Raw genomic sequence first — 144,179 nt, 5'->3', positions numbered from 1 at the left:
ATGACTAGGTATGTGTGTTCTTCCATACTATGATATACATTATGTTTGAAAAATAACTACAGATAATCGGGTTGAAGGGGATTGCACACTAATTGGATACTGCTAATCTGTCACTTTAATCGCCTTGTATACATGGAGCAAATTACTTAAACCCAAACAATTGTACATTTTTAGGCTAAGTATTTCTGATAACATCATGAGCATACTTGCCCATAATGCGCTTGAAGCGCCACACATTACGCACAGGTGGCTGCTGTTTTCCCCAATGCAATAATTTGATAGTTTTTAATAATCAGGCCCTATGTGACATCTGCTTTGTCAATTATTTCTCATCAGGGATGCTGCGGACTCAGAACGCCGTGGGGAAATAACTGAAGTGAACCAGCGGAAAGAATCGAATGGCTTCTGTAGAGCTGCTTTATATAGATAAGGAAGGAAGAGGCAGACAACCCGATCCTCCCCGCGTCCTTGACTGGGCTTCCAATCCGGTTCATGTTCGTAAAGCGAGCAGTTCAGCCGGAGGGGCGCTCTCTATCTCAGCTCCGGGCTGCAAAGGACTGTGCAATTCAGCACCAAGGACGGTTCCCCTTAACGGACGTCCGCATTTTAAACACGGTCACCCTGCGGTGGAGAAGGTCAGAGTGTGCTGCGATGAGGAATCAGAGACATCTTTCACCTATGTCGACGAGAATGTGAATTTGCGCCTGCCAAGCCCTGGGAAAAGTGGGGAAAGTATCCACAAATCCTTGTGTAGGCCTAATGACTGTGCGAGCGACATTCGGCCCGAGGGGTTGCATGAGCTCTCCCTAATGTCAGATGATGATCTCGCGTCAGAAAGTTCGGGGGCATCTGTAGATTACGGTTTTATAAGCGCGGTCACTTTCCTAGTCACTGGGATCTCGTTAGTGATTATATCCTATGCAGTCCCTCGCGAGGTCAAAGTGGACCCGGAGAGCGTGTCCGCGAGGGAGATGGAGAGGCTGGAAATCGAAAGTGCCAGGGTAGGGGCACACCTGGATAGGTGCGTGATAGCAGGGCTTTGTCTACTGACGCTGGGCGGGGTAGTGCTGTCCACTCTGCTAATGATATCTATGTGGCAGGGAGAGATGTACGGGAGAAAGGCCTTTGCATATTCCAAGCACTCGGCGAAACTATATGGGTCCATCATTTTAAAAACGAGGTCTAGCCCTAGTCGATCGTCCGCACACCTGTCTATGAAGGAAGAGATAGACGAGACCTTGAATTAAAATTATATCCGGTTGACAAAATACTTTGTCTTGTGTTACTAAGCCAGGCCAACACAATAATGCATGATGTAGGTTCTCCAGACCCAAAGCGTGCAACCGGAACACATCAGTCGGTCTACCTACAGTTACATTAGCATAACTGTTAAAATGTTCATTTGTTTTAATATCCAAGATTATGAAGTATACATTGTCTTACAGTATCATCTCCATATAATTTAATGGACGTGCAAGGTATAGGCCTATTTAAGCAGAATGAATAAGCATGACAACAAAAATAAAAAAATAAAAAACATTACTTTTTGTTTTTAACTTGTTTTTGGAAATGGAAAATGCTGGGTCACATTTTTTCATGAATGCAATCTCTGAGAGGTTTCATTTATTATTAAGGTGATCCATTTTTTATGTGAAAGTGCCCGACAGTCAGTAATGTGATGCACACATGCATTTTAGAGGGAAAAGTGTCTGTCCCATGAGTTTAGAAAGTGAGATGTATTAGCCTAGTCTAGAGCACTATATCAAATCTGATATGTCAAAATCTGCTCAGTGGTGCACATGCTAACATCCAATGGCCTTTTTTACTTCCTCAATGCAGGTGAGCCTAATTCTCACTGTGGTTTCTCACTGTGTGTGTGTATCTGTGTGTGTACGGAGGGGGGGCCACATAATCACACATGAAAGACTTGCCCCAGTTTATAAAGCTGTCCTGCCCTGTATTGTACTGCACTGTAATGTACTGCACTGTATTGTACTGCACTGTATTGTACTGCACTGTGTTGCACTGTACACGTCAAATAACCTACTTCTAATGTACTGTACCTGCAGTATATGCAATTATCATACTTGAATGATCACGCAACACGAGAACTCACTGGATCACAATATAACAATGTAATGAATCTTTAAGAGAAATAGGCTTTTATTTATAGGCTAGGCCTACGCTACCAATGTTTTTATTATAGGCTGCTAATGGACGTGCATCCTACGACACTCTAAACCGTATTGTATTCCCCCGAGGAGTCTCAGATATGCCTTTAAAATGTTACTGGAAAAGGGATCTGTTTCTTTTAACAAACCAGAAACGATGGGTGCAACAAAAACAGGAAATGTTCTATTCAGTTCATAGAACTGTTGGTTGAGAATGACTTTCTCCATGGTGAAGTGAGACACATCACCACTGTCATTTGCGACCGTCTCTGTGTTGTCGGCCTACTACTGTAGCCTTTGAGTCAAGAGGCGTCAAAGGGGACTTGTTACCTTGCAAATGGTTCCATGATTTAAATTCTTCAAAAGCCTTTATTCACAATCACAAGTGCTTGCCTCGAGGAGAAATATGTGTGTTGGATATCACTAGAAACAGCTCATTCATGTTGTCATTTTGTGGGGCAAATTCATGTTGTCATTTTGTGGGGCAAATTAATGTTGTTGGCTATTAATTATACTCGTCATGTGTTTTCCACTCTACTGTTCGATCATGCATATACGGTAATGGAATAAAATATTCACCCCAAGAATTACAGCAACATGGTAAGACTCTTGTTACTATAAGGAGACCCTACAGTCTCGAGAGCACCTTCTTTTGTGACAATTGCACAGTCATGGCTAACGCATGGTACAGTAATACAACATACATGTACTGGTTGTGTAACTGTACAGTAGCAGACTGAAGGTGAAACAGAAACTCAATGCATTACTTGACACGTGTCATAAATACCTTTAACATCACACAACCTAGCCTAGTTGGATTAGATTTTTAGCAGACAGTCTTATCCCATAGCAATTTACAGTAGTGACTGCATACATTTTCAAATTGGTTTGTACTGGTCCCCAGTGGGAATTGAATCCAGAACCCTGGCATTGCAAGTGCAATGCCCTACCAACTGAGCTACACAGGGTGGCACGGTTGTCTCAGTCTAAATCCCTCCAGTGGAAAAGCACTTTCCTTGTTCCCTCTTCCCTTTTCACTTCTAGGATGCATCCCAATAATCTCTCCTTTATTTTGACGTGTGCACTTCCCTTAATTGATTTGACAGGAAATGACAGTCATAAGAAACTCCTCCAGCCCATGCCTACACCAATCCAATGCTTTTAAATTTTGTGGGGAGTCGTGACTGGGAGCACACTTCAGGAAGAAGGAGAGATCATTGGGACATACTCCTTATTCTCTGGTCACAGAGGAGTAACGGTAAAAGGTATCGGCACCAGAGAAACGGGGTGTTTTGGTAGTTAAAGGAGAGTAAAATGCCAAATCAGAGAGCTTTCCAGAAAGTTATATAAAAAAATACATATATTTCTGTAAATCCAAGAATAATATGTTTGGAGGCAAGGAGATGAAGAGGGGAGAGGCCACAAAGATGCAAGGAAACATAATAGAGAATACTATCTCAATTTCGATTTGCGCAATTCCTCACATCCTTTCTCTTCGCCTCCTCGATTCCTCACATTCTATCTCTTCGACCTTCCTCCCGGCAATAAAGGAAGAGAAGGTCTAAGGTCCCTCCCGTCTGACTTTACCCTCCGATACATTTTCAAAAGGAGGCGGGGTGGAGGACGTGAGAGATCCCTTCCTCCTTGTTGACGTGGAGCTGTAGAGCTCCCACCATGCCCACCATCTCTCTGCCATCCAAATGTCTCTCAGGGATTTGATCGCGGATTTGCTCAGTTCGACAGCATTTTACAAGTCAAGCTCAAGTGTATTTCCAGAGGTTTCACGCATAAGCTCTTTAGCTGTGAGAGAGCGCTTCACAGCTAAGACACACTGATTGATATTTTGTAGATCCTGTGTAAGAAGATCTACCAAGGTAAGACAGGATCAGAGACAAGAGAGCGGGGATGAGCTGCCATTAGCATTCATTTCCCAAGTGTACTACACGCTAACGTGCTGTCATTTATGTTAATTGGCCAGTGTGTGTGTGCATGTGTCTGTGTGTGTGTGTGTGAGACAGGCAGAGCTTACTTGCCTCTACCATACAACTGATTTCTATGGCTTTTGTGAGGTGAGCTCATCCCTTCATCTCAGGCGTATGGTAAGCGACTCAGGAAAAGTTTCCAATTCTATTGATTGCTCACGAGGGGGCACGCTAAAGGCACACACTCCAGGGACATGACTTCACTCTTGGCCACTCTCACCAGCCTTACTCAGAGGGGTTCTTTTTAACAAGAGTGCATAATGCATTTTCTGGAACGCTTACAAGCTGTTATTTACATTCGTTGAAGTACCTTATTGTATTGTGAATTCAGTCCAGTAAAGCTTCTTGCTCAGAATATAGAGTTTTTCATTTAGAATGCATCGATTTACATTGTTCAGCCCATGTAGGCCCTCTTGCATATTTTTCATGTTTGCATGAAATTAGTTCTAATGCTCTTTGGAAATCCAGGTTTATGTTGACATGACCTCTTAAAGCACACCTCATTTTGAAACATACCCCCTCCTCTGTGCCCTTCTATTTCGGGATACTCAGTGCTTCAGCAATGTCTTATACAGCGTTTTATAGAGACATTCTTAAGAGCAAAAGGCAACACATGCAGCTCCATGTCAAAACGATTTACACTTTCTACGACCTCTGGTTGTCCGTGTTCTGCATCATTGACATTGAGGCGGTCGAGGGTAGCGGCACTCTGTCACTCGCTGCGTAGCCAAATGCACTGAACTCTTTGAGCTGCATCATCCCTCAGCCCCACAATCAAGCCTGCACAGTCATTTCCTGTGTTGTCCTTGGCACTTGCAATCACTTTCTTCTACAGCTCAAACTATTAGTCTGCCTGCCTCCTTCTGCCTACTCTGTGCTGTGGCATCTAGTCCAACAGGAAATGAGGTTATTAGTTTTGGTCAATCTTAACCACTTAACCAATGTAAGCAAGAATGAAATGCCATGGTGCACACGTGTGTTTATTTCAAATGCTGAAGGAGAGTATAATTGCAAAGTGGGCAAATTGAATATTGGATGAGCAGTAGTGTAATATAGGCTGTTTGCTACGACACTGGCCATAATAGTCGTACCAGTGTGGTGGTTAAAGAGTACCGTAGGAATTCATGTGGATATAAAAAGCCTGCTGGTAAAGGCCTGAATGCAATATTGGTATCATTTTTGTCACTTTACATACAGTGACTTCGGAAAGTATTCAGACCCCATGATTTTTTCCCCACGTTTTGTTAAATTACAGACTTATTCTAAAAAAATAAATAATAATAAATCTGCAATCTACTGTACACATAATAACCCATAATGACAAAGCAAAAACAGATTTTTAGAAATTTTTGCAAATGTATTAAAACATTTATTTTTAAAGAAATACCTTATTTAGATAAATATTCAGACCCTTTGCTATGATATTCGAAATTGAGCTCAGGTGAATCCTGTTTCCTGAGTCCATCTGTGGTAAATTCAATTGATGATTTGGAAAGGCACACACCTGTCTATATAAGGTCCCAAAGTTGACAGTGCATGTCAGAGCAAAAACCAAGCCATATGAGGTCGTAGTAATTGTCCGTAGAACTCAGAGACACAGATCTGAGGAAGGGTACCAACAAATGTCTGCAGCATTGAAGGTCCCCAAGGACACAGAGGCCTCCATAATTATTAAATGGAAGAAGTTTGGAACCACCAAGCCTCAACCTAGAGCTGGCCGCCCAGCTAAACTGAGCAATCGGGGGAGAAGGGCCTTGGTCATGAGGTGACCAAGAACCCGGTGGTCATTCTGACAGAGCTCCAGAGTTCCTCTGTGGAGATGGGAGAACCTTCTAGAAGGACAACCATCTCTATAGCACTCCACCAATCAGCCCTTTATGGTAGAGTGGCCAGATGGAAGCCACTCCTCAGTAAAAGGCACATGACAGCCCACTTGGAGTTTGCCAAAAAGGAACCTAAATGACTCAGACCATGAGAAACAAGATTCTCTGGTCTGATGAAACCAATATTGAACTCTTTGTCCTCAATGCCAAGCATCACGTCTGGAGGAAACCTGGTACCATCACTACGATGAAACATGGTGGTGGCAGCATCATGCTGTGGGGACGTTTTTCAGCGGCAGGGACTGGGAGTCAAGTCAGGGTTGAGGGAAAGATGAACGGAGCAAAGTACAGAGAGACCCTTGATGAAAACCTGCTCCAGAGCGCTCAGGTCCTCAGACTGGGGTGACAGTTCACCTTCCAACAGGACAACAACCAAGACAATGCAGGAGTCGCTTCAAGACAAGTCTCTGAATTTTCTTGAGTGACCCAGCCAAAACATGGACTTGAACCCGATCGAACATCTCTGGAGAGACCTGAAAATAGCTGTTCAGCAACGCTCCCCATCCAACCTGACAGAGCTTCCTCTGCAGAGAGGAATGGGAGAAACTCCCCAAATACAGGTGTGCCAAGCTTGTTGCTTCATACCCAAGAAGAATCAATGCTGTAATCGCTGCCAAAAGTGCTTCAACAAAGTACGGAGTAAACCGTCAGAATACTTACAGTACAAGTAAAACGTTTGTATCTCTACAGGATCTCTACAGATTGGTGTTATATTTGAGATTCTTCAAAGTAGTCACCCTTTGCTTTGATGACAACTTTGCACACTCTTGGCATTCTCTTAACAAGCTTCATGAGGTAGTCACGTGGAATGCATTTCAATTCACAGGTGTGCCCTTTTAAAAGTTAATTTGTGGAATTTCTTTCCATCTTAATGTGTTTGAGACAATCAGTTGTGTTTTGACAAGGTAGGGGTGGTATACAGAAGATAGCCCTATTTGGTAAAATATCAAATCCATATTATGGCAAGAACAGCTCAAATAAGCAAAGAGAAATGACAACCCATCAGTATTTTAAGACATGGAGGTCAGTCAATACGGAAAATTTCAATAACTTTTAAAGTTTCTTCAAGTGTAGTCGCAAAAACGATCAAGCGCTATGATGAAACTGGCTCTCAAGAGGACCGCCACAAGAAAGGAAAACCCAGAGTTACCTCTGCTGCAGATGATAAGTTCATTAGAGTTACCAGCCTCAGAAATTGCAGCCCAAAATAAGTGTTTCACAGAGTTCAAGTAACAGACACATCTCAATATAAACTTTTCAGAGGAGACTGTGTGAATCAGGCCTTCATGGTCGAATTGCTGCAAAGAAACCACAACTAAAGGACACCAATAAGAAGAAGAGACTTGCTTGGGCCAAGAAACACGAGCAATGGACATTACACCGGTGGAAATCTGTCCTTTGGTCTGATGAGTCCAAATTTGAGATTTTTGTTTCCAACCACCGTGTCTTTGTGAGACGCAGAGTCGGTGAACGGATGATCTCCGCATATGTGGTTCCCACCGTGAAGCATGGAGGAGGAGGTGGATGGTGTGGGGGTGCTTTGCTGGTGACACTGAGATTTATTTAGAATTCAAGGCACACTTAACCCGCATGGCTACCACAACATTCTGCAGCGATACGCCATCTCATCTGGTTTGCGCTTAGTGGGACTATGATTTGTTTTTCAACAGGACAATGACCCATTAACCTCCAGGCTGTGTAAGGCCTATTTGACCAAGAAGGAGAAGGATGGATCGCTGCATCAGATGACCTGGCCTCCACAATCACCCGATCTCAACCAATTGAGATGGTTTGGGATGAGTTGGATCGCAGAGTGAAGGAAAAGCAGCTAACAAACGCTCAGCATACATGGGAACTCCTTCAAGACTGTTGGAAAAGCATTCCAGGTGAAGCTGGTTGAGAGAATGCCAAGTGTGTGCAATGCTGTCAACAAGGCAAAGGGTGGGTACTTTGAAGAATATGAAATATATTTAGATTTGTTTAAACACTTTTTTGGTTACGACATGATTCCATATGTGTTATTTCATACTTCTGATGTCTTCACTATTATTCTACAATGCAGAAAATAGTGAAAATAAAGAAATACCCTTGAATGAGTAGGTGTGTCCAAACATTTGACTGGTACTGTATATAAATATAATATGTCATCTTTTTATTTTTTTATAAATTAACAAACATTTCTAAAAAACAGTTTTTGCTTTGTCATTAGTTTTAGAATAAAGCTGTAACGTAACAAAATGTGGAAAAATTCAAGGGGTCTGAATACTTTCCGAAGGCACTGTATGTAGCATATGAGATGAACAGCATTTGTCTCCATATCAGAAATAATCACCTTGCTGTCCCTCCTGTATTTGCACAAATCAGAGATGAACTTCTTTCATTTTTTCTATTCGATCTCTGTTTGTGTTAAATTGCTAATGCGATTGTGAGTTGTGGCCTCTCATATGAGTGTATCAGCCTCTACGTTGTACCACTTCCCACTGGGCTAAAACTGGTTGAATCAACGTTGTTTCCACATAATTTCAACAAAAAATGTAATGTGATGACGTTGAATCAACATGGGAAACTGATTGGATCATCAACCTAACACAATTTCCGATTTTCTTTTATACAGCTGGTTTTGTAATCTAGGCATTAAAATGTTAACTTGTACTCTATCGCAGTGAAAAAAATATTTTTATTTCAAAGTTCTTACTGCACCATCAGAGGCATATTCAGAAGCGTATTGCATATGTTGCTGTTAAATTATTTTTGGCGTCATCTTGCAAGAGAGTTTGTCATAATAACAATGTACATTATGTTTGGTTGTTTTCACCCATCTTTTAACATAAATCCAATGACACCGTGACATTTTTTTGTGGATTTCACATTGAATTCACATTAGTTGACAACTCAAAGAAATGTAAATCAAAACTAGACATTGAACTGTCTGTGGAAGCTGGTGGGGAGGATCTATAGGAGGATGGACTCATTGTAATGGCTGGAGTGGAATAAAAGGAACGGAGTCAAACATGTGGTTTCCATATGTTTGATGTGTCTGATACTGTTCCAGCCACCACTGGTGTCCAGTAGGTTGTTACATTTGCCTTTAATTACGGGCTGAGAATGATTGCTCCCAAGTTTGGGTACTTAATTAGTGGAGTGGAAAGCTATCAGTGTGCCAGAGGAACGGTGTGTCTCATCTTAACTCACAGTGTCTGGAGCAACATCTGAAGAACAATACAACACAAATGAACTAGCATCCTGAGCAATTTGGCATGTCGAAGTGTGTGTGTGGGTGGGTGTGTATGTGTGTTTGTGTCTGTGTGTCTGTGCAAGTGCGCGTGTGTGCAAGCGAGCACGAGAGAGAGGGAGATAATTAGTATAACTTAGTTGGTGTTTGTAGTTGGAAGCCCTCTCCGAAAGCCCCAACTGAGCTCCATGTTTGCGGTTAGCAGCACCTCTGATGCATTGTTCAAGGCTCTACAATATGGCTCGCTGACGAAGAGGAGACAGAGATCAAATCAGCTCTGTTTAGACTGGGAGACGCCTTGCTGCTGTTAGACAATGGGCCCTGGATGCCTGCATAGAGTTAGAGGTCGGCCTGAGAGTCAGGGCCAGATTGGGAGAAACATCCAGTCCAGTCCAGGGCTGATTGTTTGCGCTGCACTTCATTTGCTCCCTGTGTTGTGTTTCTGGAGAGAAGTGGTGATGATGAAAGATGATACACACTGGTCTGGTGGGAGAGTGCCAATTAACAGTATGTGATGTGGAGAGAGAGATACCAATGGGCCGAACTCTAACACACTATTACCCTTTTTAACTACTTAGCCGAGCAGAGCTGATCTGTACTGTGATGGCCTGGTTTCACATCCACTATAGTTGTTGGAATGGTGCTGGAAAGGACCATTTCTAAATAAAATATCTGAGCCAGCACAGTACGGTCCGGCACTCACTCGCACTCTAAACACGATATAAACATTTGTGTTGACTTGTTTCCCAAGATAGATTACTTTCATATAATCTCCCATTTAGTCATGTTTCTCAACTCAACAGATCAGACTATATCACACATACAGTAAAGTACTATCATGCATTATCTCGGCATGGTGATTGTTCCAAATATAACCAGAAGATGGCAGCCTTAGACCTAAAAAAAAAAAAACACAACCACACTTTCGGAACTTGCTCAAACATTCAAGATGTCTCTAGTTGAAAGCAATAAATTGCAATTGTTTAAATTATTTTTTTTGTTCTCTATCTTTCTCACTCAGGATGAGTGTATGCTTTCATGAGTCACACTTTCAGTAAAATGTTTAATCCAATGTGATTATTTCTGAGCGGGTCAAACAGCAACAACAACTGGGGTGTCATACTCATTCCATGTATGGCCTAGTGTCTTTTAGTTTTTTCCCCCCATTCAATTAAGACCTAGACAACCAGGTGAGGGGAGTTCTTTACTAATTAGTTACCTTACTTCATCATCAAGTACATGGGAGGAGGGAAAACCCACAGACACTTGGCCTTACGTCGAATGAGTTTGACACGTGCTCTACAGTATTTCTTCCACAATGGATCCACTCACCATTGAGTACATGCATAAATGCAATCCCACAGACCACTCTCTCTAGAGTCCTCCTCCTAAATAACAGCCCCCTCCTTGCCTTCTGCCTAGACCCTAGCGTGGTATTGGACAACATCTGGCCCAGGCTCTGTATTGATCTTGGCTGGGGTCAACATGGAGAGGCTCCTGTGAGTTAAGTGCACAAGGCCTTTTTAAAGACCTCTTGATTGTCCCACTACTGCACATTTACCATCAAGTGGAGCTGAGCTCTCCTCGCCGACCCAGGATCCCTCCAGAGACCAACTCACCAGGAGCTGAATTATTCATCCAGGTCTGGTCAATGGCCCTCAGAGCACCAGCATTCTGGGCTGACCGTAGAAATGAAAGCACCTCCTTTCCATGGAGCTCACTTTCTTCATCTTTCTTTCTTTCTGTCTTTCTTTCTCACTCTTCTCTCTTCCTCTCTCGCTCTCATTCTCTCTCATTCTCTCTCTCCCTCTTTCTCTCTGTCTCTCTCTCTCTAACAGTTTCTTATTATCTTTCTGCTGTGGCATGGAGTGTTTTGCACTGATATAGATGAGACCGGTGATCTGATGTCTTTAACGTAATAAAACCTCCACCCTGCCCTCCTCTGAGGTCTACTGGAGGAAAAAGCCTCTTTGCGGGAAACAGTATCATACAATCGTATCTGCTACCATCTCAGGTTTCTAGTGGCACAGTCAGAGACGTGATGCACACTCATCACTCTAACCTTCAGCCAGCTCTCCGGCCCGCACTTCACAATAACACAGATAGAGAGGGAGGGAGAGGGGGAAGGAGAGAGGGGGGGGGGAGTGATAAGAGAGAGAGATGATGTGAGGGGTGGAAAGGGATATGTACAAGCAGTGGTGATTTTAGCATGTACATCTTGGTGGGGTGCATGCCAGCAAAGCCACTACACTACACAACACTAAACAATACATTAATTGCACTACACCACTGCTACACCTGGCTATCAGCGGAGCCTTGTCTGGCAGCGAAACAGTTCATTCAGTGTAATTTAATTCCTTTAAAAAAACATAGCTGATATGGCTGACTTGCTTAAACAAATGTGGTTTCTACTGACAATTGAGATGTACAAACTATGGCATAAGGGGATGACAAGTGGATAAGAGGCCATCCGTAATTTCAATTAAGACGTTAATGAGCGAGCTAGGACGGAAAAAGTCTGGAGCTGCTCTTCCAGACTTTTCCCTGCCAAGGTTTCATGAGTAGAGTGTTGGTGTGTACTGTGACAAGCTTCTCAAGTTAATACTGCCCAAAATAGATTCATGTTAAGTGAAGGGGCTGGCTATTAGAACGGTTTTAGAGAGGGCCCCAACTATCACATTTGGTTGTTTGGAAGTTGTGGGAATGTATATTTTTGGTTTCCCATTGGTTCTGAGAAACGAAGCAATACGTTTCCTAACCGATAAAACTGAACGTTTTTTAAACGTTGTGAGAGCGGAAGTAAATATTTTGCCTGTTCAGTCAACTTGTATTTTATTTTTTTGTTAAAATAGGGGGTGCATCAGTTTGAATATTGCAAATAGATTGTGGCTTCTATCGATGTAATTGTCTGCATAATTTCCAATCCCCCATTTATTTTTCAACTGTGCTGTGTTTCACAAACATTCTGAACCTTTCTATTCTCATAGTTCCTACAGATTGAAAATTCAATTTTTGCTAAGAGTATTATTATATTATTGGATCGATTGGACTATGACTTTTCAGATCACCCAGCAGTGCTGTTTGCAGAGTTACCTCCAGGTAAACGTTGCAATTCTTCAGACATTCCTGAACCTGCGACCAAAAACAAGCTACAAATGGACAGTACCAAAACAAATGATTAGTGGAGGCTCCTCAGAGGAGGAAGAGGAGGACCATCCTCCTCAGTGAACTTCATAAAAATTTAAATGGTAAAACATTTAAAAAGGTATCCTTTTTAGATAAAAATATACTAAATATAATTGCATCACCAAATATTTGATTAAAACACACTATTTTGCAAAGAAGGTCTACAGTAGCCTCAACAGCACTCTTTAGGATAGCACCAAGGTGTAGCCAGAGGACAGGTAGCTTCCATCCTCCTCTGGGTACATTGACTTCAATACAAAACCTCGGCTCATGGTTCTCACTATGACAACTTCCAGAGGATGTCCTCCAGCCTTTCAGAGCTCTTGCAGCATTGAATTACTTGTTGTCCACCCAATCAAAGGATCAGAATGAATCTAGTATTGAAAGCATAAGCTACAGCTAGCTAGCTACAGCTAACACTGCAGTGGAAAGAAAGTGGTGAGTAGTTGACTCAAAGAGAGAGAAAGACAATAGTTTTGAACAATTACATTTATTCCAAAAGGAAGGAGAAAAAAGAGAGAAATACAGAGAGAGAATTTCCCAAAAAAAATCCACTTTCAGTTTCACTTACTTAGCTAGCAAATGCAGCTAGCTAGTTTAGCCTACTGAAACACCCTGCTCAACGTAACAGATGGATGCTATGTTAGCTAGCTGGCTAAGACTTTCCAACACAACACTGGAACTCTTCCAAGTTAAGCTTTTTTGATATTACTAATATATTGCCACAGGGGCCCACCGGTGTAACTGCTTACTGACTGTAACATTACTGCATGATTGCATGATGGTGACAACAATGTAGGCTGTGTGTATCAGCTGATGTGTTGTGTATTGAAGTCCACAAGTGAAGGGAAGAGGTGAGAAGAGGAGAAATGCGAGAAGGAATACAATGTGCCTGCTATGAAAGTGAACTGTGTTTATGCGTGATAACACCAATTTCGTTGAAAAACGTTTCTTAAACGGAAGCAAGCGGAGCAAAACGGGAATAAACATACTTGAATTTGTCCAACAGAAACTCTTGTTTGCAACTGTTGGACCAATGATTATACCCTATATCAGGTAGATGCAGGCAAGGCGGTATTGAATGTCACTGTCTGATGATCTAATGATTCTGTCTCTTCGCAGCAAAAGCTGCAGAGCTGGGATGGTTGTATCCTCCGTATATATACAGTTGAAGTCGTAAGTTTACATACACTTAGGTTGGAGTTATAAAAACTATTTTTTTAACCACTCCACAAATTTCTTGTTAACAAACTATAGTTTTGGCAAGTCAGTTAGGACATTCTTTGTGCATGACACAAGTAAATTTGTCCAACAATTGTTTACAGACAGATTATTTTACTTATAATTCGCTGTATCACAATTCCAGTGGGTCAGACGTTTACATACACTAAATTGACGGTGCCTTTAAACAGCTTGGGAAATTCTAGAAAATGATGTCATGGCTTTAGAAGCTTCTGATAGGCTAATGTACATAATATCAGTCAATTGTAGGTGTACCTGTGTATGCATTTCAAGGTCTACCTTCAAACTCAGTGCCTCTTTGCTTGACATCATGGGAAAACCATGAAGCACGGGGATGGCAGCATCATGTTGTGGGGGTGCTTTGCTGCAGGAGGGACTGGTGCACTTCACAAAATAGATGGCATCATGAGAGAGGAAAACTATGTGAATATATTGAAGCAACATCTCAAGATATCAATCAGGAAGGTAAAGCTTGGTCACAAATGGGTCTTCCAAATGGACAATGACCCCAAGCATACTTCCAACGTTGTGGCAAAATGGCTTAACTTCTCTAGGGTAGGGGGCAGCATTGGGAATTTTGGATGAAAAGCGTGCTCAAATTAAACTGCCTGCTACTCAGCCATAAAAGGTAGAATATGCATATAATTATTAGATTTGGATAGAAAAACACTCTGAAGTTTCTAAAACTGTTTGAATGACGTCTGTGAGTATAATAGAACTCATATGTCAGGCAAAACATTGAGAAAAAATACAACCAGGAAGTGTGAAATCTGAGGTTTGTAGTTTTTCAACTCTTGGCCTATCAAATACACAGTGTCTATGGGGTTATATTGCACTTCCTAAGGCTTTCACTAGATGTCAACCGTCTTTAGAACCTTGTTTGATGCTTCTACTGTGAAGTGGGGGCGAATGAGAGGGGAATGAGTCAGAGGTCTGCCCGAGAGGCACAAGCTGGCCACGCTCGTTCACGTGAGAGTTAGCTTGCGTTCCATTGCAATTCTGAAGACAAAGGAATTCTCCGGTTGGAACATTATTGAAGATTTGTGTTAAAAACATCCTAAAGATTGATTCTATACATCATTTGACATGTTTCATAACTTTTTGACTTTTTGTCTGCTCCTAGTGATCGCGCGTCATGAATTTAGAATACTGGGCTAAATGCGCAAACAAAAAGGAGGTATTTGGACATAAATGATGGACATTATCAAACAAAACAAACATTTATTGTGGAACTGGGATTCCTGGGAGTGCATTCTGATGAAGATCATCAAAGGTAAGTGAATATTTATAATGCTATTTCTGACTTCTGTTGACTCCAACATGGCGGATATCTTTTTGGCTTAAATTGTTGTCTGAGCACTGTACTCAGATTATTGCATGGTGTGCTTTTTCTGTAAAGCTTTTTTGAAATCTGACACAGCGGTTGCATTAAGGAGAAGTGGATCTAAAATTCCATGCATAATAGTTGTATCTTTTAGCAATGTTTATTATGAGTATTTCTGTAAATTGATGTGGCTCTCTGCAAAACCACTGGATGTTTTGGAACTACTGAACATAACGCGCCAATGTAAACTCAGATTTTTGGATATAAATATGAACTTTACCGAACAAAACATACATGTATTGTGTAACATGAAGTCCTATGAGTGTCATCTGATGAAGATCATCAAAGGTTAGTGATTAATTATATCTCTATTTCTGCTTTTTGTGACTCCTCTCTTTGGCGGGAAAAATGGCTGTGTTTTTCTGTGACTTGGCTCTGACCTAACATAATTGTTTGGTGTGCTTTCGTCGTAAAGCCTTTTTGAAATAGGACTCTGTCGCTGGATTTACAACAAGTGTATCTTTAAATTGGTGTAAAATACTTTTTAAGTGGGAGAACTTGCACAATTGGTGGCTGACTAAATACTTTTTTGCCCCACTGTACATAGCTATCCAGACCCTTTGCTATGAGACCCGAAATTGAGCTCAGGTGCATCCTATTTCCATTGATCATCCTTGAAATGTTTCTAGAACTTGATTGGAGTCTACCTATGCTAAATTCAAATGATTGGACATGATTTGGAAAGGCACACATCTGTCTATATTAAGTCCCACAGTTGACAACGCATGTCAGAGCAAAAATCAAGCCATGAGGTCAAAGGAATTGTCCAGAGAGCTCAGAGACAGGATTGTGTCGATGTACCTATCTGGGGAAGGGTACCAAAACATTTCTGCAACATTGAAGGTCCCAAGAACACAGTGGCCTCCATCATTCATAAATGGAAGAAGTTTGGAACCACCAAGACTCTTCCTAGAGCTGGCCACCCACCCGACCAAACTGCGCAATCGAGGGAGAAGGGCCTTGGTCAGGGAGGTGACCAAGATCCTGATGGTCACTGACAGAGCTCAGAGTTCCTCTGTGGAGATGGGAGAACCTTCCAGAAGGACAACCATCTCTGTAACGCTCCACTTATTTTTTGTATTTTTTTAACCTTTATTTAACTAGGCAAGTCAGTTAAAAACAAATTCTTACTTTCAATGACAGCCTAGGAACAGTGGGTTAACTGCCTGTTCAGGGGCAGAACGACAGATTTGTACTTTGTCAGGTCAGGGATATGAACTTGAAACCTTTCAGTTACTAGTCCAATGCTCTAACCACTAGGCTACCCTGCCTCCCCAATCAGGTCTTTTTGGTAGCGTGGCCAGACGGAAGCCACTCCTTAGTAAAATGCACATGACAGCCCGCTTGGAGTTTGCCAAAATGCACCTAAAGGACTCTCACACCATGAGAAACAACATTCTCTGGTCTGATGAAACCAAGATTGAACTCTTAGGCCTGAATGCCAAGTGCCATGTCTGTAGAAAACCTGGCACCGTCCCCATGTTGAGTAAGAGCATTAAATAGGTCAACATTCACAAGGCCGCTGGGCCAGATGGATTACCAGGACGTGTACTGTGAACATGCACTGACCAACTGGCAAGCAGTGCGGCAGGTAGCCAAGTGGTTAGAGAATTGGACTAGTCACCGAAAGGTTACAAGATTAAATCCCAGTGCTGACAAGGTAAAAATCTGTTGTTCTGCAGTTAAAGCACTTCATGGCTACAGATGTGAGTGCTACGGGTCGATAGTCTTTTAGGCAGTTAACCCATTGTTCCTAGGTCGTCATTGAAAATAAGAATCTGTTCTTTACTGACTTGCCTAGTTAAATAAAGGTAAAAAATGTAATAAATAAGTGTCTTCACTGACATTTTCAACCTCTCCCTGTCCGAGTCTGTAATACCAACATGTTTTAAGCAGACCACCATAGTCCCTGTGCCCTAGAACCCCAAGGTAACCTGCCTAAATGACTACCGACCTGTAGTACTCACATCTGTAGCCATGAAGTGCTTTGAAAGGCTGGTTATGGCTCACATCAACACCATTATCCCAGAAACCATAGCCCCACTCCAATTTGAATACCGCCCCAACAGATCCACAGATGATGCAATCTCTACTGCAACACACACTGCCCTTTCCCACCTAGACAAAAGGAACACCTATCAGAGAATGATATTCATTGACTATAGCTCACCGTTCAACACCATAGTGCCTTCAAATCTCATCAATAAGCTAAGGACCCAGGGACTAAACACCTCCCTCTGCAACTGGATCCCGGATTCCTGACGAACACCGAGCACGCCCCCATTCTCATTGACAGGGCTGTAGTGGAGCAGATTGAGAGCTTCAATTTCCTTGGCGTCCACATCACTAAAAAACTAACATGGTCCAAGCAGGAGACTGAAAAGATTTGGCATGGGTCCTCAGATCCTCAAAAGGTTCTACAGCTACACCATCGAGAGCATCCTGACTGGTTGCATCACTGCATGGCATGGCAACTGCTCGGCCTCCTACCACAAGGCACTACAGAGGGTAGTGCGGACGGCCCAGTACATCACTGGGGCCAAACTTCCTGCCATCCAGGACCTCTATACCAGGGGGTGTCAGAGGAAGGCCCTAAAAATTGTCAAAGACTCCAGCCACCCTAGTCCTGGACTGTTATTTCTGCTACCACATGGCAAGCAGTACCGAAGCTCCAAGTCTAGGTCCAAGAGGCTTCTTAACAGCTTCTACCCCCAAGCCATAAGACTCCTGAACATCTAATCAAATGGCTACCCAGACTATTTGCATCACCTCCCCCACTTTTACACCGCTGCCACTCTCTGTTGTTATCTTCTATGCATAGTCACTTTAATAACTCTACCTACATGTACATATTATCTCAACTAACCGGTGCCCCTGCATATTGACTCTGTATGGGTACCCCCCCCCCCCTGTATATAGCCTCGCTATTGTTATTTTACTGCTGCTCTTTAATTACTTGTTACTTTTATTTCTTATTCTTATCTGTATTTTTTTTAACTGCATCGTTGGTTAGGGACTCGTAAGTAAGCATTTCACTGTAAGGTCTACACCTGTTGTATTCTGCGCATGTGACTAATAAAACTTGATTTGCTGTGATTTGTCGACCTCCAATCATTGCGTTAATGCAAGTTAGCATTAGCTCACAACACTACCTCTAACTTCCTTCATACTGGACATAGAGACATACAAATGGTATCCATGAATTAATCTGATTCTGGGGAAGCAGCCAAATATGATCCCTATAAAGTGACTATAAATGTTCGAAACTCAACAATAAATGTCACTGTACGTCATCACCGTTTAACAAATGTTTACATCCAACCCAGTACTTACCACAGCTTGTCCCACTTGAAGTAATTATCCATCAAACTATCTTCTCTTGTTGAAATTCATAACCGATAGTTATCACTAAGATTCTGACTCAGCACATTGATTTATGAAACTTCAGATCAGTGTGGATCTTTGCTGGTTCACTGTGAATACATAATACCACACTCTTCTTTTTTAGAGCAAAGTTATATTGACAAGACAGACACCGCTCTCCACCCTAACAATGGGTGTTGTTGTCCACAAAGTGTAGATAATTGGCTATCACCCACAAACAGGACCAAGCCTGACCTGCTGAGGAGTGACGGACTCCATCCTAGCTGGAGGGGTGCTCTCATCTTATCTACCAACATAGACAGGGCTCTAAATCCTCTAGCTCCACAATGAAATAGGGTGCAGGCCAGGCAGCAGGCTGTTAGCCAGCCTGCCAGCATAGTGGAGTCTGCCACTAGCACAGTCAGTGTAGTCAGCTCAGCTATCCCCATTGAGACCGTGTTCTGTGCCTCGACCTAGGTTGGGCAAAACTAAACATTGCGGTGTTCGCCTTAGCAATCTCACTAGGATAAAGACCTCCTCCATTCCTGTCATTATTGAAAGAGATCATGATACCTCACATCTCAAAATAGGGCTACTTAATGTTAGATCCCTTACTTCAAAGGCAATTATAGTCAATGAACTAATCACGGATCATAATCTTGATGTGATTGGCCTGACTGAAACATGGCTTAAGCCTGATGAATTTACTGTGTTAAATGAGGCCTCACCTCCTGGCTACACTAGTGACCATATCCCCCGTGCATCCCACAAAAGCGGAGGTGTTGCTAACATTTACGATAGCAAATTTCAATTTACAAAAAAAAAAGACGTTTTCGTCTTTTGAGCTTCTAGTCATGAAATCTATGCAGCCTACTCAATCACTTTTTATAGCTACTGTTTACAGGCCTCCTGGGCCATTATATAGCGTTCCTCATTGAGTTCCCTGAATTCCTATCGGACCTTGTAGTTATAGCAGATAATATTCTAATCTTTGGTGACTTTAATATTCACATGGAAAAGTCCACAGACCCACTCCAAAAGGCTTTCGGAGCCATCATTGACTCAGTGGGTTTTGTCCAACATGTCTCTGGACCCACTCACTGTCACAGTCATATACTCTGGACCTAGTTTTGTCCAATGGAATAAATGTTGTGGATCTTAATGTTTTTCCTCATAATCCTGGACTATCGGACCACCATTTTATTACGTTTGCAATTGCAACAAATAATCTGCTCAGACCCCAACCAAGGAACATCAAAAGTCGTGCTATAAATTCACAGACAACACAAAGATTCCTTGATGTCCTTCCAGATTCCCTCTGTCTACCCAAGGACACCAGAGGACAAAAATCAGTTAACCACCTAACTGAGGAACTCAATTTAACCTTGCGCAATACCCTAGATGCAGTTGCACCCCTAAAAACTAAAAACATTTCTCATAAGAAACTAGCTCCCTGGTACACAGAAAATACCCGAGCTCTGGAGCAAGCTTCCAGAAAATTGGAACGGAAATGGCGCCACACCAAACTGGAAGTCTTCCGACTAGCTTGGAAAGACAGTACTGTGCAGTATCGAAGAGCCCTTACTGCTGCTCGATCATCCTATTTTTCCAACTTAATTGAGGAAAATAAGAACAATCTGAAATTCATTTTTGATACTGTCGCAAAGCTAACTAAAAAGCAGCATTCCCCAAGAGAGGATGGCTTTCACTTCAGCAGTGATAAATTCATGAACTTCTTTGAGGAAAAGATCATGATTATTAGAAAGCAAATTACGGACTCCTCTTTAAATCTGCGTATTCCTTCAAAGCTCAGTTGTCCTGAGTCTGCACAACTCTGCCAGGCCCTTGGATCAAGAGAGACGCTCAAGTGTTTTAGTACTATATCTCTTGACACAATGATGAAAATAATCATGGCCTCTAAACTTTCAAGCTGCATACTGGACCCTATTAGTTTTCTTCATTAAAGAACCATGAATAGAAACCACGCTGCGTTTTGGTCCGCCTCTCCATCACACCAAGAAAACCGTTACACTCATGCCAGGAATATGCAGAGCCATCTCGAGATGACTCCGATATAAAGTTTTTTTTATCAAAGTTGCCGGGGCTTATGTCAGTACACTCGAAAGAACTTAAGCATTTAGAAAATTCTATTCGATCAAATAAACGTCACATAGCAAATATGCCATACATTGACCTCCATACAAACTCCTTGCTTGTTGGGCAAAACAATGAAAAATCGCCACCTGCTGGAGGGAGCTGGATTTTGAGCCGAGTTGTGCCTCTCTTCCTCTTCCTCTCTGTTTAGAGTTTCTCTTTTCATTTAACCATTGAGCTTTCCATTGATGATGATTAAGAAGTTCTTTGTTGCATCTTTAGACGACAACAGTGGCTAGATTCGCGGCATGCTCTTAAAAGGGTACACACAAATGAACCATCATGAGTAAGGAACTATAGAAACAAAGAAAATACTTCAATAAACCCTATTGAATAATAAAAAAAGGTTGAAATAACTACATTAATAGGGACATTTTAGGCTTAAACCATGGTACACCTTGAAGGAATCTAAAATTCTGCGGCACACCTAGTTTTTGCGGCACACCTAGTTTTCACCCAGTGGGGAGTCACTCCCCTTCTCTCTGTCCCCTCCTTCCATCTTCCCGCCTCTTCTCTCCTACCTAGCGCTGGAGTCTTTTAAAACAATGGATCTCTCTCTCACTCTCTCTTTCTCTCTCTCTCCAGTGCCCAAGGTTAGAGTGGCGCGAGGGAGACATTCAGTGGGGGGAGGGGTCTAAATAAATCTGTGTCCTGCAGGACGTCCTCCAGCCAAGGTTTGTCTGGGTAGGGGGATGACGTGATCTCCTTTATCCCAGCCAATAAAAGAGAGTGGCCAGTGAGATCCGGAGCCGTACGTGCCGTCAAATTCAATAAGGTAGTGCTTTAATGTTTTCTTTTAATCAATCAAATTGCATTATACACCCAGTGCTGCCTCCCGCTGCGAGGCACCCTGGCAGGAAAGCAGCAGGGGAGAGTCTGACTGTGCAGGGCAGAGGGCACCAACCGGACTCTCTGAGGGGGCCGTTTTTTATTTTTTATTGTGTGACTGTGACATGTTGAACGTATGTCATTTCGTATGTCATTTCCGATTTCCGATTCTTATACCATACAGACCAGCGGCTACGTCATCTTGATCACGAATGCTAAGTCAACTCCAGAGGATCAGTGTAGAGCGCATTTACACACACACATGGGCACACACACACACACCCTCCTGCAGCTGCTCGTGGCTCTTATTGTTAGAAATGCACAGTGTACAGTGAAGGGGATGGAGGGGGGCTTAGAGCTGGTCTAAGGTGTGCCATTCCAACCAGTTCTATCCCCCTACCCTGTCCCAGCTCTGTCCCTCATAATCCTACCCTATCATCAATCAGCCCCTACTCCTCCCCCTCCCCCTGCCATTGCTCAATGAGTCAATCACAACCCGTCCTCCTCCTACTCCTTCACCCCCCCCCCCCCTTAACCCGATGAGTTCACCATGCATTAAAGGTAAATCAGCAAAGTTCTTCCAAACTCTTCATTAAAATCTATTTTATTTGAGTGGAAAGGAACACAATGTACTGTAAACCAGAGAGGATTGTATTTCTGGATACTGTAAATGCTACTTGGAATAGCATCACCCATCCTGGGTTATTTGGATTTTAATTTGGATATAGGTTTTATTGTTGGATGTGTCATCCACCTTGCATCAAGCAGTGCTCCTGTAGCTCATAGTTTATACCAGTTCATCCACATTATATTATTATGATGAGATAATAATAGCCTACTTCATCAAATGTAATTCAATGACGAATGATGAGTTTACTATCCCATTGCCTAAGGCAAAATTCACCTTGGAATATTTACCAGTAATGACTATACCTCAAACATGGGTTTTCTTTTAAATGCTTTAGGTGTGCTTGATTTTCAGTAGCTTTCCTGGCATAATGGGATCCATAGAATAGTCCCAAAAGTGCATGTCCTGCCTACCCGCACGGGGTGAGTTAAATCAAGTGTGCCTAAAGTATTGGAAATAAAACAGGACTGCTACAGTAGGAATGAGGGCTCTACTGAAGGATGATACAACAACAACAACAAGGTAATCCTAATCACCAGATCTACATGTCAGCAGGGACGTTGCAATAGTGTAGACTGTGCACAACAACACAAAGTGTGGCTAGCCACAGCTAGTGTCTGTCACTCCCAGGAAAAACAATGACTTCAGCTGCAAAGTCACTTTGGCTCAGCGAATCAGGAATCAGGTAACAGGATCAGGCTACATTAGGTGACTTCAAGCGAGCTGGCAGGCGGCCAGGTGAGCTGGACGCACAAATGGACATTGATTTTTCAATAAGGAGCCATGGAGCTGTCAGCCAACCAGGCTATGGTGATATCTTCCCTCTCAGGGATCGGCTTCTTCTGCCTGATGGCCTGACTGGCACTGCCGACTACAGACCATACCCAAACCCACTCCTCCCCCCCATTCCCTACGGTCTCCTACCCTTACACGGGGGGGTGACTTGACTTGTATTACCATTGACGTGGGTGTTTCAGTTCACATGCTCGTGGTCTGGTAGGATGAGGGAAGTTACGCTCACCCTCTCTTGTCAGGTTAAACATACTTATCTAGTGGGGTTCTCTGTAAGACCTCAGCCTGGCCTTCTCCAACCCATCAGGCCCCTCCCCCCTGGCCTCTCCCCGCTGTCTGTTGTCTGTTGTCCAGGTAGGGAGGGCATCTAGGAACCCCCTTATTTGAGTCATGGTAAAACAATTGTTTTATACCACAGACACTGTTCTAAGTGTTTCATTTCCCAAGAAGCACTTGTTCTCCATGTTGGTTTCTAATTTCACGCTCCACCTCAGTACTCTCCATCAGTCACCTCTGGAAGCATGTCATGTCCCTCTTTCTGCATTAGGCATTATATCAAGTTTGACACCAAATAGCTAATAATGACTAAATGTGGCAGCAGAGTGCAACCGAGCAACTAGCCTCCCCGATGTTAGTTGGAACACATCTATTTTTCTAATATATTCTTGGATGAAGTGTCCTGTAGTTTATATACACTGAAACCTTATATGAACAGAGCATTATAAATCACACTCTCTGTCAGATGTCTCCAGATAAGCCAGCCTCTCATTTAGGAAATGAGCCGTCCTGTGTCAACATTCTAATGTTCATAGAAACTCCAGCTCGCATCAGATATCAGGCTGTAAAAGAATCACCTGTAGCCTTTTGGAACTCCTCTCCCTCCTTATATCAATCAAGTGCAAAGCTTCGTTCTCACACCGGCCAGATTTTAATTTCTCTCTAAGCTTTATTGGAATTTGATTTGCCAAGATAAAGCTTGAGCTATTCATTTTCTTTCTCCCACTCCTCACTCATCCCTTCAAAGAAACTCAATGAAATGGGCATAAACGTCTCTGTGCTATGCATTTCTGAGGAGGGAATAAAAGGTATTTTTTTGATGACAGAAGTTTGTGTTTTATTCAAATGTATACTGCCAATACTGAGCAGTGAATAAAACTCTAGCAGACATTTGAAACCATGACAGTAATCACTTTACAGTTTGCAATGTAACCCCAAGTTGTATAACAGCCCTACTCAGCCTAGACTAGTGCTCTAGCTCTAACTTATACATAATTCATCCAGAATCGGTGCTATTGAAAAAGTGAATGCTTGATATTCTGTCAAATTATATTTCAAGATTGACCCAATACTCCAGTTCTTGCAGACTGCCTCATCTCAGAATGTGATCTCACTCGTTCCTATATATTTACTCTATAGAACAAAAAAACTTCCCATTTTAATTAAGGAAAAGTGCACTGGGTTCATGTCTATGGGAACTGCTTGCTCCACTCTTTAATAGTTTCTCTTAGCATCTTGGACGAGCATGCCCGTTCCACATCTGTCAACGTCAATTACCCCGGGATTAACCCTGCCTCTACACAACAACTTCCTCCACTCCACAATACACACAAACACATACGCACACGCTTATAAAATTGGTCACAATTCTCCAGTGCTGTCTCTACATGGCCAGGCGTAAGTTGGGGCTGCCACACAAGTTGCCGTTGGAAGTGCAGCAAGGGCTGAGCCCGCTGGATCGCACCGCTCGCCTCTGTATTACCCTCAGATTTCTCAAACAAATTTTCCCAAACTAGATTGTCTAGATTCCTGCAGCAATTAAAGCATTTCTCCCATTCCCCACTTCTTTCTTCTCTGTCCCATTGGCATCAGAGGCAACCATGTTGGTCAAGTCGTCTCGGTGTTCCTGGGCCAAGGCTGACACAAACCGTTTGCGGAGGCAACTGTGATTTGACAAACAAAAGGAACAGAGGATTACTGCTCGCAGGACGTCTGGGGTTTGAGGAGCAGTGAGAATCTCACAGGGCGTGCCATTGTTTCCCCAACCACAGATAGTTTTTGGCAGCCACCGGCCCTTTTCTATTCCTAAACCCGAGGAGTCGGCCTGCTCTGGCAAAAGCCTCATAAAAGAGACATACAGAGGTTGCAGTGGAAATAAGAAGCGTGTGTGTGCTTAGGGGCTGTTGGCGTTTCGCTGGAATGTTAACCCTTTTCTGGAGGTGAAAGGGTGAGGGGTAGGGAAGGGAGAGGAGTTCTGCCATATGCTAAGGATGCTCTTCACAAAAATGATGAGTCACTTAGACTTGAACGTAGATGACAAAAACAATGTCTAACAACATCAAATACCAGATTGCTGATAGGGTGATCGGTCGCAGCAATAGTCTGGTTTATTTTAACAGTAGTGTAATATTTGGGAGCCTTGGTCGAGTCCGTTTTTTCTTCTCCATTGGTTTCATGTGCATCAGTAGTAAAATTGTCAGTACAGAAATATTGAGAATGACATAAAGGCACTCTTTCTACAATTCAGCACGTGTGTGGGTCCTTGCGTGTCTGTATATGTGTGTTTTCACTGGGACCCTCTGCCCTTCAAAGTTGATTGAGGCGAGTGATAGTAATATTTGAACATTGTGTTTCAGAAGAAGGCTGCTCCACGATGCTCTCTGGCCCGTCTGGTGCGACAGTAATGACAGACCTTATCAACCACATACCCTACCTCTTTCCCTAACGACAAGGACGTGATCGAGAGAGATGGAGGCAGCCAAGGCTAATGCAAGCGGTTGACGTCTTTAATATCGTTAACTGCTTGTCCATTTCCATCCCAGGCAGGGAGGAGGGCAAGGAGGAGAGAGAGGGAAAGAGTGACAGAGGAGAGGACAGGAGAAGACAAATTTGGCTGCCATTTTTCAGAGTAAAGCAACGTCAGTTTCATGTCTCCTGCTAGACTGCATATACAGCATCGGCCGAAATCAACATTGAGTACTTAACTATTATGTTTTCATTACAATATCCCGTCTTATGACTTCATAAACAATTCCAAAATGATGTATTATTATTTATAGAGCCAGGTGGTAGGGTGTGTATGGGCGTACCAGTACAATAATATTAAATAACCTGGTAATAAATCCGCTGAGGGTTTTGACGATGTGCAGGTTGGAAACTCCAAAATATTCCCACCTCATTCAGGTCAATAAAGTTCATCATAAAAAGGCTATTTATTTTTTGGTTTCTGTGTTTGGATTACGTTTCTGTTTCTCGTGGGAAAGGTTTACTCTTGAAAACACAAACTGCTTTCGGCTTAACACTTGAATGCAAATTGTCTGAATGATGTTATGCCGTTTTTTTAATGGACTTTTCGAGGGCATTGAAACATACTAATATTACCTTTGAAAAGGACGGAGACGAGTTGATCGCCTACACTCTGGAGTGGATCCTCTGAGACGTCCGTGTAAATGGACGCTGGGGGAGAGGTTGTGTGTAATTAGGGAGAAATCAATTCAGCAGCAGAGCTCGCTGTGCTATAACGTAACAGAACGCTCATCAGTTCGATGGCCGCAAACGGAAATATGAAAAACATCTGTTTCAACATCTCCCACTTCCCAAACAGCAATGTGCTTAAGTGGATTGTGGCACCCTGGCGTTGATGGTGTTTTGTTTTTATTTGGCTTCTGGGCTCAGTTTAAATGGAGAGCTCCTCTGCGGGAATATTACTGTGGGGTCTCGCTAACGCTATGCTATGACTGCTAACTATGGCTATAGTCATGGTCAGTCATGGTTATTCCCCTTCAATTCTGTCTGGGTGGGTGCTTGCTGTGTCCTTTCTCCTGTACTCTGGCACCGTGTCAGACACCAGACTGGCATACTGTATATATTGTATATCTGTGCAAAAAACACTCCTTCAGTGTTTTTTACACAGCAGAGCCTTTCGCTAGTGTACAATAGCCTTTTTCACATCATACCAATTAGTATTGGATTATTTCTTTTTTACGTTGTCGTTTAAAGCACAGTTCCAGCAAATATGGTGGATGAATAACCAGAACTGCTCGGTACAGCTTGGTTTGGCTTAACTTGGTTCTGGCTCGGTAGCAAGAAAAGCCCTTACCACTGACCTTTTGAGAAATGACACAGGAAGGGTGAGTCTGGGATCGGCTGTGCAGTTTCCTGTATGAGTCTGGGATCGGCTGTGCAGTTTCCTGTATGAGTCTGATCGACAGGCAGTTGAGCACGCTCGCCCCCAGATGCCACGTCCAATTCAATCAGTGTTAAAAAGCTGTAGGACGAGACGTGAATACCTAAGACTGGCTGATCACATCTACTGTATAAGAGGCTTATGGTAAACCCCCCCCCCCCTTCCACTATGTTCCCGACTTTGCTACTGTATAAGTGGATCCATCGATAATACTTTGGTGTCCTCCTGCCTACCTCCACTGGATTCTCCGCATCAACGTCTTTTAGACAAGCAGAAAAGGAGGACATTCACTTCAGCAAAAGTTTACTTGAGAGACTGTACCCTACATTGAGAGTTGGCCTACATATCCCTATTTCCTTGAAACCATATTCAATTGAATAAATGAGACATTATAAAGACACCGTATTTAGATTATTCTTCAGTAACTTCCCTCAATATCAACTAAAGTAGGTGTTCTAGGCTGTATCCAAATACGAGTCTGTGAACTCACAGCATGGTTTTACGTGAGGATATGTTCCAACTGGCACACTCTGTTAGCTGTGCTGTTCGCCAGACCTCTTAGCCTAAAGAGAGATGGTAGACGTAGAGGGGAAGCAGGAGTAATGCCCAAGGGGATTGTCATACTTTCTTAAACACTGTTGAGACGGTTGCGTCCTATTCTCCATTTTCACACGCTGCTTCTCTGGGCTTCTGGGCCCAATGAACCGTCTGTACAGAATCTTGGGTCGGGCAGGAGGAGTCACCAGGAAAGTAAAATATTATCGCAGCGAAATCCAATATGTGGGCACGACTATGACAGTTAATAACTTGGCCCCCGCACTCCCCTTCACTCTGCCTGCGCCACCCACAGAGAGACGGCCATGAGCAGCCTTACAGCTCCCAGCCTCTGACTGAGTGAATGACCTCACACCTTACAGGGTACATAAGGGTTCTTCTCGGTCGGGGCCCAGAAATTCACCCCATAACTCTCAAACAATGTTCTGTTCATTTTTCTGCCCCACACTTTTACAATACAAACAGCACATAGTTACAGTTGCAATATTTTCAGTACAGGGCACTCAGTTGTCCAAAAAATGCTGTTCTAGGTGTGTCCAGATTAGCTTATGCCGCGGCCGCCGGCGCCTGCATTGTTCCCTCTTTGTTATTTTAGAATTTAAAAACCCACGAAGGGTGGTTTTCTCTGGCCACTGGGCAAGGGTCGTGTGAGCTTGTCTCCAGAGGCATCCACACCACGCCGCCCCTCTTACGGTCATCTGTCTGGCAGGCCTCCGGCGTCCTGGAGAGGCTCTAACTCTTAGGCCACGTGAAGATATACCCATCGCCAACGATGTGTCATCGCACTCTGACAGCCGTAATTACAATGTCCGCCTGTTTCAAAACGCAGCCTTACGGGAATGCTGGGGCCCCATTACTGCTCCGTCCCGTGTGCTAGGGGCCCGTGGGACCATAAAAACGCTCATCTGTAACCAGCAATAAAAACAGCAGCAGAGAAAAAAACAACAAAAAACTTGGCTCTGTTACAACGTGGTATTTATTGCAATAATAATCAAGCCCCCTTTTTGCTTTTATTGCATGTAAGCTTGATTGATTCATTGCCTTGGAAGGAGCACATGGGAATATATTTGTCAGAGTGTTTCGTGACCCTGGCAGCACTGTTTCCAGGGACCGTGAACCGCCATGCAATGTCTGTCTGTGTCCATGTATCGGGGATGAGAACCATAGGATGTGAGACAATTAGCCATATTACGGATGAAGGGGTCTACTCTTCAGAACACCAAGCAGTCCTATAGTATTTAGTATTTATTTTTAAAGTCACCATTGGCCTCATGGTGAAATCCCTGAGCGGTTTCCTTCCTTTCCGGCAACTGAGTTAGGAAGGACGCTTGTATCTTTGTAGTGACTGGGTGCGCTGATACACCATCCAAAGTGTAATTAGTAACTTCACCATGCTCCAAGAGATATTAAATGTCTGCTTTTTTTTCTACCAATAGGTGCCCTTCTTTGAGAATCTGTGTTTGAAATTCACAGCTCGACTGAGGGACCTTACAAATAATTGTATGTGTAGAGTAGAGAAGAGGTAGTCATGAAAAAATCATGTTAAACTCTATTATTGAACACAAAGTTAGCCCATGCAACGGTTTACGGTTTATTGACTCAAGACATTTCAGCCTTTAATTTCGAATTCATTTGAAAAAAAAAAAAAAAAAAAAAAAAAAACATGATTTCACTTTGACTTTATGGGGTATTGTGGGTAGGCCAGGATGTAACACAACAAAATGTGGAATAAGTCAAGGGGTATGAATACTTTCTGAAACCACTGAAACTAGGTCCAACCATATGGTAGCTATAGCTAGCTAGCAATGTAACTGGATTGTTAGAAAGGTTTTATAAATATTTATTGTCACCAACAAATATACATTGATTGTACAAAACATTATTAACACCTTCCTAATATTGAGTTGCACCCCCTTTTCCCCTTAGAACAGCCTTAATTCGTTGGGGCATGGACTCTACAAGGTGTCGAAAGCCTTCCACAGGGATGCTGTCCCATGTTGACTCCAATGCTTCCCACAGTTGTGTCAAGTTGGCTGGATGTACTTTGGGTGATGAACATTTCTTGATACACACGGGATACTGTGGAGCATGAAAAATCCAGCAGCGCTGCAGTTCTTGACACTTTCGAACCAGTGCGCCTGGCACTTACTACCATACCCCTTCTAAGGAACTTAAATATTTTGCCTTGTCCATTCACTCTCTGAATGACACACATGCACAATCCATAAAAATCCTTCTTTAACCTGTCACCTCCCCTTGATCTACAAGGGTTGAAGTGGATTTAATAAGTGACATCTATATGGGATCATATCTTTCACCTGGATTCACCTGGTCAGTCTAGGTAATGGAAAGAGCAGGTCTTCCTAGGTGTTTAGTGTATAGCAGTAGTTTAAAAATTCCAACTCTTCTTGGGATCGCCACCTATACAAAATATTTGATTGGTTGTAAGTGCCAACTTTACTCCCCTTTTTTGAGAATTTGGTTCTCCAAATGTACCAAACTGACATGTGAGTAAACCTGGAGCCGAGGTTGCGTTAAAAGTAACACAATATGGACTTTAGGAAGACACAATATATTTCACTTGATCTAAAATCCTGTCTCTCTTATATTAGTCAATTTGATTATTACATTATTTTGAACAGTAGTCTTTCTCCATCTTTAATGTCTATTAAACCCATCATATAAGAACCAAATTAGGCCCACATGACCATTTCCATGACTATTTGCCAAAAGAATATTGATCCTGTTAAACGACTGAGGCTAAAGATGGACAAAGCCCAGGATCAGAGAGGGTCTCAAAATAATCACTCAGCGATCAGCTCATCCCCAACCTGTCTTTGGCAACTTCACGTGACTTTATGGATATGAGGGCACGGCTCAATGAAAGGCCAAGTTTTTGGATTTAAAACACGAAGCCAACACATAATAAATCCTCAACACTAACAACAGCCAATATGACGAAGAAACCCTTACAAAATCTATTCTTAACCACCCCAGCCAGACATACTTTTTCTATTTTCTATCCTGGGCCTGGAGAGCCTTATCTGATGAGTGACTTGGTCAATATCCTTCTGATTAGATGAAAACTCAGACGGCCCCTCCAGTAAGCATGGAGCCTCTGTGCGCTCAGTCCATTCATACCTCCATGCAAGCGAAAGAGAGATAGAGGCTCTGCTGCAGTGGAGATGGCGTGGAGTGGTGTGTAGCGGGCATTGAACCCTCAGAGTGGAATTGTTTAACAGGCGGAAGGATGACCATCAGCCTGATGACCAACATAGATGGCCAACAGGATACACAGCTAAATGGGGAAGGGCACCCAGTAATCAGATGACGCACAAGATGCCATTCCAAGTGATGGAAATAACCCAGAGATTTCCCCTAAGAAGACAATATTCAAGGTTGACTTCATGTTGTCATTTGTTTTCACTGAAAGGCATGGATTTTCACAGATGGATTATGGTGAACCGACGCATAGCTGTGTCAATGTTCAGAAGCTAGATGTTTCTGTCATCAAACCAAGTAACTAACCAATATTGTGTCTCGTCTCACATCAGTTCTACGTCATTTATGAGGAATAGCCGTTGGTCTGAATCATCACTCAAAGTGGATTTGCCGACAATTCTCTTTGACGACAATAAACAAAGGAAACAGGCCAGTCGAGTTCAAGCAAGTACAGAGACATGCACGTTAACGCGCACTGTAGCATAAATCATGTATTTATATCAATGGGAGATTTGCACATAAAAATAAGTTCCTTTCTGATGTTAGAATTTTACCCTGAATAAATACACATTTCTACGCTCCATCTCTTTTTACGTCTCCTCTTACACTTATGTAACCTGGGTTTTAATACGGACATCCTGACTCAGCAACATAATTGAGATAATACCTACATGGTTATTGTTATTACATTGTTATTATACTGCTATTATTCTGTAGACAGTAGATAGACAGATAATTGGATTTATGGCAGTCATTCAATTCAGTGGCAAAATAACTCAAGCCTGTTTATCAATGTCATATTGCTAGCTATACAGTATATCAATATAATATTGCTAGCTATACAGTATATCAATATAATATTGCTAGCTGTACAGTATATCAATATAATATTGCTAGCTATACAGTATATCAATATGATATTGCTAGCTGTACAGTATATCAATATAATATTGCTAGCTATACAGTATATCAATATGATATTGCTAGCTGTACAGTATATCAATATAATATTGCTAGCTATACAGTATATCAATATGATATTGCTAGCTGTACAGTATATCAATATAATGTTGCTAGCTGTACAGTATATCAATATAATATTGCTAGCTGTACAGTATATCAATATAATATTGCTAGCTATACAGTATATCAATATAATATTGCTAGCTGTACAGTATATCAATATAATATTGCTAGCTATACAGTATATCAATATAATATTGCTAGCTGTACAGTATATCAATATAATATTGCTAGCTGTACAGTATATCAATATAATATTGCTAGCTGTACAGTATATCAATATACTATTGCTAGCTGTACAGTATATCAATATAATATTGTTAGCTATACAGTATATCAATATAATATTGCTAGCTGTACAGTATATCAATATTTACATTGCCTTTATAATACATCTCCATCATACACTATGAAATCAGAAATGATTGTGTTTCTCACTGAATACCACATGAAAACTATTTGACCCTGGGTGTTCTTCGGTTCATGTCAGGATATGTGAAAACATCCCAGCAACTGAGGATTGGATGCTTTGATCACCGCACCGGTCCAAGCAGACTTGAATCACTTAAAGAACCACGGTAGACATCCGAGATTTCTGGAGAAGCACTGAATAGAATTGTTTCTGCTCGCTCTGCTCGGTACGTTCAAATCAAGGGTTTGGGCCTCTCTCTTCCGTTTTTTTTTGACTGGAGGCCACGAGAGAAGGCCTAGGCAGAAAAACAGGTCAATACCGACTGTTAAAAGCCCATGATTGGATATTTTGTGTGGCCTGACCGTTTAGAAAACTGCGTACAATAACATTTTACTGGGTTCATAAACCTCTGGTGGATGTAAGAATGGCCCCTCCATAAACCCCAAAGTGTTAAAGGCGAGGCAGTAAAGCCGAAGCTAAAGGAAAAAGGAGAACTCCACTCTCAGCCAGAACAGTTGACAGTATGCTATGTGATCTTAAGATGATGGTGGAACCATGAGTGCTAAGCGATCATCACTTAGAACAAATGTGTCTATGGAGACAGCCAGTGTCAGTTTACAAGTATGCCCGGGCCCGTGTGAATATGATTGTTTGATTGGTGTTGCATTGCATGGTAATGACTCATTTGATGTTACATCAACACTGTTAACCAGGCTAACTGGAAGTATTAGTGTGGATAAAGTATCACAGTGTCGTTATACTGGCTGTTGGAATGGATCCACCGTTCCATGCATCACTTGATTTGATTTGGGCCAGTGGTCTCTCATGAAGGACAATATTATGGAAAAACCCAATACCCTCTCAATGAACCGTCTAAGTTACAGTTCAAAGTAGATGTTCAGAGATCATTTTTTGGGGTCATATTTATGAAATATGACTCAATGCAGTATTCTGGATGGATACACAGCCATTTCCACTTTTTTTCCCTTTTATTCCCTTTAAAGAAAACAGGTCATTCGGTTTGACCTAGTTCATTGTCACTGTCTCATGTTGTGAGGGGGCTCTCCGTCCTCTTTTTTTAATGTAACACCTGCTAATCTCTCTTCCTCCCTCCTTCCCTCTAGGTAGAAGTAACAGAAGTTAACACGCACATGTGGAATCTAGCCTCATAGTGGTTGTTGGAGGCCATCCTCTCAGAAGTTGTGGACCAAAATGGGAGGCCCCGCCGGGACCAATATATAACCCAGCATGAGTCATCCTGCTCTGGACCCGGAGGATCTGGTGTCCCCTTTGTGCGGCTGGTTCAGACGGCCTCCGTGCGAGGCGCAATCGTACACCCTCTCTGATCGAGTTCAGATGTTCCACTCGCCAGGGATGAGGAGACAAGGAGCATCAATCACCAACCCGGATGTCCCAGTTTCATGTTCTTCTGAACTACTGGCCCTCTCGGATCTGTTTGGGTTTGCTGAAAGACACTGGCAAAACAATACAATGAATACAATACCACAACGAATCATCTTGTATAAATGGTTAATGTATGTGTGTGCATGCATCTGTATATGAGTGTGTTTTTATGAATACTGAACAAAAATAAACGCAACATGCAACATTTTTTACTGAGTTCATATAAAGAAATCAGTCAATTGAAATACATTCCTTAGACCCTAATAGACTGGGAATACAGATATGCATCTGTTGGTTAAAGATACCCTAAAAAAAGGTAGGGGCGTGGATCAGAAAACCAGTCAGTATCTGGTGTGACCACAATTTGCCTCATGCAGTAGCGGTGCGTGGGTAAAACCACCCGGGAAGCCAATCCAGAAGAAAAGCATTATTAAAACCTATGTGTTGTGATAATTACGTTGTTTCTTCTGTAACCTGCTAGTTCATATGCCTTGACACTGTGATATATAGGCCTAAGGCCGAGAAAATAAGAAGACGCAGTGGCAGAATAAATTCAATCACGCATTTGTTTCATTACAAAACCGAAGAGCCACATCTGTCCGCAAGTCCGCAAAACATATTGCATGTAACAAGCAAGGTAATGTCTCCGACATTTTCGGACTACTATGTAACTATTGATTTAGAACCACATAGTTACTGCAAGGCACAAAGAAAACATGAGCTGCCAGGCCTCCCGAGTGGCGCAGTGGTCTAAGGCACTGCATCGCAGTAATAGCTATGCCACTAGAGATTCTAGGTTTGAGTTCAGGCTCTGTCGCAGCCGGGAGACCCATGGGGCGACACACAATTGGCCCAGTGTTGTCCGGGTTAGGGAAGGGTTTGGCCGGAAGGGATGTCCTTGTCCCATTGCACACTAGCGACTTCTGTGGCTGACCAGGTGCAGTGCACGCTGACACGGTTGCCAGGTGTACAGTGTTTCCTCGGACTGCGGCTGGCTTCTGGGTTAAACGGGCATTGTGTCAAGAAGCAGGTTGGGTTGTGTTTCAGAGGACGCACGGCTCTAGACCTGATAATAAAAAATTGAAAACATGAGCCGCCTACACTATTCCAGCACCATTTCAACTTCAACATCAACGAATCACCTATGCTTAGACTAATACAGTGACAACTAAAATATATCAAAAACGATTTAGTCCAATCAACGTAAGCTAAATATGATGTGGCTGTCCATGGTAATGATTTCTGTGTGTATGTGAGAGAGAAACGCAAATGTCATCTTCCTCTCTTTCATGTTGCTGAAAAGGTCTATGACTGTCATAATGTACACACTTTAATATCTGTTGTCCTTGGCTACCTGGTTAAAATACTTGCTCGCTAGCCTAACTTCCTTTCACTGGCAATGATGTGCCAGGCCAGCTGGTTAACATTAGCATACTACATCTAGCTATATGTTGAACTTCCATCCTCTCAAGCCAGGGGCACAATGTATGAATTTATGGTTGGATCAGAATCACCGTTACAATCATTGGCCAGTAGGGAGAATTAAGTAAAACCACAAGTCCAAATCCTCATGTCTATCCATGGCTAATTTAAGAAAGGGACCATTTTAGCTAGCTAGCTAACCATCGGAAAACAACAACACAATGAGATGCAACAATTCAAGTTTATTTAATGACATTTGGCTTGTGATGTGATTGGTCTGAAGCCAAATCCAAACTGGCTTCCCTTGACACTTTATTTTGGTGCGCCAGGGCCATTCACACCTGAGCTCACTCAGTTTAACTCAATGCTGATTGGCTATTCTTTTTTATATATTTTTTATCAACGGAGGCCAAATACTCGCTGGCTTCCCTTGCATTCAATGCTACGGGAAGCAACAATACCATACTCTTTCTGACCAGACCGCCTCAGATAGATATACTACACATAGTGACACAGAGCGGCATGGTTTCGTTCGCTAGGATGCTTTCTCCGGTGTGAAACATTCAGACTTGCGAATGAAAGGACATTTAAGAAACACAGAAAGATTATATTCATTTTCATGCAGTGCAACACGTCTCCTTCACATAGAGTTGATCAGGCTGTTGATTGTGGCCTGTGGAATGTTGTCCCACTCCTCTTCAATGACTGTGTGAAGTTGTTGGATTTTGGCAGGAACTGGAACACGTTGTCGTACACGCCGATCAAGAGCATCCTAACATGCTCAATGGGTGACATCTCTGGTGAGTATGCAGGCCATGGAATAACTTTTCCAGCTTCCTGTAATTGTGTACAAATCCTTGTGACATTGGGCCGTGCATTATCATGCTGAAACATGAGGTGATGGTGGCGGATGAATGGCACGACAATGGGCCTCAGGATCTCGTCACGGTATCTCTGTGCATTCAAACTGCCATCGATAAAATGCAATTGGGTTTGTTGCCTGTAGCTTATGACTGCCCATACCATAACCCCACCGCCACCATGAGGCACTCTGTTACAACGTTGACATCAGCAAACCGCTCACTCACACATTGCAATACACAATGTCTGCCATCTGCCCAGTACTGTTGAAACCGGGATTCATCCGTGAAGAGCACACTTCTCCAGCGTGCCAGCAGCCATTGTAGTCAGTTACACCGCCAAATTGCAGTCAGGTTAAGTCCATGGTGAGGATGACGAGCACGCAGATGAGCTTCCCAAAGATGGTTTCTGACAGTTTGTGCAGAAATTATTCGGTCTTGCAAACCCACAGTTTCATCAACTGTCCGGGTGGCTGGTCTCAGATTATCCCGCAGGTAAAGAAGATATACCACACCTGTCAGGTGGATGGATTATCTTGGCAAATGATAAATGCTCACTAACAGCGATGTAAACAAATTTGTGCACAAAATTTGAGAGAAATAAGCTTTTTGTTCATCTGGAACATTTCTGGGATCTTTTATTTCGGCTCATGAAACATGGGACCAACACTTTACATGTTGCAATTATATTTTTGTTCAGTATATATGGTTGAGGGTGTCATAAGTCAAATACACACAGGGGAACGACTAAGGAGACAGCATACCCAAAATGCACTGTGTTGACTGCAGAGCCAAGTGGAGCCGAAAGAATGCATCCATTTGAGTGTGTTTTTCCTATACATGGTTGGGTGTGTCATGAGTCAGATACACATATCGTATACAAAGCATGTACTGTATTACTTGAGGAGTAATGTCTGTTGACGTGCAGGGATCGATGCTAACAGAGGTCGTATACTGTACATGTTGTTGATTCATGTGAAGTGGACAGGTCACTGCCCCCAGTAGAATGGGTTTCAGAGATAGCACTTATCCCTGTGGATATTCAGAATCACAATACCCGACTGACTCCGCCCTTTGTGTTATTTCATAGCAGTCCAGCCCTTCATGGGCTGTACTGCTGGACCTGAAGCTCTGTTCAGTTCCAGACCTGTGAGTGGTGCTGACCCCATGCCTCCCAAAAGACCCTGGCAGGTGCCAGTAGCTCCCCAACAGAGATCACATGAAAGAGAAGTGGAGCTGTTGAAAGTAAACAAATTAACCATTGGCTTTTTTTAAAAACGCGGAGCAGGTTTGCATGCATTTTGGTTTTTTTGGAAGCATAACCGTCCTGGATATAAAGAGCATGTGGTATGTGTTTGAAGCGATATCCATTAGACCAATACGGCGCTGGGTTTAGAAACAAATACCTGCAGAGTGCCTGGAATCTGTTAGTCCAGGAGTTCACAGGAGAAATCATTTAAAGAGGTATTTATTTTTGTCTGTAAAATGAAGTGCCGCCTGCAATACTTAGTTATACGGTACTTATCTGAGGTTGTCTCAAGCTACTCAGACATCAACCACAGTAGCCCTACTAAGTTTTCTATGTATGTGTTGTTTTTCCAATGAAATCCAATCATGTCCACAGTTCAAGTACGTGTAATAACAATGCCATGTGCGGTAGACTGAAGATCTACTGTATGTTGTCCTCTGTGTTTCCTCCACTGTAATGATTAGACCCAGTGACTGGATCAAAACACATGAAATTCACCCGATCCTATGGACTGATGGGACGATTTGCTTTGCTAATTTCCTGGCGAAAGACAAAACCGTGCAATGCATACCTACGTTCTCTTTCTCCATTTCTCTCCTATACATCTGGAAACACATATATATTTATTGCTCTCATAAGACCTTGTCTCAGTTGTATAGCTGTTACGGTGCAGGGGGAGAGAGACCGTGAGGGGAAAAAAGTGAGGGCGAGAGAGAATGAGAGAAAGAGTCGGCCTTGACAAATTCAGTGGAAAAGGTCAGAGATATTCAAGACCGAGACAGAAACACAGGTACAGTATGTGATGTATCTAGAACAAGCACATGTTTTCCCAGCCTTCCCATTCTTTCTCCTGCATGTTATTGTGCGGAGTGCGGACGGCCATGTGTCCTGAGTTTCACGCTCTCCCAGACTCCCGCCAACCCCTAATGACCCCCTTCCGACCCCCCCTGGACCCCCATCGCTCACTGCTGTCCTGAGACCTGTCCGCTGGTCCTCTCGGCCCTAATGAGCCTCTTTAGCAACCCGGCACCTTTCACGTCGAGCCAAGCACTCTCCAGGAGATAAATCGGACACAGAAACCATATACACATTCCCACAGATTCCTCAACCAGAGGGCAGTTAATAGGCGCCACCCCCATTGCTCAAAACCTCCTTTCCCCACGCCCAGAAACATTGACAGTCATAAGGAGATTTCAGAAATGTGTTAATTTTGAGATGAATATACAGTGGGATCTATGACCTGCTGGGATCAGTATGGGAACTGACCACTGCATGGGAACAGTCACAACATTTTTCCATAAGCAAGAGAAAACCCCATAGAATCTAAAGGCCAGATAGAACATACCAAAAAACATAATAATGTTTAAAAGTACATGGTTCTAAGAGCATGGGTTTGTCGAAATGTGTGAACAACTCAACCCAAATGTGGAATCCTGTCAATCATGCTCTGTTTTGGATGTTATTGAGCCATCACATTTATTGGAAAACCATGAGAGGGGCTTATTTGGAGACAGAGGACTCGTGTTAATCACGATTTCACGATGTGGTTCAGGACGTGACTCTAGCACGTTTTCGACCTGACTGGGCTCCACAGATGAGCTCCTCTAGTAGGCGCTCCACTGGGCCCCGCTCCACAGATATCTAAATATATACCCACCAAGCATTCATCCATCAGAAAGCCTTGGCTCTCCACTTCACTGGCTGACATGTGAGTGACAGCGCCCCCTGCCCCCAGGACTTCAAAGCAGGCAAGGATGCAGAGAGAGCGGGCTAAGACGCCAGGAAGAGCTGTTGGGAGCATGCCATGAATGATAGTTTGAAGTTGGAAACTGGCAGGGACATATCACACCATCTTCTCTCCTCCACCGCTTATCGAGTACACTATCTCTCCTCATCCTCACCTTGTTCTGTTGTTCACACTGTCGATAGAGAGAGAGAGAAAGAGAGAGAGAGAGAGAGGGAAAACAGAGAGAACCTTCAAGAGGCCCAGTAATTCTAACCCTGTAGTGTCCCACTGCATGAACATGCAGGGCTTCCATTGTAGCTCGAAGGTCAGGTCACAGGGTCATTGACATGGGCAGGGGAGTTGGTGGTGGCTATGACGTTAATGTCTGTTCTGGACTACACCGAATAGCCTTGGTCTCTTAGACGCTGGAGGGGATGCGTCACCGGGGAGAGTTAAGTGTTAACATAAAATATGCCAAAAATGCCAAGCCTTGATCTGTCAGTGTGAAAAATGGCCAACCTGTCTGCGGGACGGTGTGGTTTATGGAGGCTGTCTCATTAATCTCCTGTGACTGATTCCCAGGCAGTCAGCCGTCAGAGATCAGGCTGTGCGCCGCTCTTATACCCAAACCCAACACACATGTACCAGGGCTGGGCTCTTCCAGGGGAGAGGGGAGAAGGAGAAATGAGAAGGAGAAAGGGGAGAAAGGGGAAGGGGAGAAAGGATAGGGGAGAAGGGAAAGTTGATGATTGCCTTTACTGTGCTCCCACTCTCCATTTCTGCCTCTCTACCTCTCTCACCAACTAACCCCCACCAAAAATACTTTGTCATCCACATACTCCCTTGAAATAAAAAAAAGAAGGGCCCATATGGAGCTCACTTGAGATGCAGATTTGAACACACTAGTTCTCCACCTTTGTTTTCTAAAGTTTGTACTGTGATTAGAATGTGAGAGGTCAAAGCATTTTGACTTCTTTGCTTCAAAACTATGTGGATTATACGTAAAGGTAACATATAAACTCCTGGGTTCAACGTGATAAGTCCTTGATAATACTCCATGAGAGGAGCAACACTAAATACTAAGAACCTCAACTGTGGTGACGCACAACGGAAAAGCAAGCAGTAATGATCTCAGAGTACTTAATCGTTTTGGTTTTAATCTCCCTCCTCTGCCTCTCATCCGCCCCCAGAAAAATAGCTCCAAATTGGGGTTTGAGGAAACTGGGTCCATCCAGCCTCCTCAACAACATTTTGAGTTAGCGTTCAGGATCACTTGTCAAAGGAAAAAACTCCAAAATGTACACACCAAATGGACAAATAAATAAAGCTACAATAAAGTGCCAAACTCTTGTGTGAGAAAAGTTGGCCACGTTTCCCCATTTGACTTTAACAGTTAAAGGCATACTGCGAGGTTCTGGCATTAAAAAAGGGTTTTCTGCTTGCAGTATGAAGTAAGTTAGCGGTAGTTTCGCGAGCCATTTCTACCTAGCATTAGTGTTGTCACGTCTGCTCCCGCTCCCCCTCTCTGGCACTCAAGGTCATCAGGCTGCTCATCATTACGTACACCTGTCACCATCATTACGCACACCTGTCACCATCGTTACGCACACCAGCACTTCATCGGACTCACCTGGACCCACGTCATTAATTGCCTCCCCTATATCTGTCACTTCCTCAGTTTAATTCCCGTGTCTGCATTGATGTTATTTTGTTTCTCTGGTCCAGACGCTGTTCTTGTTTAGTTTCATGTCTATTTATTATTAAATTCTCACCTTGTATTTGCTTCCCGTCTCCCAGCGTCTGTAGTTATGGAACCGTTACAAGCGTGTCACGATCGTCGTAATGAGTGGACCAATGTGTGCATCGTGATAGGCGTACATTTTCATTTAATAAATGAACACCGAACAAAAACAACAAAATACCAAACGAAACGTGAAGATACTGGTGTGCACAAGTGCAACTTACTGTAGACAAGATCCCACAAATCACAATGGGGAAAATGGCTACCTAAACATGATCCCCAATCAGAGACAACGATAAACAGCTGTCTCTGATTGGGAACCATACCAGGCCGACATAAACCATGAATCACCTAGATGACCCACCCTTGTCACTATCACGCCCCAACCAACATAGAGAATAAACAGCTCTCTATGGTCAGGGCGTGACAAAGCGTAATGACTGGAATTCTACAGGTAGAGTAACAATGCTATTGCTAACTTCCTCCATACTGCACGCAGAGACATTCCATAACCTCTACGGGATCGGTATCCCTAAACTGGGATGGTTGTTGCTAACGTGCACAAATGTGACTGGAATGATGTTGCAAACAACAGCCAACTTTATGGGACATAGACATGTCTTATATGGGTAGAAAGCTTATATTCTTGTTAATGTAACTGTAGTGTCCAATTTAAAGTAGCTATTACAGTGAAACAAATAGCATGCTATTGTTTGAGGAAAGTGCACAACAACAAAACACTTTTATCATGGCAACTGGTTTGACACATTCATCTCTGAAGGTAAATAAAGTACTTACATTCAGTAACCTTGCTCTGATTTGTCATCATGAGGGTCCCAGAGATAAAATGTAGCATATTTTTGTTTGATAAAATCTATTTTTATATTGTAGGAACTGGATTCTACAGTTTGTCATCTAGTAGACAAAATCTAAATCACACCTAGACTCCTATCTGAATGTATGGCCTTTCTCTTCCATGTAAAAGATGATGGAACAAAAAAATATTTGTATTATCTTTTACCAGATCTAATGTGTTATATTCTCCTACATTAATTTCACATTCATACAAACATGTGTTTCCTTTCAAATCGTATCAAGTATATGCATATCCTTGCTTTAGGTCCTGAGCGACAGGCAGTACGATTGGGTATGTCATTTTAGACAGAAATTGAAATAAAGGGTCTGATCCTTTTCAATTCCAGAATCTCACAGTCTCTCTTTAAGAGTGACACTACAGTGTTTCCTCGTGTGCAAGGGCTTAGGAGACAGGGGACATGTCCCTCCCAAATAATAATTATTTTAAAGACTTTTATTTTGAAAAACAAGTTGCCAGATTCCCTGAGTTACTTTTCCCTGCCCCTACTGACTGCTTCAATCGAACTCTCGGTTGTTACAAGCATTGTGGCAGTGTGTGAGTGAGAGAAAATGCACTGTACAGCACCACCATCAGTACTCACTGCACTGGGGAAAGTAATTGTTGTTGGCAACAATGAAGTAAGTTTAAGTACAAAGTGTATGAATGTGAATACACTTTGATGTGCTAGAAAGTATGTGAGCAACTCTATGCTTTCTCCTGGCTAGTAGCTAGTTAGCTTTACGTTTACAGTTGAGTCGTTTTTAGCTGTGCCAGGTTTTTATCTCTGGCTCATGCTGGGTGGGTAGTTCTGGCTGTGTGAAAACTGATAGTGAACGTACCAGCAGTCAAGAAGAGAACAAAAAGAGCTCATAATAGTTTTTTCAAATGAGTGCAAAGAACTGTAAGTAGGGTACTTTGCAACTGCCCGCACACCACCCCTGCCAAACTAGATGGCAAATGTTTGTGCTTTCAGCTTAGATGTCTTTAATTTCATCACAGTGATTATGGGTCATGACGGTGTGTTCCATGTGTTAAGACTTTGTTTGGTGCTACCATGATCATGGCAAGAGAGTGACAGCCATGAACAGACAGACAGGGAGCGAGGGAGAGAGAGAGAGACCACAAAGCAAAAGGTGTGCTCATGAGAAGTGCCTCTCTCCAAAAGCTCATAGAGTTCATAGACTGACGATCTGTCATAATATATGATCTCTGATGAAATGTTAGCAGCACATGTCTAGAGGGTGTATTGCACGTGTTAACTCCATACAGGAGAAAGGCAGCCAGTATATTTTATTTTTGATTGATGTGTAGAGGAGATTGATTCATTTCAGTTTGACCTTTCATGCATTTTTTTTAATGTGTAATAACTTGTTGGAAATATTAAGTTACGTTTCAAGCCATACAGTATGTACATCAGCAGTAATAACAACCTGACATAGCGGAAGTTTAAAAAAATACTATCAGTAGCAGAGAAAGGACAAAATGGTTGTTTAATTGAAAATATACACATCAACAGTCACACTGGTATTCAGTACAGTATGTATGAATGGCCCTAAGACTGATTGGACTGTACCAGAGAAGGTGCCCCTCTGCCATGTCCCCCTTAGCCTTGTAAATTTGCAGCTTTTTGTCTGTATCCTTTTCTCAAAAGTCACTAGAAATTAGCATTGAAAACCAGTAGCAAAATGTGCCCCACCCCCTCCGAAATGAGCTCTATAGCCTGGGGCGAGAGGGAAAATGACTGGACCATGCAGAATTTGATACCTTTAAGGAGAACTCAATCTCCTCATCAGATTCATTGTGGTGACATTGAAGCTCCACTGGATGTGCTGAATGCGCAGCTTCCCCAACCAGAGAGGTTTCAGTCGTGTAATATTATCTCAAGGCCGCGTGATGATATCGCTTAAAAATATGACATTGAATAAAAATGTTCTATGACTCATTGCCACTTATGCTTTGAATCATAGTTAATGATTGCTTAAAGGGATGGAATTGCCACCACAGTAAATGTGAGGCATTATACATCAATGCTTCGATTTTGCTAATTGTATTTCAATGTTCCATGTTTCACCCATAGATACCCCTTGTGAAAATAATACACACATCAATTCAAGCTGATGAGAATCCTGTAATATAACATATTCTAAAATACATAGTCCCCTCAAACGTCTCGCAAACAAGTATTGAAGGCCAACTCAAGAATTATATTCTAATAACTCAGCTGCATACTTGCATAGCATCCACTTGTTTTTAAATGTTTTATTTCTGTGCATTTCAGCTCCATTTAACAAGTATCATTAGTGCCACTAAGAATATCCCTGGATAGATATTTTGTAGTGTCTGTGTATGATTAGTATTCGTAATGTGAGTCTACAGAGTCTGGTTGAACACAATTGTGTCTATAAAAGGGTGCCATTGATAATGACTTTGAATGCTTTTTATATTCATTTTCTGGCCAATGATTTAAAGTGTTCATTTGGTTGAGGACCCAACTCATAAAATAAGTTCTTTCATTTAATTTTTCTAATGCCTTTCTATTATTGGCTCAGCATATGGCTAACCTTTCTTTTTGGACCGGCTATATAATTTTTCTCTCTATAAATATGTTATTTTTCTCCCCTTATATTTCCCATGACCAAAATATCCTTTCCAGACAGAACATTCTCGATCAGCAGTTCATAAAAAGTAATTGGAAATAGGAGGGAAAAGGGAAAAATATTTTGTGAAGACAACATATGCATAAAAGATTTTGCGCACCCAGTCAGCACACCCACAGACAACCAATCAAATCAAATCGAATTGTATTTTTCACATGTGACGAATACAACAGGTGTAACAGGTGTACAACCTTACCATGTAATGCTTACTTACAAGCTCTTAACCAACAATGCCGTTTTAAGAAAATAGAGTTAAGAAAATATTCACTAAATAAACTAAAGTAAATATTTTTTTAAAGTTACACAATAAAATACAATGAGACTATATCAAATAAAATTGTATTTGTCACATGCTTAGAATACAACAGGACCTACCGTGAAATAATTACTTACAAGCTCTTAACCAACAATGCAGTTCAAGAAATAGAGCTAAGAAAATATTTACTAAATAAATTAAAGTCAAATTAAAAGTAATATTAAAATTAAATTAATCAAAAAGTAACACAAGAAAATACGTAACAATAACGAGGCCATATGCAGGGGTAGAAGGTGTTAAGGAGGAAGGTGTGAGCCCTGACCAGCCTTTCAGAGCACTTCATGGCTACCGACGTGAGTGCTACGGGGCGGTACTGATTTAGGCAGATTACCTTCACTTTCTTGGGCACAGGGACTATGGTGGTCTGCTTGAAACATGTAGGTTTTACAGACTCGGTTAGGGAGAGGTTGAAAATGTCAGTGAAGACACTTGCCAGTTGATCCGAGCATTCTCTGAGTACACGTTCTGGTAATCCGTCTGGCCCCGCGGCCTTGTGAATGTTGACCTGTTTAAAGGTCTTGCTCACATTGGCTATGGTGAGCGAGATCACACAGTCGTCCGGAACAACTGGTTCTCTCATGCATGCTTCAGTGTTGCTTGCCTCGAAGTGAGCATAAAAGGAATTTAGCCCATCTGGTAGGCTTGTGTATCTGGGCAGCTTTACAAAAATAGTATGATTGAAGTTTTAGAGCAGTATGAGTGTGTTTATGATAAGAACAAACTTCTTAAATAATATACCATCAGTCAACATATCGTAAGTTAAGAGCCAATGTGACAACTAGCACATCTTAAACTAAATAAATCTTATTTCCAGTCATAAGACGCTAGACAACAACAAGCTGTGAAGTTTCCATGTGCAGCCTAATAATTAGTGCCCTTTGCTTTCATTAGTAATAGCAGCATCAGCCTGCCTCCAGTGCATAATTCTGGTCAAGGAATGAAGAGAAGAGTCCCTGCTACTGTCTCGGAGATAGAGACTGAGTGGAACCCATCACTATCACCTTGACTTTCCTCACAAACAGATGGTAGCATTTGCCGCCTGCCAAGTTTCCTGGGAGGAGGATGTGCGTGTGCGTTTGGATGTGTGCGGGTACGCATGTGTATGCACACCCATGCGTACACACACAGCACTAACAACACTTTTAAAATAATCTCCCATCTCAACACTCGCCGCTCGGCTATTCATCTTGTCAGCCCAAAAAATAAATATGATTGTATGTCACCTCTCAGAAGCAGAGAGCAGAGAGCGAGAAAGGAATGTTAGTTGCTACTTTATATATATTCCCTGCCAAATATGTATCCAACAGAATATGTCTGACTACCTCAGCATGCCAAACAGTAACAGAGTGAATCAATTGCACACTATCACTGACTGAGTGGGGGAATTCATCACAGTCGAAGCGACCAACCGCTCTGTCATCCCAAGCTCTCCACAGTTTGTACAGTTAGCACAGCGGATCGTCAGTCTGGATCTTCAATTTCAACCGATAAACAAATCACACAGAAGAGGAGCGAGTCCGTCTGCTCAGACGAGATCTTTGGGGTTTGTCTTAAACCCTTCCATGTTTCCCAATTATCATTGTTGGGAATAAGCTGTGGCCAATTACCCCTACAGACTGTGGAGGAGTTTGAATCTTTTCCGTGAGGCGAGGCCTAACCAGACTACTGATAAGTCAAACCATGCGTGTCCACAGATCCTCACGGGGCCCATGTGGACGCCATCAATAACGCTGTTGTTGGTTTTAGAGATTAGAAAAAAAGAAGAAACATGTTATTGTAATGGATATAACAATACTCACATTTCCAGGGATGGGGGTTGGAGGTTACTCCGGTGTGTTATTGGTGCCAAAAAAAAAGAGGTTAAAAAGATGATAAAGAAAAGCAGGAAAATACTGAGTCATGATGGGATGCAGGCAGGAGAGGCCTGCGACGTGTGGGTCCTGATTACATCTGTCCCGGTGAAATCACAGCCCCGGGGAGGAAGTGTTCACATCAAAGGAGAAATTGGGGAAATATGGAGAAGAATACCTGTCATGTCCCATTGTTGCCGTAAGGAATGAGGTCTGGCACACGGCCCTTGGAACTCCTTTGACTTAAGCATTGGTGAAGCAGTTAAAGATATGTTACCCATACCTACCTACCTGGCTATGTTGTGTTGTGTTCTGTTGTGAGTTTAAACACTGACAAGGTGTCTGAAACACAAAACACCCGCCATGTTGGCGAGCAAACGTAACGGCTTGAGGGCGCCACTCATAAAAGGGTTGTAGGTTTCAGAAACCTCTCTCTCCATCCCCAACTCTCTTGACTTTGCCATCACCCAGTCTTTCTCTCATATCCAGCCCCGGGTACAAAATATCCCTGTGGTTGACAGCAACATCCACCCAGGAAGCACAATCAGTAGCCGATCCTGCTTTTTCCTTCTTTTTTTGTAATTAGGTCTTTGGCCTTTTGTGGGGTAAGCCGCATGCCTTCTGGCCGAGAAGACACTCTAAGAGGGGATTTGTGGTCTGCGAAGCCTGGGTTGGAAAGAGCAACTGTCTACTGAAGCCAGCAGCCTGCCCCTCTCTCTCTCTCTCTCTCTCTCTATATATATCTCTAATTCGACACATGCCATGTGCTGTGACGGAGTGTGCAGACAGGATGCTGCTCGGGGACGGCATGTGGATTGCCAACCCATCACCACGGCCATGTGGAGCCCGACGCAGTGCCCAGCGACCAGACCAGAGCAGAGCAGAGACAGGCCTTTAGAGGCCACAGAAGATCTCCTGGCTGGAAGGAGATGGCAGCAGTCTGGAGCCTCATGGTCAAGTGGCCTGGGAGATAAGCTGCATTCAGAGCCAGTCTCATTTCCCAATGCAAAGCTCACAATATCTCAGAAATGACCACACCCACACACACACACACACACACACACACACACACACACACACACACACACACACACACACACACACACACACACACACTGGCAGTGAGTTGTCCTTTTGCTTTGAGAGAATTATTTCCTAGCATCATTGCCCTTTGAGAGTAAACTCAGTTTGTTCAGAATCTGTGAATTGGCTGGGTTCTGAAAGGAGACATTGTGCAGCAACAGAGAAAGGTTAGCATTTTGGAATTTGCCAATTGACCTCAGTTTCATTTTTGCAATGTTGCCATTTTCTTATGCAATAGCGATCTCTTCTTTTCCAATGTGGAAAGTTATGTGATACCTATCTTTAATACCGAAAATAACCATATTCGTTACTAATGTCAAAACGCTGCGGTGTGGCAGAGATTCCGTCTCAACTAGTTGAATGAGAAATTTACTCAATTCTAAACCCAATTCTCTGTTTTTCATGGCATGAAACTGGAGGGTCACTGGTTTTCCGTCAAATAAATTTCACCCTGAAAAACAAAGTTACTTGAAATCACAATAAGTTTACTGGTGACTTTTCAAGTATATCTGTGTGTAAACAGATGTGCATAAATGGGGGTGAATTTATTGCGGTGGAGTTAATATTCATAGATTCATGGCTCAGAAAACAGATTGAAAGCAGTTATTTTTGTCGAGTTTTCTCTGGAGCAACATGCTGATCTTCTATGCTCTTTTCAAAGGGGGTTTAAGCCCTTTTGTGCAGGTAACAGGAATCTGAACACATCAGTAGACCAGGACCTCAAGATCACATACTGTTTTTGATCCTCGTGATGGGCTTGATTTAGACACGGAAGCCTGTGGAATCTTGGTCCGTACTGATAAATCCTTGAATTGCTTTACAGGGAAAAAGTCATTCTTGAATTGCGGTGGCATTTGGGCATGTTTTGTATTTATTTAAATGTATTTGGATACATCTTCCATCTCATTCTAAACTATTACCTTAATGACTTTACATAACATGTACCAGAATGATAACACTGTGCCACCAATAGGAGTAGTAACACTAAAGACGGTAACACCAATGACAAATTTGAGGTAATTGAGGATTTTCGTAGCCCACAGATGCTCAAATCTAAGATCATTAGCACTTTAAAAAAATAATCCTAAAGCGATATGATGAATCATTTTGCTCACATTTAAATAGAGTAACACCAATGACACTTCTTATTTCGACACCATCTGCATCTGTGGGCATGTGTGTTTCTGGCAGACGAGCCACTGACATCTCTCTACTTTGTGTCAGGTGTTATTTGAGCAATCCGTAATCGTTGGTCCCGGGGGTCTCCGTTCCTAACCAAACACTTTCATCACCCCCACCCCCCAAAACAGAAAGAGACGGATGGGCTCCCCGTTCCCCCGTCTACCCACTCCACTCCCTCACCTTGTGAAACTTCTCTCCAGTCCGCACAATGGATGGGGCTTCCACACCCTCGCCCTAGTGTCAATACCTTCCACTGCGCCGCATGACAGATGGTTCACGCAAAGCTACTCGAGAACATCCACTCATACTCATAGTTCACATTAATGATGACATATTCATTGTTTTCTTCTCTCCAAGCCTGGCAGAAATATAATTTACTGTATGGATTTCTTCGGTTAAAAAAAACATGCATATCATGGTTCAGGATTTTTTTTCTGGAGGTCTTCCAATCGTGTCTCTAGCTCCCAATCAAGATGTCCAATCCGTGGCTAGCGGAATTCACATATCATCCCGATCTTGACTGATGTTCTGGCGAGGACGGCTAAGTCACAGTGTAAGCTCATCACAGAGCCTTATCCACTTCAGCTGACCTGACCACCGTGGAGCCTGGATCCAATACAGCCTCTAGACACTAGCAAGCCCTCTTCAGGCTAATCTCTTTGGGAATAAGGGATTACAGGCAACACTAATGGCTAATCCACTGCACTTTGTAACCCACTGAGCCGAGCCAACAGTTTAGGGGAGGCTGGGTTTCCCTTCCTGCTGTTGGTCTGTCTGGGAATCTTCACACTGCTGTGTGTGTGTGGTGCACAGCAGTGGACTGAAGCTGACTACATGTAGAGTACAAAAAAGCAAAAACAGAACAGGACTATAAGGCTGAGTTTACACAGGCAGACCAATTCCGATCTTTTTCTAGTAATTGGTCTTTTTCCCATAATTGGGCAAAAGATCAGAATTGGGCTGTCAGTGGAAATTCAGCCTAAGACAGTTGCATATAAAATACTTGCCACGTGCACGTGCTAGTAGGAACTAGGAAACTCGTACATTTCCGACTTGCTACCTGGTTGTAGTTATACACGTTCAAGTCGGAAATGTCAGTTTCCTAGTTCCCGACTAGCACGTGAACGTGGCAACAGACCTGGTGGAGGTGCATTTATACGTGATTAGGTATTTTCTTTTTGCGTTATGTTATTTCGATCTTTTGACAGACATTAATTAGACCCTTTCCATATCCATAGGTCTGTAATTGACCACGATCCTTACATATAAGTTGTTTACCAAGATCGGCTATCACTTGTATTATAACGTGTAGGAAAGAACTTCTGATGAAAGAGTGTAACCTTGCATTCTCATAACTTAATATTCTCTAAACTTCTTCCTTGAACTCCCAGAGGTTCTCTAAGTTCTACCTTCAGACTACAGATGGCACTATTGCATCAGTCACTATTGGACAGTGTCTATATGTCAGTGCCTTGAACTGATCATTCACACATCACTATGATTGACAATGAGCCTTTATAGACCATTTACAGGCATTTAATTACCCTCACCACAAGAACAGGACTAGTTGCCTGGGTCGGCAAGTAAATGACATCCTCTCTCAAATTAAACATCCCTTATAGCTCTTCAAAAGGTGTCATTTACCTTCAGCGAATCCTGTAAAAGTGACCACTATCAGTTCATGCTCAGAAAAAGTCTCTTGGCTTTCATTGGTTCTGACAGATTGGTGTGCAAAAGCAGACACATCATACACTGACCAGGGTATTAATAACTGGGGGGGAAAATGGCTTTCTCCACATCGGCTTAGAGCTCCGCGACCTCTTTAAATCCCAAAGCTGTCCAAAAAAAGGCCATAAACTCAACGCTCAACTTTTCCATCAGTCTGCGAGTGAAATGATGAGACAATTGCTGCGACTTAATAAACAAAAAGCGATCGAAGTACCAGCTGACCCTGCACGGGTGAGTGAGGAACAAGACATTCATTTGGACCAGCCCGGATCCGACAATCACAAATGAGTGTGGTATAGGAAACCAGACCTCCTTTTCACGGCATTAATATCTATTTTTACCCCCTCCGTTATAAACGTTCCCAGTGGTGTAAAGTACTTAAGTCAAAAATACTTTTAAGTACCACTTATGTAGTTTTTTTTGGGTATCTGTACTTTACTATTTACATTTACTCCACTACATTCCTAAAGAAAACAATGTACTTTTTACTCCTTACATTTCCCCTGACACCCAAAAGTACTCATTACATGCTTATTAGCAGGACAGGAAAATGGTCTAATTCACACTTATCAAGAGAACATTCCTGGTCATCCCTACTGCCTCTGATCTGGCAGACTCAAACACAAACGCTCCGTTTGTAAATTATGTCTGAGTGTTGATCTGTGACCCTGGCTATCCGTAAATAAAAAAATGGAATCATATCATCTGGTTTGCTTAATATAAGACATTTTAAATTATTTATTTTTTACTTTTTGTACATTTAAAACTAATTACTTTTAGACTTTTAATGGAGTAATTTTCTTTTAAAAGGTATCTTTACTTTTACTCAAGTAAGAAAATTGCCAGCACTGAACGTTCTGTTTCATGAATTAGATTTTTGTCTGTGTTTTAATTACTGGCAGCCAGTCCGTGTACTCTGGGTATCCCTAAACTGAACTGACAGAGGTGTTCTCCCAGCCGCCACACGTTGCAGTTAAAGTCCATACGGTGTCTGGGTAATTGAAGGGCGGGAGTCTCAGCTGGATCCAGTGTGAGAAGCAAAAGCCTTTAGCCTCGCTGCTGCCCGTTTAATGAGGTCGCTTCTCTCCCGCTCGCTGGGAAATGGTTTAAGCAGACTGCTCTAGTGTTGCTGATTGCTCTGCTGTTGCTACTGGTGGGGTAGAGTGGTGAGAGTGGCTGGGAGTCAATTACCATAAATTCATAGAAGATTTTTATCATCATCATAAAAGTAATGAATCCGCCGTTATCATTAACAGTTGTGTCAATGCACTGATAAGAAAGATTGGCCCTATACACAAAAACCTAATAGAACCCAGGAAAAACACAGAACACCAAACCCACTGAATGAGAAAATTTGCTCCAGACCGCAAACAATTCAAGCCTTTATTAAGACATCTGGATGGACTGACAGAGAAAAAAACAATAGTTATGATAAAAACGTTTTTTTTATTTTTTTTTATTTACAGACATAAGGAAATGTTGGGAGGGCCTAGCTGCATACAGACGGACCTGTCTAAGCCCTCTTTTTATATTAGTATTTATTACAGCCTCTTCTCTACTCACATCTCAGTCCCTGACAGCGCGGGAGCATCCTTTACCTGGCCTACGTCTCAAATGTCACCCTATATCTCATATAGTGCATTATATTTGCTTAGATAGGGCTTGGGTTAAAAGCACTGCACTATAAAAGGACAGACCTGCTCTAAATCATCAAAAAACAGAGGGAGGGGAGGTGGTGGTCGAGTCTGGGGGGTGCACAGCATTGAGCCAACAGAGCTGCCTTGTTGAGCCATGTAGAACGGGGGGTACGGGGGGTTGGGGCCTAGGACATGGTGATCTGCATGGACTCAAGCATCTCCTCCACGGCCTTCACGGAGCATTTGTTCTCCTTTGTCCCGCGACCGGCCAGCTGCATGACAGAGAGAGGAGAGAGAAAACATCAGCTCATAACATCTTTAAAGAGGCCAAAGCACAGGGCTGGCTGAGGGAGAGCCAGCCAAGCCAAAACACTATCGCACACTCAGAATGTCACGATAACCGCATAGCCCCGTCTCACGCTCCAACACATCAAGTCGAAACAGACTAAACTTCACAGAGTATACCAAACCTTCCTAATATTGAGTTGCCCTCAGAACAGCCTCAATTCGTCCGGGTGTGGACTCTACAAGGTGTTGAAAGCGTTCCACAGGGATGCTGACCCATGTTGACTCCAATGCTTACCACAGTTGTGTCAAATTGGCTGTATGTCCTTTGGGTGGTGGACCATTCTTGATACACACGGGAAACTGATGAGCGTGAAAAACCCAGCAGCGTAGCAGTTCCTGACACAGACCGGTGCGCCTGGCACCTACTACCATACCCCGTTCATAGGCACTTAAATCTTGTCTTGCACATTTACCCTCTGAATGACACATCCACATGCTGTGGACTAATGGGGCCAAGAGAAGAGAAGCACCACCTGGAGTCAAAAAAAGCTGTGTGTCTGTGTGAGGAGGGGGAGAGGTGAGAGAGAGAGGGAGGGCCAGGATGTCCTGATGACTCATTGTCTCAAGGCCCCTCACCTGGACAGCCCCAAACTAACCCATAAACTAGGGATGAACAATATATCGGAATCGGACGATGTTAGCTAAAAATGCCAACATCGGTATCATCCCGATGTCTAGTTTAACGCCGATGTTGAAAACCGATGTCTAAGCTACCGTGCATACCTATATAACGTAGGTACATGACGTAATGGCGCCACATACAATTTGGGGCTACACGTGCAACACAGCATTCCTAACCTAGCCCACATAACGTCTGCTGTGTGGATTGAGCAGTCTGCAAGTCGAGCAGCCAGCTAGCTTCATCTGGATAGTGAGGCTCCGCCGGACCGGGTTAATGTATTGTGAAGCTAGCCACAATAAGGATTTGGCACAATAGTGGAATTTGTGGTTTGCCTTCAAAATAAAAGTATGTCATTAAGAGTGATGCAAACGAATACAAATAGTAGAATTATGCCATACTTTTATTTTGAAGGCTAACCGCAAAGTAAACTATTGTAGCTAATCCTTACTGTGGCTAGCTTCACATAGATGGGTCCGACCACCATTCATCAAATAAGAACTGTCTTATAAATTAGGGTTATTTTAGATGACACCTAGCTAGCTAACTATAGCTACTGAAACAGATTGTCGTTTTGCTATGTTTTTGGGGAAGAACATTGTTTACATCCATGAGCTAGCTATCTAGCTTTTATTATGACCAGCACTGTATGTGCGTGAGACAACTTTTCCAGCATCATAGCATATGTATTGATGAATCGTTGTGACATACGAAATACGAGTGAGTGTAATCAATATGTAATAACTACATTAAAAAAATGAATGAACGCGTTAAATTATTATGTGACATGCTGTTATATTTCAGGTCCCGATTGGTCAACAAATGGTGTTATTTGACATGTATGGGGCGGCAGGGTAGCCTAGTGGTTAGAGCGTTGGACTAGTAACCGAAAGGTTGCAAGTTCGAATCCCCGAGCTGACAAGGTACAAATCTGTCATTCTGCCCCTGAACAGGCAGTTAACCCACTGTTCCTAGGCCGTCATTGAAAATAAGAATTTGTTCTTAACTGACTTGCCTAGTAAAATGAAGGTAAAATAAATAAAAAAATGTATCTTTTTTGACACGCAAAGACCCAAACTGCGTTCCATCGAAATCCTGGTTGAGAATGAAGTGAAAGAAATAGGTTTTGATTATGTTTTACTGGTAATGGGGACATACATAAATACCAACAAACTTTTTGGTCAGTGTTGTGTGTATGTAACCTTTATTTAACTAGGCAAGTCAGTTAATAACAAATTCTTATTTACAATGACGGCCCGGATGATGCTGGGCCAATTGTGCGCCGCCCTATGAGACTCCCAATCATGGCCGGATGTGATACAGCCTGGATTCGAACCAGGGACTGTTGTTACGCCTCTTGCACTGAGATGCAGTGCCTTTGACCGCTGCATCCATGTGTGTGTTAACTACTTAACTCTACTAGAATGCTTAAAAGGCTGTTAAAATGTTAAATATCGGTTATCGGTATCAGGCTTTTTTTGGCAAGGAAAATATTGGATATTGGTATCGGCCAAAAATGTTATATCGGTGCATCACGACCATAAACCACTGCTCCTAATCTCTTCCTCCCTCCCCCTCTCTCTGCCCCACTCTCTCCCTCTGTGTATGTGTGTACATGGGCAAGACTGGACTTCCTCTGTGACTCACACACAGCCCCTCAGACCTCTCTATCTCCCAATTAAACCACAATCAGCCCTGCTATTATCTGAACTCAGGAGGGGGTCCTCTCCTCTCGGCCCTGTCCCCAAACTACAGAGACTAACAGATAACCTAATTTAGCCACGCTAGGAGCTACGACATGTGCCCCCTGCAACAACACCCACAGGCACTTGGCATTAGTGAGTTGTACGGTAGACTACTCCTCCGTTCTCATTATAATAACTGCTATTTGGGCACAGGGACAGCAACGTCAGGGCAAGCTTCCTAAGACTTGAGAGCAGGGTTGGTGTGTGTGTGTGTGTGTGTGTAAGGCCACATCTGTTGCTGGGCGGAGAGCACACAGACAAGTCAGAGCAACGCAGCGGAGGACATCTTTGGCCTTTTCTCAATAAAATCATTATGAAACCCACACTATAAACTGGGTGGTTCGAGCCCTGAATGCTGATTGGCTGAAAGCCGTGGTATATCAGACGGTATGCCATGGGTATGACAAAACATTTATTTTTACGGCTCTAATTATGTTGGTAACCAGTTTATAATAGCAATAAGGAACCTTGGGGTTTGTGATATATAGCCAATATACCACGGCTAAGGGCTGTGCCCTAGCACTCCGGTATATTGGCGTGGTATATATTGGCCATATACCACACCCCCTCGGGCCTTATTGCTTAACTAACCCCCTGTGCTAAAACAGAGATTGTGTTTCTTTCTCCCACATACATGGCTGATGTGCCATTTCTGGCTGGACACAGAGAGGAGCATATTCGGCCTGTCCTCAGGAATGAGCGATAGGTCTCCGGAGATGCTCCGACTCCTCATTACAGACCAACATTCAATCCCAAACTAACCCTATTCATCTGGCTTCTACCAGCTTGCTAAATAGCAGAAGGTTTTACAGTAAATGTGCATATTCCAACACAAATCCACATGATACAAGGTGAGTTTCCCAACATACAAATGTAAAGCGCTGCTGCTTGGAGAACCTGGAAAAGCTATATAAATATATTCCATTATTATCGGGGAATAGTGACGCAGGGCTTGCTGTCAACCATTTATGAACCTGTTCACATACAGTATACACACACATGCATAGCCAATATAATGTTTCCATATGGGGGGAAACTGCTTTTAGAGTGTCATAGAGAGGGCATTTGGTGAAAATGTACCTTCGGCAAAGAAGTCATTTCCGAGCGTGACTCATGCAGACGTATTAAAGCAGTGGTGTGGGGGCGGTGTGGTGTGGCTGAGGGGGAGTTGATGGTCAGCGCGTTTCGCTGTGTGCTTCCCTAATTTCCCATTATCCCCAACCACAGAGCCACGCAGCCAATTATCTCGCCTGCCTAAGGTGAAGGGACTGTATTAACTCCAGTCCAAAAGCCGAACAATCCGACTCGAGAAAGACTAATCGACGAGCGGAAAAAATATAGACTAGATTCCATTAGTTTATGTAACTGTAGAGTAAATGTACAAAACGAAAAAACACAAAAAACGCCACAATTCAAGTGTTAAAATCCATTAAATAAACACCACCACAAAGATCATTCATTATTCATTCGTTAAGGACAGATCATAAGGACCATGAATGTAAGAAAATGCATTTCAAATGAACAGAATTACATATTTTGAGTTTAAATATATTACTGTACGTTGATTGTTGAGAATGCACGCTAGGAATTAACGTGGGTAAGCGGGATACTGGGACCGTCCCGGGAACACTTCAACACATTTCCCGAAAAAACTAAAATGACAAGACCTGGGACATTACATTTTTCCCCCAATGTTAACACTACAAAATACACAAAATGTGCAGCAGTAGATTACCAAAACATTTAATAGCACATTATCCAAACAGGTCCTCACATAGAAGCTTTTAACCTAGCATATTAACTTCACACAAAGATGCCACAAATTCAAAGCACACGCATAATTGACACCGCAGGACTGTACACGCAGCCCAAATGCAGTTAATAAACCCTACAGGAAACCCCTACAGTATAGGCTATAAAATAATGTGCGCTGTTTCGTACCTGCTGCTCATACGAGAGCTATGATTCAACAAAGCTATTCTCAGGACGCCCTCTGTGCATCCTGAGCGCGCTCTGTGTCGAGATCGCCTACTGCTAAAATGTGCTGAATTAATTAACATTAACATGATAACGCTCAGAATTTAGGAACGGCCTGTTTCGCAATTCACAATAATGTAATTGCCGATCAAAGATTGTGTAATGATAGAGTAACTATGGCGAAGCCAACCCAACCAGGTGGCGTAGCACCCCTCGTTTGGGGAGAACGCTGACATAGTGGCCATATCTTGGTTAATATCCTGGGACTCTATTTGTTACGTTCCCCAGCAAGAAGACCGAAAATGTTGCTCAAACAGAAGGGGGAACTAACAAAGAGTCACTGACAACAACTAAAACAAAACAGGTGGAGTTTTAGGAGGGGGTCTAAAAGACTCATGGGGGTGTCCACTTTAAGTTGCATAGCAGCAACAACTGGGACCTAAAAGACACTCACCGTGAGCGCCCCACTAAATTGCCCCACTAAGAGGCAAACAAAAGAAAAACCCACACCAAACTTAAAAGACAGGAAGCAACCCAAAAAGGTGGAGCATAACAGGGAAATCAGATCAAGGTTTGTTTGCATAGAAATCAAAATAGGGAGAGCCAACTAAAAGGTGCTAACCGTCCGCATCTATCAAGACAACTGGAGCACTAGGTCAGCCACTCTTAAATGGCATCTGGGCCAGCACAGGTGAAACACCTTCCAACTAAAGAGATGACAACCAGCACAGGTGTAACACATATTGACTAATGAGGTGACACCAATGATGCGCCCTGTGTGCAAATGAGCTATACGTCCAACCTCATAACATAAATAGAAAAACCAAAACCTGTAACACCTTCCCCCTTCAGACAACAAATATATCCTATAGTTGCTCACCACCAACAGAAAACAACTTCCATTGCACAACATAACCAACTTAAATGAGTCGCCTTCTCCAATATAAACATGGTGTCTACTGGCTGTCAACAATTAAATACAAGACAAAACAGCCACCTCAATTTTTTTTCTTCATATTTTTTCTATAGTTGCCGAAAACTCACAAGATTTCGAAAAACTCACATATGCTTCTATAACTCTCATCCCCTTCGAGCGAGCGCAACCAAATCAAAACTTGTCTCCAAAACGGCAAAATGTGCAGTCAAAATAAATTGTGAGGCTGGGCTACACACTGGCTAAGCCAAAAACGTGTTGACTGCCCATCCTTGAAAAGACAAAATCAGCAACCATTTGACATTTCAAGGGGAAACTCCTGTAATATAGATACCAACTTTCCTCTCGTGATTTTCCTTAGTGGAAAAGAGTGGCAGCACACATGATCAAAACAAAATGGATTTGCCACATGCTCCGAATACAACAGTGAAATGCTCACTTTACAAGCCCTTAACAACAATGCAGTTCAAGAAATAGATGGTTGAGAGAAACTAGTTACCACTCTTTGCTTTGGGCAAAGGACCAACAAAAGACAATCTGGAACCTTTCTTTCTAAAATTATCTGCTGAAATTGTTGCCACCCCTATTACCAGCCTGTTCAACCACTCTTTTGTGTTGTCAGAGTCCCAACGATTGGAAAGCAGCTGCGGTCATCACCCTCTTCAAAAGGGGGGGACACTCTTGACCCAAACTGCTACAAACCTATATCTTTCCTACCCTGCCTTTCTAAGGTCTTCGAAAGCCACGTCAACAAACAGATAACCGACCATTTCAAATCCCACCGCACCTTCTCCACTATGCAATCTGGTTTCAGAGCTGGTCATGGGTGCACCTCAGCCACGTTCAATGTCCTAAACGATATCATAACCATCATCGATAAGAAACAATACTGTGCAGCCGTATTCATCGACCTGACCAAGGCTTTCGACTCTGTCAATCACCACATCCTCATCGGCAGACTCGATAGCCTTGGTTTCTCAAATGACTGCCTCTCCTGGTTCACCAACTACTTCTCTGATAGAGTTCAGTGTGTCAAATCGGAGGGCCTGTTGTCCGGGCCTCTGGCAGTCTCTATGGGGGTGCCACAGGGTTCAATTCTTGGGCCGACTCTCTTCTCTGTATACATCAATGATGTCGCTCTTGCTGCTGGTGAGTCTCTGATCCACCTCTACGCAGACGACACCATTCTGTATACTTCCGGCCCTTCTTTGGACACTGTGTTAACAACCCTCCAGGCAAGCTTCAATGCCATACAACTCTCCTTCCGTGGCCTCCAACTGCTCTTAAATACAAGTAAAACTAAATGCATGCTCTTCAACCGATCGCTGCCTGCAACTGCCCGCCCGTCCAGCATCACTACCCTGGACGGTTCTGACTTAGAATATGTGGACAACTACAAATACCTAGGTGTCTGGTTAGACTGTAAACTCTCCTTCCAGACTCACATTAAGCATCTCCAATCCAAAATTAAATCTAGAATCGGCTTCCTATGTCGCAACAAAGCATCCTTCACTCATGATGCCAAACATACCCTCATAAAACTGACCATCCTACCAATCCTCGACTTTGGCGATGTCATTTACAAAATAGCCTCCAATACCCTACTCAATAAATTGGATGCAGTCTATCACAGTGCCATCTGTTTTGTCACCAAAGCCCCATATACTACCCACCACTGCGACCTGTACGCTCTCGTTGGCTGGCCCTCACTTCATATTCGTCGCCAAACCCACTGGCTCCAGGTCATCTACAAGACCTAGGTAAAGTCCCCCCTTATCTCAGCTCGCTGGTCACCATAGCAGCATCCACCTGTAGCACGCACTCCAGCAGGTATCTCTCTCTGGTCACCCCCAAAACCAAGTGCTCTATTGGCCACCTCTCCTTCCAGTTCTCTGCTGCAAATGACTGGAAAGAACTACAAAAATCTCTGAAACTGGAAACACTTATCTCCCTCACTAGCTTTAAGCACCAGCTGTCAGAGCAGCTCAGATTACTGCACCTGTACATAGCCCATCTATAATTTAGCCCAAACAACTACCTCTTCCCCTACTGTATTTATTTATTTAGCTCCTTTGCACCCCATTATTTCTATTTCTACTTTGCACATTCTTCCACTGCAAATCTACCATTCCAGTATTTTACTTGCTATATTGTATTTACCTCGCCACCATGGCCTTTTTTTTGCCTTTACCTACCTTATCTCACCTCATTTGCTCACATTGTTTATAGACTTATTTTTCTATTGTATTATTGACTGTATGTTTGTTTTATTCCATGTGTAACTCTGTGCTGTTATATGTGTCGAACTGCTTTGCTTTGTCTTGGCCAGGTCGCAATTGTAAATAAGAACTTGTTCTCAACTTGCCTACCTGGTTAAATAAAGCTGAAATAAAATAAAAATACGCAAGACACATTTCGCTTGAATGCATTCAGTTGTGCAACTGACTAGCATTCAACAGAAATGTGTCTTGTGCATTTAAACCCAACCCCTCAAATCAGAGGTGCAGAGGGCTGCCTTAATTGAAGTTCATGTCAACTCACAGGTAATTATTTTTGTTGTTTGGCAAGGATAGGTGATTTGGAAACTGCATAATCTGCTCTTTTTGATACTATGTCAGAAGTTTACATGCATGCCAAATGCCAAATACATTTTCACAATTCCTGACATTTACTCCTCATAAAAATTCCCTGTCTTAGGTCAGTTAGGATCACCACTTTATATTAAGAATGTGAAATGTCACAATAATATAGAGAATGATTTATTTCAGCTATTATTTCTTTCATCACATTCCCAGTGGGTCAGAAGTTTATACACTCAGTATTTGGTAGCATTGAAGGTAGGCCTTGAAATACGTCCACAGATAAACCTCCAATTGATGACAATAAGCCAATTAGAAGCTTGCAAAGCCATAGCATAATTTTCTGGAATTTTCCAAGCTGTTTAAAGGCACAGTCAACTTAGTGTATGTAAACTTCTGATCCACTGGAATTGTGATACAGTGAATTATAAAGTTAAATAAATCTGTCTGTAGACAATTGTTGGAAAAATTACTTGTGTCATGCACAAAGTAGATGTCCTAACCGACTTGCCAAAACTATAGTTTGTTAACAAGACATTTGTGGAGTGGTTGAAAAACAAGTTTTAATGACTCCAACCTAAGTGTATGTAGACATCAAAACATCTGCTTGTGACTCTGTAGAATTTGCAAAAGTCACTTTCTGGCACTCACTTTCATTTCCCTGCCTCTGTGTCAATTCCAAGCTGCACTGTTTCATCAATCTTCATATACAATTTAACAATTGATACTATTATCACACAGACTATATTCAATTTAACATTGTCTTTCGGGTAACTATTGTGTGAAATTAGTTTAGCTATATACTGAAAAAATATATAAAAAACGCAACATGCAACAATTTAAATGATTTTACAGTTCATATAAGGAAATCAGTCAATTGAAATTAATAAATTAGGCCCTAATCTATGGTTTTCACATGACTGGGCAGGGGAGCAGCCATGGGTGGGCCTGGGAGGGCATAGGCAAACCCACTTGGGAGCAAGGCCCAGCCAATCAGAATGAGTATTTCAGTTTCATCAGCTGTATGGGTGGGTGGTCTTAGACGATCCTGCAGGTGAAGAAGCCAGTGGAGGTCCTGGGCTGGCATAGTTACAAGTGCTCTGCAATTGTGAGGCCGGTTGGACGTACTGTCTAATTATCTTAAACGAAACGATGCTGGAGACTGCTTATGGTAGAGAAAATAACATTCAAATCTCTGGCAACAGCTTTAGTGGACATTCCTGCAGTCAGCATTGACAACTACACGCTCCCTCAAAACTTCAGACATCTGTGGCATTGTGTTGTGTGACAAAACTGCACATTTTAGAGTGGCCTTTTATTCTCCCCAGCACAACGTGCACTTGTGTAATGATTGTACTGTTTAATCAGCTTCTTGATATGCAACACCTGTCAGGTGGATGGATCATCTTGGTAAAGGAGAAATGCTCATTAACAGGGATGTAAACACATTTGTGCCCAAAATTTGAGAGAAATAAGCTTTCAGGGATCTTTTATTTCATCTTATGAAACCAACATTTTACATTGCGTTTATATTTTTGTTCAGTATAGTTTTGATGGGCCATCAGCTGTGCAGGCTGACTGCCAGTGAATGACGGGCGGTGAATGATGGGCAGTGCCTATAACACAAATTCTGTTTGCAATATTAAGATTCTAACAACGACAGAGTAATTTAAAAAGTGATTTTGTTTTAAGTCATTATGACGCTATCAGGACTTCTCTCTCTGGGTCATTAACATGTCAAAGTCGGGACCTTGCTTTCAGTAATAACATTTTTAACGGCCTTGCCCCAGTCGCTTTGACCCCATTGTGACGTCTGCTCCCACAACACCGCTCACCTGTCGCCTTTTCTCGCACTGAGGTATGACAATCACCAGGTACAGCGGGTCATAAAAGCGGGACGACTGACACGAGTAGCCCTTTAAAGCCCCCATCAATCAGTCACCACAAGCACACAGCAGCCAGGCCAGCCCTGCGGAGGCCCACAATGTTCCACAGCAGCTCCCTTTCAAATAGCCCAGCACCCATTTAAAAAGGAGGGAAAAAAAGTCAGAATTAAGAGTCAAGTCAACCTTGCGCCCTGTCATTTTTCCTCTCACACGCAGGGTGGGGTCCCGCTGCTCTGCTGCCCCTGCCATTACCAAGCAACTTAAAACAAACACAGCCCAACAGGTTGCTGGCCGGGCCCACCGGGAGCCTCTTCCTGTTCCCTGGATAAGGGTGTGGCTCTGGCTCTGTCAGAGTGGAGACCAAAAACACATGATATTTTCCCCTTGTGCATTTGCTCAAACACCAAATAGAAATACTTAAAATGTTAATACACTTTCCACAGCCACGTTGTTGAGCTTAACATTGTAAAGTGTGCCTGATTGATTGACTAACACAGTTAAGTGTTCTTGATTAATCAACACCCAAAGCGTTAGATACCCAACACCCCTACTACTACTAACAGAGCCATTCCGTGCCTCTGTGGTGGAAACCCTCCCAGCACTCCAGGAGGGAAAGACAGCGCTGAGTGTGTCAAGACGTGGGCTTTAGTGGCTCAGCGTGGTTCCACTCTCCCGATAGAGCCCGCACATGCAGAGCAAGGAACTGCTTATTGCATGTTTAACTGTCAACGCCTAAATAAGCAATGCATATCACCCCTTATGGCAGCAAAGAGTTATATTAAACACACATTTATGCTCAAGGTGCCATGGCAACAGCGTAAACCAGTTTAGTGATGCCATCTGAGCAGCTTTTCACTTTTTCCGCTCTTTCCCCACATATCCCCCTCGCTCTCTCCCGCCCCTTTTCTCAGAAAGGTAGACCCATCATACCTCCCCGTGCCACCACTAGTCATCTTTGTTCCACTCAAATCATACATGATTAATCTGTGTGTGTGTGTGGGCCTTGTGGTCTTAAGTCAACACATTAGCTGAAATCTACCCAAACAGTAAGACACTGAATTGAAGCCCTGGGTCTAGGACCTTTAGGTGGACAGTCTGGAAAAAAAGTGATCATTTTAAAACAGGTCCTATACTCTAGATTTAGAGTTATTTGGCTAATTTAGTTGTGAATGATTCAAACCTTAGAATGTCTTAGAACTTAAAAACATATATGGGCTGCATGATGCAACAATAGGCTATTGACTATTTGAAAAATGTGCTAAAAAAAAAGCTTGAGCTCTGTTCCTTGCCTCAGGCTGCACACCCCATTCTCTCATCAAGCAATCATATTTTACCTATCACTACTACTCTCAATTTAATCTGGTCTTTACTAATATGTCAAATTGGTTTTGGGGGGGGGAATGCACTTGGATGGCGAATGGAGGCCGCTTACCCGGAGTTAAACCCTGCCGGGTTGGCTACTCCAGTTCAATAGTGGAGCAGCTGAGAAATAGGCTAAATATAGTAGCAGCTGGGATCCTCCTCATTTCAGTGACAACCATCAAAACTCTGTTTTCATACAGGATTGCATATAGAAATGTCTGGACTAAAAGAACATATTTCACTTCACGCATCATTGTTTGAGGAGCACACAGCCTCTCGTTGCGCGACAGGTAATACTCCGCCCAAACCCTGTATGCCATGGGCTCTCCAACCCGTTGTTCCTGCAGCTACCAAGTGTTTCATTTGGGAAACCAAGTGAAATCTGTTCGGGAACATCGAAAGTAACATGTTTTCAGAACAAAACATATTTAATTAAACTGTTGACAGCTCCCATCTCTGCTCACTCGAGAAAGGAATGAAGGAGATAGAAGGAAATGGAAATGCACAGTGGTGGGATATTCTGTAGCTAAAGGTAATGTACCAGCCTATTGATAAATGGGAAAAAAATCTATATTACTAGGGCTATTCAAAATCAAATTCACGATAATTGTAGGCTAACTCTGTAAGCTGCCCTGCACAATCAATGAATCAACAGCATCACCTAGGCCTATACATTCTCTCCCAGACTCGGAGCATAGCACCCCTTAAAATTAAATTAAAAAAAAACACAAAAAACAGGTAACCAGTCCATCCAGTATCAATAATAACAGTCCACACTCAAAGGCGATTACTAGAATTAGTTTAATTTGGGAATATCGGCAAGAAAAATGTACAAAATACATTAAATCCTACGCTTTTTTATTCTGCCTTGCGTAATATGCGGTAGGCTATGTATTGTTTAACGGCACATTATTTTAATTCCGGGTTCTTTTCAGGCTTGGGCTCATACATCGGCAAATGTTTATGCATAAACTGTAATATATGTATGAGTGTTCTACACACAACCTCTTAATGCTTTGGATTAATAATCACCTTAGAAAGCGCTGTCCATTTCGTTGTGTTTGGCTTTGAAACAACATCCACAACAACCATGTTTTTCACTAAGTTTCAACCTGTTGTTAAACCAGGGCTGACTAGCCTTGTTGTATAGGAACAGTATAGGAACAGTTAAGTGGAAAAGGCAAGTGGAAAATGCGGCTCAGTCGCTATAGCATAGCGCTTGCAACACCAGGGTTGTGGGTTCGCTTACCACGGGGGACCAGTACGAAAGAAAGTAGGAAAATGTGTCCACTCTACTGTAAATCGCTCTGTATAAGAGCATCTGCTAAATGACTAAAATGTAAATAGTGTAGCTTTCATAATTAAAGTAGACACATGGCGTGACTCACCTGATAGGCTCGGTTGATTTGATTGGTGGCCCAAGCAGCATACCTCACATTTGCCTTTTTCACTGTGGCGTTCACTTTGGGGCAGGCAGCAATGTGGCTTGCCGACTACACAGGGGAAGAAGAAAGGAGTGGAAAGCAAGGGAGAGAGGAAAGAAAGGTGTCGTCATATCAAAACAGCAATAAAAGCATAAATGAGATGAATGCGCAACCAACTCCGCCGTGGGCAGGACGAGAAAAAAATTGGCCCGACGACACGAAGAAAACTTTTACGGGAGAGGAAAAAGTGAGTGCTTTATTTAATGCCCCAGCTCCCCGAGTGCAGTGTCACTTAATGGGCCCTAATTTCTCCAACACCATAGATTGCCGGTGATGACAGGGCCCGGCATGTCTTCAGTGTGTCTTCAGAACCCGCGGTGCTGTGGCGAGCGAAGCGCGATGTGAATCATGCTCTCTGCCCGCCCCAGCTCCCCTCAGAACCACAAAACCCATGTATTTTCCATGCTACTGCCATCCTCTCCGAAAGTGCAAACCCCACTAGGCTTAAACGGGCAGCACTTCAAAGACGTCCCTGTGGACATGCTGAAACTTTAACTACACCCCAATCAACTCTGCCCCCCCTATTTCAATTTTTTTTTTAAACGATTTTGCTTCTGGATTTCTTCATAACCTCCGGCGTATGATGTCAGCTCTACCCCAGAATTATGTCGTCCTCCGTCAGGATCCCCGCTAGTGGAGTGACACAGCACTGACTAACACTAACTAGTGTTAGTGCTTCTACATCTGCATTGTACAGCACTTTGTGACATCGGCTGATGTAAAAAAAGGCTTTATAAATAAATTTGATTGATTGATTGAACCTTACAGTGATCACGGCTACCAACTACTCAGCTGTACCAGGTGCTCTGAACGACTAAACTGAACCAATCAAATAGCTCTTCGGTGAGGAGCTGCCCAACAGTGGTGTTCATGAAGCTTCACAGTCTCCCAGAATCAGATGAAATGGTCAAAGTCATGGCCTTGGCACAATCCCATGTCAGGAACGAACTTGCACTTGTCAAGGATTTCAACTTTGGACCTCGTGCACACTAACTTTTTTACAATCAAATTTAAATCTGAAACCCGCGTTAGGCCAATATACAAGTGGCAGTGGATGATTTGACAGAGGAACATAAAGTCCTCTATTTAACTATGTATGCCTTTCCTATGCACTTCTCAGTAGTTGATATTCAGACTTACCTTATGCAGGTGCGTAACGGGCCTTGCAGGCGTGGTTCCCTTACGCGCACTGAATACATTTAATTCAAACCACTGAAAACCCTCCCACTTGCTGGCCAACAGACTTTCTCATGGAGTTTTCATTCAATAGGATTTTCAGTGCATCTATCTAAAGCCATCCCCTTTAATTTGGCGTACCTTTAATCTGAATTTTCTCGACAGACTCACTAAAATATATGGAAAGAACGGTTCAGAATATTTGGGATCAATGAAAGAAAGCCTTGTAGATCTAAATACACACCTATTTCTCATTTTGAACACCAATTGCTAGATTAAAAAAAATATTCTGATCTATATTATTTACGGTTAGGAAAGTATTTATGAATAAAAAAACAGGTTTGGAGAGCCTATACTCTGTCACGTTCGTGTGGTTGTTCCTGAGGATCGCTAGCAATAGTGGATCATATCGGGCTAACATATTACAAGTTGTGCAATCATTTGGGACATGTAGCCTATTGGAACCATTACGAACTGTAGACCATACAAACGATATTGGTGATTCAAAAATACAGTGGTTCGATTCATCCTGAAAGCTGACCTATTCAAAATGTTAAAGCCATAAAATATTGGAAGGTGACAATAGTGTACAGTAGTGGCTGAACAGTAGTCAATAAGTCCACACTAAATCATGGAACTGTGATGAGAACAGTCCAGTTGTCGTGAACAGTGTGCCAGTCTCCAGGTTTAACCTGCTACATGTACTGTATGTATGGTCTACAGTTCGTAATGGTTCCAATAGGCTACATGTCCCAAATGATTGCACAACTTGTAATATGTTAGCCCGATATGATCCACTATTGCTAGCGATCCTCAGGAACAACCACACGAACGTGACAGAGTGAAGAAAGTTAAACTGACTGTAATGGAATGATGCAAAATGTAAGGAGAGGAACACTAACGTGACCGTCGTAAATGTATGTGGGTATAACTGACAGTGGCATGGTGAAATAGACCTAGAACAATTGTCATTTATATTTACAATCCCCTTATCCAAATGGCTTATTCATTTACCTAGTGCTTATCAAATCGCTCTTATCAAATGTGTAGAGGGAAAAGTGCATACAAAGATAATTCCGTTCCATATAGGTGCTCTTAACAACAATAACTTTGGAGGTTAAGGGACCTGAAATTCTTAAATTGACGCTGCTTTTTATGCACTTTCTGTAGCTAGCTAGCACCTTGAAGACCTTCTTAGACTTACCTCTTTTTCCATTTACCCTGAAAGTAGTCTACGGGCCGGGAGAGACAGTCATTGACGGATTGAATTTGTTTAAATAACGTTAGCTCATTTGAACCTCATGGACTACTTTTAGAAACATAAAAGTTAGTCTATAAAAGTGAAGATACCTCTTCAAAGACCATGAACGGATCCAGTGGTTGTGCCCCTTTCCGGGTATGAGATGTTTTGACTGCTTGAACCCCTGTGGCAGTAGAGAGAAAACACTGGAAGGCCTGTGTCGCTGCTTCTCTCTGCTCTGGCCATCCACCCACCCTTATTTCTGCACTCTCCGTTTGTGTTCTTATGTCAGGACTCACTTACATATGATGCATTGGTGCTAACGGACAACTTCCTGTTTAAATAAATATGCAGATGAAAGGGGGGCATTTGGCGCAGACGAAATCAAAACGTTAACCTGGGCCAGGGCTGGGGGGCTGTCTGCGACTGACAGAACGCGGGAAGGAGGCAGTGGCCCTCTCTTCCCCGTTTTCTTACTGCCACTGCTCTTTATTTATTTGAGTCATTTTGGTCCTCAACATGAAAAAAGCTCCCGTACGAAAGCCTAGAGGAGTAAAATTACCAAAATAGAGCGCTTGAAGGGGCAGACTTTTCCAAGCCAGGGGGGTTTACCCACTGGCTTTACCCACTGACCTATCTGAAAGCTGGGCTCTGTGGTCGCTACACAAAAGGCAGTAGAAGGCCTGCACATTTTGACAAACCACAGAAGAAAAAGGGATGAGTTGTTGCTCTTTCACCCCCCTTCCTCACTCCTCTCATCATGCGACGGTTAGATGTGCGAACTCACCATATACAGACCGAACAAGGCCCTCATGTTCCTGTTGTTCAGCTTCAGAGCCTGGGCAAAATACTTTCTGGACAGCTCCAGGTTTTCCAGCCCCCCTGGGTGTACTTCACCTGTGAGACAAGGCATTAAAATATGGGCATGAGGCGTGTCAACCGGGGGGTGCTTACGCAATGCCTACATGGCATCTGGATAAGCACGACATGACAAGCCGTGTAAACATTTCGACATTCGTGAGCGTGTATTCCCGTTGACGTTAAGTGCAGCGGCCCGCTCCTCCAGTGAGAGAGAGCATTCACGTAGAGGGCTGGGGGGAAACATTATTCCATAGTTAGGCCACTTGATGACGGACATGCAGAGAGTTATACCTACCTCAGCGTACTGCTCACAGTACAAGTGATTGTGAGGGTTGGTCATCATCAGCTCCTCCAGACAGAAGGCTGCTTTTCCATAGCTGTGGGAACAAGGGAACAATGAATAGATTGATGACAGAGCGATGGACAGTTCATCTTCCAGCTTTAAAATAGTACGGGAGGGAAAATGTGCTCCATTTCATCTGTGACGTAGTCCACCCATTCCAATCCGAGAGTGTACATTTGTTCTGCAGAAAGTGCTATTGCCGATTGGTTTACTGTACATTTTGGCAAGTTTGGATCTAGGAAGATGCATCCAACAAACTACGTTTATTTTCACACCAAGGGGATCTGGTGGCCTACGTGGTTATGTCTATATTGGCGAAACTCTTCAGTTTTGCAAAGTGGAACATTGAAAAGGAGAGGAGCGGGGGGGTGGCTCCAGACACACAGGATCAATCTGTCTGTCTGGCGATGTGTTTTTCACTCTGGTAATGTGTAGTTAAATACCTTCCTGAGGTCAGCGTTACAGTAGGAACTGGCACACTGTGCCCTACTTCAGATGAGATCACTTCTCAGCAGACTGCTGGAGCTGTTGACCTCACGCTAATCTGCAGCCATTCCACATCTTAAAACACACAGTTTCCCCTTCAGGGGACCCGTCCAAGGGAAGGCAAGTTTATCTCTCCAGCACACACAGTCAGAATTACACAGTCCACACACACTCAATTCCCACGCCTTGAAAGACTACATGAACTCAGAACACCAAAACAGGGCTATTAAACTAAATTGGACAAAACACAAAACCCAGCATTCAATTCTAGTGTAGAGAGACTGTACGTGATCCAGCATATGCTGTATCAGCGCTTGGCAATGTGCAGAAAAACCAAAAATGGTGCTTGTGGTGGCTGGGGGGGGGGATCATAAATGACACAAGATAAGGATGCTAATCTGTAGCCATTTCACTGCCACAGAGGGAGAAAGGGTCGGGGGAAGAAAAAAAAAGCTCTGACGCAAGCTGGGTGTTTTTGGCGGGAACAGACAGGACCAAATGCTGCCTCGCACGACATGAAGAGACGATCGGGCCCATTTAGAGTCTGTTTAAAGGACTTCAAAAGAAAGAGAGCAGCATTAGAGTGGTGGGGAGAGCGAGAGCGAGAGAGATCGGGGTATTCGGAAGGTTGGGGGGCTGCTTACAATTACCACTTCCTCCCCATAAAGACTTTCAGATGTGCTCCTGCAGTGGCCCCAGGCCTGCAGCGGAGAGGAGAGGCAGCCTCCATCAGCAGGCAGAGGCCTGGCTGACTGCAGTACCGCACCCTCCAATCTCCAACCATCATCATCACCACCACTCAGCTCCAACTCGCTACACCTGGGTTCAGAGACCACGCTGCTACCTCGTGGTGGTAGCACTGTTACTATGACTCACACATATGCTTTGTTCTCTTTGAACACCAAACCAGGCAATGGTTGGTTTTTGGTGCTACCAATTGTAATACCACAGTTTGACTGAGTTCCACCCCAAAGCTTTTTCCCAACCAGACTTGGGCAAACGGATCAAGATTCCTCCATTAGACTGTGCAAACTGACCACAGAAAGTCATCATGCTCCATTGGATGACCAGGCCAATCTGAACCGTTAGACAGTAGTTAAATAACGCCTAATTCAACAGCACTACAAGCTCAGATGATTCCCAATGAGTCGAAGCATCTCAACGGTTCAACGCAACAATAATAAAAAGGCACAATCTCAATAATGTCCGAATATCAACTCAGCGGTATGAGGATTTCTTTTTTTTTTGTGTCTTTCTTTTTTAAAGTTTCCACTGCATTAGGCTATTAATTACTGTCATAATGTTTGAACACTGATGCCTGTAGACATGTAACAATGGCAGGCCGTGAGTGATTTGTATATTTTTAGCTTGCGGGGCGCTACACACTGAGGGCGGAGCAGTTCATTGCTCTTCCTCTCTTCTCCATCAGCCTCTGTTTTTTCTGGCTCTGGAAACAAAGTGCCACCAACTTCTCCTGGGAATCTCTCTGCAGCCACTCTCCCTGCCTCTCGCTCTGTGGAAAAGAGAGGTGATAATGCCATGCTGTCCGGAAGAGAGGAGGGGGAAAAAAGGCAGTTTGTAACCCAAAATAAAGAAAAAGAGAGAAAAGAAATGGACACGCCTGTAGATAAGGGGCTCGGGGAGTGAATGGGGTGATATTACAAAAGTTTGGCTAAGCTGGGAGATAATCCGCTCACCCCTGGATGTCCTCCCTCTACTACAGCAATAAAGCCCCTCGGGACAAAAACGTGAAATATCCAATAAGCAGCCCTCTCACTGCGCTAAACATTCCTGCAGACACTGCCCTCTTGCCAGGGTGACCGCGGAGCCGGTGTGCTGCTCACACACACACCAAAGCGCTTACACACACAAACACACCTCCGTGAAAGACGTCTGCTTCCCTGACTCCTAAGCCCCCAAGACAATTAAGGAGGGATAAAAAATAAAAAGTGACAAAACCAAACAAAAACATTTCTCACAATGCTCTTGTCTTGGGAGCCTGACAATTACCCCTGGCAACAGAGATATCAGTAGGGGGTTGTCTTATCCCCATATGTATGAGCGGGGGGGCTTAGGGTCAAAATCCTATTACCCTCCTCTTCATGTGACAAACATAGACAGGGGCTCAATGCGGACCCCTGGCTGAGTTAGGCATTTCAACGCCTCTCTCCATTGTGCCCATCCTAATACATCCCCCCTCTGGGATCAAGCCGTCAGGTCAGCCACCGAGACTGGGAGAGAGGAGTTACTGCTTACAGACACTCCCCAGTCCGTCTCGCCCCCCCCTGAGTCTGATAGAAGCTGACAGGTATGATAAGGTGCTGCCTCCAGGTCTTGACACCAGGGAGTGCTGGGCAAAGCACGAGAGCGAGAATGACCCACACCACTCAAACCTGGAACGGTCACAGGTTATTCCTCAGCACTGGAATAATACGTCAGTCAAAACGTCACAAGTGATGTACATGAGGTAAGCTAATGTGATGGAAGAAATGCGATGGTTACTCGTGCTCGTTGATGTAGAGTTCCGACAACTCGTGCCACGCTTCCTGGTCCCCGACGAACCTGTAAAAAAAACAGTGAGAAATTTAGGGAGTCTCCCGTTGAGGATGCAGTTCAGCAACGTCACACCATGCTTTTTAGAACCCTGATTAGCAAGAGGATCATCAACAATAACCTCTCTAATATATAGTACAATAGCTGAAATCTCCACGTTTCAAATCAATCAAAAACCGTGGCATTATATAACTAGGCTAACAGACGGACAGGGCAGAGAGGCAGAGCTCCCAAGATGGAGTCGAGATGAGGGGGTCTCATGGACAGGTTGTGGCCCAGCCCGGATCAAATCGAATGCAAACCCCCTTTTAATTAAAAAGGCCAGGGGGGGTGCGTGTGAGGAGATCGTCCAAATCCCCTTGTAAAACACTACTCACTGCTCCAGATACTCGTTGAGCTCGCGGATGGCCTCGGCGCTCTTCCCCTGGGCCTTCAGAATCGAGATCTTCCTCTTCCTCGCCGCCTGTGGAGATCGGCATCAACAGAGGATTAGTAAGGTCTTAGCTCCTCAAGTGTTTGACCGAGGAGAGGGGGTCTCCTCAGAGCTCACACAAATAAAAGGGAGAGGAGAGAAAGGAGGAGGGGGGGGTATGTGTTAAATGAGTTTGGGAGTCTTGGAACTATGCTCAGGTGGAAGTTGGGGGGGGTATGAGATGTTGGTCAACGCTACCCCCTCTCTGCTCCTGGCCCGAGCCCCTTGGGAATAGGGACCATCAGTTCACAGAACGCCAAGTCGATGGAGAGTGGAGGACTGGAGTGGTGGGAATCGGGATTTGACATTTTCTCTACGGAATCATCAGCCAACAGCGTTGATGTGAAGTGGTGGTTTTCAGTACCAAATCATTTCAGTTAAGCGATATCTTCATTTAGGAGAGATATTGACCGCATGAACCAGCCTTACTGAGCACTTCCCTGTTACAGTTCTAACACAGCGGTGAGAAGCCTCGCTACTTAAAATGCTGATGTCCCTACTATTATTGATATTGTTATGGGGCAACTTTAAAATTGATGTGCCAGCATCTCATAAGAGGTAATGGTTAGCTAGGCTATATCTGTGGAAAGAAGAACACAAATCATGAGTCGATGTTTGAGTCGGCGTGTGTGAGCTTAGTGTCTGAGATAAAGTGGTGAGTCATCCCCGTCTAAGTGGGGAAAACAGGGCCTTACCCCAAACTCGACGGCCAGCGCATTCAGAACGAGCTTCTGAAGCCATGCTAACTTACATCAGCCTCCAATTGCCTTTTCTTTCATTTTGATGTTGAAGTGACCTTAAAGTGGATTAGATTCTCATCAATCTGAATCAGAAAGTATTACGCTCGCTCCTCTGACTTTTCCAGGCAGCGTTTGCGAGGGTGTGTGTGTACCTAACAGCGGGCTGCTGTTGCCATTAGAATGGTGCTGCCCTGCCTGCCACGGCCCATTTTATTTATGGACTGGCATTTGATTAAGTGGGGCTTCCTTTCTCCCACACTCATAACCAAAGCCATTGAGGGCTGTGCATGAGTCACGTCTGAGCCGCCATAAATCTGGGAATCCACTGACACCGCCGTCACAATAAATCCACTTATCCATCACCCTGAAACAGGGACCTGCACTACAGCCTGGCTATGGTGCTTACCTACACAACCACACACACATCTAAAGTCAGCAATTTTTTATAAATATCTAGATTATTGTTGACCTGTATTATTGCTTGCATTTGTTCTAAAAATAAACACATACCAAGTGAATTGCCGTTTGAGAGTGGTCCTCACACAATTAAACACAAGCTTCATCGAGAGAATATTATTCAAAAGGATGAATTTATAGGCGGGGGGGGTCGCACCAACTTCCTCTTCTCTCCCCTCTACCCATAAAACACATATCTCCTCAAAATATCAAACTATTCTACATGGACCATATTCTACTGGGGATTGATGCTATGTGAGATTAAGGAATTTTTACTCACTTCTAACCAAATTGCTAACATGTGTACTTTCCCCGTCCGATACCAAAAATCTGTCAGAACACCAACTTTCAGTGCGATTCTTGCAATTGTAGGCCTACCTCACACCCCTCTCTTTCCCCCTTCCTCTCTTCTCTCCCAGTCCTTCATTCCTGATAAAGAACCACTTGAGGCTCACTCAGAACACATGGAAGTTGGTAGCCCCGAAGGAGTCACACAGAAGTTTATTAAATGCGGAGCTCTTCCAAACCGCTCCTCCTCTTGCTCTCTCCCCCTCTCCAAACTAATGATCCAGAAGAACCTGGCAGCAGGGATAATCCCACCGTTGTCATGATTCTTTTTTAATTAGGGTTCTCGAGGAGCATTTAGAGCACTGGATTTTTTTAAATCAACCCTGGCGCTAACTGAGAAGGACTCAGACTGTGAGGACAACGCTGGACACCTAGATAGCACGTTATAATAATGTTAAATAACATACAGAGGGAGAGATGGAGGGGTCGAGATTGGAGGGAAAAGAGATGGAGAGAAGAATACAGAGAAAAAGAAGGGGGGGGGCATGAACGATGTTATGTGCCGCTGTTGTGAAATAGCAGGTAGATGAAGGTATTAACGCATTAAAAGCAACACTAAAACATTGAGTAAAACATTTGTTTACAGTAAAAAAAAGATATATATATATATAAAACACTGTTACACAGATGTTTCAAATGCCTAAGAGCTTAGGGAGTTTTACTTGTATTACTTGGAATCAAAAGTATACTAAGGCATCCAGAAATCAAATACAGAAGCATCGTCTAAATAGTGCCTAAATCATATGGTTGCAAAGAGCCAATATTTTCAATTTCAACAGGATCTGGTTTCAGCTCCGTAGAAATCTGAGTGCCTCTTTACCGCTGTAAAGACTATCTTGTCCTACACTCTAATTGCATACAATTCCCATTCAACCTCAGTAAGGGATTCTTAGTGACCTCAATTACTTCTACACAACAATAACGGTAAGATGAGGGTCAGAATTCCATTTAACAGATGAATCATCAGTGTCATTTGGACTAATTAATGAAGTTACCTTTTGTATGAAATTGTGGTAGACAGACACTAGGCTAGGCTCTAGATTTTTAGCCAAAGTTCTTAAAGAAAAAAAGATGAGAAGCACAAAAATGCATTTACACAAGCAGACGAGAAATTCTCCAGATCATTGCTGTAGGTATTGGAACACAATAAAACTATGGAAGGGCTAAGAGTTCGACACATTCTTTGGACACCGCCATGGCAAAGAAACCTTGAGCAATTTCTGTTGATTCAACAATTTTGGTTAATGGGTACCACATCTATTCCACAGCCTGTAATTACAACAGCTCAGTTTCCAATCTCCAGCTCGGCATGCTGGGATGCCTCACAAGTCCTTGCTGTGGTCGCCAATTTTCCGCCATTTCTTTGAGCTCCATCCCCTCCCTCATTGTACAGAACATGTTAGAGAACATGTTAGAGAACATGCTGGACTGGGAGCAGTGGAGATCCTTCATTCAAAGACAGGTGACCTAAATGATGTCAGCCCCCGTCCACACCACACCCTCACCAGCCAAGAAGGGTTGGTGGGAAGAAAATCTGGTCTGGAAGACACCAGGGGACAGTGAGGACCTGTTTCCATTCCCGCCCTCAGGCTTAACCGAAAGGGCGTTGGTGTTACGAATGGCAACCACCCAGCCTTGAGATCAGGAAACGGACCGATCACATCCCCAGGACATCACCTGGGTGGTGCTCTGATTGGCTAGCGAGTACTTAGTACCCACCATTCCCACAAGGGTACTATTCCCAAGGCACCTCCCATTTCCCATTGGAGAAGATCTCACAACCCAAAGAATGATTAGGGCAATGGATATTTGTACTAGTTTAGCCATTAAATAACCTATTATATGTCATAAGTAAGCTTTTAGAAAGTGTTTGATAACTCAGAACACGGTAGACTTTCAGCGACGTCTACCTAAAAGAGTGTCCTTTGCGAAGGCTGATTTTACGCTCTGCCTTTCCAAGTTCAGATTAGGGAAACATTTTTGACGGTATACCAGGGTATTTGGAAATGGCCACGGGATTTATTAGACTTTTTTTTTTATACATTTGAATATTTGCAGGTACTTTTGAAGTAAATACCTGCAGTCAACTTGTGTAATATGTTAGGGGGAAAAAAAGATTGTGTTCTTCATTTCACCTGCAACATCCTTTTTTATTATAGAGCTTACCGGTAGTCCACAGTCACATGGAGTTTACAAGCAGACGAGAGACCGGAGCCTTGTGAGTCACTCACCGTTGTACAGCACACACCAGGTGATCTAGTTACAGGAATTCACAACTAAATGTTTGCTTGCTAGATATCTTATAATTATTAAGTTAACTGCCTAGAATGTGCTAAATGCTCTGCAGTTGTGCATGTGGTTTTCTAATTTCGTAGCTAGCTAGCTAGCTAGCTAGCTAGCTAGAGTGGCTTGCGAAAGCATTCACCCCCTTGGCATTTTTTCCTATTTTGTTGCTTACAACCTGTATTTTTGGGGGGTTTGTACCATTTGATTTACACAACATGCCTACTACCACTTTGAAGATGCAAAATATTTTTGGGGTGAAAAACAAGAAATAAGACACAAAAAAATTGAACAATTTAGTGTGCATAACTATTCACCCCCTAAAAGTCAATACTTTGTAGAGCCACCTTTTGCAGCAATTACAGCTGCAAGTCCCTTGGGGTATGTTTCTATAAGCTTGGCACATCTAGCCACTAGGATTTTTGCCCATTCTTCAAGGCAAAACTGCTCCAGCTCCTTCAAGTTAGATGGGTTCTGCTGGTGTACAGCAATCTATAAGTCATACCACAGATTCTCTTGAGGTCTGGGCTTTGACGAGACCATTCCAAGACATTTAAATGTTTCCCCTTAAACCAGTCGAGTGTTGCTTTAGCAGTATGCTTAGGGTCATTGTCCTGCTGGAAGGTGAACCTCCATCCCAGTCTCAAAACTTTGGAAGACTGAAACAGGTTTCTCTCAAGAATTTCCCTGTATTTAGCGCCATCCATCATGCTTTCCATTCTGACCATTTTCCCAGTCCCTGCCGATGAAAAACATCCCCACAGCATGATGCTGCCACCACCATGCTTCACTGTGGGGATGGTATTCTCGGGGTAATGAGAGGTGTTGGCTTTGCGCCAGACATAGCGTTTTCCTTGATGGCCAAAAAGCTAAATTTTACTAGAGTACCTTCTTCCATATATTTGGGGAGACTCCCACATGCCTTTTGGCGAACACAAAACGTGTTTGCTTAAAGGAAAAAAATAAGCAATGTTTTTTTTCTGGCCACTCTTCCGTAAAGCCCAGCACTGTGGAGTGTGTGGTTTAAAAGTGGTCCTTTGGACAGATACTCCCATTTCCGCTGTGGAGCTTTGTAGCTCCTTCAGGGTTATCTTTGGTCTCTTTTTTGCCCCTCTGATTAAATGCCCTCCTTGACTGGTCTGTGAGTTTTGGTGGACGGCCCTCTCTTGGCATGTTTGTTGTGGTGCCATATTCTTTCCATTTTTTAAATAATGGATTTAATGGTGCTCCGTGGGATATTCAAAGTTCCTGATATATATTTTTTTGAATTTTTGGGGGATATTTTGAAACTTTATTTTTTCCATTTTACTTCACCAATTTGGACTATTTTGTGTATGTCCATTACATGAAATCCAAATAAATCCCTTTAAAATCACAGGTTGTAATGCAACAAAATAGGAAAAACTCCAAGGGGGATGAATACTTTTGCAAGGCACTGTATAGCTAAGTGGTTAGCTTCTTCCAAAATCAAGCTTCGCCTGTTAACAGCAGAGAATCCCTTCCTGGATCATGAGCCTTGCTGTCTAATATTTGTTTTGTGTGTGCAGCAAACTGAGTAGCAGTTTTTTGTTACTTCTATACTTTACTTGTATATTTTAGGTCAGAGACTGTATAAAAAATGTTTGCAATGTGCTCGTTAGCATTGAGTTATTATTCTCTATGAGATTTTACATGTAGTTATTAGCATGGCTAACCTTCGGATTGTAAGGCACAAGGTCGGTATAAAAAAGGTATGACAATTTGGATACATTCCAAACCTAATTTTAATAATTTTCTTCATTTCCTACACAAATGTGTTATCATTTACACACTGTGTCACATTGAGACATATGTGGCACTGTGTTGTGTGACAAAACTGCACATTGTAGAGTGGCGTTTTATTGTAATGATCATGCTGTTTAATCAGATTTTTTGATATGCCACACCTGTCAGGTTGATGTATTATCTAGGCAAAGGAGAAATGCTCACTAACAGGGATGTCAACACATTGGAAAGAAATAAGCTTTTTGTGCGTATGGAACATTTCTGGGACCTTTTATTTCAGCTCATGAAACCAGCAATTTACATGTCGCGTTTATATTTTTGTTAAGTATATTTATTGCTGAGGTTGTGGAAGTGCCTACACTGGCAACTTGACGACCAAAAGCAGTTGCTCTGGAGGCATCATGGCCTATACAAACTAACTTGCGCTCACGTTCCCACCACCTGTCTTGTCTTCCATGACAGAGTATTCAATGTGCTTATAATTGAAATAGGACATGGTGGATCTAACCTGTGTAAAACATTTTAATAGAAGAATGAACAGTGTGACTGGTTTTGTCCCAACAGAAACAGAGAGTAAAATAAAGAATGACGGTAAATGACAAAGTGAAGAAGGTGTAAAGGGGTCTGAACGAGGGGGGAACAGACAGTTACACGCCAGGGAACCGACAGAGATGAGGGGGGCAATTCTTCCACACCAGAAAGATGGGGAGGCGACTGCATCCGAGCATACCCAAGTTTATTGATTTTGTCAGCAAGGCCTCCGTTTGTTTGAAACAGACAGTCGGTGAGGTGCAGAATCCTCACATGGTGTCCAAAGGACAAATGTTTATGCTTCGTCTCTCACACTTTGCCAGCCAAGAGAAAATGTTTAATATATCTAAGCAAGTCCATGTGTCGGGGCAACGCAGAAGCTTGTTGAACGTCTACAGGAGGACTGCCAAAACAAATGAAGGTCATGGTTTCTTTTGAAAACCCTTTAAAACATGTATTTTCTTGCGTGGCCACATGTCCCTATGGAAACAATTAACAGCAGGTACAATGTGTTTTGGGTTGGTGGTCAGGGATTGGCAGAACACTGGATAGACATGGTCCTGCAAGTCATTCAGCTGAAATTCAATAGAAATTGAGAGAAGACTGTATGGAACTTAAGGCAACAATTGTGTCTATCTAAAGGCTATACCCATTTATAATCTGACGGACTCAAAATGGTTAACTGCTGTGTAAGCCAGAGCGTTGCATTTGTTGGAATTGTTTTGTGGGAAAATCAGTTTTGCTACATCATGATGATAATGCAGACTAATTGGCAGATACAGTTATACATATGACACACAAAAGACAACATATGGATAGAACTGATACAGCAAGTGGCGATCAAGATAGTGGGAAAGTAGCAGCCTTGTCAGAGCCAAAATGCTCTACAAATCTCACAGTGCATTGTGCATGGGCCTAAGATATAATATAACAAAGAACTTGAGTAAAAGTCAAATGGCTTCCTGTATCTGTTTAGAAGTGAACGCTGGGCTTCACACCTGAAGAAGGGATGCACATTTCGATCAATTTTGCTGTCGACTAACCGACCCTAATTAAACCAGTCAGCAAATTGTAAAAAATAAAATAAAAATCCAGACAGTAAAATTGTGACTAACAGAAAATACTATGCATGAATACAAGAAATTGCCATTTTTCATTAAGAGAATCATGCAACAATAGCAAGCCTATTGTATTTTAGTCAAAAGGCTGTAGCCTATTATTGAACATGGTCCTCCAGTAATGAAGCAGCTAATAAAACGGCATTTTCAAAATTCAATTTGCGGAAAACCCCGTTCTGAACAGCACACCTAATGTGAGCGGTCCCACATGTGACAGATGAATATCTCAGTTAGAAACATAGAACGAGGGGGACTCTAATAGCAACAACTAGGATGGTCTCTGGCTTCTGGACAACAGAAGAAAGTTATGAAAACCAATAGAACAGGAGAGAAATTCTGGTTAATGGCATGAAGAAGTCAATAATTGCTTCCATATTTCTATGGATGGATTTTGGCTACTAGGCTACTTTGAAGCAAGGTAAGACATGCCTCATTATTTGAAGTAAACCGTTCAGGTTTCAAACAATTATACTGCCTCATGCTTACATTGCAAAATGGTGGGTGACAGGGATGATAACCTGTCTACCATTGACTAGAGCCTATGCACTCAAATGACGAAAGGGAGGCGCGTTTTAATTATGAGTTGAGATAGAAAACACAAATATTAGCTCTTTTTAATCATAGCCATCAAAATAAAATTGTAGCTGAAGGCTTACAAAAGCATGTTTCACTCAAGCTCCCGCAGTCTCAGTGCATAATTAAACGTTTATCCACATTTCTCCAAACACCAAATTTTGAAGTTGCCCCAAACATTACATTTCAAAGTGCCTTTGACACCTTGGGTTGATCCTGCTGTTCTGTATTGTTCCATTTCTTCAAATGCCAAATTTAGAAGGATTAAGTTTAGGCACTCATTCCCAAATGGTACAGGTATGGGTTAAAACGAAACCAAAAAAATAATAATTAAGTGTCCACCACTGGGATAGAACACAGAACCTTCTGATCCAGAGTCATGGGATTAGGCACACCCCCCAACCCCATCCACAACACCCTAGCAAAACCAAAACATGCGCTCACTGTTGCCCCAAGGACATGGATAGACGTCCAATTTCGAAGTCAAACTTGAACGATCTCCCTGGTTTCACTCCAGTACCAGCTCTTTGAGGAGCTACTCTCGTTTTACAGGTGATTGGCTATTCCGCTCCTCAAACAAGGTAATGTATGCTGTGCGCGTGTGATAAATAATGTACATGATGACTAACAAAAAAATACACAAGCGCCAATTTAATACCACTAAATGATGAAAACGTACTCGGACTGATGGGCATCTTCACGTCAGTAATGGATGATGTAATACAGGAGCACAGTCCTGCTCACCCCAGAAGGGGTCTAAGAACTACCTATATATCACCGTCTTCAAAGAGCAGGCATTTAGTTTAGCCTTAGTTCCACCCAACATGTCCAACACTGCCTAAGACCATGAACCCCTCCCCTCAAACACTTGTCATTTGTGTGGGTGAGAGCCTGATCAGCAATGTGGTTGAGGTCAAAAAGGCCAAGGGGAGTTTAACTAAGCAAACTCGCACCACTAATACCAAAACTTTACAGCAGATTCAAAAGCTGTCCAAAAAGTTTGGACAAAAACTGTAACTAAATAAGAATAAGTGTGCGTTTTTCCTCACTTACCGTATTGGTGGGATCGTCTTGCAGTATTGAATCATACTGCTTGCTGGCATCCTCGTACCTTCAAAAAAGGCAGAAAAAAAAGGACTCACCAGTCAAGACAAATTAGGTGGTGGGGAAATCAAACAGAGTTCAAGGCAATCAAGTTTTTGTACACAATGCAGCCGGTCTCTATGGTTACACTGTGAACCCTTGCCAAAATCAGCAGTGACCTAAAAAGAGGAAATAAACAGTCATTACTGTTGCTGCTCAAATAGCTTGCGTTGTGAGAGGCTTACGCCACTTAACAATGAGTTAAGAAACCAGTACATAAGAGTAGGGAAGCACACTGATTTGAAGAGTGTATACACAATTATTGCTTTTGATTTCTTTAAAGGTGAATCAAATCAATCTGTTCAGTTTCGTTTTAAAGGCCTTTCTTTTGAGCCGTGTAGAATAATAAGCTACCTTCCATTACATACAAGTCTGATCAGAGTTATATTCAACACAATGTGTGTTTTAAAGTTACGTGGAAAAGGGGGAATCCATACGATTCTGTTTAAAATTAGTGAGTTATGAACTGTAAATATCAAACCATGCAGAAATTTCCTGGCAACAGGGAGGTGGGGAGGCGTGTTCACTTCACTTGTCATGTCAAATCATGGGTCCACAGGGATGATTTTGAACTTGTTTCTTTTATTAGAGGCGAACTGCAATGCTAACGGTTTAGCAGCCAAAAAGCCGGGGCTCCATGATCAAAACCTGTTCTGCCCACCACAACCTACAACAGAAGCAACTCTGTTTCCCATTAGTAGTGAGCAGCCCAACTTCCAGTGCCACTCCTTCACTCACATCCACTTTATTACTCAACTGCACTCTGGGAGATTTCAGATGGCACCAGGCAACCACTCCTGAGCCACTTTGATATGCTTTATTTACTGGGGGGCTCAATGAGACACAGTGTGTGTTTGTGTGTCAGGGGTGGGGGGATAGTTAGTTGTTTGAAGCTGTGTCATTCCAGTGTACCTCCGCCTGAAGCCAATTAGAGGCGAGTGTGCCATTTATTTAATCTGACAGTGCAGGAGCAATCAATCTCAATTATCACATCAACTCTGACATAACCAATAAACGAGTCATGGTGATCAGGGGTGGTAAACAGATTGAATTACCCTTACTCCAGTTCCAGTCAAAAATACTGTGTTTATCTTAATCCCTTTCTGTTTTTATGAATCACATTTGCGGATTTAAAAATAAACAGTGCTTAGAAGAAACAAAGCTGAAACTGTGGTGGCATGTCAATATTTACAGGCAGGCAAGGCCTCGCCTCTCAGCTCGGAGACGAAAAGCACAACAAGAGAATTTTTTTATTATTTTTTTAAACAGAAGATTGAGGGACCCCCAGAATAGCAGTGGGAGCAAACCACTTCCTTCCCGGGGAATCCCTCGCTCAGGCTAAAAAGGGCCGAGCACTGAAACATTCACTTATTTTTTCTCCCCCTTTTTGCCAGTGGAATGGTTGTTTCCAACACAAACAGAGAGCCCACCACACACACACACACACACACACCCCATCGTACCACTTAGGATCTACAGTACACCCTACCCCCCTTTACCACAGGCCTATAGGGTAAATTCTATTGAATTCAATCCCTTTTTGACAGCATCCCTTTTGATTTAAACTAAACTTTCCATACATTTGCCCATGGAAAAAGTGGTCAGAAAGTGACTTTTTGGACCTGAATGCCAAAACATTCAGGAGATAAAAGGTGCTCAAAGTGCAAACATTTTCCATACCATGCAACATCCATGTCTTCATCACTGGAAAAGATCAACAGTTGAGTTTGAGAATTTAAAAGCTTACAAAAAGTGGTCAAACTTGAATTATTTATTGAAAAAAAGGTTTTGTAATAAAAAAATAAACCTTTAAACGTCAATTATCTAAAAACACAAACTCCAGATTTCCTTCCATATTCACAAATGTTGTAGCTTAGAGCCTATTTCACATCTGAGGTTTTTGTGTTGTGCCAGCTATTGGTTGAGACACAACATGCTCTTGAATACAGGGTGAGCGCCATTTAGGGCTGACCCCATTTAGTCGACAGGTCGATTGTTTGTACTTCAGGGGTACCGCGGAGAAACATGCAATTGTTGGTTCAGTAAGTGAAAAAGGTTGGGAACCACTGCTCTAAGACATATAGTGTCTTCAGAAAGTAGTCATACCCCATGACTTATTCCACATTTTGTTGTGTTTCAGCCTGAATTCAACATGGTTTAAATCGATTTCTCACACAATAGCAAGGTGAAAGTGTTTTTAGACATTTTTGCAAATTGACTGAAAATGAAATACAGAAATATTACAGTCAATGCTTTGTAGAAGCACCTTTGAGCGGGGATTACAGCTTTAAGTCATCTTGGGTATGTCTATCAGCTTTGCACATCTGGATTTTTTTTAAAGATTCTTTCTTGCAGATTCTCTCAAGTTCTGTTAAGTTAGATGGGGAGTGGCAGTGAACAACAATCTTGAAGTCTTTCCACAGATTTTCAAATGGGATTCAAGTCTGGGCATTGGCTGGGACACTTGAGGGCTTTCACATTCTTGTTCTGAAGCCATTCCAGCGTTGCTTTGGCTCTATGCTTAGGGCCATTGTCCTGTTGGAATATAAATCTTTGTCACAGTGGCTTTTTCCTCTGGAGTGGCTTACGTCTGGCCACTCTCCCATAAAGGCCAGATTGGTGAAGTGCTATCGAGACTGTTGTCCTATTGACAGGCTCAGCCAAAGAACTCTGTAGTTCTGTCAGAGCAGTCATTGGGTTCTTGGTCACTTCCCTGACCAGGGTCCTTCTTGCCCGGTTGCGGAGTTTGGTCAGACGGCCAGCTCTAGGCAGAGTTTGGGTAGTTCTATTGTTTTATACCCTTCCCCAGATTTACAGTACCAGTCAAAAGTTTGGACACACCTACTCATTCAAGGGTTTTTCTTAATTTTTTGCTATGTTCTACATTGTAGAATAATAGTGAAGACATCAAAACTATGGAATCATGTCGTAACCAAAAAAGTGTTTAAACAAATCGAAATATTTTATATTCTTCAAAGTAGCCACCCTTTGCCTTAATAACAGCTTTGCATTCTCTCAACCAGCTTCACCTGGAATTATTTTCCAAAAGTCTTGAAGGAGTTCCTAACTATGCTGAGCACTTGTTGGCTGCTTTTCCTTCACTCTGCGGTCCAACTCATCCCAAAACATCTCAATTGGGTTGAGGTCGGATGATTGTGGAGGCCAGGTCATCTGACGCAGCACTCCATCACTTTCCTCCTTGGTTAAATAGCCCTTACACAGCCTGGAGGTGTGTTGGGTCATTGTCCTGTTGAAAAATAAATGGTAACAGAATTTTTAAAATTATAATAATTTTCATTAGTTGACGTTACTGTAGGCTATATGTAAAAAAAATAAAAAACACATTAATTCAAGCATTCAATACATTTTATTTGTAGAAATAGAGCCGAATATATTGATAAAAGTCAACTTGTCCGAGAGAGATTTACATGGTTATCAAAACGTCACGCCAGGGTAAAGCCTACACTAAACACAGCCCTTATTTTAAGTGTTTTAAAAAATCCTATGGGAAAAATGAATGGTGGAAACCATTTCCCCCATTTGACCGCTAGGTTTTTTGACACCTCCATTGTGGGGCTCTATTTAGGCTTACTTAAGACAAAATATTTTAAGTCTGCAGTATGGCAGCATTTCATTGTAGTTAAGGATGACGCCAAAAAAGAGGAATGCAAAACCTGCAAACAGCTTACCATATTTGGACAACGAAGAAGACATAACACTTGAAAACAGTAAATTAGCCTACTTTGTTTTTCTAGTTGAAGATTCTAGTTGACAGATTGTGTTTGCTTGTCAGAAGCCGCTGCAGTGGAGCTCTCCAAGGTGATGAACTGAATCTTCATTGAGTGCTTTCTCCCGCATTGGACAGCGATCGCTCTCTGCCATTCTGAAACACTCTTCGGTGAGCTGTTGAATTGGCGCAATCGTGATTTGCATGTTAAACAACATAACTCTTCATATTCACTTGGCCTTCTCAAATATAGTTAAAACAAAACTTATCGTGTAGCCCATTGCTGGCAACTTCCAGAGCGTAATGGTAGAATCTGCGAAGGCCTGAAGTACCAAAAGTAACAATTCTAGTACCTAACCATTTTTCATGTTATAGTATCGAAAAAGTATAGAGGTTTCGGTATACCGTGCAACGCTAGCGTGTGCCGTTAAATTCTCTTCACAACAAACATACGCTCATTCTGTTCAGAGCAAGACATGTCAACTTGTAACCCTACATCAAACATAGTGATCACAAATGTTGACATTGTACATGACATGGGTTTTAATATTTGGAAATGTGAAGTGCACGTTTGGACTGACGGGTGTTTGGCTAGCTTGTATGACATCAATGAGGTATTTATTATAATCTTCAATGTCTCATCTTAATTTACAGCATTTCTCTCCCTCACACAACAAAAAAAAAACGTCAAAAGTTGCCCAATTACTGGGAGGGAAGGGGCAACTTCTTGTCGTGCGTGGTGCTCAAATTCAGAACGGCTGTCAGTTCTATCTAGCATGTTACTGTACAGCCACTACGTTCCAATTTAGGCACTTATTAGTGCCCAAATCTTCTTTTTAAAACCCGTATACGAGTGTAAAGGGTTAAAGCATCAGACAAGCTCAGTACATAAGAGTTGATTTTATTCAAATACATAGGGTGTGTCTATGGAAAAATAAAAGTGTATAAAAAATAAAAAAAAGAGGGAAAAAAAGGAGGACAGCCCTAGTGTTATTTCAAGCATAGCAATATAATTCAAATAATGGACAAATCCCTTCAGACTACTAAAATTTAGCCAGTACATTATCGAAATGTAAAATGAATTGACATTTTTATTTCTAATTACTGCCACAAATATGACACGGGTCCACCCACCAGTGAATTTCATGCCTTTTCTATTACAGTATCTACATTTCAATGATTTCATTAGGTTTCTTATGGAGGATTGACAGTATAATTTAAAATAACATATTCCAAGTCAACATTCTCTGATGTGTGGACCTCCAACCATCTTTGTGGTACCATTTGAAAGTTTAAATGTTATTCCGATTTTAGTACATTTATCAGTCAAAACATGACAACCATCCTGTGTTCAAGAGAATTTTGTCTCTCAACTGATGGCGGGCACAACACAAAAACCTTAGATTATGTAAATTAGAGTTTTTAATTTAACCTTTATTTCACTAGGCAAGTCAGTTCAGAACAAATACTTATTTACAATGACGGCCTACACCAGCCAAACCCGACGACACTGGGCCAATTGTGCGCCGCCCTATGGGACTCCCAATCATGGCCGGTTGTGATGCCTCTAGCATTGAGATGCTAGATTTTTTAAAGATTTACAAAAAAATAATCATTATAAAATCATTATAAAATAGTGATGAAAATAGTGATCTTCAGTGAAGAAGATATGGATGTCTCAATGCGTCCACTTTGAAAGGGAAATGAAAGGGAAAGGGGATACCTAGTCAGTTGCACAACGGAATGCATTCAACCGAGAACCTTTATCTCTTGAATGTTTTGGCATTCATGTCCAAAGTCACTTTCTGAGCACTTCTGCAATGGGCAAACACAGTTGAAGTCGTACACACACACACATCTTAGCCCACGTGAGTAAAACATTTAAACGTGTCAACCCTTGCAAGGCTGCAGGCCCAGACGGCATCCCCAGCCGCGTCCTCAGAGCATGCACAGACCAGCTGGCTGGTGTGTTTACGGACATATTCAATCAATCCTTATCCCAGTCTGCTGTCCCCACATGCTTCAAGAGGGTCACCATTGTTCCTGTTCCCAAGAAAGCTAAGGTAACGGAGCTAAACGTAACACTCACTTCCGTCATCATGAAGTGCTTTGAGAGACTAGTCAAGGACTTTATCACCTCCACCCTACCTGACACCCTAGACCCACTCCAATTTGCTTACCGTACCAATAGGTCCACAGACGACGCAATCACACTGCCCTAACCAATCTGGACAAGAGGAATACATATGTGAGAATGCTGTTCTACAGCTCAGCATTTAACACCATACTACCCTTCAAATTCGTCATCAAGCTCGAGACCCTAGGTCTCGACCCCGCCCTGTGCAACTGGGTCCTGGACTTCCTGACAGGCCGCCCCCAGGTGGTGAGGGTAGGTGTTCTCAGCCATCTCCTGTACTCCTTGTTCACCCACGACTGCGTGGCCATGCACGCCTCCAACTCAATCATCAAGTTCGCAGACGATACTACAGTGGTAGGCTTGATTACCAACAACGACGAGGCAGCCTACAGGGAGGAGTTGAGGGCCCTCGGAGTGTGGTGTCATGAAAATAACCTCACACTCAACGCCAACAAAACAAAGATGATGATTGTGGACTTCAGGAAACAGCAGAGGGAGCACCCCCCTATCCACATCGATGGGACAGTAGTGGAGAGGGTAGAAAGTTTTAAGTTCCTCTGCGTACACATCACAGACAAACTAAAATGGTCCAACCACACAGACAGCGTGGTGAAGGCGGCGCAACAGCACCTCTTCAACCTAAGGAGGCTGAAGAAATTCACACTTGTCACCAAAAAACACTCAAACTTCTACAGATGCACAATCGAGAGCATCCTGTCAGGCTGTATCACCGCCTGGTACGGCAACTGCTCCGCCCATAACCGTAAGCCTCTCCAGGTGGTAGTGAGGTCTGCACAATGTATCACCGGGGGCAAACTACCTGCCCTCCAGGACACCTACACCACCCGATGTCACAGGAAGGCCAAAAAGATCAAGGACAACAACCACCCGAGCCACTGCCTGTTCCCCCGCTATCATCCAGAAGGCGAGGTCAGTACAGGTGCATCAAAGCAGGGACCGAGAGACTGAAACAGCTTCTATCTCAAGGCCATCAGCCATCATTAACATTGAGTGGCTGCTGCCAACATACTGACTCAACTCCAGCCACTGGCAAAATTGATGTAATAAATTAATCCCTAGTCACTTTAAACAATGCCACTTCATATAATGTTTACATACCCTACATTACACATCTCATATGTATATACTGTACTATATACCATCCACTGCATCTTGCCTATGCCGTTCTATACGATCACTCATTCATAAAAAAAATCTATGTACATATTCTTATTTCATTCCTTTACACTTGTGTGTATAAGGTAATTGTTGTGAAATTGTTAGGTTAGATTACTCGTTGGATATTACTGCATTGTCAGAACTAAAAGCACAAGCATTTCGCTACACTCGCATTAACATCTGCCAACCATGTATATGTGACAAATAAAATTAGATTTGAATACATTTAAACTCAGTTTTTCACAATTCCTGACATTTAATCTTCGTAAAAAATTCCCTGTCTTAGGTCAGTTAGGATCACCACTTTATTTTAAGAAAGTGAAATGTCAGAATATGTCAGAATGTCAGCTTTTATTTCTTTCATCACATTCCCAGTGGGTCAGAAGTTTACCTACACTCAATTAGTATTTGGTAGCATTGCTTTTAAATTGTTTAACTTGGGTCAAATGTTTTGGGTAGCCTTCTACAAGCTTCCCACATTAAATTGTGGAAGTGTAGCCCATTCCTCCTGACAGAGCTGGTGTAACTGAGTCAGGTTTGTAGGCCTCCTTGCTCACACACGCTTTTTCAGTTCTGCCCACAATTGTTCTATAGGATTGAGGTCAGAGCTTTGTGATGGCCACTCCAATACCTTGACTTTGTTGTCCTTAAGCCATTTTGCCACAACTTTAGAAGTGTACTTGGGGTCATTGTCCATTTGGAAGACCCACTTGCGACCAAGCTTTTAACTTCCTGACTGATGTCTTGAGATGTTGCTTCAATATTTCCTACCTCATGATGCCATCTATTTTGTGAAGTGCACCAGTCCCTCCTGCAGCAAAGCACCCCACAACATGATGCTGCCACCCCGTGCTTCACGGTTGGGATGGTATTCTTCAGCTTGTAAGCCTCCCCCTTTTTCCTCCAAACATAATGATGGTCATCATGGCCAAAGAGTTTATTTTATTTATTTTATTTTACCTTTATTTAACCAGGTAGGCAAGTTGAGAACAAGTTCTCATTTACAACTGCGACCTGGCCAAGATAAAGCAAAGCAGTTCGACAGATACAACGACACAGAGTTACACATGGAGTAAAACAAACATACAGTCAATAATACAATATAAACAAGTCTATATACAATGTGAGCAAATGAGGTGAGAAGGGAGGTAAAGGCAAAAAAGGCCATGGTGGCAAAGTAAATACAATATAGCAAGTAAAACACTGGAATGGTAGTTTTGCAATGGAAGAATGTGCAAAGTAGAAATAAAAATAATGGGGTACAAAGGAGCAAAATAAATAAATAAATAAAAATTAAATACAGTTGGGAAAGAGGTAGTTGTTTGGGCTAAATTATAGGTGGGCTATGTACAGGTGCAGTAATCTGTGAGCTGCTCTGACAGTTGGTGCTTAAATCTAGTGAGGGAGATAAGTGTTTCCAGTTTCAGAGATTTTTGTAGTTCGTTCCAGTCATTGGCAGCAGAGAACTGGAAAGAGAGGCGGCCAAAGAAAGAATTGGTTTTGGGGGTGACTAGAGAGATATACCTGCTGGAGCGTGTGCTACAGGTGGGAGATGCTATGGTGACCAGCGAGCTGAGATAAGGGGGACTTTACCTAGCAGGGTCTTGTAGATGACATGGAGCCAGTGGGTTTGGCGACGAGTATGAAGCGAGGGCCAGCCAACGAGAGCGTACAGGTCGCAATGGTGGGTAGTATATAGGGCTTTGGTGACAAAACGGATTGCACTGTGATAGACTGCATCCAATTTGTTGAGTAGGGTATTGGAGGCTATTTTGTAAATGACATCGCCAAAGTCGAGGATTGGTAGGATGGTCAGTTTTACAAGGGTATGTTTGGCAGCATGAGTGAAGGATGCTTTGTTGCGAAATAGGAAGCCAATTCTAGATTTAACTTTGGATTGGAGATGTTTGATATGGGTCTGGAAGGAGAGTTTACAGTCTAACCAGACACCTAAGTATTTGTAGTTGTCCACGTATTCTAAGTCAGAGCCGTCCAGAGTAGTGATGTTGGACAGGCGGTTAGGTGCAGGTAGCGATCGGTTGAAGAGCATGCATTTAGTTTTACTTGTATTTAAGAGCAATTGGAGGCCACGGAAGGAGAGTTGTATGGCATTGAAGCTTGCCTGGAGGGTTGTTAACACAGTGTCCAAAGAAGGGCCAGAAGTATACAGAATGGTGTCGTCTGCGTAGAGGTGGATCAGAGACTCACCAGCAGCAAGAGCGACCTCATTGATGTATACAGAGAAGAGAGTCGGTCCAAGAATTGAACCCTGTGGCACCCCCATAGAGACTGCCAGAGGTCCGGACAGCAGACCCTCCGATTTGACACACTGAACTCTATCAGAGAAGTAGTTGGTGAACCAGGCGAGGCAATCATTTGAGAAACCAAGGCTGTCGAGTCTGCCGATGAGGATGTGGTGATTGACAGAGTCGAAAGCCTTGGCCAGATCAATGAATACGGCTGCACAGTAATGTTTCTTATCGATGGCGGTTAAGATATCGTTTAGGACCTTGAGCGTGGCTGAGGTGCACCCATGACCATCTCTGAAACCAGATTGCATAGCAGAGAAGGTATGGTGAGATTCGAAATGGTTCTATTTTTATTTCATCAGACCAGAGGACATTTCTCCAAAATCTACGATCTTTGTCCCCATGTGCAGTTGCAAACTGTAGTCTGGCTTTTTTATGGCGGTTTTGGAGCAGTGGCTTCTTCCTTACTGAGCTGCCTTTCAGGTTATGTCGATATAGGACTCGTTTTACTGTGGATATAGATAATTTTGTACCGGTTTCCTCCAGCATCTTCACAAGGTCCTTTGCTGTTGTTCTGGGATTGATTTGCACTTTTCACACCAAAGTACGTTCATCTCTAGGAGACAGAACGCGTCTCCTTCCTGAGCTGTATGGCGGCTGCGTAGTCCCATGGCGTTTATGCTTGTGTACCATTGTTTGTTTGTACAGATGAACGTGATACCTTCAGGCGTTTGGAAATTGCTCCCAAGGATGAACCAGACTTGTGGAGGTCTACAATTCTTTTTCTGAGGTCTTGGCTAATTTCTTTTGATTTTCTCATGATGTCAAGCAAAGAGGCACTGAGTTTTAAGGTAGGCCTTGAAATACATTCACAGGTACACCTCCAATTGACTCAAATGATGTCAATTAGCATATCAGAAGCTTCTAAAGCCATGACATCTTTTTCTGGTATTTTCCAAGCTGTTTAAAGGCACAGTCAACTTAGTGTATGTCAACTTCTGACCAACTGGAATTATGATAGTGAGTTATAAGTGAAATAGTCTAAACAATTGTTGGAAAAAAATACTAGTAGATGTCCTAACCGACTTGCCAAAACTATAGTTTGTTAACAAGACATTTGTTGAGTGGTTGAAAAACTAGTTTAATGACTCCAACATAAGTGTATGTAAACTTCCGACTTCAACTGTATGTATGGAAGGTTTCGTTCAAATCAAAAGGGATGCTGTCAAAAAGTGATTGAATTCAAATGGATTTACCCTTTAGTCTTTCGGCCATGTTACAGTGAGAGACTGAAGCTTACTTTTCCAAAGCCTCCAGCCGCATGCCTGCTAATCGCTTCACTCGTTGGCTACCTGGAAACTGCCTCTTCAGTTCCTGTAGACAAGTCTGCAAGGGAAGTGGGCAGAGGGGAGGTGCAATTAGAGTTGGCTGGTTGCAACATGTTACAAAAAGTACAGGACACTACTACTTAAAGCCCCCATGCAGTCTTCGTAATTGTATTTTTAAAATCTGTATATTTCATGAAAATAACATTTGACATTTACATTCTAGTCATTTAGCAGATGCTCTTATCCAGAGCGACTTACAGTTACTGCACTTAGAGATTCTCCGGTACTTTTGTCAACTTTCTTGCCAGTAGTTCTGAAACTAGCACTCACAAGCCAAAAGTGGTCCCCTGAAAATTGCTTACTACGTCTCATATGTGCACCACGTCATTGCTCTCTCTATCGGTCTCTCTCTGATGTTTTTACTGTGCCGTTGGGTCCGCCCCGCAGATAACGCTGGGCGGGCCACTTGATAGCGGTCACTCAAATGAGAGGGGCTGAAGCTCATTGACGAGAACTCGAATTGCTAAGGGGCTGGCCCACATGGGGGCAAATGTAGGGAAAAATGCACAGCACAGCTTCAAGAAAACGGTCGCATTCAAACTAGGGATTTCATGACCACCAGTAAAATGTATGCGCACATGACTTTGGATAAAAACATCTGCTAAATGGCATATATTATTATATCATGGCTAATTGAGGTAAAACAGTAATTCTCCTTCGATTATGCATGTATGAACTACACATTGACACATCCAGCCCTTAGACCCCAAAGTGGCGAAGCATGTCTTATTGGCTGACTACACCGCTCCGTTGCATGCATGAGCGTTGCAAAATAAATGTTGAAATCTATATTATTCAATTATTGCGCGCATGCCAAAGAACGGAGGGCCAAGGGCTAAAATAGAAGTCAGTTCTACTTCTGACGCAAATCGTGCTGCAAGTCCTGCTTCTCCCATCTCCTCATTGGTTTATAGAAGCAGGTACCCACGTACCATCTCGTCATTGGTTATACCCACATGAGTGACTGAAAGACAAATGAGGTCAGTGGCGGTAATGTACCTAATTTATAAAAGTTGCCAATCGCAATATAAAGTCAAGAGAAGAAAAGGCTTAGAAGGAGGAGAGATGACTAGAAATGATTTGGTTAACCGTTTTATGTGTGGATGAATTGGTGGAGTAGAGGACCTTGTGCATTTCAGGTAAAATAACTCAATGTTTATATCCCAGGACAAATTAGCTAGCAACAGCAAGCTAGCTAAATAGGACACATTAACTAGCAAGTGCAAGCTAGCTAGCTAAATTGCCATAAATGTTTAATGCTTTTCGACCTGTCCCCAAATTAATATAATTGGTTCAGAGTTTGTTTTGATTTCAACCGGCGTGTGGTGATCGCGTTTAGTGTGGGGGGGGACAAAACACATTTATGTACGATGGCGCACGCACGCAGCCGGTTTGGGTTCCGTGTTTCAGATAGTTAGGTGAGAAATGTTTTACATTTGAGTCATTTAGCAGACTCTTATCCAGAACGACTTAGTAGGGCCCTATAAAATCTGTTATATTTTCTGCCCGATTCCATTACATTTCTTTCAAAATTCAATTTTCTCCTTTTTGTTTTTCCAGGTTTCAGTTTTTTTAAATAAAATAAAAAACAAGTCCACAACAATGCTTAAACCACATCAGGACACCACTTTTTAGAACTGGGAGAGGAGAAAAAAATAAAAAAAATAGAAGAAATGTTGTATTTTGGGTGTAGTTACCCTTTGTTACAAGTGTGCATTTGGTAAATCCGACCACAACTCTATCCTCCCGATTCCTGCTTATAAGCAAAATTTAAAGCAGGAAGCACAGTGACTCGGTCTATAAAAAAAATTGAGGAATACACCACATCAGTCACTGGCTTTATCAATAAGTGCATTGAGGACGTCGTCCCCACAGTGACTGTACATACATACCCCAACCAGAAGCCATGGATTACAGGCAACATTCGCACTGAGCTAAAGGGTAGAGCTGCTGCTTTCAAGTTGCAGGACTCTAAACCGGAAGCTTACAAGAAATCCCGCTATGCTCTGCGACGAACCATCAAAGAGGCAAAGTGTCAATACAGGGCTAAGATTGAATCATACTACACCGGCTCTGCCACTCGTTGGATGTGGCAGGGCTTGCAAACTATTGCAGATTACAAAGGGAAGCTGCCCAGTGACACGAGCCTACCAGACGAGCTAAATCATAGCCTGACTAACAGGTGTCTGTATATAGCCTTGCTGCTCTTTTTTCACATGTCTTTTTACAAATGTTTTATTTCTTTACTTACACACACCTTTTTTTTTTTTTTTACGCACCATTGGTTAGAGCCTGTAAGTAAGCATTTCACTGTATTCAGTGCACGTGACAAATAAACTTTGATTTGCACCACCCAGAGACAGTTGTTTGATTAGCTGTGTTTCTGTAGCGCTCATGTGATTGCACAATGTACAAAACAAACGGCCACTGGATTGATGCAAATAATAATGGCATTATTCTGCCAGGTAGGCTACTTTGCAGTTAACATTTAGTTTAGAAGATTCTAGGGAAAGTCTTTCCATCTACCAGCAGACGATTATCATTAGCATTAACGCTAACGGCTACAAAGTGTAGACTAGACATACATGCACTGCACACAACAGAGGCATTACTGTGCCTTTTCAGAAAGTTGCTGGAAAATAAGTATCACTGATGCATGTTCATATCTTATGATTAACTTCAGCAAATTAATACATGTTCTAATAAGCTTAATACATTTAGTTGATTTCCTAATAAGTTAAATACATTTTTCAATATTGCTGAATTCCATTTTAAAAATCTGGATTTCGTCTGCGTTTTCCGCAACGCAAATGTTATATGCCCTACAGAAAAAAATCAAGATTAAGACCTTTCGGTTACCGGCCCAACACTTACCTGCCGCCCAATATATTTGTAATAATTTATTTCCCCGAGCGTCCTTTTGCCACTCAAATGCTCAGCCTGATCGTCTGGGCATGTTAATAAAAATGTAAATATACTCTGTGAAATGAATAAAAATAGAACTAATAAAAAAATAAATATACATTTGACCAATAATCAGTTTGTCATGTTTTTTTCTGCATGATAAAAATCGATTCCTGAACATGTACGTACTTCCCGAATTTGCGCAAGGAGGCCAAGGGAAAGGCAGCCTCGCTGTGCCTTTCTCCCTCCCTTCAAACTCCTTGACATGACTTGTGTATTTGAGTTTCTACCATATGCTGCCAGCTAACGGACGTCGAAAGGCAGTCAGAGAGCAACAATGAGCGCCAGCTCATCAAACAGGCTCAGGGGCAACTATGTGGAACTACTACATGCCTTGGCTGAAACAAATGTTAGCAACCCCGTTTAGAGACCGCCACCTGGTTTGGTTTTTGCTCATGGCCTATGATGGAATTTTCAATAAAACTGAGTCGCTCTTCCATGTTCTGCAGAACAAAGTGATGGATAGGAGTTTCTGCAGTACCCATAATCAGCGACACGATTAAAGCACTGGAACGGCAGCGAGCAATTCGAGCTGAAATGCGATGAACTGGGGCTGGCAGAAAGTGAAACTCGAAGTAAACAGCTGATCAGAGTAGAGTGGGACAATCAACTACAACGTACTGGACAATATCAATGTTCAGGTGAGAGCCCGGTTTGACCACTTCGGTAAAATTCATTTCTTTGGCTTAGTGGACTCCAACATTGTTCAAACAATGTCACAAATGTTCAACACCAGCAACTGGTCATTGTTCAGAATAATCAGATCAGATTTTGTCATGTTGTGGGGAAAAACTCCATCCTGAAAGGCTGACACTTGAAGAGTTTTTTTCAAAAAGCTCTTACACTAAAGGGCATTATCATAAATTCACTAAAAGGGCATTATCATAAATTCAGTGTTATTTCAACCTCATAGTGAGGAAATATCATACAAAAAAAAGAAAATTGACTTTGACCGCACTGCCCCTTTAAACACAAACAAATATACTGTATCCATGTAAAACATATGTGGTTTTGAGATGTCATATATGCAGTGTATTTTTTTGTGTGTGTTTTTTTTAAATGACACAATCCAGTCCGCCCAGACCATTGAGAGGGATAGCTGGTTTCCATTCATGGGATCCATGATAAAAGAGCAACAACACGGTCCTGAAGAAATTATGTGAAAATCAGCAGCTGACGTGGTTGAAGACCATGTTGCCTTGTGGCTACCCACAATTCACCACTCACTACCATAAAAAGGAGAGGCAGGATGCTCTTTTCGGTGAGTTTTTTTCCCCTCCCGTCTCTATGAGGGAACTGGAGTTTGTTTTTTTCCACACACTCATGACAGAGGTGAGGAATGGTTATCGTCACGTCCAACGATATTCTGGATGAGATGGAAAATCTGTTCTGCAGCCCGGATCATTTGACCTATCCAACTACAGTCATGGTCTTTCTCACTGGGAGCAGGTGATTGGACGACTTCACGTAATCTCGTTTTGTCTTCGCCAATATTCTTTGCAATGCATAGGGAATCCTTGCAAAACATCCTTATATACTATTTCCCCATCACCCATAAAATATATATATATATTTTTAAATGTGTCACTCAATTGTAAGCAGGTAGGAGCAAAACAACTGACAGGACATTAACTAGACTTCAATAGTACATTTAGCCAGTTCAAATCAGTCCAGAATAGTGGGAAAATGCCATAGGTTCCTGTTCTTGATTTAAATCAAGCTAAGCAAGAACACTTATACAGTGGGGCAAAAAAGTATTTAGTCAGCCACCAATTGTGCAAGTTCTCCCACTTAAAAATATGAGGCCTGTCATTTTCATCATAGGTACACTTCAACTATGACAGACAAAATGAGAAAAAAAAAAATCCAGAAAAATCACATTGTAGGATTTTTAATGAATTAATTTGCAAATTATGGTGGAAAATAAGTATTTGGTCAATAACAAAAGTTTATCTCAATACTTTGTTATATACCCTTTGTTGGCAATGACAGAGGTCAAACGTTTTCTGTAAGTCTTCACAAGGTTTTCACACACCGTTGCTGGTATTTTGGCCCATTCCTCCATGCAGATCTCCTCTAGAGCAGTGATGAGATTTTTGACACTGGCCTACACACAATACTCCATAATGTCAAAATGGAATCATGTTTTGGGACATTTTTACAAATTAATAAAAAATTAAATGCTAAAATGTCTTGAGTCAAGTATTCAATCCCTTTGTTATGGCAAGCCTAAATAAATTCAGGAGTCATGTTATGGGTATGCTTGTCCTAGGCAAGGACTAGGGAATTTTTGGGGGGATAAAAATAAACCGAATAGAGCTAAGCACAGGCCTTATTCCTAGAGGAAACCCTGGTTCATTCTGCTTTCCAACAGACACTGGGAGACAAATTCACCTTTCAGCAGGCCAATTACCTAAAAGACAAGGCCAAATATACACTGGAGTTGCTTACCAAGATGACACTGAATGTTCCTGAGTGGCCTAGTCTAGCAATGATCAACAACCAACTTGACAGAGATTCGTTTTTTGGTGTTTTTATAATAAATGTGCAAATATTGTACAATCCAGCTGTGCAAAACTCTTAGAGACTTACCCAGAAAGACGGGCGGCAGGTAGCCTAGTAGTTAGAGCGTTGGGCCAGTAACCAAAAGGTTGCTAGATCTAATCCCAGTGCTGACAAGGTAAAAATCTGACGTTCTGCCCCTGAACAAGGCAGTTAACCCACTGTTCCTAGGTCGTCATCGTAAATAACAATGTGTTCTTAACTGACTTGCCTAGTTATATAAAAAATACATATTTAATCACTGTCAAAGGTGATTCTGACATGTATTGACTTAGGTGGATATAATCAAGATATATTAATGTTCGATTTTTCATAATTATTTTACAAATTGTATAATTTCTTCCACTGACTTTACAGATTACTTTGTGTAGATCATTGACTAAACATGACAATTAAATCCATTTTATCCCACCTTGTAACAACAAAATGTGTAAAAAGTCAAGGGGTGTGAATACTTTCTGAAGGCACTTTAAGTAACACAATCTGTAACATTAGCTAACTCTGGGATGGCAGATGAATCAACAAGGAAAGGGGGAGTTAAACTCCATAAAGGTTTACTGCTAACACGAACACTGGTGTTCATCTATAGTGAGTTATCTACACTCCCTTATTCCAACACTGCTCAGCAAATGGTTTTTCCAAAGTACAGACAGATGGGGTAATATTTTTGGCCAAATAAAAATATTTTCACATTTGGCAGCGGGGGTGACAAAGCAGCAATGACTGTGAGAGATGGATTTTGAGGTCGTTGAGCGTGTGTGGCAGCTGTCGGTAGTTCACTTACCCAAGCCAAATCATCCCGACTGCAGTCCAACGCAGCTATCATCACCTGCTCATAAATAATCCATACTGGGCACAGGAGACAAAGAGAAAAAGCACTGTTTTAATATTCCAGTACAGTGTCAAGTGGAACATCAAAACATGATCAATTGACACAGACTGTCATTACAGTATTAGATCTGACTAACACAAGGTGCTTTCTTCTTGTTCTACTGGATCATAGGAAGGACAGGAGATTGCCCTTAAGTGATGCCTCAACAGGAATCGGGATTAGGCCCCATCTGCTCTCCTAGCATGCTTCTTTTCAACTGTGGGGCATTCACTTCAAAACTTTTTCACCTGCATTTGCATATGACAATATCTTGAACAGGGAAAATAATGTCTGCCTGCTATCTTGGCATGGTTTCCTACCAACCCAGAAACTCGTTAACACCATTCAGTCCTACAATAATGTCTGCTCTCTTAGCCCTTCAATCCTGGGGAATTGCTTTCAAGTATAATTTCTCTCCTCAATCCTCACACTTTTCTTATTAATAATCATCAATATATGCTGCATAGAAATAAAACCATGTATTTAAAGGACTGGATGGACAGTTCAATACAACAACAAAACAAACAGCTCGATTAGCCTTAATTTAGAGGATCAATCATGGTGAATGACCGTTGACCAAATTCTGCTGGTATTCCAAGATTTTGTTCTTCACGGAAAATGTCCTAAACCTCATAAGATATTGGACAACTCCATACAAAAGACAACGCTTCGCAGCCCTTTCCAAAAGCACAAAGAAAGAAAAGCTTACACAGCGGTCATCCAGGGCAACAGAATATTATGTCATTTCCCCTCATTTCGCTGTTACGGTGTGACGGCTTATTCACAAGGCTTATCAATATAGCCAGATACATTTCATCCAGTGGTTTAGAAATAAAGATTAAATGTTTATTGAAGTGTTTATTCAAATCACTCAACTGTAACAGTAAAAGACGGTGATTAATAATAGGCTTGGCCAATGGATCCAATTAATGGAATTAATGCTAAATGTCAGACAAGTCTGTTTTGACAAGCACGCCAGACGTCCTCTGCCAAACGCTGTCTAACTGTTAATTGAGAAAGAACAATAAAACCCAACTCAACAAGAAAACTGATATGCCAAAACAAACAAACGCCTGGAGTTTTTCCTTGCCTGTTTATGATTCCAGCTCTTGTTTTGATAATTGCCATCTTGTTTCACAGCCAATTTAAGAACTGGCTGTGGTTTCAATAAAACCGGGGCGTGTTAAGTGTTTACCCTGCTCTTTAAAGACTATGAATCATAACGACTACAAGGAAAAGAGACTTCCACAGAGTTGTTCAGCAAGACTACCTAGTGAGAAAGGAGCAGACTATTATATAGCCTAAAGGCAAAACCGAGTGTGCCGCTACCAACTATCACATATGGGTTATTTTTTTTAATCAAGAAGAGGCTTACCAAGCTTCTGCATCATTCAATTCAAAAGTTGAGTCACATTGGTGAGCCTACTAAAAATACTGACTAGGCCTAGGCTTCTGAGAACTTGTGACACATATTAAAGCTGGAATTGGAAGAAGGTGAAACACCACCATTTGACCCAGCGTCTTTGTTATTGTTTTGTTGATGAAACGGAGGAGAGGAACAACCAGCATTGTTGCAAATTTTTTTTTTTAAATGTCACAGTACATATTCTGCTGAGGGGTATACTACAAAGTCAGATCCAGGAGTTAGCCAGCTAACAAGACTAAATATTCTGATACGTTTCTTTCAAAAAATGTAAAGTTAAAATGGGCATGGTCTAATTGATTCAACGGACAAAAACACATCCAAGTTTAGCTTTATTTCAATGAATGAGAAATTAGCTATTTCTGGTTGCCTAGCAAAGATAGCTGGCTAACTTATTGATCCTGCTTTGTAGTATACCGCTCTGTTCTAACATTGTCTGAAGTGACTATTTGTTATTATAACCCAAATGAACGTGGCAGTAACACCAAAAGGAGTCCAGCTTTAAAAGATACTAGCCTATACGGTTTGCCTTTTGAGGTGGGAATATATTATTTTGGATTTTAAAAAGTCTTCAGGCTACACTAGTGCCTTCACAAATTAATCATAACCTTTGAATTATTCCACATTTTTGTGTGTTACTGCCTGAATTCAAAATGGATTAAATAGATTTTTTTCCTTACCCATCTACTGTACACACAGTACCCCATAAAGATATTTACATAAGTATTCACACCCCTGAGTCAATACTTTGTAGAATCAATCACCTTTGGCAGAGATTACAGCTATGAGTATGTCTGGGTAAGTCTCTAAGAGCTTTCCACACCTGGATTTCTCAAAATTGGCTAATTATTATTTTCAAAAATCTTCAAGCTCTGTCAAATTGGTTGTTGATCATTGCTCGACAACACTTTTCAGATCTTGCCATAGATTTCCAAGTAGGTTTAAGTCAAAACTGCAACTCGGTCACTCAGGAACATTCACTGCCTTCTTGGTAAGCAACGCCAGTGTAGATTTGGCCAAGTGTTTAAGGTTATTATCCTGCTGAAAAGGTGAATTCATCTCCCAGTGTTTGGTGGAAAGCAGACTGTGCCAGGTTTTGATCTAGGATTTTGCTTGTGCTTAGCTCCATTCCATTTATTTTTTTCTCCTGAAAAACTCCCAGGCCTTAAAAAGCATTCCCATAATGTGATGCAGCCACCACTATGCTTGAAAATATGGAGTGTTACTCGGTTATGTGTTGTATTGCATTTGCCCCCAACATAACACTTTGTATTCAGGATATAAAGTTAATTTCTTTGCCACATTTTTTGCAGTGTTACTTTAGTGCCCTGTTGCAAACAGGATGCATGTTTTGGAATATTTTTTATTCTGTACAGGCTTCATTTTTTTCACTTTGGAAATTAGGTTAGTATTGTGGAGTAAATACAATGTTGTGGATCCATCCTCAGTGTTCTATCACAGCCATTAAACTGTAACGGTTTTAAAGTCACCATTGGCCTCATGGTAAAAATCCCTGAGCGGTTTAATTCCTCTCCGGCGACTGAGTTAAGAAGGACACCTGTATTTTTGTAGTGACTGGGTGTATTGATACAATATCCAAAGTTGAATTAATAACTCCAACATGCTCAAAGGGATAATCAATATCTACTTAAAAATGTTTTACCCTTCTATCAATAGGTGCCCTTCTTTGGGGAGGCAAAGAAAACCATGGCCTTTGTGATTGAATCTGTGTTTGAAATACACTGCTTGATTGAGGGACCTTACAGATAATTGTGTGTGGGGTAGTGGTGCTGTTTGTTCAATAACCCATCCACAACCGCCCGACTATATGATAAAGTGAAAATCTGAGACCCATACCCAACGCTAACCCGCAAATATAGAAAATGCAATAGGCTACAGTCAGACAGTAGAACGAATTTGACAGGGGTTGCAGAATTTTGTTTTGCCTGATTTTAGACACGTTTCTGCTTATAATTTCCGACATTTTGGTGGGCTATTTGTTAGTCAACTTGTCTATAATAAGATACATGTAGCTTCTCTTTTGTCATTATATGTTGCCTTAGAAGACTAAATAAACCTTGGCTCAACAGAATAATGTAATAGATCGATAGAATACTGTTGTCAACTAGATTGAAGCATTCAAAGTTCTGTCATTCGCGGAGCAAAGACGTTTACGGACTGGGGAGATAATACAATAACACATTTTTTTTTTTACAATAACCCCAAAAAATGTCCAAAATGACATCAGTTTGACCGGTAAGGAAAAAGAAAGCTGTGAAAACGACCGAAGGTGTTTCTGATAAGATTTCAGTTCAGCTTCGATGCATATTTTAGGTGGTTGAAATACTATCAACTTTTATGATAAAGACGTACCATCTGTAGAGGTGCTAACTGAGCATTGCATTCTCTCAAGATGTAGAAAGAAAGAAATCATATTTCTCACTCCTGTGCCCAAGTTCAAATTTGGCCAACATTTGGTGTATCATTTTACTGCAAGAAATGATTAATTCTGCAAGAGTTATAAATAAGGCTGTGTGAGAGGTTATAGACCGACTGTCAGTGTCCAGATTTCAGTTTCCATTCAACACATCTAAACAGTGGGCAGTTCTTGACATGCCATAGGCCTATTTAAAGTCCCGTCTTGTGACTGTCTCACAACACAACATAGCTGGAACTGCTATCATCCTCTTACCACATCACCAAATATTTTCCAAACATTACATTTCTAGCCATCCCTTTTCTTAATCTCATTTTAAATATCATGTTAAACACTATTATTCCACAGAGTGAGTCCATGCAACTTACAGTGCCAAGAAAAAGTATGTGAAACCTTCGTAATTACCCGGGTTTATGCATAAATTGGTCCGATTTTAATCTAAGTCAAAACAATTGACCGAGTTAAAGTTGAAAAAATTGATCCGATCTTAATCTAAGTCAAAACAATTGACAAACACAGTGTGTTTAAACTAATAACATGCAAATGATTGTAGGTTGGAAACAGAATGTGAACCCCTAGGCTAATGGTTTCTCCAAAAGCTAATTGGAGTCACGAGTCAGCTAACCTGGAGTCCAATCAATGAGATGAGATTGGAGATGTTGGTAGAGCTGTCCTGCCCTATAAAAAAACTCACAAAATTTGAGTTTGCAATTCACAAGAAGCATTACCTGATGTAAACCATGCCTCGAACAAAAGAGATCTCAGAAGACCTAAGATTAAGAATTTTGACTTGCATAAAGCTGGAAAGGGTTACAAAAGTATCTCTAAAAGCCTTGATGTTCATCAGTCCATGGTAAGGCAAATTGTCTATAAATGGAGAATGTTCAACACTGTTGATACTCTCCTTAGGAGTGGCCGTCCTGCAAAGATGACTGCAAGAGCACAACACAGAATGCTCAATGAAGTTAAGAAGAATCCTAGTTTCAGCAAAATACTTACAGAAGTCTCTGGAACATGCTAACACCTCTGTTGACGAGTCTACGATACCTAAAACACTAAACAAGAATGGTTTCATGGAAGGACACCACAGAAGAAGCCACTGCTGTCCAAAAATAAAAAACATTGCTGCACATCTGAAGTTCGCAAAAGTGCACATGGATGTTCCACAGTGCTACTGGCTACATATTCTCTGGACAGATGAAACTAAAGTAGAATTGTTTGGAGGGAACACAACACTATGTATGAAAAAAAAAGGCACAGCACACCATGGTGGAGGGAGCATCATGGTTTGGGGCTGATTTGCTGCCTCAGGGCCTGGACAGCTAGCTATCATCGACAAAAAAATAAAAATAAAGGCTATCTGTCCTCCAATTAACGCTCAACAGAAGTTGGGTGATGCAACAGTACAACAACACAAAACACATTAGTAAAACAACAGAATGGCTTCAAAAGAAGAAAATATGCCTTCTAGAGTGGCCCAGTCAGAGTCCTGACCTCAACCCGTTTGAGATATTGTGGCATGACCTCAAGAGAGCGGTTCACACCAGACATCCCAAGAATATTGCTGAACTGAAACAATTTTGTAAAGAGGAATGACCGTTGTGCAAGTCTGATCTGCAACTACAGAAAATGTTTGGTTGAGGTTACTGCTGACAAAGGAGGGTCAACCTGTTATTAAATCTAAGGGTTCACATACTTTTCCCACCCTGCACTGTGAATGTTTACACGGTGTGTTCAATAAAGACATGACAACATAACTGTTCGTGTGTTATTAGTTTAAGCAGACTGTGTTTGTCTATTGTTGTGACTTAAATGAAGATAAGATCAGATTGTATGACCAATTTATGCAGAAATTCAGGTAATTCCAAAGGGTTCACATACTTTTCCTTGCAACTGTATGTGACTTTAAATTTTTTTTAAATTATATTTCACCTTTATTTAACCAGGTAGGCCAGGTGAGAACAAGTTCTCATTTACAACTGTATCCTGGCCAAGATAAAGCCTAGCAGTGCGACGCAAACAACAACAGTGTTGCACATCAAATAAACAAAACGCAGTCAATAACACAATAGAAAAAAAATCTATATACAGTGTGCGCAAATGAGGTAAGATTAGGGAGGTAAGGCAATAAATAGGCCGTAGTGGCGAAGCAATTACAATTTAGCAATTAAACACTGGAGTGATAGATGTACAGAAGATGAATGTGCAAGTAGATACTGGGGTGCAAAGGAGAAAAAAAAAACAATATGGGGATGAGGTAGTTGGATGGGCTATGTACAAGTGCAATGATCTGTGAGCTGCTCTGACAGCTGATGCTTAAAGTTAGTGAGGGAGATATGAGTCTCCAGCTTAAGTGATTTTTGCAATTCGTTCCAGTCATTGGCAGCAGAGAATTGGAAGGAAAGGCGGCCAAAGGAGGAATAGGCTTTGGTGGTAAACAGTGAAATATACCTGCTGGAGCGCGTGCTATGGGTGGATGCTGCTATGGTAACCAGTGAGCTGAGATAAGGCAGGGCTTTACCCAGCAGGGACTTGTAGATGACCTGGAGCCAGTGGGTTTGGCGATGAGTATGAAGCGAGGGCCAGCCAACGAGAGCGTACAGGTCGCAGTGTTGGGTAGTATATGGGGCTTTGGTGACAAAACTGATGGCACGGTGATAGACTGCATCCAATTTTCTGAGTAGAGTGTTGGAGGCTATTTTGTAAATGATATCGCCGAAGGATCGGGAGGATAGTCAGTTTTACGAGGGTATGTTTGGCAGCATGAGTGAAGGAGGCTTTGTTGCGAAATAGGAAGCCGATTCTAGATTTAATTTTGGATTGGAGATGCTTAATGTGAGTCTTGAAGGAGAGTTTACAGTCTAACCAGACACCTAGGTATTTGTAGCTATCCACATATTCTAAGTCAGAACCGTCCAGAGTAGTGATGCTGGACGGGAGGGCAGGTGCAGGCAGCGATCGGTTGAAGACATTTAGTTTTACTTGCATGTAAGAGCAGTTGGAGGCCACGGAAGGAGAGTTTTATGGCAGTGAAGCTCGTCCGGAGGTTAGTTAACAGTGTCTAAAGAAAGGCCAGAAGTATACAGAATGGTGTCGTCTGCATAGAGGTGGATCAGAGAATCTCCAGCAGCAAGAGCGACATCATTGATGTATACAGAGAAAAGAGACAGCCCGAGAATTGAAACCTGTGGCACCCCCATAGAGACTGCCAGAGGTCCGGACAACAGGCCCGATTTGACACACTGAACTCTGTCTGAGAAGTAGTTAGTGAACCAGGCGAGGCAGTCATTTGAGAAACCAAGGCTGTTGAGTCTGCCAATAAGAATGTGGTGAGTGACAGAGTTGAAAGCCTTTGCCAGGTCGATGAATACGGCTGCACAGTATTGTCTTTTATTGATGGCGGTTATGATATAATTTAGGACCTTGAGCGTGGCTGAGGTGCACCCATGACCAGCTCTGAAACCAGATTGCATAGCGGAGAAGGTACGGTGGGATTCGAAATGGTTGGGGATCTGTTTGTTAAGTTGGCTTTCGAAGACCTTAGAAAGGCAGGGTAGAATAGATATTGGTCTGTAACAGTTTGGTCTAGAGTGTCTCCCCATTTGAAGAGGGGGATGACCGCAGCAGCTTTCCAATCTTTGGGGATCTCAGACCATACAAAAGAGAGGTTAAACAGGCTAGTAATAGGGGTTGCAACAATTGCAGTGGATAACTTTAGAAAGAGAGGGTCCAGATTGTCTAGCCCAGCTGATTTGTAGGGGTCCAGATTTTGCAACTCTTTTAGAACATCAGCTATCTGGATTTGGGTGAAGGAGAAATGGGGGAGGTTTGGGCAAGTTGCTGTGGGGGGTGCAGGGCTGTTGACCGGGGTATGGGTAGCCAGGTGGAAAGCATGGCTAGCCGTGGAAAAATTCTCAATTATCGTGGATTTATCGGTGGTGACAGTGTTTACTAGCCTCAGTGCAGTGGGCAGCTGGGAGGAGGTTCTCTTATTCACCATGTCCCAGAACTTTTTGGAGATTGTGCTACAGGATGCAAATTTCTGTTTGAAAAAGCTAGCCTTTGCTTTCCTGCCTGTGTATATTGGTTCCTAACTTCCCTGAAAAGTTGCATATCACGGGGGCTATTCGATGCTAATGCAGTACGCCACAGAATGTTTTTGTGCTGGTCAAGGGCAGTCAGGTCTGGAGTGAACCAAGGGCTATATTTGTTCCTGGTTCTATATTTTTTTAAATGGGCATGCTTATTTAAGGGTGCCCGTGTTTACAGATTTGGGGTTGTACTTGGAAGGTTCATTGATAATTTGTATGAGATTGAGGGCATCTAGCTTGGATAGTATAACGGCCGGGGTGTTAAGCATGTCCCAGTTTAGGTCACCTAACAGTATGAGCTCTGAAGATAGATGGGGGGGCAATAAATTCACATATGGTGTCCAGGGCACAGCATACGGTGTCCAGGGCACAGCATACGGTGTCCAGGGCACAGCATACGGTGTCCAGGGCACAGCATACGGTGTCCAGGGCACAGCATACGGTGTCCAGGGCACAGCATACGGTGTCCAGGGCACAGCATACGGTGTCCAGGGCACAGCATACGGTGTCCAGGGCACAGCATACGGTGTCCAGGGCACAGCATACGGTGTCCAGGGCACAGCATATGGTGTCCAGGGCACAGTCTATAACAAGCAGCAACGGTGAGAGACTTGTTTCTGGAAAGGTCAATTTTTAGAAGCAGAAGCTCGAATTGTTTGGGCACAGACCTGGATAGTATGACAGAACTCTGCAAGTTAACTCCGCCCCCTTTGGCAGTTCTATCTTGTCGGAAAATGTTATAGTTAGGGATGGAAATTTCAGGATTTTCGGTGGCCTTCCTAAGCAAAGCAGTGAGTAAAACAAACTTAGGGAGGAGGCTTCTAATGTTAACATGCATGAAACCAAGGCTTTTACAGTTACAGAAGTCAACAAATGAGAGTGCCTGGGGAGTAGGAGTGGAGCTAGGCACTGCGGGTCCTGGATTAACCTCTACATCACCAGAGGAGAAGTAGGTTAAGGGTACGGCTAAAGGCTATGAGACCAGGCTATTTAGACCAGGTGAGGTCACTACGTGTGGGAGGTGAAACAAAAGGGCTAGCTAAGGCATATTGAGCAGGGCTGGAGGCTCTACAGTGAAATAAGACAATAATCACTAACCAAAACAGCAATGGACGAGACAGGCATGCGTAGCCGAGTGATCATAGGGACCAGTGGGAAGCTCGGCGAGTTGGAGACATGGCGATTCAGACAGCTAGCAGGCTGGGGCTAGCAGAAGGGCCTTAGGGGGACGTCGCGATGGAAGAAGTCTGTTGGCACACTAGAATTGTTGGATCGGCAGGGCTCCGTGTAGGCAGTAAAAAGGTCCAGGTCAATTGGCAAAATAGGTATTGTAGCCCAAGAAATGGCTTCAGCTAACAGTACGATATGCTCTAGACAGCTAGCGGGCCGCAGCTAGCGGATGGGTCTTCAGGGGACGTCGCAACGGAGGAGCCTGTTGAAACCCCTCGGGCGGATTACGTCGGTAGACCAGTCGTGATGGAATTGGCGGGGCTGCGTGTTGGATGTAAAAGGGGTCCAGGCCAATTGGCAAAATATGTATTGTAGCCCAAGGAGTGGCTGACGGACCTCTTCAGCTAACCAGGAGATTGGCCTAGCACGGGGCTAGTTGCAGGCTCACTGGTGCTTGCTTCGGGACAGAGATGTTAGAGCAAGGGGATAGCCACTCAGATAGCAGCTAGCTAGCTGCGATGATCCAGGTGAAAAGTTTCAGTGCTTGCGGTAGGAAACCGGAGATGTGGAGAAAAAAAAGGCAGTCTGGTATGCTCTGGGTTGAATCGCACTGTGCAGACTGGCAGGAGTTGACCGGGCTAAGGTTAGCTGATGACCGCTAGCAGTGGCTTACTGACTACTAGCTAGTTAGCTGGCTAGCTGCTGTTGGGGTTTCTGGTTCTAAAGTATAGAACATAGCAGATTCATACCACAATGGGTGAGGCTTGTTGCAGGAGAGTATGTTGAAACTGAGGTTAAAAATATATGGGGGGGCGGCAGTGTCAGGTTTCCGAGGCGAGTACTAGGAACCCAAAGTGCCAGAGCAAGACACGTTACCCCTGCTCTAAAAAGTGTTACAAGAAGAAGTGCACGACTCCAACACCGTCAATGAAAACAGTGGCAGGCCTGATCACCGACGACAAGACAGCCTATAGGGAGGTCAGACACCTGGCAGTGTGGTGCCAGGACAAAAACCTCTCCCTCAACAGCCGCAAGACAAAGGAGCTGATCATGGACTAAAGGAAATGGAGGGCCGACCACACCACCATTCACATCGATGGTGCTGTAGCGGAGCGGGTCGAGAGCTTAAAGTTCCTCTGTGTCCACATCACTAAGGGTCTATCATGGTCCACACAAACCAACACAGTCGTGAACAGGGCAGGACTACGCCTCTTCCCCCTCAGGAGGCTGAAAAGATATTCATAAAGTTCTACAGCTGCACCATTGAGAGCATCTTGACTGGCTGCATCACAGCTTGGTATGGCAACTGCTTGTCATCCGATCGCAAAGCAGTACAGAGGGTATGACCCAGTACATCACTGGAACTGAGCTCACTGCCATCCAGGACCTCTATACCAGGTGGTGTAAGTGGAAAGCCCTAAAAATTGTCCAAGATTCCAGAGATTCTATATTACCGCACAGCAAGCAGTACTGATGCACCAAGTCTGGAACCAACAGGACCCTGAACAGCTTCTACCCCTAAGCCATAAAACAAATATAAATATACTGAACATATATAAACACAAAACATGTAAAGTTTCATGAGCTGAAATAAAATCTCCCAGAAATGTTCCATACAGACAAAAGCTTATTTCTTCAAATGTGTTTATGTCCCTGTTAGTAAACATTTCTCCTTTACCAAGATAATTCATCCACCTGACAGGTGTGGCATATCGAGAAGCAGATTGAACAGCAATATCATTACACAGGTGCACCTTGTGCTTGGGGAAAATAAAAGGTCACTCTAAAATGTGCAGTTTTGTCACACAATGCCACAGATGTCTCAAGTTGAGGGAGTTCGTCCTACCGGCCTCACAACCGCATGTAACCACGCCAGCCCATGACCTCATCATCGGACGTATTTACCTGCAGGATCGTCTGAGGGGGGGGTGGGGTTGTTGAGGAGTATTTCTGTCTGTAATAAAGCCCTTTTGTGGGGAAAAACTCAGGCCGATTGGCTTGGCCTGGCCCACCCATGGCTGGTCTCTCTGACAGAGCTCCAGAGTCCCTCTGTGGAGATGGGAGAACTTTGCAAAAAGTCAACCATCTCTGCAGCATTCTACCAATCAGACCTTTATGGTAGAGTGGCCAGGAGGAAGCCAGTCCTCAGTAAAAGGCACATGACAGCTCGCTTGGAATTTGCCAAAAGGCACCTAAAGACTCTCAGACCATGAGAAACAAGATTCTCTGATCTGATGAAACCAAGATTGAAGTCTTTGGCCTGAATGCTAAGCATCACGTCTGGAGGAAACCTGGCAGGGACTAGTCAGGATCGAGGGAAAGATGAACGGAGCAAAGTACAGAGAGCGCTCAGGACCTCAGACTGGGGCGAAGGTTCACCTTCCAACAGGACAACAACCCTAAGAACACATCCAAAACAATGCAGGAGTGGCTTCGGGACAAGTCTCTGAATGTCCTTGAGTGGCCCAACCAGAGCCCAGACTTGAACCCTGATTAAACATTTCTGGAAAGACCTGACAGAGCTTGAGAGGATCTGCAGAGAAGAATAGGAGAAACTCCACAAATACAGGTGTGGCAAGCTTGTAGCGTCATAACCAAAAAGACTTGATGCTGTAATCGCTGCCAAAGGTGCTTCAAAGTACTGAGTGAAGGGTCTGAATACTTATGTAAATGTGGTATTTCAGTTTTTAATAAATCAGCCAAAAATGTGAAAAAACAGTTTTTCCTTTGTCATTATGCGGTATTGTATGTAGATTGATGAGGTAAAAAAAAAAAGTGGAAATACTGAATACTGAATACTGAATACTTTCCAAAGGCACTGTATGTATGCATGTTGTATGTATAGTACCAGTCAAAAGTTTGGACACACCTACTCATTCAAGGTTTTTCTTTATTTTTTGTATTTTCTACATTGTAGAATAATAGTGAAGACATCAAAACTATGAAATAACAACATATGGAATCATGTAGAAACCAAAAAAAGTGTTAAACAAATCAAAATATATTATATATTTTAGATTCTTCAAAGTAACCACCCTTTGCCTTGATGACAGCTTTGCACACTCTTGGCATTCTCTCAACCAGCTTCACCCGGAATGCTATTCAATTAAACGGTGTGCCTTGTTAAATGTTGGGACTCTTTTTTTGACCAATCAAAAACGATGCATACATTATATGACCGCTTGAGTGGACAGTCTCCCATTGAACTACCAGTGAAAAAGGTGTAAACTGAACAGGAAGGTGTTAACAAGTGTATGGTCGCTCTCCTTCTAAGTAACATGTATTCAATGTCTTCGCAGCATAACACAGGCCTAATCATATCTCCAGCGGTATCCTTATGTGCGCAGGTTGGTTCCCTGTTATTATATGCCTGTACAAAGGAAGTCGGTACTCCTTGATTCCACACTGAATTAATTCACCATTGGGAGAACCAGTCATTTTCTAAGAGATTGATGCCCTTCCTTGCTTTCATGAGCAGAGAACTGTGACAAGACCAAATCAGTCATAGGCCTACTGCACATGTTACGCCCCTGAAAACAGGGGAGAAATAATCACGAGAGTGATACGGTGTTGTATTCTCAATTCAACGTTTAGTTCAATGAGAAAAGACTGCGATTTTCCCCAGGAATATGGGTGGAGACCAGAGCAATCAATCTCCGGCTCATAGATTAAGAGCATTTCGTAGATGACAGATGAACACTTTTAGGCACCACAAAATAAAGTAATCAATATAACGTTTACACATTACTCTCACAATTCGTACCCTTTGACAGATTTTAACTTTAACACAATTATATGAATGTTATCAATCTCTATCAACTAATACTGAATGCATCTTCTTAACCTTAGATGTTTAAAGATCCTCACATACTATGAACTTACTAATACTTTTTAATGTATAACAGGCTATGAATATTTCCTTTAACCTGTTACACACAACCTGTTCTAGCAATCATGTTGCAGAGAAACTACAAACCATAGCAGTCCATATAAAATCTAGATTGGAGTATTTTCATGTTTTCTGCCTGACTGAGAATGCAGTATATTAATTAATGTCCCCTTCTGCCACTAAATGTAGTCAAAATGGAACATGCTGCCCAACTGTAAATGTTGGCTTTGTGTATATCTTTGATGCCTGAAAACACGATACACCTCCATCACCAAAATGTCTAGCCTCAAAGTTGACATCCTTCATATTATAATGCTACTTTTTCTTAAATCAAGAATGAAACCAAATTGACAAATCAAGTCCTTGGCTCCCGAACATTTTGTGATGGATGGCTAGTGTTGTGGATCATTGTGTACAAACAGATTCTGCCTACTACAGCAGCACTAGAAATTGGTCTGATGTGAATCTTGATTTAATACATATGTACTTACTGTCATCTCCAAGTTTGGATGCATGCTCATTTATCAATTCTTCACCAACATCCACGATTTGCTCACTGTTTCTGTGGTTATCCTCCCTCCACTTCCGCAGCTTGTCTCTCATTTCTGTGAACACAATTATCAAAACATTCCAATTATCAAAACTTGCTAAATAGCACAACAGTAGTGGATGGTAATGATCCTGAACCAGCAGCCCTCTAATCGAGTAGGCAGTTCAGTGCACACTTTTTCTGGTTACTGGTCCAACTCTCTAAAATCTGGGCTACCTACTGGTTCCTGACATACAGTGCCTTCAGAAAGTGTTCACACCCCTTTCTCCACATTTTGTTGTGTGGAATTAAAATGGATTTGTCATTTGTCTAACACTAATATATCTTGATTACATAGGTATTCAACCCCCTGAGTCAATACATATTAGAATTTGGCAGCAATTACAGGTGTGAGTCTTTCTGGGTAAGTCTCTAGAGCTTTGCACACCTGGATTGTACAATTAGTTTGGCTGAGATAATGGATGGGCTGGACAGGAGAGGAGTTTGGATTGGTCTGCCATGTAGCATGCGTCTGTCTAAAACGTGAGCTGTTCAGTATGTGATGACAGTCCTTTCTACCGCAACGTTTTTGAAAGATATAACATTAGCCATCGAGAACTACAAAAGTTTTGCTACTTTTCTCAACATCATTGATGACCCCAATTTAGCAGGCGCTATCGACAGATCAGTTGGATAAAGTAATGGGCTACTTCCTGCACACGCCACAGTCAGTGTGAACCGGAGTGACTTGACACAACGCTGGCCAGACAAGGGGTGTGCTCGTAAACTCACTCTGGCTATGTACTCCAACAGAATAACTGATGAATTTACGAACGCTCAACACTCGTTGAATATTGCCGGAATAAGTAAACCTTCCTAAAAAAACAATTGAAGTGTTGCCAGCAGCATAGTTAGTCACCAACGCTCTGGATAACATGAAAACAGCCTAACCAGGTCTGCTAGGGCGAGTAAAATTGTCAGAGTGAGATTCTCTCTCATTTGTGTCCGGAAGTAGTCGATGTTAGCTTGGGTGCTTGACTGCCGTTGTAAGGACAGAACGCTCGGACCAACCCTACTGAACAAACCCTCTGAATTTACAAACGGACAATCTGACAACGCTCTGAATTTACGAACGCCTAGAGGTCACTCTGGCACTCCATATTGAATTTCCGAACACACCCAAGATGTAGCTACAAACAAAACTTAGATAAATGGTTCCAGTCTGCCGTGAAGCGTTCATCCATGTATAAAGTTAACCCACTTCACTGTACCATTTACGCCTTATGTATCCTATGCATGTGACAAATAAACTCTGATTTTGGTGTTTACCACATGGCCTCACATGTGAATCCTTAAAGAGATGGGTGGGGCTAAGGCTTAAGAGGGTGTGAACGATGCTGAATGGGTGTAAAGACCTCACCAGAAGGTGTACCAAAACATTCAAGGACCATTTTCTCAAAAGTGGGTTTACAAGTTTATCAACTTTCAAAGCAGAAGAACTTTCCCATTGTTCCTCAACTGCAGTGTATGATATACAATTTTCTAGCTCTGAGTCTACTTTAGTCAATGTAAAAAACACTATTTCAAATTTTGCTACATAAGACCGAATCGAGGCGATCGGTCACATATTTGGCCTTAGATTTTGCCTGTGCTTAAGCTCCATTCTGTTTCTTTAACACCCATAACATGATGCAGCCACCACTATGCTTGAAAGTATGGAGAGTGGTACTCAGTAATCTGTTGTATTGGATTTGCCTCAAACATAACACTTCATATTCAGGACAAGAACTTAATTGCTTTGCCAAAAGTTTTGCAGTATAACTTTAGTGCCTTGTTGAAAACAGGATGCATGTTTTGGAATAATTTGATTCTGTACAGGCTTCCTTTTCAGTCTGTCAATTAGCTTAGTATTGTGGAGTAATTACAATGTTGTTGATCCATCCTCAGTGTTCTTTCACAGCCATTAAACTCTGTTTTAAAAAGTCACCACTTGCCTCACGGTGAGCGGTTTCCTTTCTCTCCAGGAACTGAGTTAGGAAGGATGCCTGTGTCTTTGTAGTGACTGGGTGTACTGATACACGATTCAGAAGTGTAATAAATTCACCATGCTCAAAAGATATTCAATGTCTGCTTTTTTCTCGTTTTACCCATCAATCAATAGGTCCCGTTCTTTGCGAGGCATTGGGAAACCTCCCTGGACTTTGTGGTTGAATCTGTAAGATAATTACATATGTGGGGTACAGAGATGAGGTAGTCATCAGGATGTCATCCATTTTTACCTCAGAATGTCTATAGCCAACACGATGACACAAGATCAATTGCTTAAAACAGATCAAAATCTTTGGGTTTGTACTATTGATTTTGTCATATGCGCCGGGGGTCGCAGGTCTTAGAATGCAGTTACCCCAAATGTTTGACCCCTATTCTATTTATTTAAGTGTTATCGATGGATGTGATAAACAAAAAGTGTTGCATGGCTGTGTGCTTAGGGTTGTTGTCTTGTTGGAAGGTAAACCGTCGCCCCATTCTGAGGTCCTGAGCGCTTTGGAGCAGATTTTCATCAAGGATCTCTCTGTACTTTGCTACGTTCATCTTTGCCTAGATCCTGACTAGTCTCCCAGTTTCTGCCGCTGCAAAACATCCCCAAAGCATGATGCTTCCACCACCATGCTTCACCATAGAGATGGTGCCAGCTTTCCTCCAGACATGACGCTTGGCATTCATGCCAAAGAGTTCAATATTGGTTTCATCAGACCAGAGAATCTTGTTTCTCATGGTCTGAGAGTCCTTTAGGAGCCTTCTGGCAAACTCCAAGCGGGCTGTCATGTGCCTTTTACTGAGGAGTGGCTTCCATCTATCTAGGCACTCTACTATAAAGGCCTGATTGGTGGAGTGCTGCAGAGATGGTTGTCCTTCTGGAAGATTCTCTCATCTCCACAGAGGAACTCTAGAGCTCTGTCAGAGTGACCATTGGGTTCTGGATCACCTCCCTGGCATTTTTTGGTACCCTTACCCAGATCTGTACCTCGACACAATCCTGTCTCAGAGCTCTATGGACAATTGGCATGGTTTTTGCTCTGACATGCACTGTCAACTGTGAACCTTATATTGACAGGTGTGTGCCTTTCCAAATCATGTCCAATCAATTGAATTTACCACAGGTGGACTCCAAGTTGTATTAACATCAAGGCTGATCAATGGACACAGGATGCACCTGAGCTCAATTTCGAGTCTCATAGCAAAGGGTCTGAATACTTATGTAAATAAGGTATTTCTTTTATTTTTAGATTTACTAACATTTCTAAACGTGTTTTCACTTTGTCATTATGGGGTATTGAGTGTAGATTGCCGAGGAATTTGTTTTGTTTTATCAATTTCAGAATAAAGCTGTAACATAACAAAATGTGCAAAAGGTCTGAATACTTTCTGATTTGGACACTTTAAAACGGTATTTTGGCATTGTGCTACTTATCAATGTCTTGTCAACAGGAAACAGCATCCTTTTAAAATGTCAGTTTTAGTAATTCAATTACATTTACAACATTAACGGCCAATGGTATTGTACAAAACTAATCAGTTAACTGTTGAGACCAAAAACGTGTTGTGATTTATTTTGATGTTAGACAAGAAATCACCTAAACGGGGTTTCCCTGCCTATTAGTAGGTTCCATTGCAAGACCGTGTATTTTAGCAAGCCAGCTAGAGGCAGAACGACAACAGACTGCTAGCTAACTTAGTTATAATCAGATGACAGGCGTAAGGTACTTAAACTGGCTAGCTAGTTTAGCCTGCTGTGTATCCTTACAAACTCACACTTGCTGTGGACTGTTAGCTATGACAACAAAAACAGATTAATCAATTCTTAACGTTAGCTAGCTAACTTCGAAATAAGAAATCCAGGCAGAAATAATGTGCTAGCTAAGTGGCTATCTCGTGTTAGCCAGCCGAATTAGCTAGCGAACAAGTCTGGCGTGATGAGATGGCACATACGCAGCTACATCCGCCGAACGACGGCTAAAATCCACTACGTCGAATTAGACAAGGATTTAGCAACACACCTTCGGTCATACAGTACATTACAACGTTTAATCGTCTGTGTTTACCTTCCCAGGTTACGTCGTACATTTCTGACACCGACGCCATCGCTCTTGGCAGCACAGGTTTAACGTCATTGAACTGGGTGTGGTTTGTCTCTGCTGACCCTTTTGAGCACCGAGTAGTGTCACCACAAGTGACCATCAGTCGACAAGCTCTCGACAAGCTCGACAATAGTCAAGCATGTTTTTGAGACATGTTCAATGTCTTTTGTTCATTTCTATGGACTTAAATATTTCTGCTGCTTCCGTAGTTTTTTCTCCTGCTATTAATATGAGTGTAATACAAATGGTCAAAGACTCCAGCGGTACCGGGAGCATCAAGTCGAGGTCCAAGAGGCTTCTAAACAGCTTCTACCCCCAAGCCATAAGACTCCTGAACACCTAATCAAATGGCTACCCAGACTATTTTCATTAAATTATGATTGAGTGGTGGTGCGTAAACTGTCGATTTTTATTGACATGAGAAGATTCATGGAAGTCAAATAATTTATGATTAACGGGAATGGTAAGAGAGGTAAGGACAAAATGTTACTTTTAGCATGGCTTGCTCAAAGGCTGTGTTTTAATTGAGCAGGCAAAGCTATCATGGATGTTCACTTTGAGGCAGTTGTTCAATCATTGGGGTAATTGAATCCTACTATCTGATGCATAGATTGCTTAAATTTAACAATTGACACTCAGAGCAGACCACAGTTTCAACACCTGCAAAATCTCACTTTAAGAGGATCATAACAGACTGGTTAGCATAAGAGTTATGACAGCACTAGATGTAAACAAAAGCAATGCATGCACCCTTTCCCCCATCACACCCAGGTATTAAATCTGACAACGCTGATTTACACACTGCTTCCAGTTATTATTCATGTAACTGGGCCTAAAATTACCCTGTTTCAACCCACCACAAAACAGGGCTTGAACCGTAACGCTAGCCCTCTCCAGAGGTTTAGGTCTCCGAGCTCTGCAATGCTGCTCACACTAAATGTATATTAATCTTACACCTAGCTTTCACGAGGCCTGGTTAGATTTGTGGTTGTTACCAGGGAGTGCTGGAAAGGGGTCAGAGATGCTGTATAGTCTCACGCTTAGTTTTGTAATTCATTTTCTTCTGAGGTAGGTTAAGCAGAATGTCTGCAGTAGAAGACTTGTGTGTTGAAAGCACATTTGAGATGCTGTGTTGTCCCTTTCTTGTCTTGATTTCCCTCTCAAGGGGCCTCTGACTGTCCCATGTCTCTGACTTTGTAAGTTACACGCCACACTCCACTACCACATTACACACTTGTTGAGGTGGACTCAGCACAAACTCACTTACAGAAACATTTCAGAATCCTGATGTCATCCCTAGTACCGCTCACTGCACTGTAGATACTTTGTTAATGTTCTATTGTCTGAGGTCAACAGGACTATGTTTTTTTTACAGGACACTGCCATTGTAAAAAGGCAGAGCATGGTCATTATTGGGCAAGTACAAGTGTACAAGAGGACTATAAAATGTCATCATCTCTGTCAGGGATACAAAAAATAACATTATGTGCGGTTGAACTTACGTTCAGCTCAAACGATCCGTGGACTTGTAATTTTCAAGTCTGTACATGGCAGTCAGTTGATATGTGGTCGGGTTTTTGCTGGAAACCAAAATACTGAGGCGACCACATTAAAACAAGCAAACACTGTCCTTCAGGGTAAAGGGCTTTCCCTTCTCTGCCAGGGTGCTGTTAAAGGCCAGGGCCCTGCTCTCTTCCCGACCTGCACCAACGACCAGAAAAGACAGTGGGGCCAGACTCAGAGGACGAGGCCATGATGGTAAAGGCCCTCTGTACCATGTACAGATTTAACAAGCTGTCTTTAACATTGTCAGCATGAGATGCAGCTGTATCTGGAGTGAAACAAAGTAGTGAAAGAAAAAAAAAACATCTCAACATACGGCTGCTGTTTACCTTGGAGAGGGTCAAGCTAGAATGTCACAATGAGGAGAGATCAATAGCAACCGTCCTGAAAACCCAAATTGTGCTCCTTGACTGCTGCTTACGTAGGTTTTCATGCTGCGAGAGCCACACATATGGCACATGAGACAGGCAATACACTGAGTGTACAAAACATAAGAACAACTTCCTAATATTGAGTTGCACCTCACCCCATCCACTTTTGCCCTCAGAACAGCCTCAATTCGTCGGGGCATGGACTCTACGCTGTGTTGAAAGTGTTCTACGAGGATGCTGGCCCACGTTGACTCCAATGCTTAACACAGTTGTGTCAAGTTAGCTGGATGTCCTTTGGGTGGTGGACCATTCTTGATACACACAGGAAACTATTGAGTGTGAAAAACCCAGCAGCGTAGCAGTTCTGTACCCCCCTGTATATAGTCTCGCTATTGTTATTTTACTGCTGGTCTTTAAATACTTGTTACTTTTATTTCTTATTCTTAACTGTATTTTTTTTAAACTGCATTTTTGTTTGGGACTTCTAAGTAAGAAATGTATTCGGCACGTGTGACTAATAAACACGGGAAACTGTTGAGTGTGAAAAACCCAGCAGCGTTGCAGTTCTTGACTCAAACCGGTGTGCCTGGCACCTATTACCATACCCTGTTCAAAGGCACTTAAATATTCTGTCTTGCCCATTCACCCACTGAATGGCACACATACACAATCCATGTCTCAATTGTCTCAAGGCTAAAAATCCTTCTTTAACCTGTCTCCTCCCCTTAGTCTACACTGATTGAAGTGGATGTAACAACTGACATTAATAAGGGATCATAGCTTTCACCTGGATTCACCTGGTCAGTCTATGTCATGGAAAGAGCAGATGTTCATAATGTTTTGTCCACTGTATATATTTTTTTCCTTTCAGTCTCTTTTCCTTGTCTTCAAAAAGACAGGCTTACAGTAGAAACACTGCACAGGCATTATATTTTGATTTCTGACAGAAGCAATCAGAGTTGGCAATCACTAAAATGAACAGTTACGAATGAACAGTGCTCTGCGGTTTTGAAACAGTTCCTGTTAGTTTCCAGCCTTTTCTTTCTTTTTCACCGGTGTTATACGGTTGCGGAAAATGAAGACAGATGCAATTAGCAACAATGTTTGGGCTGAACCCTCTGGAGCCAGCTGTGCTGTGTCTGCTTTGAAAGCTGACTACAACCCCTGTCTGACCAAGTTGCTTTCAGCTCACCGCGAATCACTCTCTACAGATGACTTCAGCACACGTTGCCTCCTGATGATCTCCTCTCCGTAGCACCCTTTCACCTTACCCTTAGCCTGCGTGAGAGGCCCAGAGCGGGAACACTGTGGCCCATCACAATTTAGCTACCTCACTCTCTCACTCACTCTCCCTAGGTTTCAATGCCAAGAACAATATTCAGCTCAATGTCAGCCCCCGCACAAGTAATTGACATTACTCACACAGTTAGAAGCTCAGGATGTATGGCTCCCCTGACACCTAGTGTAGTAGCGTGATTGCTCATAGTGGAGTAGTGTATTACCACATGCAGTACATGATGTGTTGCTGGATTGGATTAATGTCCACCGTTCTTTCTCATTAAATTCATTTTAAACAAGTTTAACATCACCAGGCAAGAGAAGAATCTTAAAAGACTCATTCTCCATGTGTGTTCAGATGTGTTCACCCACAAGTAACCCACTGCAATTTAGGCATGCATAAAATGTCCCATCAAGATATGGGTTGATTTTAGAGGTACAAGATCAACTAAATCCCTAATTAAGTATGAGCCTTGAAGCTGAATTCAGATTTCCTTGACTTCATCCTAGTAGTTGAGCAGTCTATTCAACAATAGTGTGAGAAATGTTTGATCTTTCAATGCCAATCTTTATTTTATTTTTTTTAATTTAAAAGGTCCTCGATATAATGCTGCAACATGGAACATTATTTATTCTGTATCAGTTACTGTAATCTTTATGAAAGGATAAAGATTCAGTCTTTGAATTTTGACTTCTCGCGCACATATGATACGCCACACAGTGACCAATCTGTCATCTACTGTAGAGAGCCTCTTTAATGTTTGGATGTTGATTTCCTCGTATAACTTTATACTGGCACTGATTAAGATCAGGGGAAAAAAGTTTACTCTTGAGTAGAGCCTACATTTGAGTAACCTTTAAGAGCTACCCTCACAGATGGTGGCCCTTCTCAGTAACGGTATCCTGAGCAGTAGTGGTCTGACCTTTAGCCCAAAGCTATTGCTACAGCTTGAAACATGGAACACTTCTACATCCTCCCGGGGGTCAGAGTTGAGGTTTACCATTTAGAGGAGTTATGGCCCTTTTCACTCTCATAATTACTTTCCTCCAATTGTTTTGAGACTGGTTTTCTTCTGAGCCTTCAACTAAGTTACATAAATACATGCAACTGTAATCATTCCAGAAATTCAGAATCCAGATGAAGAAGTATAAATGAATCCCATCCCAACTTCGGCAGAAGCCATTGCTAAATAGTATGTTCGTGGAGTTATTGGATTTCACATTTCTTTTCCAGTAAGAATGTCCATGACCACACATTTGGAGATAACACAGCATTCCCTGTAATGTCATGTTTTCAGAGAAAATTGCAGAGGGGAAATCAAGCTATGCATATCATGAGGAGTTAGCATGGGAACAGAGTTTAGTGAGGTACTGTAGAGTTGGGGCCGAGCGAGTCAAATATTCTCTCTCTTTTTCTGAGTGGATAATATTACTGAGGTGTACCAACTACAGGATTCCAGCATCACATGAACATACATCCTTACAACACACACACACACACACACACAGCTTCTCCTCTGTCTTTCCTAAGACATAATATGACACGTGGCCACGTGAGGATTCTCCGGGGTTAGAAAAGTATTTACATGTTACTCTTGGTGTAAAAAGTGGACATGTGCTGTGCAGATGCTCTGCCATGCTTGGTGCAACCGGGTGCCTTTTGCCTGAGAGTTTGTATTGTTTTCTAGCCCCCTGGCTCGGTCGATAACCCCGATCCCACTGCCATCGAATCGGACGCTGCCGATGTCAGCATTGGGCTCTGGATCAGGAGTGTGGGCTGCTGATTTATAACCTGACACAGACCGCGCGCGAGGTGATGCATATCTAAAAGAATAATTGAAATTCATATGAAACACTGGCATTCAGATTGAGAGGAGATGCTTGGCTTTGCAACATCCAGCACAGAGACATTTGTCTTCAGATCGTTTTGATTTATTTTTTGATAGATATTAGAGAGAAGAGAGGCTGGTGGTGGGGGTCTTTGGCACTGTCTGCCTTCATCCCTCTCTTGGAATCGTTGACTGAGGAGGTTTTCAGAGAACTACAGAGCTGAGGTTTTTCATGGAATCCCTGGCTTATCACTATTGGCCCTTTAAGTTGATCCAGTTAGGAAAAGTTGAAAAGTATTTATCCTCTGAAAGACACACACATCAAGAGCTGGATAATTTTTCTGCATGCTGAAATATGTTGTTGTTTCTGACAGCATCCTTTTTATTGGACTGGGATATACTGACTGATGGATCTTGTGTGGCCACAAACCCACACAGTCTCCAAAGGCCTCCGCCTATAGCGTTCACAACATTTTTATTTTCATTCAAGGAAACAGAAATGAGCATGTGGATCTGTGTATTTATGGCAGTTATCGGTGTAGTGTTTTACAAGGCTCCACTCTGGATCACTTTCTTCATTAGAATGGCTGTGTGATATTGCTGTGTCTTGCTGGGATCTCCTCATTAGTTATGTGTTTTTGCCTTTCCTACATGGTTTGGTTGACCGAGAAGCACCTTGGCAGTGGTCAACTAGACTAAGATACAGTCAGAAATATAGCCCAGCTTATATCGCTGATTTGGAGACCACCCTGCCTCCCCCACAGAGATTGAGTGTGATGCAGAACAAGGGGGAGCCTTGCAAAACATAGAGAGAGAGAGTGGTCTCAGGCCTTCCAGCTGGAAAGGTCTGCTTTGGGTTGACCCCAACGTCCTGGTGCTGTCTCCAGAGTCTGGCTCCAAGGTTCCAGTTTCTATCCTAGTCTGTCAAGATCTTGGACTAGGCCCTCCAGTTCTGGACGGTCCAGACTGGAACCCATCTAATGAGAGAACAAAATAAATGAGGGGTAAATACTTGTGTGTGCACATTTATTTTAAATGCTAGTAAAACTAAGTGCATGCTCTTTAACCGATTGCTGCCTCCCGCCCGACGAGCATACCTACTCTGGACGGTTCTGACCGAGAATATGTGGAGAATTACAAATACCTAGGTGTCTGGTTAGACTGTAAACTCTCCTTCCAGACTCACATTAAGCATCTCCAATCCAAAATGAAATCTAGAATCGGCTTCCAATTTCGCACCAAAGCCTCCTTCACTCATGCCGCCAAATTTACCCTTGTAAAACTGACTATCCTACCAGTCTTTGACTTTGGCGATGTCATTTACCTGTATCAGGCCCTCACTACATATCCGTCGCCAAACCCACTGTCTCCAGGTCATCTATAAGTCTTTGCTAGGTAAAGCCCTTATCTCAGCTCACCAGTCACCATAGCAATACCCACCCGTAGCACGCGCTCCAGCAGGTATATTGCACTGGTTATCCCCAAAGCCTACACTTCCTTTGGCCGCCTTTCCTTCCAGTTCGCTGCTGCCAATGACTAAAACAAATTTCAAAAATCACTGAAAGTGGAGTCTTTTATCTCCCTCTCTAACTTTAAGCATCAGCTGTCTGAGCAGCTTACCGATCACTGTACATGTACACAGCCAATCTGTAAATAGCACACCCGATTACCTCATCCCCATATTATTACTCACCCTCTTGCTCTTTTGCACCCCAGTATCTCTACTTGCACATCATCATCTACACATCTATCACTTCAGTATTAATGCTAAATTGTAATTATTTTTGCCTCTAGGGCCTATTTATTGCCAACCTCCCTACACTTCTACATTTGCACACACTGTACATAGATTTGTCTATTTTTCTTTTATTTTGTGTTATTTACCACGTTTGTTTATGTGTAACACTGTGTTGTTGTTTTTGTCGCACTGCATTGCTTTATCTTGGCCAGGTCGCAGTTGTAAATGAGAACTTGTTCTCAACTGGCCTACCTGGTTAAATAAAGGTGAAAAAAATAAAAAGAATGCATGCTAACACCTCTCAGTGTGAAAAAGGGGCAGAGTGCGTAGGCGTGCATTCTGCATTCACAAGTACATTCTGAGGAGTCTGCATCACAAAGATTCCACACAGAATTATTTTAAAAAAGTAGCAACATTCGGTACTACTAGGGCTACTATTGAGAATAGTTCTGCCTTCCGCAGTCACGTTACCGCCCATTTCCATACACAGTGAGTAAACACAACATTCAAGAAGATTCCAATATGATAGGCTAGACCACCTTAGTTTTGGGTAGTACAGCACTTTTAACCTTTGTCGCAGCCAGCCCGCCAGTGAGGGCATATATCTTTGGATGTCAACTGTGCACACATGAGCATGGGCTGTGAGCTATGAGCTCACTCAGCGCATCAGTAAAGTACAGTAGCCCTATAAAATAATAGCATTCAAAATGTGGTCTGCCCTGAAGTCGATAGACCTCAGAGCAGTGTTCAGGTCCAAGAAAGGCTCAGGTTCAGTAACCTCAAATGACTAACGCGGGCAGGTCCCCTTTTGCTGTGTAAGTGTTTCCCTCTTGTTGGAACCTCGACGTGTTAATCACCTTAGCTCTCACAGTTTCCTAAAACTTCCACCAAGCCACAATTGGGTATGATTCACTGTAAAACACATAGGCCTAATTCTGCTTTTCAGAGTAAGGAAATAACCCACTGAAAAAATCCAGCAAGGGAAGGTGATCACAGCTTTTTGCGTGACTCTGAAACCTGATAGATGTTTATTTTGTGTAAATTGTGTAGTTTGTGTGATGACTTCTATCAAATGAAATTTGCATACCACATAATTCAAATCCAGCACGGTATCTATCGTCTTAGTGTCCTACTAGGGGGAAATGTGAATAGCTTCTGAAATAAAAAATGTTCCCTTCAACAGAAAACTGATTCCATCTTAAGAGAGAGTAATCCCTTGCTTGAATTTTTCCAACATACTCCCCAGGGCACCTTCATTAAAATCACTGGCTGGTTGAAATAAGAGAAAACAAAACAATTTAGTGTTTGAATCACTCTTTCAAACACAATATTCGTTGTCAATTATAATTTAGCTTGTGCTATTTAACCTATGGTTAAAACATATTTATTGGCTGTTGTTTGCAAATGTTAGGTTTTGCCTTCTCCAGATTAATTTGTAAATTTATGTACCATGGTGTGTTTTGTTGGGTATGTTTAATAAAATAGGTCAAATACAAAATCTGCAATCAAAGTTGGAAGAGAAGAACCAATCATATCAGGGTTGGTTGTCATAATATTTACACTTTCACTTTGCAAAAATATATCCCTATATCTTACGATTAAAAAAACTGAGGAAGACAAATCTTAACATAAAAAATATAAACGACTAAACAGTGCACTTCTTCTGAGTAAAACCAAACCACTTAGTAATAGCTGTTAATTTCTTCATAATAAACCATGAATAATTTGCCAGTTTTACTACTTGGACTCCCAAGTAGTAACACTGGCAAATAAGTGAATATGCAGAATTTGTCAAAGCACTAAGCAAATTTGGCACCATTTTCACAAAAGGAATGCTGTTCAGTCAGTGGTGATCCAAATGATAAAAAAGATTAGGCTATATCATAAAACAAAAAAAGCTATTTTTAGAGTGAAGTCACTGCTTGGCCTACAAGTATGTGAGCCAAATGGAAGTATGGCTGCCAAAAGGAGGCATGTTTGAAAGATGGGTCTATTCTTTGGCAAATATTTTGTCCACCTCAGAACTGGCTGGGTAAATATAGTTTACCATTGGCCAAAATAATGCAAAATTATCAGTGTGTCAGTTATTGATGATTGTGAAAACTCAACATGCAATGTTGAGGGAAATTAAAGGTTTAAATCGCTCCCTGAAAAAAAATAACAAACTAGCGAGCATCTAGAGATCAAATTACGGGGACATTTGTTTAATTTGTGCAAAAACAATAACATTAACAAGACAATGAAAAGATCTGAAATATATTTTACTCAAAAAAACCTTACTCAGAACTCTTGGGCAGAGGACACAAAGGAGCAGTGCTGGTATTATACTTACCTTTTTCTTCTTCTTCAAGTTTTAAAGATCACTGACTTTAAGTCAGGGCTGGCTGTGTCTGAAGCACCCAGTAAAACAGCATCGGCCATGGTGAGTGGTGTCTGTTTATGACTAATTTCTAGCTGCAGTCGGAGGGCAGAGAGAGAGCTTCCTTGTAACAAGGGGGCAATTGTTTGGTGCTATAGGACAGTGCCATGTGGTTGTCAAGCAAACAAGGTAGTAGTGGAACCTATTAGAGATGGACCATTTAGTATCTGATATTGGCTCTTCACTGCTGGGTATGGCCAACACATGGGCATTTTTATGAGGCATCTGCTGAAGAGGAAAAAAGAGTTTGCTTTTGCTGGGTAGTCAAGACCCTAATAACTGCGTAGGCAGGCAGAAAACCAAAATGTTTAATTAGCCTTATTATTATTATTTAATCATGTCTATGTTTATTTACATCTCTGTGCTTTCCCATGTGCTTTATTTCATTGTGAAGAGTCAGTCTTTGAGCTTGGTGAACTCTATTAGACACTTCTCTTGTTGGAGAAATATTGGTGGGTTCTGGGGAGGCCCAATGTTTTCAATTTCAACAAGTTCACTTGGCAAAGAACTCCCTCTTCATAAATGACATGTTTCATTGTATCAACACTACAGTGAAATGATGGTAGTCTTGAAAGGTTTACCACATAGCCATGCTTCCTTTAGAGTGGGCCTATGCAGGAGAAAAGCTGAATACACATTTCCATATGAGCAGACCACATTATAAAATATCTTCATGAGACAGCCCTGCAAGTCACAAGAGAAGGAGTTGTACACTCACAACACAAGTTCAACCATATTAACTAATTGGTTGCCAAAGGGATAACTTAATAATACTCTAATTGCAAAGTCTAATTAGAAGAAAATGTCTTCATGCACATGCCATTATCGGGAACAATTAAAAATAATAAACTAAATTAGGACTGGAAAATTGTTAGACAGTATTTGCACTTACACGCAAGGTACTTTATCAGTGTTGTACATTTGGTTTATTAGTTGAAGGCTACTCAATCCACTCATTTGTTGTATCTTGTCAACAAAACTGTCAAAGAAAAAAATAACATTTTGAATATGAAATCTTGAATGCTACAATGTGCCCCCAATTCGTTTTGTTGGAACAGCCAGTTATAATAATGTATAGTATAATTAGACATGGTCATTATCGTCGTTATGCTCATTAAAATAGTAGTTAATAATAGTTCATCATCAATATGGCCAATCCATGCAGGTACTGATGCTGAAAGTGACGCTGATTGGTCAAATGACGTAACACGTTCTCGCGTCTACTTCCTCCTCTCTCGTGGTGAAAATGGCGGAGTACGACCTCACCACCAAAATTGCCCATTTTTTGGACCGACATCTCGTCTTTCCTTTGCTGGAATTCCTTTCTGTCAAAGAGGTAAATGCGTGTGTTATGTTAAGTTGTACCCACAATCTAAGTTTTCGGTAGAAGTGTGTAAATAACCCATGTAAATAATGTAAACGCCACGTGCGTGAAAGAGTCACCCATGAATTTTGGGCCTCGCTTGCTAGCAAGCTATATTGGTTATTTAGTAAACGCTATGTTGGTGTCAGTTTTCTGTATATTAACGTATTGTATAACCTTAACTTAAGCACACTTGCTAACGTTAGCTAATTTTTAAAAACCTAGATTAACAATAGTTAGCTAACTAACGTTAACCGGCACTGGCGGCTGCTACTAAATTAATTAAGCTAACGCTAGTTATCTGGCTAGCCTAGTGAACAAACATTTGCTACGTTCATTGAGCTTTTGTTTTTCAACATTACTGTCTGCAGATCTTGGTAACATGACTCCTAGATGCTAGCGAGAACCTCGTCTCGATGTATTTAACTATACTAGTGTGTCCTTGTCAACTAGGTAACGCGTTAACTGTTGTTGTTGTTGTTGTTGTTAGTTAGCTAGCTAGAAAGGTTGATGACTAGTTAACTATAAACACTAGGTATGCATTTAAAGTAACGTTACCACAAGGCAATAACATAAATTCACGATGCCCAGAGCTTACCCGTGACGTTGCACAACGATTGAAGTTAATAAAGGGCCATCCACACCAAGGTCCATAACTAAAAATTATACACAACTCGAAACCTTGGCGAGCATCCACACCAGCGGTAGGCTGGAAAATAGAACGAGTCAAAATTCACCCAAGGCTGAAAAATGGCAAAAGAACTTTGGCTAAGCTGGAACACCAGCGTGAGTCCATAGCAAATAAATGGAATCGAACGTTTTTGACTCGGAGTGACGCTTAGAATTCCATTTAGCCTATGCTTAAATGTCACCAAAAAATGTATCCCTTTTTATTTTACCACCAGTCTGTTCTTAGGACTAAACTGAAAAAGAACTTGTGTAGAAAGTGAACATCAGCACCTTGATGGTGCCAATTGTGATTATGTCTGCATTGTTTATTTTATTTAACCTTTTGTTGGACTTGCCTAATTAAATAATCTTATTTAAAATGATGGCCTACCAAAGACAAAAGGCCTCCTACGGGGTCTGTGATTAAAAAAAATATATATATATATTAGAGCGACCTGAGATGACAACATGGCAAGGCAGCAACACATGACAACACAATATGGTACAAACATTATTGGGCATAGACAACAGCACAAAGGGCAAGAAGGTAGAGACCACAACACATAACGAGGAGGTAAGAAAGAAATGGCTATTTCTGTTCTAGCGATCAATGACTGCAGAGTACGGTGCCCAGCCTTACATAATTAGAAAGGAGAGATTCTCGTGTTTAAAATGGTGTACAATTTGTAAAAATCAAAATATACACTTTGTGGGATATTTGGCTAAATAAACAGACATAGCTATATTTCCCTTCATGAAACAATGGGATGACCTCAAAGTTCCAGGGGTCCTTTTTTGTTTACATTTAAACTACACCTACGTGGGCAGGTCTCATTGCCAACAATAGCAAAGCAGGCCTTGTGACGTAGAACAATAGGCTGGGAATAGAACGCTCGGAAGGCGAGTTGGTGCCACGGTGCTCAATAGAACTAATAGGAGCTGGCAGGGTGAAAAATGACCTAAAATAAGGCCTGTTTTTTTGTGATTGCTTCAAAACTATGACATTTGTTAATATTATGAAACTGGGCTTCAAGGAGGATGCAATGAACTAGTTTTTATCAGAAAAAAGCATTGTTAAAATATTTCATCCAGCCTACCAGCAGATTGTTTATCATTCTGCAGGACACCTGCAACTCATTCAACACATCCTACTGCACGCTGTAGGCCTTTTAATAAGGTGTTCATACCCTGAAGCACTGGTTGGTCTTGTGTTTTCATTGTCCGTAGTGACAACTGCACATAATACTTCAATGTACATGTAATATAGAAACTCATATTTTAAATTCAGTAATTCAAAAATAAATGCTGTTTAGCCACTTGTGGTTTGCAAGTGAATTCCATTTTTCTAATGGTTGTCAATTTGTTTGGCTCTTTTTCGCTGTGCTCATGTCTGACCTGTGCGACAGTTCATTTGGCCTAGGACTGTTTTACATTTAGCAAGAGCAAGCCTCCTTCACGCAAGGAAAAGGCTATTAGGCCTAGCATAAACAATACATTTATTTTTTTAAATTAATAATCCCATAGCTTTTCCTGGGATTTTATGTGAAGGGGAATGGTGGAGAGGCTTGAATAGCCTACTGCGCACGGAAAATGCTGGTAGAGAGGCTAGAGATGTGTAGCTGAAGTAAGAAGCTAGATATTAGGTCATTCATTAGCTAAGTAAATAGGTTTAAATATTTACCCGTCAAAGTGCAAGGGAAATAATGTTGACTGACTAGGAAATGGCAGATATGTGCATTTAACCAGTCCCGGACGCAGCCTGGTTAAATGCACAGATCTGCCATTTCCTAGTCGGTTAACTTTATTTTCCTTGCACTTTGACGGGTAAATATTTAAACCTATTTACTGATGTATCAGAGTAAAGATGGGATTTCCTTTGGAAAATATGGCCTTCTGTTTGTTATTTGTTAATGTGGCCACAAATATGCTCAGATATTCAGGAAAGCTAATCCTGTGCTTTGTCTTAAATAAAGGTAAATTATCTATTCTCCAGGCAGCCTCGCGCAGCTAGAACCAAGAACACTTCAATATATTTTTTTAAAATTTAGTTGTCATTGTTTTATCGTTGGGGGAGAATCGCTCTGAAAGTGATCCAAACGATAGCTCTTGATATCATTCGCCTCTCTTTTTGTTGTTATTGTGTTAAACTCTTCTGTGAATTAGAATTATAACAAAAAATGATATAATTATGGTCCTTGGTGTGGACGGCTCTTAAGTTATCATTTTTAGTCAAAGTAAGATGTATTTGGACTTGGAGGTCGGAAATCCGAAGTGGGGTTATTTTATGTTTTTTTTCTTTTTTTCTGTGTTTCCCCTATATGACGTGCTATAATTTCAGTCCTTTTTTTATTTTCGCGTCCTTGGATTTATTTGAATGTTACCACCCACCGGCATGGCATTGTTTTTGTTAATCAGAAATGCCTGCAAAGTTCTTACTCTTCGCAAGTTGCAACTGAGCAAAAATGCTTTTTGAAGTAGCATACACTTGACTGCCTAAGAGATGGAGCAAATTAAAAAGGCGTGCAAACTTGTTGGGTAATTTATGCTGGTCTGTATTCCCCCAAAATGTATGACCATTTTATAAATGTGAAATGATTGAATTTTACAGCCCTGCTTCCAAGATGAATGGTTTTTACCGATAAAGTATTGCTTCACGGCATGCTTCACCACATTGATTGGTGCAGCTTAACCACCAATCTTTTGAATACGATATATTAAATAAATGAGCAACAGAACGTTTGCTAGCTAGATAAGATTAGCAGGATGTCTAGTGAAGGTTAGCATGCTAGCTAGCTACAAGAGCAGTTGTTAGTTCTGTATTTGTTCATGTTTCTCCACTCCACGTGGAAATCACCACAACGTTATTTTCCAGCTCCAATTCGTGAATATGTACACGTATCTTGTATCATTCTTCGGCGGTGTAACCAAAACAAGCATTTATGCTGTAGGGCAGGTATTCTGTCAAAATGAGGGCGGCATTGCCCTCTGCTGGGCGACGTTAACAACCAGGCGTCCATTACAGCTAAACATGTTTTCTAACTTCGTTAGTCAGGTTAGAAGATGAACTCCTTACATCTGTCATTGTCAGCAGTTCTCTTAAACTGGGTCGTCAAAGTTAATGATTTGCAACTGTATATTCCAAAATAACCCAATTTCCCACCCTTTTAACCATTTCCTCTTTCAGATCTACAATGAGAAAGAACTGCTTCATGGAAAATTGGATCTCCTTAGCGAGACCAACATGGTGGACTTTGCCATGGATGTACACAAAAACCTCTTCCCTGAGAAAGAGATCCCCGCCAGTAAGTAGACTGCACACTGCTTGGTCTACCTCCTAAAATATTTGTTAAAGAAACCTGTACAGTGATATGTGTTATGCATGGTTCAGTATTGTTTACACTTATTGATGGAACAATCACAAGATGGCAGCAGAACTGATTGCACACCATCCCCCCCTCACATTTTACAGTCATGACTAATACAATCCTCAAAGCCTCTAATGGTTGCTCTATGTCCATGTGAAGCCCTGAAAGAGAAGAGGATCACTGTGGTGGCTCAGCTGAAGCAGCTGCAGGGTGAGACCGAGCCCATTGTGAAGATGTTTGAGGACCCAGAGACCACTAAACAGATGCAGTCAACCAGGTGAGTTAGAACCTCCTGTCCCACCACTTAACTGATGGATGGTTTAGGTGTCAATTGCAATTTATAGATGATCCATCATTGCCTTTTTTTTTTTTTTTTTTTTTTTTTTGTAATTCTTGAGGTCCCAGAGTAGTGTTCTCTGTCGGAAGATTCTCTAACTTTGCAGGCTTAAGGGATGAAGTTCAAGTGGCATTTAATTGAGATTATGGTAATAAAAAAACAAAAATGGAATGCCTACATTTTGCATACAAATATTTCCCTAGTGACTTTAGGGTTACATCTTAAACTCGGCAAACGCAGACGAGGAGACCGATGCACAATGCTGCGGTGAATGTTAAGAACATTTGGTCTCTGCTGACTTTGCCGTGATTAAAATAGTTTGGTTAAACTCGTGTCCTCATTCTTTACTTGGCTTCTTGGCAGGAGTAAGTTCAGTTCATCAAAGGACACTTCTCACCGACTTGCCAATCTAGAATTATTTGTTAAAGGTTTGGGTTTAAAACATGTTTATCAAGTCAGGCATTTTATACTGACCATTATGCCATTGTAATGGGAGTTTTGAAGCCTTGTGAATGTGACGTAACTTTTTGGAGTGCAGTCTGTTTTACTGCTATTTTCTATTCAGATTTCTGTTTGAGTAATCTCTCTTCGTGGGCAGGATCATGTTTCTCTTTTGTTATGCGGAGTTTCATTTTGATACCATTGGATTTGTAAAACAGTACAAGACATGTCCCGGATCACCAAAAAACTCTTCACAAAACCAAAAGGGCAAGCCACGCCATTTTTAGTGTCCTGAGCAAATATCTGCTGAAGTTACTCTGGATGCGGTAGTGTGTTTTTGATGTAATTTTGGATTTATATAGTGGATCATGCCTGACCGGAAATGGCAAAGAGGTTCAATGTTTAGATCCCCTAGTCCTATCTTTTTGGGATAATACTGTGTGATAATGTTTTGTGTTGGAGAGAGACTGTCTTTTTAGATGCATTTGATGCCATCCATACCTCATAGGCCTGCCTTCAACTTAATATCTCTAAGAAGCAAATCCAATATAGCTTAGGCCTAGCCAATAAATGCTTAAAATTGTTGTTCACACTCTGGATTATTTCTGCAATGTTTCTGATCCATGTTCATAGGTTGAGGAAATTAAACAATTCTATTGATCTTGAGTTTCTCAACTTCCATAGCTTCTTTGCTCTTTTTGGTGCAGACGGTGGTGGTAGTAATGCAATGCTGTCTACCTTTTTTGAAGGGGTATTCAAGGCGCAATGTAGACCTTTGGATATGTGGATTATCTTGCTGTTATTCCTGTTGGGACTGTTGCTTGAAAGGCAGTTGTGGATGTGAGAACCTGGGGCAGGTCTTGGTTAAGACTGTGGCTGTTAAGGTGACCATATTACCACCACACCAGTGGTCGTGAAGGCAGTCAAATTCCACCTGACTGCTTAGTCACGCTAGTTACGCTTTTCCAAGTGCTGATTCTGCTGGTGGTCATTAGTAGCCTACCAAACTTGCTAATTGCCTGGTACTCAATCACTCTTACATCAATGCAAATCTAATCAAACACTTAATCAGAGCTCATGTTGGGCAACATTTCTTTAGGCTATGCAATTGCATGAGGACAGTGATGGGCTCAATTAAAATAAAAAAAGATTCCCATCAGCTTTCTATAGCTGATGGGAATGGGAAATACATAGATGTATTTTTGTTTTATCCTGCCCGTTTCCAGAAAATGGATGATTATCACCTACCCAAGTAAAAACAAATTTCACCTTTTTTATTTAATTAGGCAAGTAATTTATATGTAAATACACGATTAAATCAAGAATAGTATGATAACGCATGAAACAATGCATGCTTTCTTTCGTTGGACTTTTTTCAAATCCTGGTCGCACACCTCATGTAGCTTAGCCCGTAGGCTTATGTTTTGATAAGGTTTTTATCATAACTAAAGTGGCCAAATAACTTAAAATTAAGCACATTAATATGCTTTACAACAGATGTAGAGCCTAACTGGTATACATATGCAGCGAGTGAGTTTCAAGGTGGGAGAGCTCATTTTCACCATTAAAAATTAACTTAAAAAATAAATAAAAGCATTACATGCGTTATTGCAGTTAGTTAGTTGGTAATGTTGTTAATGGAACATTAGCGGTTATCGCCTACTTCATGACATTATTAAGTGCTTGTCCAATTGTTATTGAGACTGAAGTGTGTAGAGCCTACACAAAAAAACTAAGCAGAGCTCATACCGTTCATGCAACTTTTTCAAGTCATCAATAGTCGCGTCATTCAGCCTTAGAATGTATTAAAATTCCCTGTGTGCATCACAACTAAAGTTACATAAATAACTCTTAAGCATGTAGGATTCTGTTTCTTTGTTAACCGCTCAACACCGACTAGCCGCATGTGCGCACTCCCTTAAATCGTTTGCAGAAAATATCCTTTCTATTTTTTTTTTATTGTATTCCTCATACTATAAAATAATGCCGTAGAATTCACAACCTTATGGCATAGCCATATCTGTACCTAACATAAGGACAACTCAGAGTATGCTATTCTGTTCTTTTGAATTAACCTCATTTTAATTGTTTTTTTTAGACCTCTATAAATAATATATTGTGAGTGGAGGCTATATTACATGTAATTAGACTTTTTAAATTGTAGATGTTCCAAAGGTCTGCAATAGTGGCTTGTAGGATGCTAAATGTGTGTGTTAAGTCAATTACTGTGAGACCAGCAGTTACTTGCTTGACAATTACCGACTGACAATTTCGTGACCGCCGCAGCCCTACTAAAGACTATGTAATCCACATGGAGAGATTGAGAACTTGGATTAATCACTGGGGACAGGTCAGGACTGTGATCCCGCAGTGCTCAGCGGAGATGCATTCCCCTCTACAGGGAAGCTGGTCACCCAGGAGCTACCGAGGTCACTGTCCTTCATTAGTTTCTAGGCAGGAGAGGTGAGAACTGACAAAACTACATATATAGCATACAGGGAGACATTTAACTGTTTCCCGATGAACTGAAAAGAAAGCCAAGTGAAATGTTATCCCGGAGTCCACTGTTCATTCACATTGACTCTAGTTCAGGTGTTTATCTTAACTTAGCAACTCGCATCAAGAAATTAACTGAGTGATTAGATCTGCAGTAATCACATAATTCTCAACTTCTCCCATCGTTATATCCTCTCACTCATTTCCATTCTGGCTCTCTACACACGTGTGCATGCCTTGCACACAAGCTCTTGATTACTGAAATGACAGTCTCATTAAAAAAAAAGATATGTAGAACGTTTGTAGGCAAGCTATATTGCCTGCCAAAATCACAACAGATTTATCACAAATTCAGAATGGACTGATCGATTGGAGCTGCTTCCACCACCAAGCTTCACCGTAGGGATGGTGCCAAGTTTCCTCCAGACATGATGCTCAGCGTTCATGTCTGGAGGAAGTGGGCTGTCATGTCTTTTACTGAAGAGTGGCTTCCATCTGGGCACTCTACCAAAAGCCTGATTGGTGAAGTGCTACAGAGATGGTTGTCCTTCTGGAAAATTCTCCCATCTCCACAGAACAACTCTGGAGCTCTGTCAGAGTGACCATTGGGATCTTGGTCACCTCCCTGACCAAGGCCCTTCTACCCTGATTGCTCAGTTTGCCTGGGCACTCAGCTGAAAAGTCTTGGTTGGATACAATTTTCTTCCTTTCATGAATGGAGGCAATTCTTCTTGGGGATCTTCAATGTAGCAGAATTTTTTTTATTTATTTTTTTGTATCATTTCCCAATCTGTGCCTTAACACAATCCTGTCTCTGAGCTTTACGGACAATTCCTTGGACCTCATGGCATGGTTTTTTTCTCTGACTTGCAATGTCAACTGTGTGACCTTTTGTATAGACAGGTGTGCTTTTTCAAATAATTTCCAATCAACTGATTTTACCATGTGGACTTGAATCAAGTTGTAGAAACAGCTCAAGGATGATCAGTGGAAACAGGATACACCTGAGCTCAATTCCTAGTTTCATAGTAAAGGTTCTGAATACTTGTATTCAAATTAAAACTAAAATATCTTATTTACGTAAGTATTCAGACCCCTTGACTTTTTCCACATTTTGTTTCATTAAACCTAATTCTAAAATGCCCCATAATGATGCAGCGAAAACCGGTTTAGACATGTTTGCAAATGTATTCAAATTGAAACAAATGCCTTGTTTACATATTTGCAAAATTGTCTAAACCTATGTGGGCACCCCTTCAATTGAGTGGATTTGGTTAGTTCAGCCATACCTGTTGCTTACAGGTGTATAATATCAAGCACACACCCATGCAATCTCCATAGCCAAACATTGGCAGTAGAATTGCCTTACAAAAGAGCTCTGTGACTTTCAAAGTGGCACCATCATAGGATGCCACCTTTCCAACAAGTCAGTTTGTAAAATTCCTGCCCTGCTGGACCTGCCCTGGTCAACTGTAAGTGCTTTTATTGTGAAGTGGGAACGTCTAGGAGCAACAACTGCTCAGTGGAAAAGTGGTAGGCTGCAGAAACTCACAGAACAGGACTGCCAAATGCTGAAGCATGTAAATATCGTTGGTCCTCGGTTGCAACACTCACTACCGAGTTCCAAACGTCCTCTGGAATTCAATACAATAACTGTTCGTCGGTAGCTTCTTGAGGGGTTTCAATGGCTGATCATCCGCACACAAGCCGGGTAAAGCTCGCAGCAATCTGACTGGAGCACAGAAATGTGTTCTCTGGAGTGATGAATCATGCTTCACCATTAGGCAGTTTGGCGGACGAATCTGGGTTTGGCGGAAGCCAGCAGAACACTACCTACCCGACTGGTGCCAACTGTGAAGTTAAGTGGAGGAAGTTTTATTTTATTTGATACTCCCATGGTTTAGGCCCCTTAGTTCCAGTGAAGGGAAATCTTAACACTACAGTAAATAATGGCTTTCTAGAAGATTCTGTGTTTCCAACTTCGGGCAAGGCCCTTTCCTGTGTCAGCACGACAAAGCTAGGCCCACACAGAAATGCTTTGTCGATTGGTGTGAAGAATTTGACTGGGCTGCACAGGGCACGGACCTTAACCCCATCAAACCTTTCGGATGAATTGGAAAGCCAACTGCGAACCTGGCCTATTCGCCCAACATCAGTGACCGACCTCACTAATGCTCGTGGCTGAATGGAAGCAAGTCCCCGCAGCAATGTTCCAACATCTAGTGGAAAGCCTGCCCAGAAGAGTGGTGGCTGTTATAGCAGCAAAATGGCGACAAACTCCATATATGCTTGTGACTTTGGAATGAGATGTTCGTCGAGCAGGCGTCCACTTACTTATGGTCATGTAGTGTGTTTTTTATGCCTGTATTTTGACATGAACAGCGTTTTCATTTGAATGTAAAAAATAATATTTTTGGCAAGTGACTAATCTACGGCTGCAATTCTAGTTTTAAGTGCGATTGATCCCCCCACCTGAATGTTGGACCTTGACAGTTTAATGGCGTCAGTGTTGAAGATGAATGTTGTAAACAGCCTGTAAATATTCACACACAATAAGAGTACTTTTGCTGCCTGTCAGGGATCAGCTCAAACTGTTTTGAAAATGAAAGTCCCTTGATTTGCCTCGACTGCTACAGTCCAGAAATGGAGAAATTTATACCTGAATGGGGCTCAACACTTAACCTGCATCCGCCAACTGGTTACTTTAACGAAACAAGGCCACTAACTGTGACTCTTTCTCTTTCAGGGATGGACAGGCCCTTTTTAACTATCTGGCGGAGAAACACAGCGTAAGTTTGGACCACTTTGCTTACGTCTCAATTCTAAGCTGCATTTCCCATGACTCCTGTGTGAACCCGCTGTTTCGGGAACGGGGGGCCCAAACAGGGAGACGTAATGACTTCCCAAAACCGTAACTCATTTTTGGGGGTTTTACGGCTTGCAGAAAATTCTGTGGACATTTTACAGTCTGTGGTGAATTGTTAAGAATAGATGGAACAGCTCGGGACACATGGGTCTGGCCGCAAGAATGCCTGAGAGTCTATAATTGGTGTGACACTTTATACACCCCCCCCTCCCCTGGCATCCCTCTGACCTGCACCCTGTCCTCAGTGCACCTCCACAGCCCGTAGTCCACTCGGCTGTGGGAAAGGGCGGTCTCCCTCCACATCTCAGTGGCTAGCAACCACTGCCTGTCAAAGCCACACTGCATCTGTGAGACTGGACTCTGTTTCCAAACTGACGTCAGCGCGTTGTGATATGTCAGGAGTTAGCAGGAGTATACCGTTTAGGGCTCCATTCATAGAGATTCCACCCCCAAAATGGACAGTAATTGTTTTTACAGATTCATTCACTAATCTCCCACCTTCTGTGCCCCCTATGGACATTTCCCAACATGCTGTTCCCCTGCCACCTAACGGTCATTTATCATTACCACAGTTGTGTACTGAACATAAAGAAACACAATATGCAACAATTTAAAAGATTTTACTGAGTTCATATAAGTACATTGAAATAAATACATTTGGTCCTAATCTATGGATTTCATTGACTGGGAATACAGATATGTATCTGTTGGTCACATATACCTTGAATATGGTAGGGGAGTGTTGTCCCACTCTTAATTCAGTGGCTGTGTGATGTTGCTGGATATTGGCTTGAACTGGAACACGCTTTACATTTCGTTCCAGAGCATCCCAAACATGCTCAATGGGTGATATGTCTGATGGAAGAACTCAGACATTTCCAGCTTCCAGGGATTGTGTACAGATTCTTGCAACATGGGGCTGTGCATTATCATGCTGAAACATGAGGTGATGGCAGTGAGTGACAGGCATGATAATGGGCCTCAGGATCTCGTCACAGTATCTCTGTGCATTGAAATTGCTATCGATCGAATGCAATTGTCTGTAGTTTATCCCTGCCCATACCATAACCCCAAACATGGGGCACAATGTTGACATCAGCAAACCGCTCGCCCACGTGACGCCATGCATGTGGTCTGTGGTTGAGGCCAGTTGGACGACCTGACGAATCAAATCAATTCGTCACATACGCTGAATACATCAGGTGCAGACCTTAGTTAAAAGCTTACTTAAGTCATGGTTACACTAGCAATGGCTCACATTCTTGACATGAATGGGAATTTCCTTCTATGGATTATGGTTGTGGTTTTCAGTCAGCGTTTTGCAATTATCAAAATACGGTCACGCGAAAAACTTAGTTTGAAAGCAAATGCTGTCCATCACTAAGTGTGTAAATTGATAGGTAGTAACTTTTAAAGACACAAAGCATTTTTTAATAAAAACATTTAATCAGTTTTGTCCCTCAAATGATGGGGCTGATGACTCTTTGTGAGAGGGAGTGTATCTGATTTCATTGTTCCTCAATTGGTGGCTCAGACACTAGATTGAGGATAAATAGAGTTGGCTTTGTTAGTCTCCCCCCGAAGCAATTTAGTTCTGAAGGTGTTGTACTCAGAAATGTACTTGGCTAAAAGGTGAGCCACTTTTGTGGTACCAGTTATCCCAAGTGGAAGTCAGACAAGTTGACTCATCTTATTCGTAGTATAGGGCTCAGGTCCGTTGTTGAAGGCTTTTCTCGAATAGCCACAGTTGACAACTTACATTTCAAAGTAAATAGGCCTACATGTGGTAATGCAGCATTCTGTATGGGATGTTTACATGGAGCTACTCGAACATACAGTTCCACACTTAAATTGCTCAAGGGCACAACAGCAGGTTAACGGTATCTAGGATGATGCCAGTAAACCTCTGGTTGACCGCGCACTCCTCACCGTATTTTCCCATCTGAGCAAGGATTTGAACCGGCAACCCTCCCACTTCTGTAACTGGTCTAGGCAGAAGCTAATGGGGATCCATAATAAATACAGATACAAACTGCTAGGCTACCTGCTGACCCCATTGATCAGTGATGGAAATCAAACAGACTGGGCTCTGAAATCATAGATTATTCTAGAATTGCCCTCCTTACTCCAGCCACTCTGGCGTGGTCTGGCATTGACTGGATATAACATCATGGCTCTCATCTAGGACCATAATCTCACATTAGGCGTGCGAGAAAGCTGACAATATTCTCATCAAATAAACAATTGCTTGTGTCTATGCTCTGAATAGTTATCGAGCGAAACCATTGATCAGCCTTTTTCTCTTCCAGTTCCGTCAGGAGTACCTGGACACTCTGTACAGATATGCCAAGTTCCAGTATGAGTGTGGAAACTACTCTGGGGCTGCCGAGTACCTCTACTTCTTCCGTGTCCTGGTAAGTCAAGTTGCCCTCATTTCAGTGTACTCTTATCAAATATCAAACTGGCAACCTTGGATACAAGATGTTCACAGCAAGTTAATAGATCTAGAGACTTTTTTAAAATTTAGATTATTATGGATTTGTACCCTTGCAACTTCATCAGTAGTTTTCTGAATGCAAACTGGACCACTCAAAGTTGACACTATTGGGCAGTTTATATTAGCAAGCTCCTTAAGGGCAAACAGTTAGACGATGATTGAAGCTTCATTAAGAAGTATTAGTTTCTCATGAACGACTCCCATTTTGTGCATTAATCACTGTCGTTATGTGATTTTTCCAGCACTGCACAGTGCCAAACCCCATCAATTATGAGCAGTGTACATCCACTTAACATTGCATTTTTTAGAATTAGACACTTCGTTGATGTATACTTTTTTGGCTCAATGCATTTTGTTATGAAAAATGGATTTTCCTACTTCACTGCTCAGTAGTTTGGCCAGGGTTCTTTAATTTTTCAAGGGGATAGCACAAGAGGAAGGAACACCCTTAGTAATTGCATGTGAAAAGCTTCTGTCATTCGCTCCATTCAATTCTCCACACATCTTCAGTATTAGGATGAGCTGATATTGAAGGACAAGGGTAGGATTAAATAAGTAAATGTTTCACTGTGCCAAGTGTTCAGCAGCAGACTTCATAATCTGTCTTTAGTCATCTCGGGGGGCTGCTGCGGTGGACGACGTATTGATTTGAAGCCAGATGTCTCCTTGTCAGGCATCAGTGCTTATGAGTTACGTAACATGTTCTGGTGGTCATATGCACTCAAATAAAGAATCGACTGTCACTGAGCGAACAGGTTTACGAAACAAAGAACTAGCCAACCACTTAGGCTATACATTTGCAAATTCCGCTCATTTACTCCTATCTTGTTTGAATTAATCAAATTAGGGATGTACGTTATAAGTTTTGTTGCCAATTTAGTTCCACTAAATTATGCAATTTAAGACTGAGCTTGACCGTTCAAATATATTTTCGGTTAACCATTAACATCCCTAGTTTTGAATGTTGCACATTATTCCATTGAGTTTCTCGGCCTGTACGGCTAACATTTGAGAGTCATGGAGGAGGGCTTGGATTAAATCATTTTCAGCAGCAGTGAAATACTTTGGAAATCAGATAATAGCAAAGAGGGTTGGGGCGGGGGGTAATTACAGTTCACTGAAAGTACTGGCAGTATTCTCGTTACACATGCGTACTTCTTATTTCCTCTATAAACAAAGGGATCATTGCTCTTGTGTTTGTGGCTTCTCTCCCGCTGCCCTCAGAAATCAGTGAAAGATGAACTACACAGAGAATGGCCAAGGTGCAGTTGGACTGTGTGCACTGCTGTATATAGAGTTGGAAGCCTCTTGGGCCTAGAGGGGTGGTAACCTGACTGAGAGGGAAGGCTAGAAAAGTGTTTTGTGTCACAATAGAGTGGTGTAACACTAGATAAGTCCTGGGAATGGACAGCCTGTGACCTCAGTGGAAGGTGCCACCAGATCTTCAGTGCTGCCTTTTTTAGTTAGTCACTCTCCAGGACCAGTGGCTTGTAAGGTGGGTCTGAATGCTTGGCTGACCTTTGGTGCTATCGTTGACTTTAACGAGTTCAGTCTTCAGAAAGCCTCGGCGTCAAACCTAATTTCCAAACAAAAAGAATCTGTTGGCCAATGAGGTTAATTTGTACTGTAGTAGCACCAGACCCAGTGTAAGTGCTTTTGGTTTGAGGTGTGTGTTTATTTTTCTATGGTCTGACCATGCACCACATCTACTATTGTGTGCCTCCTTTCAGAAGCCTGTGTTTCTTTTTGGGAAAGTTGTTTGCAAATGTGATTAACAAATGCGTCTGTTTTTGGTGGTAGATTTCGCCATTGTTACTCAAAAGCCACTGTTTACTATTTCATCTCTACTATCAGTGTCCTGTAATTCCTCCCACCAAACAAGCACAACCAGTGTTTCCCAAGTCTTATTCAATTGTTTTAGTTTTGTTAGCATATGTCCTCTTTTGAGCTCTGCGGTATAGCAAAGACTTGTGCCAAAGCCAGTCTCGAAAGAATAAAATCTACATTTACATGTTCTTCAGAATGACACCCATTACAACCAATTGAATCCCATTTTAATTGACATTTGATACTCTCCCTCTGTCGTGAAGATGTCTGTGACTAGTCATACTCGTTGGTGATGCTGGTGGCCTCCTGAAAAACAGGCTTTGCGGGGACTTAGCAACGAGCCCTATTCTCTGTAAACAGCCTCTTAAACCAAAGCAGTTGGGCTCTTCATTTGATTGATTCTATGTGATGCACTCACATTTAAGTATGCTAGCGAGAGACATTGAAGACCAGATGATGGTGGCTCTTGATCGGACATGAGCAAAACCCACATCAAAAGCATGCAATTGATGCGCTCCCCCTCCGCATAGTTGTTTATGGTTTTTAGCTCAGTCTAAATAAACCCAAATTGTTAAGTTATGTTTTTTTTTTTGTGCCCCCCCCAGCCAGGGCAGGCACTTTTACCAGATAGTTGCTGTTTACTCTTGACAATCCAAAGGCTCACATTCCTTTTTCTTTTTATAAATGTCTGTCTTTATACTTAATACCAGCCCCCGTAGTTCTCCCCCCTATTGTTGTGGACTTCCCATTTTCTCAGACTGCCCCCCGTAAGGTAGAGGTGAGGCTCCATAAGTCATCGAACGTGGGAAAGCCAGTCAATTAAACAGAGGAAGCCAGGCTTGTAAAATCCAGTCCTCGGGTTCTGTTACAGTGTGGCGTAGCGCGAAAAGAGCAACTTATTCATATCATCAGTTAATGCAGGTATTGGATGTTGCGAATAAAGATTGAGTGTCCCGACTGCTTTCCAGCACAGTAAATTTATTGTTGCTGGTCAGTCAGTGAATGTGCCCCGTTTCGCCAACCAACGGAAACTAGGTAACTGCTGGAAAAACCCATGAGGTGAAACTATTGTTGCGTGGCTACTAGTGAATGCCAGGCAGTGTGTAGAAAGCTGCCACAATGACATGGAGGTCTGCTAAACCTAGCAGACAGGGACCTCCAATGCAGAAAAAACAACAAACCTCTTTAGAGATGAAACTATGACCTTTAAATTGGCAGCATGGTTGGCTTTAAGTTATAATGCTAATCTTATGAGGTCTATTTCTTTTTAATGTAATTTAAAGCAAAAGTTTTATGATCAAAGAACTCTACTGTTGTGAGTGGATGGATGGCCTTCTGCTCCTCTTTGTGTTTTACTCTAGAAGACTACCTTGCCGCTGACATTCCCCACTTATTTTTTCCTACCAGAATAATTTTCCACCATTTTTAATATTTTATGTAGCAGTTCATTTAAAAGTTAATGTGTAGCCTAATAGTCTTCATGTAGCCTAGCAGGTAACCTAGCGGTAAGAGCGATGGTCCAGTAACCGGAAGGTCGCTTGTTCGAATGCGCGAGCTGACAAGATGAACAATCTGTGCCCTTGAGCAAGGCACCATCATTTGCTCCAGGGGTGCCGTACTGCTATGGCTGACCCTGTAAAACAACACTCACTGCTCCTATCCGTTGTATATGAGAGATCTATCGGTAGAATCTGCTGCTCTCAATCGCTAAGAGATCCCAGCTGAAATTTGATAGAAATACAAATGTGGTTTCCTTCTCCACCCATGGATCATTTGTATCTCAGTCCACTCCTCTGGCTGTCCGAAAGAAGGGGTGTGGTGGATTGCGTCTAGGTTTCCTTGGCCTTACAGCAGACACCCACCCTCACTTCCAGGTTGACTCTTGTCACTGACTGCGTTAGGTGTTATCATAAGCTACTGTGGGCCAGAGGTTCCCATGAGCCGTAGGGTGGAGGCCAAGCTTTGATTAAGCAGCCATAGGGCGGCACGCAATTGGTCCAGGTTTGGCCGGTGTATGCAGTCATTGTTCTTAACTGGCTTGCCTAGTTGCATCAAAAAAATGGTATCTCCTGACCTTTTGATGTCTGTCCCATCAATTTCATATCATACCAATGCATTTAGCTTGTGATAATGGAAGAGTTGTACTAAGACTTTATAGATAGCATGATTCTACAGGATGTTTTCCTTCTGTGTTAATGGTAGATTATCACAATTATATTTTAACAGGCTTGAAAAGCTGTAGAAGTTATTGAAACATTCCTCTCAAAGACATGCAGTTTGTACAGCAAACCCGAAATTAAGTGTCCTACTGGCAATGTACCAGGCATAGACTTCAAAAAAGCATTTTACCTGGTTTTGAGAAGCTTGATAGCCAATCAGGGACATTTCCTAAGGGCATTAACAGATTTTGTCTTTTGATGCCCCTTTTCAATCAAAGCATCCAAACAGTCATTAATCTAGACTAGACTGATTACCCTGGCTCTGAGAAAATGAACACCTCCCAAATGGTGTTGAGTAAACCCAGGCTGTTGCTGGTCACAGTGCATCTAGGTTTCTGTGGCTGGAGCAGGACATCAGTTGTTGGCGAACTCTGACAGACATTTTGAGAACACTGCCTCTACTGCATGCTTCTCCTTGTAGCCTTGTTGATCAATGCTCTGACGTTGTGCAAAACCACCACCAGAAGTAGTAGCTGCATGCGCACTTCGTTAAAGTCCCTTTAGAGAGGGGCAGAAGACCAGACACTTTTCAGTAAGAGGGGATTGACCGAAGGTCATTGCAGAGTCAGGAACAGCGATGGGGGGGGTTTCCCTCAACAATGCTAGATGTGCCCTTCCCTCCATCTACTCTCACATGCGGGTATATCTTTAGTGTTATTTCCAATTGCAACTATTTTACTGCTAAGTTAATTATCCAAACGAGGATAAAGTTATTTCAAAGGAGTGATATCTGGACCTGGAGTTGTGAACTCAAGGTACCTTCAACAATTTATTTTTTTAGATAGAATTGTGGTATGGCGATGTCACAGACAAGCTGACCTTTGACGTGCTGCCCCTGCCCCAGAAACATCACAACATCAAGGTGGTAGCTTGAACTCAGCATAGCTAAATTAAGTGACACATTCCATTCTTAACTCTAGAGAGGAGGACCAAAGCTGAAATGCATCCTTAGTAATGTGTTTTGTCTTCCCAAGGCCATGTGCCACCCTGCAATTATAATTTTTTTTATAGTTGCAGCATTAAGTAAATGACAGTAACAAAACGTTTTAGCTCTAGCACATTGTACAGAGAAGCTCAAATGTGCTTCAAATGTGCTCCTAATTACGGTGGTAGTCTGAAAGGATTGCAGTACATCTGCAATGCAGCGGTTGCCGTATCACGAAGTGCAGCAAAT

At 42.2% G+C, this 144,179-nt stretch overlaps 3 protein-coding genes across 5 annotated transcripts in view; 2 read left to right on the top strand and 1 right to left on the bottom strand.

Moving 5' to 3' along the window:
- Window positions 1-2,752, top strand: part of LOC112245133 (transmembrane protein 74-like) — a 3,226-nt gene extending 474 nt beyond the window's left edge. The window contains exon 2 of the mRNA XM_024413125.1: window positions 337-2,752. Within this exon, the coding sequence (XP_024268893.1) occupies window positions 399-1,247 (849 nt within the window). The 5' untranslated portion in view covers window positions 337-398 and the 3' untranslated portion in view covers window positions 1,248-2,752. The remainder of the gene's footprint in view (window positions 1-336) is intronic.
- A 48,931-nt stretch (window positions 2,753-51,683) lies between these two features.
- LOC112232463 (ER membrane protein complex subunit 2-like) lies at window positions 51,684-115,848 on the bottom strand. 3 transcript variants are annotated; one of them, XR_006081705.1, is made up of 11 exons: window positions 115,692-115,847; window positions 111,551-111,664; window positions 97,963-98,027; window positions 91,565-91,650; window positions 80,883-80,940; window positions 71,922-72,007; window positions 71,494-71,553; window positions 68,458-68,539; window positions 68,089-68,198; window positions 64,790-64,894; window positions 51,684-52,223 (listed from the first exon to the last, which is right to left on the bottom strand). XR_006081705.1 is itself a non-coding variant. In XM_042313466.1 (11 exons), exons 1-11 carry the CDS (start codon window positions 115,825-115,827, stop codon window positions 52,137-52,139), a joined length of 990 nt encoding a protein of 329 aa, XP_042169400.1. In that variant the 5' UTR covers window positions 115,828-115,848; the 3' UTR covers window positions 51,684-52,136. The 3 variants fall into 3 exon arrangements, 2 of the variants coding, with proteins under 2 accessions (XP_042169400.1, XP_042169393.1); XM_042313466.1 differs by having other exon boundaries at window positions 68,089-68,183; window positions 68,442-68,539; window positions 115,692-115,848; XM_042313459.1 differs by lacking the exon at window positions 64,790-64,894.
- Window positions 115,849-126,112: 10,264 nt separating this feature from the next.
- Window positions 126,113-144,179, top strand: part of LOC112232456 (eukaryotic translation initiation factor 3 subunit E) — a 42,714-nt gene continuing 24,647 nt past the window's right edge. Inside the window, exons 1-5 of the mRNA XM_024399470.2 lie at window positions 126,113-126,261; window positions 130,142-130,259; window positions 130,482-130,599; window positions 136,343-136,385; window positions 138,772-138,876. Of these exons, the coding sequence (XP_024255238.2) occupies window positions 126,172-126,261; window positions 130,142-130,259; window positions 130,482-130,599; window positions 136,343-136,385; window positions 138,772-138,876 (474 nt within the window). The 5' untranslated portion in view covers window positions 126,113-126,171. The remainder of the gene's footprint in view (window positions 126,262-130,141; window positions 130,260-130,481; window positions 130,600-136,342; window positions 136,386-138,771; window positions 138,877-144,179) is intronic.

Source organism: Oncorhynchus tshawytscha, linkage group LG03, assembly GCF_018296145.1.
Source record: "Oncorhynchus tshawytscha isolate Ot180627B linkage group LG03, Otsh_v2.0, whole genome shotgun sequence".
Lineage (NCBI taxonomy): Eukaryota > Metazoa > Chordata > Actinopteri > Salmoniformes > Salmonidae > Oncorhynchus > Oncorhynchus tshawytscha.
Note: the sequence above shows the minus strand (reverse complement) of the source record. Positions and strands in the feature narration are given on the sequence as shown.

Coding starts and splice junctions, on each gene's coding strand:
- LOC112232463 (XM_042313466.1), bottom strand. CDS start 115,827: ATGGTCACTTGTGGTGACACTACTCGGTGCTCAAAAGGGTCAGCAGAG. Junction 68,540..71,493: donor CTCTACATCAACGAGCACGA/GTAACCATCGCA, acceptor TTGTTCCCACAG/CTATGGAAAAGCAGCCTTCT. Junction 64,895..68,088: donor CCTTGTTCGGTCTGTATATG/GTGAGTTCGCAC, acceptor TCCCCTGTGTAG/TCGGCAAGCCACATTGCTGC.